Source organism: Acipenser ruthenus, chromosome 17, assembly GCF_902713425.1.
Source record: "Acipenser ruthenus chromosome 17, fAciRut3.2 maternal haplotype, whole genome shotgun sequence".
Taxonomy (NCBI): Eukaryota; Metazoa; Chordata; class Actinopteri; order Acipenseriformes; family Acipenseridae; genus Acipenser; species Acipenser ruthenus.
This window is the reverse complement of record NC_081205.1, coordinates 14,886,035-15,030,213: the sequence shown is the minus strand read 5'-3', so window position 1 is coordinate 15,030,213 and position 144,179 is coordinate 14,886,035. Positions and strand designations below refer to the sequence as shown.

The 144,179-nt window shown below is 44.0% G+C and overlaps 3 protein-coding genes across 14 annotated transcripts in view; 2 read left to right on the top strand and 1 right to left on the bottom strand.

The window, feature by feature from the left end:
• Positions 1-3,946, top strand: part of gigyf2 (GRB10 interacting GYF protein 2) — a 129,256-nt gene extending 125,310 nt beyond the window's left edge. For all 11 annotated transcript variants that reach the window (XM_034038386.3, XM_058990018.1, XM_058990020.1 and 8 more), the window contains 4 exons: positions 1,167-1,324; positions 1,604-1,779; positions 2,975-3,116; positions 3,200-3,946. In XM_034038386.3, coding sequence (XP_033894277.3) covers positions 1,167-1,324; positions 1,604-1,779; positions 2,975-3,116; positions 3,200-3,267 — 544 coding nt within the window. In that variant the 3' untranslated portion in view covers positions 3,268-3,946. The remainder of the gene's footprint in view (positions 1-1,166; positions 1,325-1,603; positions 1,780-2,974; positions 3,117-3,199) is intronic.
• A 42,845-nt stretch (positions 3,947-46,791) lies between these two features.
• snorc (secondary ossification center associated regulator of chondrocyte maturation) lies at positions 46,792-57,394 on the top strand. Its single transcript, XM_034038066.3, has 3 exons — positions 46,792-47,026; positions 55,944-56,114; positions 56,955-57,394. Exons 1-3 carry the CDS (start codon positions 46,945-46,947, stop codon positions 57,062-57,064), a joined length of 363 nt encoding a protein of 120 aa, XP_033893957.1. The 5' UTR covers positions 46,792-46,944; the 3' UTR covers positions 57,065-57,394.
• Positions 57,395-59,524: 2,130 nt separating this feature from the next.
• On the bottom strand, positions 59,525-130,412 carry ngef (neuronal guanine nucleotide exchange factor). Of its 2 annotated transcripts, XM_058990010.1 has the most exons (16): positions 130,120-130,412; positions 121,699-121,930; positions 110,338-110,452; positions 96,541-96,825; positions 88,849-88,958; positions 87,914-88,143; positions 87,592-87,752; positions 86,767-86,919; positions 85,890-86,019; positions 75,856-75,930; positions 75,347-75,436; positions 71,317-71,480; positions 70,388-70,546; positions 66,323-66,402; positions 64,174-64,278; positions 59,525-60,600 (listed from the first exon to the last, which is right to left on the bottom strand). In XM_058990010.1, exons 2-16 carry the CDS (start codon positions 121,871-121,873, stop codon positions 60,401-60,403), a joined length of 2,232 nt encoding a protein of 743 aa, XP_058845993.1. In that variant the 5' UTR covers positions 121,874-121,930; positions 130,120-130,412; the 3' UTR covers positions 59,525-60,400. The 2 variants fall into 2 exon arrangements, with proteins under 2 accessions (XP_058845993.1, XP_058845994.1); XM_058990011.1 differs by lacking the exon at positions 121,699-121,930 and having other exon boundaries at positions 130,120-130,411.
• Between the last annotated feature and the right edge of the window lie 13,767 nt (positions 130,413-144,179).

Here is a 144,179-nt window from a genome sequence, read left to right as displayed (position 1 = left end):
CTGGTTATTTTGCTCCAAAAACAACAATCATTCTTGAGGGATTACAAATGTTTGCTACACAAACCATTGTTTAATATAACAAATACTGCTGTACTTGTTGTTGACCTTCCAAAAACGTAACTCCTGTACATTTTGAGGGTTAGGGTTAGGGCATTAGTGCATTAGTTGGCCATCTGTAATGAAAAAATGCTGGCATTGTCTCCGAATATTAGCCTTTCCTCCACTGTTCCCTTCTCATTGACGAAATAAAACTAATAGGCTAAATGTATTAAATGTAGCTGGCTTTATTTATTTAAGCAGTTATTAGAAAATTTGTTATTTGGGCGTCCTACACCAGGACCTGAAAACGTATCCATTCATCTCAACCTGACAAATACTGTGTAGCCAAAATAAATAATAGTCATGTATAATAATGTTCACGTGTGTGTTTTATATATACAGTTTAACGTGGTTTAAATTACATTAAAACACTGAATGTTCATACCTGCAGATTGATATAAAACATTAATGGATTTGTCAAAGAAAGTGTTCTGTAATATGCCAGCAAGCCAGCACAACAAAATGAAACGGAGAGCAATGCCTATGATCTGTCTAATGACTATTATATATATTTTTATAAAATATATTATATATATTAAAGGAAACTGATAAGAAAATAACGTGTACGAATAAACAGACCTAAAAATATGTTTTCAAACAGGATTTAAACGATGCAATTGAGCTGGCATTCCTGATATGAATTGGGAGCAAGTTCCAAAGACGAGGGGCATTATAATTAAATGCCCTGGCTCCGACAGAGTTCAAACGAATTTTAGGGACTGTCTGAAGATTAGCATTTTCCTATCTTAGGGAACGACCACAGGTCAGCAGATCTTGAAGATTAGGTCCAAGACCATGTAAGGCCTTCTAGGTAATAAGAACATTTTAAAATAATAATAGCATCAGTAATAAAACAAATGAATGAGATGGATGCCGTAATTGTATCAATTTAAATGTGATTAAAGCCAAGATTTAAGATTTTTTTTTTTTTTTTTTTTTTTTTTAATAGCTTGACATCCCTAGTTCTAAACTTAAATATTTTAATTGAAGATAAAAAGCTGTTTAATTTGAAAATACCTTTTCCTTTGTGAGATGTGTTTGTCTGCTGACCCCTCTGCTCTCTGTAGCAACTCGTTGGGAGTGAGTGCCCGAGCCAGTAAGAAGGTGGAGGAGGAGGAGGAAAAGCTGGTGAAGCTGTTCCAGGGGCTGAATAAGACGCAGGATGGCTTCACGCAGTGGTGTGAGCAGAGTCTGCATACTCTCAACACAGCCAATAACCTGGACGGTGAGGGCTACCTTTATACTGAACTTTATCAAACACAAAGGCATCTTGCTCATAGATTACCTACCTTTACTTAGTAATAGCAGCTAAACAATTCATTGTTAATAAATATTGTATACAATTAAATGACCTAAGACTATCAGGATGTGAAAAAAAACTTTTAGTTGAAGACAGTGGCCGAAGGAATGGGGGGATTGCTGGAGAATGTGTGGTTTCTGTATTTTGGAGCTCTCCGCATCTTTAATCCCAATAGTAATAACTTCTACCTTCTCCCCTCTGTAGTTCCTACATTTGTTTCTTTCCTGAAAGAGGTGGAATCTTCCTACGAGGTCCATGATTACATGAGAGCCTACCTGGGAGACACGCCTGAGGCCAAGGAGTTTGCCAAGCACTTCCTGGAGCGCCGTGCCAAACAGAAAGCCAACCAGCAGCAGAAACAGCAACTGCAGCGGCAGCAGGCGAGTCCTAGAGGGGCCCTGACCGTTCACTTCAGAGAATGGAGAAGCATGTCAGAAAAGCTGTTATGAAGGACAGAGCTAGATACTTTCATGACCTCCTTTTTATACAGTGAATGGTTACAATCTGTGCTAAATATGTAGTCAAACATGCTTATGACAACTACATTGAAATTAATATAATTGGAGTCGATGGGGCACAGGCTTCTGATAGTATCAATTTGGTTATCATTTGGACATATCCGTCATATGACCTGATTTCCACACCACATATATCATTTGGGGAAATAGGAGAGTAGGATTTTTACAGGTTTGCTGTATTGTATTATTTTCCAAACCTCTAGTAAATCTAAGCAAACTTTCCTTGGCTAGACCATCCACACACATAGTAAAAAAGGGCAATTTCTTCAAAGTCTAAATACGCTTAGAAAAACAAGGCAGTGACATGGGCTCCCCCGGCCAGTTACTCATCTAAAGCAAGTCTGGCAAGCTGCTTCCATTCTACAAATAGGTGATGTCCATTAACTACATGTTTCCCTCACTGATCACCAGAAAGTCTAAAAAATAAGACAATTTACATTTTATGAGGGAGAGACACTTGCAAGCATGCAGTAATGTAATCCAGTGTGGATTCAGTAACATTGAGTTGTTGTTTTTATCATAAAAATACTGATGTTTGAGGAGGAAGGAAAGAAATGCCTGAAGTGTAAAAAATGATTTGCAACAAAAACATTTACCATATAGAAAGTTTAATTGAACACTGAAATGATTGAACTGCCAATATTTATCAGCATAGTTAATAATGTGCATATTTTAACGGGCACAACTGTTGGCTACACTACTTGCATTATGTCTCCTAAAAGGCTGAAGAAATTGGAGAAATAATGAACATGTTTATAAAACTAATTACATTGAGCAAAATTAGTCTGAAATATCCAAAAAAGAATCATGTAGCCTAATTGTTTTTGAGAGAAAATAATTGTGTGGGGAAATTGGGTGGCCCCAACCAGCTACCTCAGACTTGGTAGCTTAGGCTGGTAGACATACAAACTAGACTTAAACAGCAGTAGACTTGGACAGTGTGGTAAAACCAAAAAGGTTTTAAACCAAGGCACTGCCGAACCCTCAGACAGTTATCAGTTGACCTAAATAGTTGTACTGTTTTGCCGTAACCGATAATTAGTGTCTTCTGTTTTAGGATTCGGTTTGGGGAGTGAACCGAAGTGAGGTTCAGACGATCTTTCAATCGAATCAAAGCTCCATACAGCAGTTTGAGACGGTGCACTCGGGGAAGAAAAAGAAAAAACAGAAGATGGTACGAGCAGACCCCAGCCTGCTAGGTAAGGGATCACCTTGAGCAGGACTGATGTCATCTTCGGTCTTGCTCAGTCTTTGACCATTTCCCCCTCCTTTCTCCATCCAGGATTTTCTGTAAATGCATCGTCGGATAGATTGAATATGGGCGAGATTGAGACCGTGGAGGATTGTTGAGGAACCACAGGCTGCTGCCGACTCGCCGCCTATTTCTGTTCTGAACAGCTGCCATTTCAAAAGCATCCTTGTAAAGCAGCAACACTTTGTTTTTTTTTGTTTTTTTCCCTTGTTTATTTAGTTCTTCAAAAACCTTGTTTCCCAATCTCCACAGTCATCCACCACAACTAAGTGGCCACAATACAAAACCCTGCTGTGAGCACAATGGGGCCCGTGGTGGTGGTTAGAGCTGAGGACTGGGAGCCAGAAGTTGCTGGTTTTGATTTCCAGCTCACTCACTGTGCATCCCCTGTGAGACTGCTACTGCAGTCCCAGCAGTTTCATGAAACCACTCGGGAAAAGAAAACATTTCCTGAAACTACGTCTGGAATTACCCTTGCATTCTATTTATTGAAATCTTTCTGTCTGGCCTGTTTATTATTATTATTATTATTATTATTATTATTATTATTATTATTATTATTATTATTATTTTGTTTTTTATTCCGTGTGTTGCCTCCCTGTTCCACCAGTTGTTCATAGGATACAAGGATCTTGACTGTTAACATGACAGTAGATGTCCTGTTTTAAGGGCGTGTTCAACAGTTCCAAGTAGTTGTTCATTTCTTGTAAAATACTAGTCGGTTTAAAGAATAAACTTTGAATTCTGCAACTGTAATATAAAATTACAACAAACTGATTTGAGTCATGTATTTTTTTCTTAGACTGTTCTGACTTGTGTGTTGTTATTTTTCTGTCCTCCTAGCAGTCTGTTTAACAGCAGCTCTCTGCCTTTGTGTACATGATACACCCCCAGTAGAGGAATGGTGTGTGCAATTGGAAAAGGTATTGTTCATTTTCTATCTGCAAATTAGATTGATTTTCCAAAATGGAATAAAAAAAGATTTCATTTGGAAGGACACTTGGGAAATGTCAGTTGACCTGGTAAGCGTCTCTTGAGTCTTGGTAAATGTGTTTTCTTCACAAAGATTGAGGCTGGTGTAATGCAGTCGAGGTTCGCAATGTCACACAAATATAAAGGAATGGAAATAGCAGAGTTTACAAAATATTGATAAGACAAAATAAAGATCTTGGTTGTGTGGTAGAAAGCAGCAGTGACTTTTTAGCTTGTTTGAAATGCAAATCCATTACCACACAATAATAATAATAATAATAATAATAATAATAATAAATATAGCTGCAAGCAGCAATGACCAGGGGTCAAGTGCCAGACCATGTGACCTATGACTATTTCCCCTGTGGCATAGCACCCCATTGGCGGGCAGCAGTGTGGAGTAGTGGTTAGGGCTCTGGACTCTTGACCGGAGGGTCATGGGTTCAATCCCCGGTGGGGACACTGCTGCTGTACCCTTGAGCAAGGTACTTTACCTAGATTGCTCCAGTAAAAACCCAACTGTATAAATGGGTAATTGTATGTAAAAATAATGTGATATCTTGTAAGTCGCCCTGGATAAGGGCGTCTGCTAAGAAAGAAATTATTATTATTATTACTAGTCATTCAGGGCCTTGTAAGTTAACCGCAAAATCTTAAAATCAATTCCATAGTGCACAAGGATTCTGGGTGAAATACCTTTCAATCCTTGTTTTATTATGAACAAAAAAAGTAGCATGTTACTCCCCAGAAATTGTTCTGCTTTGCAGTGGCAATTCAAGCAGGCTCTCCTGGGCCACATGTGCAGTGGAAACAAGGTTGTACAGCAGGCATACCTGCAGTTACTGTAGTTAGACTACTTGCAAACACTTTGTTCTGTTCCCTGACCCTCGCTCATTGTTCTCCAGAGTCTGTGTTAATGATTGTCTGACATCTCACGTTGAAAACCAAAGGGAGTGCTGGAAATAGCCTCATTTCAGCAAACCTTTTTGAGCAAATACACCTTTTGTAGCGTCCACGTGAACTTGTGCTGTTTTTGGAGAAATGCAACAGCGGAGATATGCAGCCATGGCAGCAGTCTCTTGTAATTCTGTGTCATGCGTGTTTTATAGGGTGCTGTGCAATAGGAGACAGTGTGGTCCATTGGTTAAAGAAAAGGGCCTGTAACTAGGAGGTCCCTGGCTCACATCCCAGCTGACTCATTGTGTGACCTTGAGCAAGTCATTTAACCACCTTGTGCTCCGTCTTTCAGGTGAGACATTGTAAGTGACTGTGCAGCTGATGTATAGTTCGCACACCCTAGTCTCTAAATTGCCTTGGATAAAGGTGTGTGCTAAATAAACAAATAATATGAGAAACATAACTATCAATTATTTGTATTCTATTTTCAGGTTCTAAAATAACCTTAGAGACAAATATAGATAAAGCTAATGTATCATGATACTCAAAATAAACAATCTAAAAATATTTAAGAATTTGAAAATAGAATACAAAATAAATAGTTCAATGTTTTTATCTAGAATGTTTCAAATTGCAGTTTGAACTACTAACAATTTTAAATGAGGGGGCTGCTGCTTAAAAAGGTAAAAAAATTGAATTTATTCAGTCTTGAACAAAAGATTACGCGGCGAACTGATTCAAGCATTCAAAATTCTAAAAGGTATTGACAATGTCAACCCAGAACTTTTTTGACCTAAGAAAAGAAACAAGGATCAGGGGGTCACAAATGGAGATTAGATAAAGTGGCGTTCAGAACAGAAACTAGGAGGCACCTTTTTTTTTTCTTTACACAGAATTGTGAGGGTCTGGAACCAACTTCCCAGTATAATGTTGTTGAAACTGACACCCTGGGACCTTCAAGAAGCTGCTTGATGATATTCTGTGATCAATAAGCTGCTAACAACCAAACGAGCAAGATGGGACGAATGGCCTCCTCTCGTTTGTAAGCTTTCTTATGTATCCTCACGTAGAAACACTTTTGGTACAATACACTTGTGAAAGGGGAAGATTCTTAAGAAAAAATGAATTAAAAAGGGATTTGATTGATTTAAATAAAATAACTACAGTTGACTAGAAAAAACTTAAACCGAGGTGTAGACTTGCATATACGTCCAAAAATATGTATGAAAAGATTTGAGAGCCTCTCCAGTTACCTTTCAAGTGTGAAATGGAACCATTACCAAATGGGATATACAGTGCCTTGCGAAAGTATTCGGCCCCCTTGAACTTTGCGACCTTTTGCCACATTTCAGGCTTCAAACATAAAGATATGAAACTGTAATTTTTTGTGAAGAATCAACAACAAGTGGGACACAATCATGAAGTGGAACGAAATTTATTGGATATTTCAAACTTTTTTAACAAATAAAAAACTGAAAAATTGGGCGTGCAAAATTATTCAGCCCCCTTAAGTTAATACTTTGTAGCGCCACCTTTTGCTGTGATTACAGCTGTAAGTCGCTTGGGGTATGTCTCTATCAGTTTTGCACATCGAGAGACTGAAATTTTTGCCCATTCCGCCTTGCAAAACAGCTCGAGCTCAGTGAGGTTGGATGGAGAGCATTTGTGAACAGCAGTTTTCAGTTCTTTCCACAGATTCTCGATTGGATTCAGGTCTGGACTTTGACTTGGCCATTCTAACACCTGGATATGTTTATTTGTGAACCATTCCATTGTAGATTTTGCTTTATGTTTTGGATCATTGTCTTGTTGGAAGACAAATCTCCGTCCCAGTCTCAGGTCTTTTGCAGACTCCATCAGGTTTTCTTCCAGAATGGTCCTGTATTTGGCTCCATCCATCTTCCCATCAATTTTAACCATCTTCCCTGTCCCTGCTGAAGAAAAGCAGGCCCAAACCATGATGCTGCCACCACCATGTTTGACAGTGGGGATGGTGTGTTCAGGGTGATGAGCTGTGTTGATTTTATGCAAAACATAACGTTTTGCATTGTTGCCAAAAAGTTCGATTTTGGTTTCATCTGACCAGAGCACCTTCTTCCACATGTTTGGTGTGTCTCCCAGGTGGCTTGTGGCAAACTGTAAACGACACTTTTTATGGATATCTTTAAGAAATGGCTTTCTTCTTGCCACTCTTCCATAAAGGCCAGATTTGTGCAGTATACGACTGATTGTTGTCCTATGGACAGAGTCTCCCACCTCAGCTGTAGATCTCTGCAGTTCATCCAGAGTGATCATGGGCCTCTTGGCTGCATCTCTGATCAGTCTTCTCCTTGTATGAGCTGAAAGTTTAGAGGGACGGCCAGGTCTTGGTAGATTTGCAGTGGTCTGATACTCCTTCCATTTCAATGTTATCGCTTGCACAGTGATCCTTGGGATGTTTAAAGCTTGGGAAATCTTTTTGTATCCAAATCCGGCTTTAAACTTCTCCACAACAGTATCTCGGACCTGCCTGGTGTGTTCCTTGTTCTTCATGATGCTCTCTGCGCTTTAAACGGACCTCTGAGACTATCACAGTGCAGGTGCATTTATACGGAGACTTGATTACACACAGGTGGATTCTATTTATCATCATTAGTCATTTAGGTCAACATTGGATCATTCAGAGATCCTCACTGAACTTCTGGAGAGAGTTTGCTGCACTGAAAGTAAAGGGGCTGAATAATTTTGCAAGCCCAATTTTTCAGTTTTTTATTTGTTAAAAAAGTTTGAAATATCCAATAAATTTCGTTCCACTTCATGATTGTGTCCCACTTGTTGTTGATTCTTCACAAAAAATTACAGTTTCATATCTTTATGTTTGAAGCCTGAAATGTGGCAAAAGGTCGCAAAGTTCAAGGGGGCCGAATACTTTCGCAAGGCACTGTATCTTACAGCCTAAATTACCTGAGCACTTATCAAAGCTGCTTCTTTAAGAGCCCCATCTGCGTCCGGCGTTGACTCCGCCCCAAGGAGATATCAACAGTTGTCACATCGGGACCATTTTAATTTCAGCCTGCCTGAAAAGGACTGCTCTGACTATTCAGTCAAAACTACAGAGATGAGTTGATATGCGCTCTCTCTCTCTCTCATGAATTCTGAAATAATTTCGTTTTGTTTAAGTGTATAATTATTTTTTAGCCCAGGTTCTGATTAAGTCCCACTGTGGCCTTGTGTGCTGTGCAAAGCAGGCAGCTCTCCTGCCCCTCTCCAGGTTAATAAACTGCTGTTGATTTGGCAGAAGCCTGTTCAACCGGAATTTATCTTCTGCCGTTGCTGTGTCTGCTTAGCGTCGCTGCCAACAAAGGCTACTAGATTATTCTAGTTAGCAGGTGCTCTGCAGCTCCTGTCTGTTTAACAGTGCACGCTTTCAATTGCCGACGGCTCTCTCAGGTCATCACCTGCACGTCACTCGGTGTACCAGAGCCGGTACCTGACCTGTTCGGTACCAGTGATCTGGTCGTTACCAGAGTAGGTACCAATCACCTTGTTCGGTACAAAGGTTGGTATCAATTATCAGGTTGGTACCAGAATCAGTACCAGTGACCCGGTTTGGTACCAGAACTGCTCGGTTTGACAGCTCGGTTTGGCACCAAGACAGTTACCAGCGTTCATTAATTCTCAGCACTCCAGTCAGCGTTGCTGTATGTTTTTTGTGCGTATATTTATCACACTGGCTGAACTGTTCATTTCAACCTTAACCATGCCTGAGTTTCACCCTTGTGTTGCTTGCAAGTGGAGCATTCACCCCATTCATCCCTTGCAGTGTGGTTGAGAGAGTCCCCCCTCCCTGTTACACTGAGAGCTAGGAAGCGACCCTATAGGGGTAGGAGTAGGACTAGGAACCTGGGCTCCTCTGGATTATCCTCTCTTCTGGCCAGGTAGAGGGACAGAAGCTGCCGTAGCAGGCATTCTGATGGTACTGACTGGGTTGTGGAGCAAATGGAGAAGCTTTATTATTATTATTATTATTTGTTTATTTTAGCAGATGCCTTTATCCAAGGCGACTTACAGAGACTAGAAATTATGCATCAGCTGCAGAGTCACTTACAACTACGTCTCACCCGAAAGACAGAGCATAAGGAGGTTAAGTGACTTGCTCAGGGTCACACAATGAGTCAGTGGCTGAGGTGGGATTTGAACCGGGGACCTCCTGGTTACAAGCCCTTTTCTTTAACCATTAGATCACACAGCCTCCTTTTATGAAGCTATGGCCCAGCAGCAGTCCCTTTTGACAGAGTTACTGCTTATTTACCTTTATTTAATTGGTATTTGATTGCAAAACAAATATGGTAGCATACATTGATTGTGATAATGGGAGCGTTGAAGAGTTTGAGCCGTGTTCGGAGGATTACGAAAGCAGCGACAGTGATGTCGAGTTATCATTTAGCAATGATGAAGAAGATGAGGAACCAAGAGCAGCAGGGTTTAAACCAATTACCGCATTTGGCTGCATACTGGTCACAAAACATTTTGATGCAAGGACCCCCTGTCTTCTGTAAAGAAGTAATAAGCAGGAACTGCTTTCTCAGTATTATGAAGTTTTTGAGATTCTCTGGCTCAGATAAAGTTCAAAAGGACCGTCTGCTTTCTTTCTGTGATAAGAGAGACGTCAATGGAGTTGCTCCACCTGGGGAAGCCCATCACCACTGATGAGGCACTTGTACTGTGAAAGGACAACTTAATTTAGGCAACACATAAAAACTAAAAGATCTCGATTTGGAATCAAACTGTTCAACATGTGTTCCATTGATCAAAAGCTGAAGGGTTACACCTGGAATTTCCAAATATACATCGGGAAGGATAAATTTGACATCTGGCATTATCCAGAAGCATGTGAGCTCAGCATATCTGGTATACAATGACATTCGAAATGCGTGTAGAAAAGGAGAAGCAATCCAAAAGGGGGATTTCAACTTCCCCCATATAAAATGGGAAAACCCGATGGGGGGCACGACGGACAAAATTGAAATGGTGGAAATGACAAATGACTGCTTCCTAACGCAATTTGTCAAGGCACCGACTAGAGGCTAGGCATGCCTTGATTTAGTCTTTTCAAATAATGAAGACAGAATAACTAAAACAGAGGTCAGAGAGCCATTGGCAAACTCAGACCACAACATGGTCTCATTTGAAGTATTTTTTAAAACCCCAAAAGTAATGACTAAAGCTAAGGTTTACAATTTTAGAAAAGCAAACTATGAAGGTATCAACAGAAGTAGATTGGAGTAAAATAGAGAAAACACCCACAGTAAAAGGATGGCTGTTTTTTAAAAATGTACTAGAGGCGCAAAACAATTACATCCCAAAAGTAGACAAATCTAAATCTAAAACAAAATGGCCAAAATGGTTTAATAGATCAATTAAAAAAAATATTCAGCAAAAAAAGGCACTTTACAGAGCCATTAAAACAGACCAAAAACAAAGTACACAGAAAGAGTACTTGGAACTGCAAACACAAGTCAAAAAGGAAGTTAGAAAGGCCAAGAGAGAGATAGAAATCAATATTGCTAAGGGGGCTAAAACCAATTCTAAAATGTTTTTTCCAATATTATAACAGCAAGAGAACATTCAAAGAGGAAGTTAAATGTCTAAGAGACACAAATGGTAAAATCATAGATGAAGAAAAAAAAATAGCAAATATATTAAATGATTACTTTTCACAGGTTTTTACAAAGGAGGACACGGACAACATGCCCCACATGTTGACCTGTTCCTATCCAGTTTTAAATAACTTTAGCATAACAGAGGCAGAAGTGTTAAAGGGACTAGGAGCTCTTAAAATAAATAAATCCCCTGGGCCGGTTGAGATCCTCCCAATAGTACTCAAAGAAATGAAAGAAGTTATTTACAAACCGCTAACCAAGATCATGCAACAGTCTCTTGACACAGGGGTTGTACCGACAGACTGGAAAATAGCAAACATAATACCGATCCACAAAAAGGGAGACAAAACCGAACCAGGTAACTACAGACCAATAAGCCTGACTTCTATTATATGTAAACTTATGGAAATTATAATAAGATCCAAAATGGAAAATTGCCTATATGGTAACAATATCCTGGGCGACAGTCAGCATGGTTTTAGGAAAGGGAGATCGTGTCTAACTAACCTGCTTGACTTTTTTGAGGATGCAACATTGAAAATGGATAATTGCAAAGCATATGACATGGTTTATTTAGATTTCCAGAAAGCTTTTGACAAAGTCCTGCATAAAAGATTAATTCTCAAACTGAACGCAGTAGGGATTCAAAGAAATGCATGCACATGGATTAGGGAGTGGTTAACAGGTAGAAAACAGAAAGTACTGATTAGAGGAGAAACCTCAAAATGGAGCGAGGTAACCAGTGGTGTACCACAGGGATCAGTATTAGGTCCTCTGCTATTCCTAATCTACATTAATGATTTAGATTCTGGTATAGTATGCAAACTCGTTAAATTTGCAGATGACACAAAAATAGGTGGAGTGGCAAACACTGTTGCAGCAGCAAAGGTCATTCTAAATGATCTAGACAGCATTCAGAACTGGGCAGACACATGGCAAATTAAATTTAATAGAGAGAAGTGTAGAGTATTGCATGCAGGAAATAAAAATGTGCATTATAAATATCATATGGGAGATACTGAAATTGAAGAAGGGAACTTTGAAAAACACCTAGGAGTTTATGTTGACTCAGAAATGTCTTCATCTAGACAATGTGGGGAAGCTATAAAAAAAGGCTAACAAGATGCTTGGATATATTGTGAGAAGTGAACTTTACAATGCATCAGTAAGACCTCACCTAGAATATTGTGTTCAGTTCTGGTCACCTCGTTACAAAAAGGATATTGCTGCTCTAGAAAGAGTGAAAAGAAGAGCAACCAGAATTATCCTGGGTTTAAAAGGCATGTCGTATGCAGACAGGCTAAAAGAATTGAATCTATTCAGTCTTGAACAAAGAAGACTACGCCGCGATCTGATTCAAACATTCAAAATCCTAAAAGGTATAGACAATGTCGACCCAGGGGACATTTTTGACCTGAAAAAAGAAACAAGGACAAGGGATCACAAATGGAGATTAGATAAAGGGGCATTCAGAACAGAAAATAGGAGGCACTTTTTTTACACAGAGAATTGTGATGGTATGGAACCAACTCCCCAGTAATATTGTTGAAGCTGACACCCTGGGATTCTTCAAGAAGCTGCTTGATGAGATTCTGGGAACAATAAGCTACTAATAACGAGTAAGATGGACCGAATGGCCTCCTCTCGTCTGTAAACTTTATGTTCTTAATGCATTTTAATTCCAGGCTATAAGACAGCAAAAGGTGAACATTTTGAAAGGGAGTATAGACTTTATATAGGCACAAGAGGCTACTCATACTCGCCATTAGGGCATGCTTTTTCCCCAGGTATGGATCAGAAGGACACGCTGCATTCACAGGTAAGTTGCTTTTTATTTACAATTATTTACAAAAGCACGTTTACAGTCAGGACACACCGTGTACGGGCTACTAACTAGCTCACTTCTTCAACCCTAGCTAACTGTAGTGATGAAGAGGAGACAGTAACACTGGTGCCGGACACTGGCTCCCCCTCGTGGGACACTCCGGCCTCTCAGGTAAGGGAAGGTTGGAGGCTGCCCTGGATGACGCGTCCAGGAACACAGCTCAGGGAAGTTGGTGAAATGTTTCCCCCCCTCCAGGAACAGCAGAGCACTGGCAAGTTGGGGAAATGGCTCCCCCTCCAGGAGCAGTGAAGCACAGGTAAGGTGGGGAAATGGCCCCCCTCCAGGAACAGTGAAGCACAGTTAAGGTGGGGAAATGGCTCCCCCTCCAGGAACAGTGAAGTACAGGTAAGCTGGGGGAAATTGACTCCCCCTCCAGGAACAGTGAGGCACTGGGTAATGAGTGTGGTCCAAACAATACACAAAGTGCTGAACCAATACAAAGTCCCCCTCTACAGTCGTGGTGTCCTTGTTTTTTCCCCGTTTTTCACACAACACAAACAAAAGGTTTTCACAGGTTCGCTCTGGTCCAGCGGACCTTGGCTTTTCCGCCTCGACGCGGTAAATAACGCAGGCAAACAAAACAAACACACAACGGTTGAACCTGGCTGTATTTTTACAGAAAACTAATAAATAAACAAAAGCGAATGCACAAAATGGTTCTTCAAACTAAACTATACTTTTCAAAAGTAACTACGGTGTCAGCAGTACTTACAAAACAAAAGTAACAGCAGGAACTTCAGCAAACTCCGGTATGCAGCAAAGCAATCGGGCAGTGCTTCCCCAAACAACACTCCGATTGCTCTGGCACTAGGCAGTCTGGGCCGTGTAGTTTTTTGTTGTGGCCGCCATTCCTTAAAGGAATAGATTTAGATTTGTCTACTTTTGGGATGTAATTGTTTTGCACCTCTAGTACTACATTTTTAAAAAACAGCCATCCTTTTTCTGTGGATGTTTTCTCTATTTTACTCCAATCTACTTCTGTTAGTCTCCGTTTCATACCTTCATAGTTTGCTTTTCTATAATTGTAAACCTTAGGTTTAGTCATTACTTTTGGGGTTTTAAAAAATACTTCAAATGAGACCATGTTGTGGTCTGAGTTTGCCAATGGCTCTTATTCTGTCTTCATTATTTGAAAAGACTAAATCAAGGCATGCCTCCCCTCTAGTCGATGCCTTGACAAATTGCGTTAGGAAACAGTCATTTGTCATTTCTACCATTTCAATTTCGTCCGTCGTGCTCCCTACCGGGTTCTCCCATTTTATACGGTGGAAGTTGAAATCCCCCATTGGTATGGCTTCTCCTTTTCTACACGCATTTCTAATGTCATTGTATAACAGATTATTTTGCTCAGTGTCTGAATTTGGCGATCTATAGCATGCTCCTATTATTATGCCCTTTGAATTTGTGTCCATTATTCTGACCCATATTGATTCTGCATTGTTTTCTTTGTCCTGATTTAACACCTGGGCTTCAGGACTATTTCTTATGTATAGCGCTACGCCTCCGCCTCTTTTGTCCTGCCTGTCTTTCCTATATATACAGTGTGTACCCACTAATATTATATTCGTCTCCATCACTCTCAGACAACCAAGTTTCTGTAACACCTATCACATCGTAGTTACTTGTTAGTGCAGTAGCTTCAAGTTCTAGCATTTTGTTTCTGAGACTTCTAGCATTTAGATAAATACATTTAATAGTTGTCTTACCTGAGTTGTTGCCCTTGTTTTGACGTGGTCTCCCTTCTGTTTTTTTTTCTCCCCCCTTCTTTTCTAGTTCTTCTCCACACACACTAATATTTGTGGGTGTGGAGAAGATCAATGTACCAGCTAGAGGGGGGAATGAGGTTAACATTCTGTTACGAAGAGAAGCACATTGGATTCTTACTTTGAATACATTGGAACCTTTGGGTCTCAGTGACGATATCAATTTATGTCCGTTAATCTAACAACTTGTGTTTAGTAGTTAATCAGATTGATTTATAGTTTTTATAAGATGTGAAGTGCCTCTAATCATGATGTAGTTATAATCACTTGTTGAAAATAATGATCTATTAAGTGGTCATTGACTAAATGACTCGATTGGGTACTAATTGTTAAACTATTGATACAAGGTGTGGTCTCGGCTTTCAAGTCTTTAAAATGTTGGAAATAAAGGTCTTTTACAATGTTCTGATGAAGACAAACTGTCGAAACTCGTTAACATGGTAGCTTGCTGACTTGACATATGAAAATAAAAATACATTTATCAACAAATCGAGTGCAGATCTGGATCAATCCAAGGGAGTTGCTGTTTCCCTCTTTCTGTGGTTTTCTACAGTTAGATTTTCTTCTATATTTAATTCCCGGGACAAGGCACTCCAGTTTGGAAAGGAGCGGACAAATATATTTTTTAGCGCTGGTATAAACTCTTGTTTATATATATATATATATATATATATATATATATATATATATATAGTAGAAAATATAGATGCCGACACTACCAAGATGTTTCAGTCCATTTAATCAGACACGAGGTGCTTCGTCCCAGGAAACGCTAAATAGGAAACACTTCTTTCATGTTGCCACCGCTAAAGAGAAAAAAGTGTCCAAAAAGTGTGTAGGGAAAAGTTGATGAAAATTGAAAAACAATATTAGTGAAGCCAAAAATATGTTTATTGGTGTAATACAAGAATAGAACTATTTGAAGAAAGCAGAGACAAATGCCCTGGGTCACAGCGGATGGAATCTGTGTCCCAGACAATGGCTGCAATCACTTTTTAATAACATAGAACACTCCCCTCTAATGACATAATTTGAGACCCCACCTAAACCTGTGTACGTGGCCAGTCCCCAAGCCTCAAAAACATTCCTCTAGTGTCTGTTATCTTTGAGATTCTCCCATCCCCCCATGCAACCAAAACAGAGCAGAACAGAGGACCCTTTCCACAAGTGCCCATAAATGGTTATATTTGCTGTCTCTCTAGCCGAACTAAACTCTGTGCTCAATATCTCTCCATTGAAAGTACCATACATCCCAAATATTAATATGGACTATCAAATTTCCTTACAAGTGTATCAATTATTCATACTTTATTCGTAAAAACAGGTACGCTGACATATTTCGACATGTTGTCTTCATCAGAGCGTATTGAAAGCAGGACTCATTAGATCTATTAAATGCACCCGGTACTCATTGTCATTTAACACCTTATCCGATTACTAGAAATAGTAACACTATGTAACACAATTTTTGTTCCTGGGTAGTAAGTGTTATTTCCTAATTGCTTATGCCTCAAAAGTATAGAAAATGGCTATTATTCCCCACAAACTTTGCTTTTGTGACCAGGACAGTGATATTTTGAAATGTACCTATTTCCAGTGAGAAAACGGGCGAATTTGTGTCTTTTCGTTCACATAAAGTCAGAAAAAACAACATATGAATCCAAATTAACATGTATTTATACTAAAGTAATACAAAAATGACTACAAAAGATTTAGAAATGAGTAGTTTTTCGAGATTTACGATTATATTCTGTGTTTTTTTTTTTTGTTCCTGGGTAGTAAGTGTTATTTCCTAATTGCGTATGCCTCAAAAGTATAGAAAATGGCTATTATTCCCCACAAACTTTGCTTTTGTGACCAGGACAGTGATATTTTGAAATTTACCTATTTTCCAGAACATTCCAGATAGATTCAGTGCTGAGTAAACTTGGAGTAACTTCTAGAACTTTCTAGAACTTTCCAGTAATATAAATAGTAGTATAAATACAGGGGCCTTAAGCCCACCAGTTCAGTTTAGTTCCAGCTGCCTAAGTGGATACATATCTGCATTTTTCTGAGATGGCATCAAGAGGCTGCAAGCATCCAATTTATCTGCAGCCAATTTATCAAGACAAGAGTGAAAAAGTACTCCGTGGAAGCATCTGCTAAGATGTGTGAGGCCTACAAGGCATATTTCGGCATGCCTGTCGGGGATCAAGACAAACCCTGGGCACCTCATTTCACCTGCGAGCACTGCAAAAAAACTCTGGAAGGTAAGATGGACAATTGTTGCTAGGAATTTTATGTTATAAAATTTGTTAAAATTTTTTAAATTGTAAAAGTTTTTCATTTTAAAATGTTTTACAATTTTCAATGTTATTGAAAAAATATATCTGTGGCAATGTGCCCCGCCCCTGTGTGCATATTATGTGTTATATGTTGCGTGCGTGTGTAAATGTTGGTGTATAGATTGGTACACGGGATATAAACGGGTCTGTGTTTCACGTGTATTTAAAAAGTGTAGATTTATATTTAGGCACGAGGAGGGCACAAATCATTTCACGTGCTGGTTAAATGTAATATGTGAGCACGGGGTTGCACAGAATTAATTCACATGCTGGGATTCAAGTGAATAATTAATTAGTAATTGAATCCCAGCACAACAGTATATATAGATGCACGTTTCTTTCACTCAGGGTTGGGTGTTCGAGTGGAGAACGGGTGAGGAGAAGGAGGAAAGTAAATATAAAGTGAAATAATCAGAAGTGTTTGTACTCACCGTGTTCATTTGTCTCTCCATGCACCGTTTGTTAAGTGTTTAGTACGTTTTGTTTGTCTATTTATTTTGGCGCAAGTGCCGTGTCCTGTTTTGTGTTCAAACCTTTTATTTTCTGTTTAATTATTAAATGCTGAGCGCGATCACGCGCCCAGCTTCACCAAACCACATCTCTCTGTTTATTTATTTCCTGGCTCTGGTCTGACACCACCCACTCCGGCCATCTTTGTGACACTATCATATATGAAAAATGTTGCGAGAATCTCTTACACATTAGTCATGGGTGAAATAAATGTATTTTTGTAGGATGGTACAGAGGGGAAAAGAGAGCCATGAAGTTCTCTATCCCAAGAATTTGGCGGGAACCCACTGACCACTCAAGCAACTGCTACTTCTGCATGGTGGACCCTTCCAAACGTCGAACTGGCAAGAATGCACCTGCTATCACGTATCCGGACTTTCCTTCATCCATCGCCCCGGTGCCACACTGCCATGAGCTCCCCGTACCCACTCCTCCGGAGAGAGAGCAGCCGTCTTTAGAAGAGAGCAGCAAGTCAGAGAGCGAGGAAGACGTTGTAGATCCAGATGACAATTTCAGAGGTGGAGCTGAGGAGAGAAACCCATACTACCCCAACCAAAAAGACTTCTCACTTCTAAATCTTTTGTAGTCATTTTTGTATTACTTTAGTATAAATACATGTTAATTTGGATTCATATGTTGTTTTTTTCTGATTTTATGTGAATGAAAAGACACAAATTCGCCCGTTTTCTCATTGGAAATAGGTACATTTCAAAATATCACTGTCCTGGTCACAAAAGCAAAGTTTGTGGGGAATAATAGCCATTTTCTATACTTTTGAGGCATAAGCAATTAGGAAATAACACTTACTACCCAGGAACAAAAATTGTGTTACATAGTGTTATTAATTAATTATTCACTTGAATCCCAGCACATGAACTAATTCTGTGCAACCCCGTGCTCACATTACATACTTTAAATGCACGTGAAGTGCAATCCCCGTGCCTAAATACAATTATACATTTTAAACACTCGTGCTCATTACCCACATTATATCCTGTGTACCAACCACAATACACCAACATCAACACACGCAACATAGAACATATAACACACAAATGCACACAGGGGCGGGGCACATTGCCACAGGCAGCCTGTGTGGCTGCCAGGGCGGAGGACAGCAACAGATGGATCCTGGCAGCATGTTTGAGGGCGACGCAATGTAACAACCAGTTCAGGGGCTGGGCCGCATCACAGGGCTCCAGGGCAGCCACCAATCTCAGACCCCTATGCCAGTTCTAGATGGGTCTGGGCTTCCTGGGACCGCTGACACCCCCCCAACAAGAGGAGCAGAGGCTAGCTAGCACAGCCCCGACAGCAACCTCGGAACCTAGCTGCTGTTTGACAAGGGCTAGGTGCTGCAGCCACGGTGTGGGGCACTCTCTCTAGGGCGGCGATCCTGGGCTCTCTCTCTGGGGCTCTGGTGGTGTGGGGCTTGCTCTTTGGGGCTCTGTCGATGCTGGGCTTCCTCTCTGGGCCTCTGGCGGCAGGGGACTCTCTCTCTGGGACTCTGATGATGCTGGGCTCCCTTTCTGGGTCTCTGGCTGTGCAGGACAGTCTCTTCCAGGCGGCGGGAGGTTCTCTTTCGCTGGTGTCACTTTGCAGCCTCACTGGCGGCAGTGTGGCGGGCGGGGCACTTTCTCTTGGGCAGCACGGGACACTCTCTCTCAGATGGCAGTTGTGGAGCGGAGCTCTCTGGCAGCAGCAGAGGTGTGGGGTTCTCTTTCTTAGGTGGTAACGCTGGGCACTCTGGTGATGCTGGTTTCTCTCTCTGGGGCTCTGGCACTGACAGCATAGGACGCTCCCTCCTTGGCGGAACGGGGTACTCTCCCTCCGGTGGCGTGGGACTCTCTGGCAGCGGCTGCGGTCTCTCCGGCAGCGACTCGATGACCACCTGGATGACCTCTCCTGGTGCCACACCCCCAGCTGTGCTCTCTCCCACTAGTCTGGAGCGGGACTCTCTGATTCCGCGGGTGGTAGGAAGACAAATAGGAAAGAAAGAGCTGCCAAATTTAAAGGCGTATCTCCCTGCCTGCGCTTTTGGTCTCCATTTTGTCATGTATGTGTTTCTAAACTAGTATTTTAAAAGACATTGGGGTTTTAGAGTGCAGGAGACGGGCTGTACTGGTTTTATTGCTGTTTTTTTTGTGAGCTCCGTCTCCGTGCAGATATTGAGCCGCACTGGCCTTTTGTTTTAAATTGAAATTCTGTGTTTAGTTATTGTTTTAATTAATGGGCAGTGCAAACCGCTTGCCGTGACTGTGTATTCTAGATCTGCCCTGTTTGTTAATTATAGTTTACCACCTGTATCTAATAAAATGATGTTCATTGCCTGACATAGTATTGTGGTCTAGTTTATATTTTCCTTCTGGTATTCTGCCTGGCTGATCCCACCCTGATCAGAAAGAACGAGTGCCCCTCCCGGGTGCTACATATGTGCAGCAGCAATCTGCCACATAAATTAAAGTGAATTTTTAAAATAAATATTGATTCAGCATAATGCAATTGACATCCAGATTCAATCATGATTACATATATTTCATTAACAGTATACCACAAACACATACAATAGAAACTATCAACAATATATACTGTGTATATATATATATATATATATATATATATATATATATATATATATATATATATATAATGTTAAAGTTATGTGTGCAAAAGTATGTATGTTCAATGAAAGTGTCATTCATATCAACTACATTTTTTCACATTAAAAATGTGTTTGTTACACATAAATAAAATGCATTTAATTTTTTTTTTAAGTTTGCAATATAAACCCTGTGTGGGCATCAAACCCAAGACATGCTGCTGATGCAGCTTGCAATGCAGACGCCCTAGCTTTCACACCACAGTTTATACTTTCATTTCACAACATTTGCAAGTAGTATAGCAGTAGAGTTACAGTTTTTATAACAAAGATGAACAAGATTGTGTAAATCATGTATTATCCAGATTGCAATGAAAGTTTTCATCAAATTTTGCAAACTATCGTAATAAGCTTGATCTGTTCATTTAGTATATTGTAACGTGTTCATGTTTAGGAAGTAGTACTCAGGGTAGAGTTGCCACTTTTTCCACAGGCCAAACCCGGACATATTTCTCAGTCAGCCTTGCAGTATAATTGTTATGGTGCAATAACTGATTCTCACAACTTCTGTAAGAACTAGTGGCCATCTAGTTTGTCTAGGTGGTAACTGCCTAGACTCCCTATTGGGCGTTAAATTCGCCACCCCCAAATGGGATTAATAGGAGCAGCGAAAAGCTAGGCTACAATTTTGGCCGAAAATCATAACTACGCATGCTCATAAACGATCATCCTCTGGGTGCGACCCCCCGGAACCAGGAGAAGAGGCATACGATAAGCATAACCAGCAATTTGGCATAAATACTTTTTTCCATAAAATGCACATTTGCTGTGGATAATAACAACTAAGAACGTGAGTAATGCTTTTTATTTATTTTCTTGTGTTCTGCTATGGTGGGGCGGACGTTAGTGGACGATCCGCCCCTGTACACAGCACATGTCTTAAAGCCAGCAGAGTTGGAAATCACAGTGTGAATTGTGGCCGGTGTTGGGTGTGGGGGCTCGGCTGGGTCTGCTGCTGGGGCAGAGCGACACCACCTAGCTAAGTGGTTCAGTTTCGGCAGGATTGACCCTGTGCTGGGCAGTCTGGGGCTCTGGGCTCATGTCTGGTGGAACCACATTCCCCCCACAGCACTGTCTAAAGCGAGCAGGGTGTTGCTAAGCTTGCTGAACAGGGAGGCAATGGTCAGTGTCCAGTTGAGGTGAGGTAAGCTGAATTTTCTGATCTGCAGGTTCTGTAACAGTAGCGAGTGAGCTCCAGTAAGTTCAGCAGCACATTTAGCAGAAGACTCCACTTGGCACGCTATTTGAATGGCTTCAGCCAGAGTGAAATCGTCAGATTCGAGCAACAGTCTCTCACACACTTGCACACTAGAGGTTTTTTCAATAATTAAGTCCCAGATCATTTTGTCATGAAGCCCTCCAAATTTACACGGCATCACCAATTCCCGCAATGCAGCTGCATACTGCAGAACAGACTCACCCACCAGCTGGCCCCGCTGTTGGAAAGTGAACCATCTGAGAAGAACGCGAAGTGTGCCTGGAGTGCAGTGACAGCCTTAGCGTATGTGGTAGCCGGGCTCAGTGTGTGGAAGACATGCTGTCCCTCAGTTCACAGGCAATGCAGCAGCATTGCACATTTGCGGGCATCACTCACATCATCCAGGCCAAGGGCAAGCAGGTATTTTTGAAAAGACGAAAGCCAGTGAACCCAGGGAACGGGGAGCTCACCAGGCAGAGCCAGAAAGGGAGACAGGGATGAAAACGAAAGATCTGTCATCCTCGGCGCCAATGTTATGGTGCAATAATTGATTCTCACAACTTCTGTAAGGTGAACTAAACAGGACGTTTATTGTGTAGTTTTTTACTGTTCAAGGAACATGGCGTCTCACTGACATAACGTACAACTCACACTGCCTTACAGCATCGTAGTTTAGCAACATGAGCACTACACACACTCACAACTCAAAACACAAACAGGGTGCTGCTGAGCGCTTAACTGAACATAACAATAATGTAATATAGTTTAACACAATTAAGCAGGTTGGTAATTCTCAGTCCTTACATAAAATATGCCTTTACTGTTAACAGAATGCATTATGCTACAATTATTATTTTACTGAACTAACATGAAATCACAGAAACATCATCATTTATAACATGTTTAAAAGCACCATAATTGCAAACAGCATCCATGTACCTGTAATTTTAGGCAACTTGAAAAGTGAACAGAAATCATTATGCATATTACATATTGTTAATGCTGTGCTGCTTTTTGCACAGCATAGTCCTTTTAGTAGTTTCCTTAGCTTAACCGTTTAGTTGTCACTCGCTGAAGCTTCTAGTTGTAGTTACTGACGCTTCGTAGAACAAGTTTTTTTTTTATTTTTTATCCCGTACAAAGTTATGATACTCTTATACCAAATATGTCACATACATTGTTTTAGTTGTGAGTCTATTTAACGAAAGATGTTAAACGTTTATATATGAACAACATAGAAATACTGTATATAATTCATATTAGTATTTGTACCAAACTATTGAAAATGTATGTGTTCTTAATAACATGCACCGGTAAGTACGTTTTCTTAAAAGGAAAAAAAAGAAACTTGGTCAAATCAAGTCAAAGTGGGCTCGCTCACAGGTGGTGTACAGTAGGGGTCACAAATTTCAAGTATCTGCACATCATAAATTATATCTTTCTAATTCCAGTGACTGGAGATAAGATGTAAACTCTGTGGTTGCAAATACCGACAGTATGTAGGCTGCTGGGGTCACGTGACTGCAACCTCTTCACTTGGATTGCTTACATCACGTGGATATGTTCGTTGTCTTCAGCATTATTCAAATGCTGGGGACAAAACAGAATGAACAGATCAGTACTAAACAGTACATTTTTCTAATAAGATAGTGGAAATCGTTTAAGCAACGAATGTATGTCAAAGAAAATATTATAGGAAGGTTGGTGTTTCTTATGCATTTCACTTAAAAACCAGACATCCGTCCCTTTCCCCGTACAATAAAGGCGAGACAAACTGAACAGACAGCAAGTCCTGCAACAAAGCAATTGTCCGGTTCATTACAATATATTTTTTAATTTGAAAGCATGACGACCTTTATGTACAAAAATCTTTCCTAATATACAATTGAATAAGGAGAGGAAACTGGGGGAAGACATTTATTTTGACTTTGTGTATCATTTATATTAAATGATTTATTGATATTTTAAAAGGGACTAGTCGCACGCATCTGAAAGTTTTTGGTTTCCTGTCAGTGTAACGCTCATTGTGATCCCTATTGGCACAAAGTTGACAAAATAAGTTAATTGTCAAAGTAATTACAGACCTATAAATAACTCACCTGGAATTAGAGTCCTGGGTCGGGTACGGGTCAAAAGATTTCATTTTAAGGTCAGGTTTGGGCCCTGTCCTTTCAGCGTACTCATCTGTAGCCCTTTCCCAAATAACGTATTCGAAGGTAAATGTACAGGTATTTCCTGAACTAAAGCAGGAAGCAATTAGGGAGGAGTCAGCTGACAAAGCAGTGTTCTCTTTGTATGTCACTTGTTTGATACATCGCAAAATCCTTTTACATCTGATTGGTAATATAAAAAATGTCTGTGGACGAGGTGAAACAAAAGATAGTGCAGGGTTTAGATAATGTAGTGGATAATTGTGCGAGAGGTAAATCAGAAGTGTGGAATTCTTCTGGAATCATAGCGAATGAAAATAATGAACATGTGACTGGATTTGTTGCTTGTAAAACCTGTCATCATGTTTTTTGTACGACAGCCACAAAACTGGTACATCACTCTGTGAAAGTGGCATGAAAGGAATAGGCTGGTATTTTATAGTAAAGTAAGTAGAGATAGTTAATATGTTACAATGTTAAAACTAGAGAAAGCTACCATGCTGTATAGCCTATTATAAAGTCAGTCTGAAGAATGGTAGAGATATCTGTGTGTGAATGTGAGAGCGTGAGAGAGTGAGTCGACGCAGGCAGCAGGTAAAAGACCAACACTTGTGGGTCGGGTCGGGTTGCGGGTAAGAAGTTTGTGCTGCAGTGGGTTGCGGGGTCGGGTCGGGTCCAGGTTGGAAGTGGGACCTGCGCAGGACTTTGCTGGAAATGTCCATCTCCGAAGCGATGAATCTCCAGACATCTTCTCTGTTTTCTGTATCCTTGTAGCTGGCACATGATGGCTTGTATAATACAGGTCATCTTGTGTACTTTCGAAATGAATTTTGCCTCCATTCTTCAAAGTTTTTTGGGCAGTTTTTAATTTCTGGTGACGTCACTCAGTAGTTCACTGCTATTGGTCGAGTGCAGACACGTTGGACGGGCAGTGCGAAAAAAATTGCTATGGTAGAAATCTGGATGCGCCTCTCCTAGACACGAGATGACGCGACGCTCGAGTGTGTGAGGGTACATAGAAATCCATTATATCAGAAAGTGACGCTCGGTGACATGACACGACACGCTGGTGTGTGAGGGTACATAGAAATACGTTATATCAGAAAGTGACGCTCGGTGACGCGCTGGTGTGTGAGGGTACATAGAAATCCATTATATCAGAAAGTGACGCTCGGTGACATGACGCGACACGCTGGTGTGTGAGGGTACATAGAAATACGTTATATCAGAAAGTGACGTTCGGTGACGCGCTGGTGTGTGAGGGTACATAGAAATCCATTATATCAGAAAGTGACGCTCGGTGACGCTCGGTGACGCGCTGGTGTGTGAGGGTACATAGAAATCCATTATATCAGAAAGTGATGCTCGGTGACGCTCGGTGACGCGCTGGTGTGTGAGGGTACATAGAAATCCATTATATCAGAAAGTGACGCTCGGTGACATGACGCGACACGCTGGTGTGTGAGGGTACATAGAAATACGTTATATCAGAAAGTGACGCTCGGTGACGCTCGGTGACGCGCTGGTGTGTGAGGGTACATAGAAATACGTTATATCAGAAAGTGACGCTCGGTGACGCTCGGTGACGCGCTGGTGTGTGAGGGTACATAGAAATACGTTATATCAGAAAGTGACGCTCGGTGACGCTCGGTGACGCGCTGGTGTGTGAGGGTACATAGAAATACGTTATATCAGAAAGTGATGCTCGGTGACGCTCGGTGACGCGCTGGTGTGTGAGGGTACATAGAAATCCATTATATCAGAAAGTGACGCTCGGTGACGTGACGCGACGCGCTGGTGTGTGAGGGTACATAGAAATACGTTATATCAGAAAGTGACGCTCGGTGACGCTCGGTGACGCGCTGGTGTGTGAGGGTACATAGAAATCCATTATATCAGAAAGTGACGCTCGGTGACGCTCGGTGACGCGCTGGTGTGTGAGGGTACATAGAAATCCATTATATCAGAAAGTGACGCTCGGTGAAGCTCAGTGACGCGCTGGTGTGTGAGGGTACATAGAAATCCATTATATCAGAAATTGACGCTCGGTGACGCGCTGGTGTGTGAGGGCACATAGAAATCCATTATATCAGAAAATGACGCTCGGTGACTCGACGTGCTGGTGTGTGAGGGTACATAGAAATCCATTATATCAGAAAGTGACGCTCGGTGACGCTCGGTGACGCGCTGGTGTGTGAGGGTACATAGAAATCCATTATATCAGAAAGTGACGCTCGGTGACGTGACGTGAAGCGACGCGCTGGTGCAAAACAGCATTGTAATCAAATATTGTGTATTTCCTAGAAAATAATACCGGGATACTGAATAATAGACAAAAAATCTGATATCAGTAAAAATCGACAGCCAGTAATTTTTCGGTAAAATTCTGTATTAAACCATAAATGCGGAACACTAATTATATGTAGTTTACAGTAGTAAAAGCGACTAATCTTTCTTAAAGTTATAATGAATAACATAATATATGCTGGACACACTTTATTATGATCACTATTGGTAATTGTACTAACATTATTATTTATTATTATTTGTTTATTTAGCAGACGCCTTTATCCAAGGCGACTTACAGAGACTAGGGTGTGTGAACTATGCATCAGCTGCAGAGTCACTTACAATTACGTCTCACCCGAAAGACGGAGCACAAGGAGGTTAAGTGACTTGCTCAGGGTCACACAGTGAGGCAGTGCCTGAGGTGGGATTTGAACTGGGGACCTCCTTAGGGTTACAAGCCCTTTTCTTTAACCACTGGACCACACAGCCTCCTGATAAAGAGTTCTCACTTATTAAAATGTTACACTCTCGTTTTCTTATTTTTCATTCTGCTTTTAAATGAGAAATGAAGGACTTAAATTTAAAAGCCCATTTAGTTGTTTCACAGCAAAACCCAGTACATTCAACTGATTTTATTATTATTACTATTGTTATTATAATACCTTTTATATCCCAGTCTGGCCTCACTAGTAACACTTTATAAAAGTGCTTGTAATCTGCGATCATATCAGTCTGTTACATGTATTTATAGAGCAGATGGCCCCATGTTCACCGGGACAGTTAGAGCCATTTCAGATTTCACAGACTCCCATCACCCCAATGCGTTTAAAAATACAGGTTTGTTACTTCAATGTATTTTGATGATGGGAGTGTGTAAAACCTGAACTGTCTCAGCCTGTCCGAGTGAATATGGAGCCACCTGGTCACCCTGTTATTGAAACGCAGTTATATTTGTTTAGAGGCACTTTTACATTACTGTAGTAAATAACATGTTGCTAGCTAGTGTTGCTTATAAAATGTAGATAAACTGTCCAAAGGCAAATTAACACACTGCAAGTTCAGTGTGTTTAGACCAAGACAGCAAACAGACCATAGGGACAGGATTCTCTATTATTAATCACTAAAAAACACAACAATCCCATTGGTGGATACTTGACAGGGCTGGGGGAAGTGACTGTGTCTGTGGTCTTACTCAAATTCTCATCTGATGTGTTATTGTGTCAATCATGACAGAGATCCTATATTATTTGGCAAAATACTGTTTCTTTATGTTAAAAAAAATGATAATTTTTTTCTTAAAACCTCCCAAAAATCCCACAATTGTTTCTTTTTCATTGTTTTGAATTCTCTGGCTGCCAGACTTGCCTAGCAGGCTCATTGAATACAGTGCATGACTGCTGCATGGCCACAGTATTTTATTCCACTCAAATTCAACACTGTAGGGTATAGGGTCACCATGGGCAGCCAGGACAGCACTGGTCTGGTGTAGAGAGGGAGCGCGTCTGAAAAATGTTTCAATTGTTCTGGAGGGATACATGACCATTCCTCAATGATGACCAGCCTCTGATTCCTTCATCTGCAGTGAAGTCAGTTCTCCAGATTGTCCATGTCTCTGTTCTATTAGGGAGATGCTTGTAATATCACAGAACACTTTTCTATTCTGTCAGGGAGATGCAGCTTCTATATATCTGTGGTGGAGTGTCCCGCCCCTATATATATTTGTATTATTATTTGTATTTTTGTTTGCGGCGCAGATCAAAGCGCCGCGTATTCGTTATTGTTTTTATAATTTAAAAACCTTGTGAGGATGCATGACTGATCAGCTATTGATTTATTTAGCTAGCTGACAGTCACGCATCCTTATTAAACTCGTGCAGACGGTGACCATCTCCCGAGTGAATTCATTGATTAATTGTTGCTAATCGGGAGATGGTCACTGTATATAAACCTGCAGCTCTCTACCCTCGGGGAGAGTGAGTTACGAGTGAGAGCGGAGAGAGAGAGAGGAGAGAGAAAACACAACTTATAAATAACTGCTAAGCGTGCTGTTTGGCCCTTGTGCCTTTTTGTTTGTTTACATCTTTTGTTTATTTTATTATTTAATAAAACGCTGAGCGCCGTTGCGTTCAGCTTCACCCATCCATTCATTGTTTGGTTTCAGTTTACTTCCTGGTCCGTGACGTCACCAGTCACACGTCACTCAACAGCTGCTTGACCACATATGGTGTCCTGCGTGGGACAAACAACGCCTCCAGGAGCCGGACCAGGAAAGAAAAGGATGGTTTTTTTTTTGTTTGTTTTTTTCGAATAGTGTTTTTGTGATTGGGAAGAAAGGAAAAAAAAAGAAAATAGGATGGAAGGAAAACCGAGAGGTGAAGGACAGGGAGGAGGAGGAGGGGAGCCTGTGCATCCAGCGCCCAGAGGGGGGGAGTCCGTGCATCCAGCGCCCAGAGGGGGGGAGCCCGTGCATCCACCTCCCAGAACCTAGGCCTCCAGCAGCCTCCGCCACCTCCACCGCTTCCACCAGCAGGAGCAGAGCAGTGGGAGCTGCCTCTGCCGCCTCCGCCACCTCCACTGCTTCCACCACCAGGAGCAGAGCAGCGGGAGCCTCCGCCACCTCCAGCTCTTCCACCAGCAGAGGGTGAATACCTGCTGGTTCCGTCTCAACCGCCGTGTGAGGACAGCTTACCGCTCCCACCTCCACCCGCTGAGGGTGAATGCCTGCTGGTTCCGCCTCAACCGCCGTGGGAGAACAGCTTGCTGCTCCCAGCTCCACCAGCAAAGGGTAAATGCCTGCTGGTTCAGTCGCAACCGCCGTGGGATGACAGCTTACCACTCCCACCTCAACCAGCAGTGGGTGAATACCTGCTGGTTCCATCTCCACCTCCACCAGCAGAGGGTGAATACCTGCTGGTTCCGTCGCAACCGCCGTGGGAGACCAGCTTACCACTCCCACCTCCACCAGCAGAGGGTGAATACCTGCTGGTTCCATCTCCACCTTCACCAGCAGAGGGTGAATACCTGTTGGTTCCATCTCCACCTCCACCAGCAGAGGGTGAATACCTGCTGGTTCCGTCGCAACCGCCGTGGGAGGACAGTTTACCGCTCCCACCTCCACCAGCAGAGGGTGAATACCTGCTGGTTCCGTCTCCACCACCACCAGCAGAGGGTGAATACCTGCTGGTTCCACCTCCACCGCCCAAGGATGCCTGCCTTGCACCGCCCAAGGATGACTGCCTTGCATCGCCCAAGGATGTCTGCCTCGCACCGCCCAAGGATGCCTGCCTCGCACCGCCCAAGGATGCCTGCCTCACACCGCCCAAGGCTGCCTGTTGCTCTGCATCGCCCGGGGCTGCCTGTTGCTCCACATTGCCTGTGGAGCCACCAGTTACAGAGTACGAGGGAGAAGTTGAGCTCCCACTGCCGCCACCATGGCCAGGAGCTCCCCTCCCGAGTTCGCCTCCCGAGGGTCCGCTGTTGCTGTCGTCACCTCCCGAGGGTCCTGCTTCACCTGGGGTCGCTACCAGTCCTGCCATGCGGCAGGAAATACTATGGCTGGAGCCCCATGAAGGGGAGCTGCCGGCCACGAAGAAGGGGGGGGGAGTTCAGGAGACCAGCTTCCCTAGCCGCACTTTCACGGCAGGAGAAACTGTGGTCGGAGCCCCACGGAGGGGAGCTGCCAGCTATGAAGAAGGGGGGGAGGTTAGGAGACCAGCTCCCCCCGCAGCAATTTCACTGCAGGAGAACGGGTTGCCGGAGCCCCACGGAGGGGAGCTGCCGGCCATGAAGAAGGAGGGGGAGGACTATAGACCAGCTCCCCCTGCAGCAATTTCGCTGCAGGAGAGCGGGTGGCCGGAGCCCCACGGAGGGGAGCTGCTGGCCACGAAGAAGGTGGGGGAGGTCTGGAGACCAGCCCCAAAATTTCCTTGGCCGGAGGAGCCAGCCTGTGCGCAGTCCAACGGGACGCTACAGCTGTTTGGATGGGAAGAAGACATCCCGCCGTGGCTGCCCCCGGAGACACCTTGCTTCTCCTGTTCCTGAACCAGGACTGCTAACCGGGACTTTGGGAACTAAGAGGGGAGGTGGCCGAAAAGGCCATGTGTGCTGCACACAAGGGGGGGCATGTGTGGCGGAGTGTCCCGCCCCTATATATATTTGTATTATTATTTGTATTTTTGTTTGCGGCACAGGTCAAAGTGCAGCATATTTGTTATTGTTTTTATAATTTAAAAACCTTGTGAGGATGCGTGGCTGATCAGCTAGTGATTTATTTAGCTAGCTGACAGTCACGCATTCCTTAGACGATGACGATGACCATCTCCCGAGTGAATTCATTGATTAATTGTTGCTAATCGGGAGATGGTCACTGTATATAAACCTGCAGCTCTCTACCCTCGGGGAGAGTGAGTTACGAGTGAGAGCGGAGAGAGAGAGAGGAGAGAGAAAATGAAACTTATAAATAACTGCTAAGCATGCTGTTTTACACCAGCACGATCATTATTTGTTTATTTGTTTGGCCCTTGTGTCTTTTTGTTTGTTTAAATCTTTTGTTTATTTTATTATTTACTAAAACACTGAGCGTCGTTGCATTCAGCTTCACCCACCCATTCATTGTTTGGTTTCCATTTACTTCCTGGTCCGTGACGTCACCAGTCACACGCCACTCAACAGCTGCTCGGCCACAATATCACAGAACACATTCCTGTTCTATCGGAGATTCAGCTTGTAATATCACAGAACACATTCCTGTTCTATCAGGGAGATTCAGCTTGTAATATCACAGAACACATTCCTGTTCTATCAGGGAGTTTCAGCTTGTATTATCACAGAACACATTCCTGTTCTATCGGAGATTCAGCTTGTAATATCACAGAACACATTCCTGTTCTGTCAGGGAGACGCAGCTTGTATAATTCACAGAACACATTCCTGTTCTATCAGGGAGATGCAGCTTGTAATATCACAGAACACATTCCTGTTCTATCAGTGAGATAAGAACATAAGAAAGTTTACAAACGACAGGAGGCCATTTAGCCCATATTGCTCGTTTGGCTGTTATTATTATTAATTTATTTAGCAGACTCCTTTATCCAAGGCAACTTACAGAGACTAGGGTGTGTGAACTATGCATCAGCTGCAGAGTCACTTACAACTACGTCTCACCCGAAAGACGCTCACTCCACTGGCTCCCGATCACCGCTTACATCCAGTTCAAGACTCGCCTACAGATGCCTTGACCAGACTGCACACAGCTACCTCCAGACCCTCATCTCTCCCTACACCCCCACTCGACCTGTCCGCTCCTCCTGCACTAGAAGTCTTCTTTGTTCAAGACTGAATAGATTCAATTCCTTTAGCCTGTCTGCATATGACATGCCTTTTAGACCTGGGATAATTCTGGTTGCTCTTCTTTGCACTCTTTCTAGAGCAACAATATCCTTTTTGTAACGAGGTGACCAGAACTGAACACAATATTCTAGGTGAGGTCTTACTAATGCATTGTAAAGTTTTAACATTACTTCCCTTGATTTAAATTCAACACTTCTCACAATATATCCGAGCATCTTGTTGGCCTTTTTTATAGCTTCCCCACATTGTCTAGATGAAGACATTTCTGAGTCAACATAAACTCCTAGGTCTTTTTCATAGATTCCTTCTTCAATTTAAGTATCTCCCATATTATATTTATAATGCACATTTTTATTTCCTGCATGCAATACTTTACACTTTTCTCTATTAAATGTAATTTGCCATGTGTCTGCCCAGTTCTGAATGCTGTCTAGATCTTTTTGAATGACCTTTGCTGCTGCAACAGTGTTTGCCACTCCTCCTATTTTTGTGTCGTCTGCAAATTTAACAAGTTTGCTTACTATACCAGTATCTAAATCATTAATGTAGATTAGGAATAGCAGAGGACCTAATACTGATCCCTGTGGTACACCACTCGTTACCTCGCTCCATTCTGAGGTTTCTCCTCTAATCAGTACTTTCTGTTTTCTACATGTTAACCACTCCCTAATCCATGTGCATATATTTCCTTGAATCCCTACTACGTTCAGTTTGAGAATTAATCTTGTATGCGGGACTTTGTCAAAAGCTTTCTGGAAATCTAAATAAACCATGTCGTATGCTTTGCAATTATCCATTGTCAATGTTGCATCCTCAAAAAAGTCAAGCAGGTTAGTTAGACACGATCTCCCTTTCCTAAAACCATGCTGACTGTCTCTCAGGATATTGTTACCATATAGGTAATTTTCCATTTTGGATCTTATTATAATTTCCATAAGTTTACATATAATAGAAGTCAGGCTTATTGGTCTGTAGTTACCTGGTTCTGTCTTGTCTCCCTTTTGTGGATCGGTATTACGTTTGCTATTTTCCAGTCTGTCGGTACAACCCCTGTGTCAAGAGACTGTTGCATGATCTTGGTTAGCGGTTTGTAAATAACTTCTTTCATTTCTTTGAGTACTATTGAGAGGATCTCATCCGGCCCAGGGGATTTGTTTATTTTAACAGCTCCTAGTCCCTTTAACACTTCTGCCTCTGTTATGCTAAAGTTATTTAAAACTGGATAGGAACAGGTCGACATGTGGGGCATGTTGTCCGTGTCCTCCTTTGTAAAAACCTGTGAAAAGTAATCATTTAATATATTTGCTATATTTTTTTCTTCATATTTGATTTTGCCATTTGTGTCTCTTAGACATTTAACCTTCTGTTTGAATGTTCTCTTGCTGTTATAATATTGGAAAAACATTTTGGAATTGGTTTTAGCCCCCTTAGCAGTAGTGATTTCTATCTCTCTCTTGGCCTTTCTAACTTCCTTTTTGACTTGTGTTTGCAGTTCCAAGTACTCTTTCTGTGTACTTTGTTTTTGGTCCGTTTTAATGGCTCTGTAAAGTGCCTTTTTTTGCTGAATATTTTTTTTTAATTGATCTATTAAACCATTTTGGCCATTTTGTTTTAGATTTAGATTTGTCTACATTTGGGATGTAATTGTTTTACGCCTCTAGTACTACATTTTTAAAAAACAGCCATCCTTTTTCTGTGGATGTTTTCTCTATTTTACTCCAATCTACTTCTATTAGTCTCTGTTTCATACCTTCATAGTTTGCTTTTCTAAAGTTGTATACCTTAGCTTTAGATGCAGCTTGTATATATCACAGAAGACGTGTCTGCCATTTACACAGAACTGTGTTACAGAAGTGTTTATATGTTTTATATTCAGTCTAACCTGTGTGCTATATCTTGTGCTCTGATGTACAGGTTTATTTGAACTCTCCAGAGAGTTTGTGTTGGGGGTTGTGTCCCTGTGTGACCTGTGGAATATTCCAGTGTGCTGACAAAAGTCTGCTCATCATCCGCCAGGAGCAAAGGCAAACTTTCTCAGGGCAGTGACAAAATACTTAGTGAGCGCCAAGCTGGTGAGAGCGCTGGAGATCCTGCACAGCACTGCTCCACTTCACTAAGGATTATACTTGGTATTTTGGAACTGAGTTCTTCAGTTATGTAGCCTAATAACTAACTTACCTAATAACTTTTTATTAAGCAGGTTGATAAACGACTTAGAACTTTATAAATCAAGCCAAGTAGATTTTAGTTAATGCCTTCATCCAAGACTAAGGGCCTCATTCACTAAAGGCTCTTATGCTTTAACGTGTCTTATCCTAGGATAAGGTGCACTATTGAAATCCTTATTCATCAACCTAGACAAGGTGCACCATAAAGCATAAGAGCGCGTTAACACAGGCTTTGAAAATAAGGTGTTGGGTTAATTAGCATCTGATGAATATACCTATGCCTTGTAATGTATTCAAATGATGGGAACGATAGCACTAATGAGGGATGGTATGCACATGGTGTTCACTAAACCATGCTGACCATAAGGTGCACCTTAAATCACGTTCTAGTAGCACTGATGGAGAGCAGGTGTTATGAGCTGAGACCTGTCTCATGATGGAGAGCAGGTGTTGTGAGCTGAGACCCGTCTCATGATGGAGAGCAGGTGTTATGAGCTGAGACCCGTCTCATGATGGAGAGCAGGTGATATGAGCTGAGACCCGTCTCATGATGGAGAGCAGGTGATATGAACTGAGAACCGTCTCATGATGGAGAGCAGGTGTTATGAGCTGAGACCTGTCTCATGATGGAGAGCAGGTGTTGTGAGCTGAGACCTGTCTCATGATGGAGAGCAGGTGTTATGAGCTGAGACCCATCTCATGATGGAGAGCAGGTGTTATGAGCTGAGACCCGTCTCATGATGGAGAGCAGGTGTTATGAACTGAGACCCCTCATGATGGAGAGCAGGTGATATGAGCTGACACCTGTCTCATGATGGAGAGCAGGTGTTATGAACTGAGACCCGTCTCATGATGGAGAGCAGGTGTTATGAGCTGAGACCTGTCTCATGATGGAGAGCAGGTGTTATGAACTGAGACCCCTCATGATGGAGAGCAGGTGATATGAGCTGAGACCTGTCTCATGATGGAGAGCAGGTGTTATGAACTGAGACCCGTCTCATGATGGAGAGCAGGTGATATGAGCTGAGACCTGTCTCATGATGGAGAGCAGGTGTTATGAACTGAGACCCGTCTCATGATGGAGAGCAGGTGTTATGAGCTGAGACCCGTCTCATGATGGAGAGCAGGTGTTATGAACTGAGACCCCTCATGATGGAGAGCAGGTGTTATGAGCTGAGACCCGTCTCATGATGGAGAGCAGGTGTTATGTGCTGAGACCTGTCTCATGATGGAGAGCAGGTGATATGAGCTGAGACCTCTCTCATGATGGAGAGCAGGTGTTGTGAGCTGAGACCTGTCTCATGATGGAGAGCAGGTGTTGTGAGCTGAGACCCGTCTCATGATGGAGAGCAGGTGTTGTGAGCTGAGACCCGTCTCATGATGGAGAGCAGGTGTTATGAGCTGAGACCCGTCTCATGATGGAGAGCAGGTGATATGAGCTGAGACCTGTCTCATGATGGAGATCAGGTGTTGTGAGCTGAGACCTGTCTCATGATGGAGAGCAGGGGTTTTGAGCTGAGACCCGTCTCATGATGGAGAGCAGGTGTTGTGAGCTGAGACCTGTCTCATGATGGAGAGCAGGTGGTGTGAGCTGAGACCTGTCTCATGATGGAGAGCAGGTGTTGTGAACTGAGACCCGTCTCATGATGGAGAGCAGGGGTTTTGAGCTGAGACCCGTCTCATGATGGAGAGCAGGTGTTGTGAGCTGAGACCTGTCTCATGATGGAGAGCAGGTGTTGTGAGCTGAGACCTGTCTCATGATGGAGAGCAGGTGTTGTGAACTGAGACCCGTCTCATGATGGAGAGCAGGTGTTATGAGCTGAGACCTGTCTCATGATGGAGAGCAGGTGTTGTGAACTGAGACCCGTCTCATGATGGAGAGCAGGTGTTATGAACTGAGACCCGTCTCATGATGGAGAGCAGGTGTTGTGAACTGAGACCCGTCTCATGATGGAGAGCAGGTGTTATGAGCTGAGACCTGTCTCATGATGGAGAGCAGGTGTTATGAACTGAGACCCCTCATGATGGAGAGCAGGTGATATGAGCTGAGACCCGTCTCATGATGGAGAGCAGGTGTTATGAACTGAGACCCCTCATGATGGAGAGCAGGTGATATGAGCTGAGACCCGTCTCATGATGGAGAGCAGGTGTTATGAGCTGAGACCCGTCTCATGATGGAGAGCAGGTGTTATGAGCTGAGACCCGTCTCATGATGGAGAGCAGGTGTTATGAACTGAGACCCCTCATGATGGAGAGCAGGTGATATGAGCTGAGACCCGTCTCATGATGGAGAGCAGGTGTTATGAGCTGAGACCCGTCTCATGATGGAGAGCAGGTGTTATGAGCTGAGACCCGTCTCATGATGGAGAGCAGGTGTTATGAACTGAGACCCGTCTCATGATGGAGAGCAGGTGTTATGAACTGAGACCTGTCTCATGATGGAGAGCAGGTGTTGTGAGCTGAGACCTGTCTCATGATGGAGAGCAGGTGTTATGAGCTGAGACCCGTCTCATGATGGAGAGCAGGTGTTATGAGCTGAGACCCGTCTCATGATGGAGAGCAGGTGTTGTGAGCTGAGACCCGTCTCATGATGGAGAGCAGGTGTTGTGAGCTGAGACCTGTCTCATGATGGAGAGCAGGTGTTGTGAGCTGAGACCTGTCTCATGATGGAGAGCAGGTGTTGTGAGCTGAGACCTGTCTCATGATGGAGAGCAGGTGTTGTGAGCTGAGACCCGTCTCATGATGGAGAGCAGGTGTTATGAGCTGAGACCCGTCTCATGATGGAGAGCAGGTGTTATGAACTGAGACCCCTCATGATGGAGAGCAGGTGATATGAGCTGAGACCTGTCTCATGATGGAGAGCAGGTGTTATGAACTGAGACTCGTCTCATGATGGAGAGCAGGTGTTATGAGCTGAGACCTGTCTCATGATGGAGAGCAGGTGTTATGAACTGAGACCCCTCATGATGGAGAGCAGGTGATATGAGCTGAGACCTGTCTCATGATGGAGAGCAGGTGTTATGAACTGAGACCCGTCTCATGATGGAGAGCAGGTGTTATGAGCTGAGACCTGTCTCATGATGGAGAGCAGGTGTTATGAGCTGAGACCTGTCTCATGATGGAGAGCAGGTGTTATGAACTGAGACCCCTCATGATGGAGAGCAGGTGATATGAGCTGAGACCCGTCTCATGATGGAGAGCAGGTGTTATGAACTGAGACCCCTCATGATGGAGAGCAGGTGTTATGAACTGAGACCCGTCTCATGATGGAGAGCAGGTGTTGTGAACTGAGACCCGTCTCATGATGGAGAGCAGGTGTTATGAACTGAGACCCGTCTCATGATGGAGAGCAGGTGTTATGAGCTGAGACCCGTCTCATGATGGAGAGCAGGTGTTATGAGCTGAGACCCGTCTCATGATGGAGAGCAGGTGTTGTGAGCTGAGACCTGTCTCATGATGGAGAGCAGGTGTTGTGAGCTGAGACCTGTCTCATGATGGAGAGCAGGTGTTGTGAACTGAGACCCGTCTCATGATGGAGAGCAGGTGTTATGAACTGAGACCCGTCTCATGATGGAGAGCAGGTGTTGTGAACTGAGACCCGTCTCATGATGGAGAGCAGGTGTTATGAGCTGAGACCTGTCTCATGATGGAGAGCAGGTGTTATGAACTGAGACCCCTCATGATGGAGAGCAGGTGATATGAGCTGAGACCCGTCTCATGATGGAGAGCAGGTGTTATGAACTGAGACCCCTCATGATGGAGAGCAGGTGATATGAGCTGAGACCCGTCTCATGATGGAGAGCAGGTGTTGTGAACTGAGACCCGTCTCATGATGGAGAGCAGGTGTTATGAACTGAGACCCGTCTCATGATGGAGAGCAGGTGTTATGAGCTGAGACCCGTCTCATGATGGAGAGCAGGTGTTATGAGCTGAGACCCGTCTCATGATGGAGAGCAGGTGTTATGAGCTGAGACCCGTCTCATGATTGAGAGCAGGTGTTATGAGCTGAGACCTGTCTCATGATGGAGAGCAGGTGTTATGAGCTGAGACCCGTCTCATGATGGAGAGCAGGTGTTGTGAGCTGAGACCTGTCTCATGATGGAGATCAGGTGTTGTGAGCTGAGACCTGTCTCATGATGGAGAGCAGGGGTTGTGAGCTGAGACCCGTCTCATGATGGAGAGCAGGTGTTGTGAGCTGAGACCTGTCTCATGATGGAGAGCACGTGTTGTGAGCTGAGACCTGTCTCATGATGGAGAGCAGGTGTTGTGAGCTGAGACCTGTCTCATGATGGAGAGCAGGTGTTGTGAGCTGAGACCTGTCTCATGATGGAGAGCAGGTGTTGTGAGCTGAGACCCGTCTCATGATGGAGAGCAGGTGTTATGAGCTGAGACCCATCTCATGATGGAGAGCAGGTGATATGAGCTGAGACCTGTCTCATGATGGAGATCAGGTGTTGTGAGCTGAGACCTGTCTCATGATGGAGAGCAGGGGTTGTGAGCTGAGACCCGTCTCATGATGGAGAGCAGGTGTTGTGAGCTGAGACCTGTCTCATGATGGAGAGCACGTGTTGTGAGCTGAGACCTGTCTCATGATGGAGAGCAGGTGTTGTGAACTGAGACCCGTCTCATGATGGAGAGCAGGTGTTATGAGCTGAGACCTGTCTCATGATGGAGAGCAGGTGTTGTGAACTGAGACCCTTCTCATGATGGAGAGCAGGTGTTATGAACTGAGACCCGTCTCATGATGGAGAGCAGGTGTTGTGAACTGAGACCCGTCTCATGATGGAGAGCAGGTGTTATGAGCTGAGACCTGTCTCATGATGGAGAGCAGGTGTTATGAACTGAGACCCCTCATGATGGAGAGCAGGTGATATGAGCTGAGACCCATCTCATGATGGAGAGCAGGTGTTATGAACTGAGACCCGTCTCATGATGGAGAGCAGGTGTTATGAGCTGAGACCTGTCTCATGATGGAGAGCAGGTGTTATGAGCTGAGACCTGTCTCATGATGGAGAGCAGGTGTTATGAACTGAGACCCCTCATGATGGAGAGCAGGTGATATGAGCTGAGACCCGTCTCATGATGGAGAGCAGGTGTTATGAACTGAGACCCGTCTCATGATGGAGAGCAGGTGTTATGAGCTGAGACCTGTCTCATGATGGAGAGCAGGTGTTATGAACTGAGACCCGTCTCATGATGGAGAGCAGGTGTTATGAGCTGAGACCCGTCTCATGATGGAGAGCAGGTGTTATGAGCTGAGACCCGTCTCATGATGGAGAGCAGGTGTTATGAGCTGAGACCCGTCTCATGATTGAGAGCAGGTGTTATGAGCTGAGACCTGTCTCATGATGGAGAGCAGGTGTTATGAGCTGAGACCCGTCTCATGATGGAGAGCAGGTGTTGTGAGCTGAGACCTGTCTCATGATGGAGAGCAGGTGTTGTGAGCTGAGACCTGTCTCATGATGGAGAGCAGGTGTTGTGAGCTGAGACCCGTCTCATGATGGAGAGCAGGTGTTGTGAGCTGAGACCCGTCTCATGATGGAGAGCAGGTGATATGAGCTGAGACCTGTCTCATGATGGAGATCAGGTGTTGTGAGCTGAGACCTGTCTCATGATGGAGAGCAGGGGTTGTGAGCTGAGACCCGTCTCATGATGGAGAGCAGGTGTTGTGAGCTGAGACCTGTCTCATGATGGAGAGCAGGTGTTGTGAGCTGAGACCTGTCTCATGATGGAGAGCAGGTGTTGTGAGCTGAGACCTGTCTCATGATGGAGAGCAGGTGTTATGAGCTGAGACCCGTCTCATGATGGAGAGCAGGTGTTGTGAACTGAGACTCGTCTCATGATGGAGAGCAGGTGTTATGAGCTGAGACCTGTCTCATGATGGAGAGCAGGTGTTATGAGCTGAGACCTGTCTCATGATGGAGATCAGGTGTTGTGAGCTGAGACCTGTCTCATGATGGAGAGCAGGGGTTGTGAGCTGAGATCCGTCTCATGATGGAGAGCAGGTGTTGTGAGCTGAGACCTGTCTCATGATGGAGAGCAGGTGTTGTGAGCTGAGACCTGTCTCATGATGGAGAGCAGGTGTTGTGAGCTGAGACCTGTCTCATGATGGAGAGCAGGTGTTATGAGCTGAGACCCGTCTCCTGATGGAGAGCAGGTGTTGTGAACTGAGACCCGTCTCATGATGGAGAGCAGGTGTTGTGAGCTGAGACCTGTCTCATGATGGAGAGCAGGGGTTGTGAGCTGAGACCCGTCTCATGATGGAGAATGCTGACTCACGACACCTCTAAAAGTATTAAATACAATGTCATGCTGAATTTTGCATTATTTTGAGATATGTTTTGATGTTTTAAAAGTACATCATATTAATAATACCGAAAGTTCACATTTTTAAAATACATTAATAATAGTGTAAGTAATGAACTGCTGAAGCATGCGCATATCTCAAAATAATGCAACAGGGATGGCCAATGGTGCTTATGAAGCATACAGCATGCAAATAACAGAGCTGCCTCTGTGGATGAAGGGGAGTTATTAGGTTTAAATCGATTTTAAATTGTACTTATCTTTTTAAAAAACGTGTAATTAGTTTCAGCATTGCTCTATAAACTGTTTCAGTTAGCATATACTATTTGTGTGTCATTATTATTACATTAGCGCATAGTCAGTTTATAAACGTACTCTACAAACATGTAGCAAAAAAAATAACTGGATTAGTTTGTAGTGTCAAATAAAGACAATATGACAGCAAAATCAGCATAAGGGCCAGTGTTCTGCCCTTTTTTGCCACTGCCACTTTTTGCTTCCTTCAGGAACTGCTCATGCGCATACTCTTTTGTTACCTTTGCACACTGTGTATGCTCAACACATCTACTATGAAAAATAGCTACCCAACTGTGACAGGTTGACTTTGTGTGTGATGTAAATGACCGTCAGACCAGTCCAGGTTTGTTGGTATCAGCGCCCGGCTTTATTTATAAGGAGCCTATCTGGCTTTTACTCAGCACGCTGTGTTCTGTCAGAAAGTTCAGTATTCGGGTGTTAATAATACTGCAGAATACTTTCCCTAAGCTACTGTTTACACAGATACCCCTATAATTATTCGGGTCTAATCTGTCTCCATGTTTATAAATTGGTGTGATGAGCCCTTTGTTCCAGATCTCTGGGAAGCATCCTGTTCTCAGAATGATGTTAAACAGTTTCACCAGGGCCTCTTTCAGATGGTTGTTGCTGTATTTTAACATCTCATTGCTGATGCTGTCGAGGCCACAGGCTTTCCTGGCTGAGAGGGACTTCAGTTTGTGTGTCACCTCCTGCAGGGTGATTAGGGCATCTAGAGGTGATTGATTATCTTTAATAATTCTTTCCAGGTTTGCTAATTTATCAAGTAATCCATTTTGATTTGGAGTTAGATTATTTTTTGGGATTGGTTTGTAAAGTTTTTAAAAATATTCTTTCCAAATATTTCCATTAAGGATTGCCAATTCCTTGTTACTATTACTGGAGTTCAGATTCTTCCAGTTTGACCAGAAAGAATTATTATCGATTGATTGTTCAAGCTGTAATAATTGTTTGCTCACGTAGGCTTGTTTTTTCTTTTTAAGTGTGTGTTTGTAGTGTTTTTAAAGTTTGACAGTAATTGAGTCGTAATTCTTTATTTTGTTGATCTCTATGTTTCAGATTAGATAGTTCTCTTAATTTGTTCCTCATTGCTTTACATTCCCTGTCAAACCATTTTTATTTAGGTTTTGTTTTCTGGATCTTAATAATTGTGTTTGTTTTCCTTATTTCTGATTTGTCTGCTGCTATTAGTAATATTTTGCTGAAGTCTCTCACAGCCAGATTGACTCCATTTGCATCAGTCTGATAGCTTTTATGTAAGAAATGGTTTAACATGTGTTTGATTTCGTCACTGTTGATGATTTCCTGGTATTGTAAATGGCTGGTTTGTTTCCATTTATAGGTGGGTGGGAGTTTGTATAGATGTGTGTGTGTGTTTACACCAATGTTGGGCTGTGCTGACCTTTTTAAATACAGCACTGTCTGGCTGTGGTCTGACAGGGTGGACTGTGGTCTGACTATGAAGCTGTTAATGAGCTGGGGGTCCATGTCAGTGATGAAATAGTCCACCACACTGCAGCCCCGAGAAGAGCTGAAGGTGAACCTTCCTAGAGAGTCTCCTCTAGTCCGGCCGTTTACAATGTACATTCCTACACTTCTGCACATCTGCAGCAGCTGTTTCCCATTCTTATTGACCACACTATCATAGCTGTTTCTGTTTAGTGTGATTGAGTCTTGGTACAAAGGAGAATTTTCAAAGATGTACTTATTTCCCTCTATTGTTATAAAATAATTTTCTCTGCCCGTTCTGGAGTTCAAGTCTCCACAGAGCAGCACATTACCCAGTGTCTGGAGATGCAGCACCTCTGACTCCAGATTGTGGAAAACCTCCTCATTATAATAAGGGGAGTCGGAGGGCGGGATGTATGCCGCACACAGCTAGAGATCTCTGTGCATTTGGAAAATGCTTCCTTTCACCTTTAACCATAAATGTGAAACTCCTCTTTTTACCGGGCTGATGGAATGAGAAATTTCCCCTTTATACCATACAATTATGCCGCCTGACTCTCTGCCATGTTTGATTTTCGTACTCTTTAGGGAGGGCACTTTGAGCTCCCCATACCCCATGGGACATTGACTAGACACATCTGCACTGAGCCATGTTTCACAAAGGATAATTACATCCATGTCTTTTAAACTATTTACAAAATCAGGGACTGAACTCTTCATTCCAAACACTGAAGAGCACAAGCCCTGAACATTCCAGCTGCTGATTTTGAACGAGATCGTTGCTACTGATAGAACTGTATATGGTGAGATAAGTTGTGAACACAATTGTTTATGAACTGTTCTAAAGAGTTCTATTATTGTTGTTTGTTTTTATTATTATTACTACTGTTTTTTTTCTGAGAAGTGTAAATATATACTCTCCAGAGGTTTTCTGATCTTGATATTCAAAGGTTAATGTCAGAAGATGACTGGGAGTTGATGTATTCACACTTGTACATGCTCATACACACACCTTATAGACACATTAGCTAGTCCATTGCTCACCCTCTCTCTCTCTCTCTCTCTCTCTCTCTCTCTCTCTCTCTCTCTCTCTCTCTCTCTCTCTCTCTCTCTCTCTCTCTCTCTCCCATACACTGTACCTTGCCAGAAGGACAGAACCCTGGGCCACGCACCCTTTTGTACACTCCATCCCGTCCCCATTGGTCAGCGAGGGCAACCGCCGTCAGCCAATACATGATTGCCACCGCGCTTCCCGTCTGGGTTGATGACGTTGCGTACCGTGGTTCCGCCCCCTTTCCAGGTGGCCGACTTCCACCTTTCCTGGGGTTGTCTGCTCCTCCTCCCTAGCGCCCTCACCGGTTGGGAGGGAGATCTAAAACAAGAGTTCATTCTTTTTTTGTCACACCAAACCAACCAAGAGACGAAAAAGATTTAGGAGGGCGACCATTTGATACTTTAATTTCTGTGACTGTGATGGATAATATGCCTGGAATGAAAACCACTCCAGTTTGATTGAAACCTGTAAAAAGAAATATGTATGCATGAGTTTTGAAGTTTCATGGTGGCTGTTTGTGTGGATTGCCGAGAATAGGTGCACATGTATTTGGCAATGACACAACCTGTTACAAGGTAGTTTCATTCATTGTAGGCTCAGAATAATACTTACTTAAATGAAAAGGTTAAAATCGCTAGATTATATTTATAAATACAGTTTTAGTTTTGAAGATTATATCTGCGCCATACTTCTATTATATGTAAATTTATGGAAACTATAATAAGATCCAAAATGGAAAATGACCTATATGGTAACAATATCCTGGGAGACAGTCAGCATGGTTTTACTTACACAATAAGATCTAAAATGAAAAATTGCCTATATGGTAACAATATCCTGGGAGACAGTCAGCATGGTTTTACGAAAAGGGAGATCATGTCTAACTAACCTGCTTGACTTTTTTGAGGATGCAACATTGACAATGGATTATTGCAAAGCATACGACATGGTTTATTTAGATTTCCAGAAAGCTTTTGACAAAGTCCCGCATAAAAGATTACTTCTCAAACTGAACGTAGTAGGTATTCAAGGAAATACATGCACATGGATTAGGGAGTGGTAAACATGTAGAAAACAGAAAGTACTGATTAGAGGAGAAACCTCAAAATGGAGCGAGGTAACCAGTGGTGTACCACAGGGATCAGTATTAGGTCCTCTGCTATTCCTAATCTACATTAATGATTTAGATACTGGTATAGTAAGCAAACTTGTTAAATTTGCAGACGACACAAAAATAGGAGGAGTGGCAAACACTGTTGCAGCAGCAAAGGTCATTCAAAATGATCTAGACAGCATTCAGAACTGGGCAGACACATGGCAAATGACATTTAATAGACAAAAGTGTAAAGTATAGCATGCAGGAGTCGATGTTGAGTCAGAAATGTCTTCATCTAGACAATGTGGGGAAGCTATAAAAAGGCCAACAAGATGCTCGGATATATTGTGAGAAGTGTTGAATTTAAATCAAGGGAAGTAATGTTAAAACTTTACAATGCATTAGTAAGACCTCACCTAGAATATTGTGTTCAGTTCTGGTCACCTTGTTACAAAAAGGATATTGCTGCTCTAGAAAGAGTGCAATGAAGAGCAACCAGAATTATCCCGGGTTTAAAAGGCTTGTCGTATGCAGACAGGCTAAAAGAATTGAATCTATTCAGTCTTGAACAAAGAAGACTATGCAGTGATCTGATTCAAACATTCAAAATCCTAAAAAGTATAGACAATGTCGACCCAGGGGACATTTTTGACCTGAAAAAAGAAACAAGGACAAGGGGTCACAAATGGAGATTAGATAAAGGGGCATTCAGAACAGAAAATAGGAGGCACTTTTTTTACACAGAGAATTGTGAGGGTCTGGAACCAACTCCCCAGTAATGTTGTTGAAACCGACACCCTGAGATCCTTCAAGAAGCTGCTTGATGAGATTCAGGGATCAATAAGCTACTAACGACCAAACGAACATGATGGGCTGAATGGCATCCTCTCGTTTGTAAACTTTCTTATGTTCTTATGTTCTTATGTAAAGGGAGATCGTGTCTAACTAACCTACTTGATTTTTTTGAGGATGCAACATTGACAATGGATAATTGCAAGACATATGACATGGTTTATTTAGATTTCCAGAAAGCTTTTGACAAAGTCCTGCATAAATGATTACTTCTCAAACTGAATGCAGTAGGGATTCAAGGAAATGCATGCACATGGATTAGGGAGTGGTTAACATGTGGAAAACAGAAAGTACTAATTAGAGGAGAAACCTCAAAATGGAGCGAGGTAACCAGTGGTGTACCACAGGGATCAATATTAGGTCATCTACTCTTCCTAATCTACATTAATGACTTAGATTCTGGTATAGTAAGCAAACTTGTTAAATTTGGAGATGACACAAAAATAGGAGGAGTGGCAAACGCTGTTGCAGCAGAAAGGTCATTCAAAATGATCTAGACAGCATTCAGAACTGGGCAGACACATGGCAAATGACATTTAATAGACAAAAGTGTAAAGTATTGCATGCAGGAAATAAAAATGTGCATTATAAATATCATATGGGAGATACTGAAATTGAAGAAGGGAACTTTAAAAAAGACCTAGGAGTTTATGTTGACTCAGAAATATCTTCATCTAGACAATGTAGGAAAGCTATAAAAAAGGCCAACAAAATGCTCGGATATATTGTGAGAAGTGTTGAATTTAAATCAAGGGAAGTAATGTTAAAACTTTACAATGCATTAGTAAGACCTCACCTAGAATATTGTGTTCAGTTCTGGTCACCTCGCTACAAAATGGATATTGATGCTCTAGAAAGAGTACAAAGAAGAGTGACCAGAATTATCCCGGGTTTAAAAGGCATGTCGTATGCAGACAAGCTAAAAGAATTGAATCTATTCAGTCTTGAACAAAGAAGACTACGCAGTGATCTGATTCAAGCATTCAAAATTCTAAAAGGTATTGACAATGTCGACCCAGGGGACTTTTTCGACCTGAAAAAAAGAAACAAGGACCAGGGGTCACAAATGGAGATTAGATAAAGGGGCATTCAGAACAGAAAATAGGAGGCACTTCTTTACACAGAGAATTGTGAGGGCCTGGAACCAACTCCCCAGTAATGTTGTTGAAGCGGACACCCTGGGATCCTTCAAGAAGCTGCTTGATGAGATTCTGGGATCAATAAGCTACTAACAACCAAACGAGCAAGATGGGCCGAATGGCCTCCTCTCGTTTGTAAACTTTCTTATGTTCTTATGTTTTTGTAATTTTTCTTTTCATTGTTAACGTCCTGACAACTTTTTACACTAATAACTTTAAAGTTTGTTTCAAAGCTCTTTTCAAAATGTCCGCTCTAGTGCACTGATAGTGTCAGGATTAGTGCCCACATTGTCAAACAGGTAACACAGCAATAATGGTCCATAATGTGGTACGGAACAGAAAAGCCAGAGCACTTATGTTAAAAAAAAATAATGTATTGCTCTTCCTGCAGTGGTCGAGAGGACAGATCTCAAACCCAAGTACAGCTTACTACAATTATTGCTTCCGGTAGATTTTTGCGATATCATTTTGTAGTTTCTTTAATTACACGATGTAAAATAAAATATCTAAATTATATTATTATTATTATTATTATTATTATTATTATTATTATTATTTATTTATTTATTTATTTATTTATTTATTTCTTAGCAGACGCCCTTATCCAGGGCGACTTACAATCGCAAGCAAATACAAATACATTCAAGTGTTACAATATAAGTCATACAATAAGAACAAGAAATACAATAATTCTCAAGTGTGACAAACCACAATTCAATAATACAGCAGATAATAGTGAAAGTTACATCAGGATATGATTAAATAGTGATAGTTACATCAGGATATGATTAAGTACAAAATACTACAGATTAAACACTTGGCAGATTACAATATTCTGAGGTACAGGATTAAATGCAGTAAAATAGGGGGCAGATAAGAGCAAAATAAAGCATATTTAAATGAAGGGTGATAGTGTCCCAGGATACAACAGAGGAGTTCTACAGGTGCTGTTTGAAGAGGTGAGTCTTAAGGAGGCGCCGGAATGTGGTCAGGGACTGGGCAGTCCTGACTTTTATGTCTCAGTCTCAAAATTGTAGGTGATGCTAAACTTTTGGCCATAGCTGTAGAGTATTTGATTGATATACAATATGTGTCAGCATGTTTTAATGAATTGCCCTGTGCGGGCAGGGCCGGCGAGACTTCATGGGCCCTGGGGAAGGTATGTGGCTATGCATATTCAGAGGGTAGAAAGTATTCATATGATGCACTGTGCATCTACTGACCATTAGACCAGGAGCCAGTCTGTTATACCGTGGCCCCCTGCTCTGGCTGATAAAAAGGCTGCAGTTTATTTCTTAGCTCCTGCTTATACTGCACAGGAATTACAAACACCAACACAATTATACACACCAGCTCCAGAAGGGCTGCCTGCTAATCTCAGTGTTTGCACATAACATAAACAAGACTATTTTCAAGCCCTAGGCTGCTGGAACTTTGTGTGACTAAAATCACTGCTCCTCTGGGGTTTGGAGCAATTTCCTTGGCTTGCCTGTGGAGCGCCTTTTGTCCCGGGACAGTGAATAGTTAATCCTGGGATGTGGGGTAGGGGAGGGGCCTGCCTGCCTGCTCTGGAGAAGGGCTCCTGTGTGTGTGTCCTGAAGGGTTGGGGTTGGTGGGTGAGCTGGTGAGCAGTCCTGAGGTGCTGACAAAGTGGCTATTGTACAGCAGGTCTTCCTCTCGCTCTCTCTCCTGCTCTCCATCTTTAACCCTTGTGGACGAGGCTCTGATATTGCCCGCTGACTCTCCTCTGGAAGGATGGCTCCTCATGGCTCTCCAAGGATCTTCCTCCTCCTCCTCCTTACTTTCCTGGGGTCTCTGCTGGCTGCTGCACGATCAGGTAAGCGAGTTCAGGATCTGCTACCTTCTGTTTTCCATGGATCCCACATTGCCTGACTCCTCTCTATGGCTGCCTGACCCAAGGCAAGAACCACAGTGGGTCTCCTGGCTAGGGCCAGCATCTCAAAGTTGAATTTTGTATTTGTAATTCTTCCCTCAAATGAAAAAAAAAAAACACATTTGAGTGTAATTTGATTTGAATTTTAAGTCTTTAATTACAAGTTGTAATGATAAGTTCTGGACTGTGCTACCGAAGAGAAAAACCCTTTGATTGAGCCGTATTCTGATTCATTGTTGTGTCTGGAGTGTGACTGAGTCGTGTTCTGATTCATTGTTGTGTCTGGAGTGTGACTGAGTCGTGTTCTGATTCATTGTTGTGTCTGGAGTGTGACTGAGTCGTGTTCTGATTCATTTTTGTGTCTGGAGTGTGACTGAGTCGTGTTCTGATTCATTGTTGTGTCTGGAGTGTGATTGAGTCGTGTTCTGATCCATTGTTGTGTCTGGAATGTGATTGAGTCGTGTTCTGATTCATTGTTGTGTCTGGAATGTGATTGAGTCGTGTTCTGATTCATTGTTGTGTCTGGAGTGAAACCAGATTTATTAAATTTCTTACTGAAACCAGAGATCTGATTGAAAATACCCTGATATTAGATTCCAAAAATATTGCTATATAATAAATAAAAATAAACACCACCTGAATTGACTCTGCAACAGCAGTTGTTGATGTTGCATAGTTCAACCCCTAATCTCTGTAAATCGCTTTGGATAAAAGTGTCAGCTAAATGACTAAATAATTTTATTTATTTTTTAGATATTTTCCAAATATTGAGTTTTGTCCAGGACATCCTGCTACTAATATGCCATTTTGACTTATATAGCGGTTGAAGTTGAGGTGTAAATGTGTATGTATATGTGTAAGTGTCTGTGTATGTGTTGGTATGGTATCTCCCTGCACAAATTTATTACAATGCTACAGTTCTTTTTACATGTTCTAAAAGCACATACTCCTTAAATATTCAGTGATATGAAAAATACGTGGACATATACATTGGAATACTAGATGTGGCTTTTAAAAAAAGACTTCCAATTACCAAACCTGTAAAGAATTTCAGCGCTAGATGTTCCTAAAGGAATTGCTGTTTGTTTGGTATTCAGTACAAGCCGCTATTAGAGCAGCACCTTCATTCCAGTTGCACTCCAGGATTGCTGTGGAGTCCCTGCTTGCCTCATTGTAATGATGGACATGGCTCTGGACTGCATGGTTAGTCCCTCTCAGCAGGGCTCGTTCTTTATAACTGGTGACATGGTGACTTCTCTGCATCACTTTCAGTTGGAGGAATTCATTTCATAGCTTGATCTCAGACAGTTTATTAGCTTGATTGCAGTTTTATACGTACATTCCAAACCAAGGCACAGAGCAACAACTCTTCATGTATAGCAGTGATATCTGCACATTCCAAACCAGGACACAGAGCAGCAACAGTTTCTCCTCATCATGCTACAGCAGTGTGCTCAAAAGTGGATACCTGCAGGGCTGGCCATTGTTCTCCAGAGGCTAGTAGCTCGCTGACATCTGCTCTCGAGTTCCTGGGTGTAAGAGGAAGCTGGCTAGGTCGTGGGATCAGAGGACGTCCATTGAACCTTTCATTCTCCTGAGCTGTGTGGGGAATTGTTGCAGAGAGGGGAAAAATGATTGGACATTCCAAACTGGGAAGAAATTCAAGGGTAACGTAATTGGGCACACTACATTTTTAAATAAAATAAATAAAATAAAAAATTAAGTAGGAAGCAGCTGAAATGGGACTGTTGGGAAGTATGAAAAGTGATCTCCCCCTGCATGGTGGAAACAGCTTGTACATGCTCCAACCCAAACTGATAAAGTCAAAGCAGCGCAAACCACATTTTAAGGCAGCGCTTTATAGGAGAACGGATTATGTTCATGGATTAGGTATTGCCCATGAGGGAAGCAAAGAGCACAAGCACAGTGAGGTATACAAACAGCTCAATAATAACAACTGAACAGGCTAAAATCACAAATTTTTATTCAAACTGAGTTTAAAAATAAAACCAGACACTGCATTCCTCGGAGAGAGGACTGGATATCTTTGTGTCATGAAAACCAAAAGCTCCACAAAGGTATCAGCACAACTACAAATGGAAACGACTGCAATTTCAACTTGGATTTATTCAGAATACATTTCTGAAAGGAACTTTTATTAATTTCCATTTGATTTCTACAAACATTCTCTGTTTGGCTGCTGTAGTTCTCTTCACACTGACTTATACTCTCAGTTGGCAGAGCCTTGCTGTACTGTAGCTCAGGGCTGCCCAACTTCTTTGGCTGAAAGATCTGCACAGATAACCAGGGAGCGCTTAAGAGACAGAGAATAAAATATATACAGTACTAACAATACTTGAGCAGAAAAGAAGTCAAAATAGCTGACTGGAAAAAGCAAAGATATTTTAAAGAGATATGAAAATGAAATAAGGATTAACTGCAAAAGCCCATGCTTCAGTTCAGTATGTTTGTGCTCCTCATGCTTCCCTTGTAGTTTTCAAACCCATAAAGAGTGCTGAATTGGAGACTCCCATTGGAAATCAAAAGAGACACATTATACATTTCCATGAGCCGTATATTGTTCAACAGCCATGCTTTGCACAGGCCTGTTGTCGTAATGCTCTTGTGACAACACTCTCTAATCTGATAGAACTACAAGAAACTGAATATGGTAACTGAATGGCCTCCACAGCGCCCCCCTCTGGTTAAATCTGAGCAGAGACCAGCCTGGTGAAGGAGGTAGAATCACTCTGTAAACATATTTGTTTCTGTATCCTCCAGCATTGCAACAGCCAAGATAACCAGAGGGGTAATGTGAGGACACGGGTGTCAGTCTGCTCGGGTGAGGTCCAGGTCTCACCCTGCTTCATACCTGCTGAAACACTTTCCTAAACACTCATCTGGTTTTTGTATCAGAGGTGCTCATGCATTCAGCCCAACACGAATCCACACACAGGAATCTAATTTAGTCTTATTGGATCTGCCGTGTATTTGTGACTGGAAACCCTGACAGTGTTGTTTCATAATTTCAAACTCAGCAACTGTAAGCAGCTCCTAATTCCTTTTTCTTCTTGCTTTACTGTTCCTTCCCTTGTCAGGATGTCTGCAATCATTTTGATTGGTTCTTTTTTGCCATGTCTCCAATACTGTGGAAGAACAGAACCATTTGGGGATCTGCCACTTTGGAACACATTTCCTTTAGTTTTGCTGGCACTGCAGTGCGCTAGATGTGGGGCTGCTTTTTACAAATATAAAGACACTTGATCTTTCCTGATCTAGAAGTGAACAGCAGCTCCTGAGCTCCTAGTTAAAGCAATGCAGACTTTTCAAAAGATAAACCTCACAGTATGATAAGAATCACACAGAATGACTGCAAACTCCATGAAAAGTTCAGACAGACTGTATTATTGTGAGCAAAAGTATCGTCATAATTAGTAGCATAGGTACATATTTATTGTAAGGGTTTTCATTGTTAATCATTTAAAATGTGAAAGTTGTACTTGGACAGATACATTCAAATATGCATTTAAAATGTACATTTTCAATTCTTTCATTTTGTTATACAGTGAAAAATGTCCCAGAAGTAAAATAAACCCAATACCCCATCAAATTACAGGTGTTTGTTAGTAGAATGTGTTTTTTCTTTATTTCTGACATCATTGGTTTCCTAGCATGATATCTTTTTGAGACGTTCATTTATAAATTCTGTTATATGAACACATAAGAGGTTTTCTGCCACCGAATTCGTTTCAAGCCAAGCTTGTTTGACTATTCAGATATTTGTCTCAGCACGGGTTAAAAGCTAAATATGTAATCAGTGTGATCTGTTTTATTCTCTAAATGTTTCGAGTCTTACTTGTTTAAAAACTAAATGCATTTTTACTGTGTAGTGTAGCGTCACCATTGCTGCTAGCCCTGTTTCAGTACGAGGTTCAAGTCCCAGTGTCATTTCAATTATGATCTTAAGAAGTCCTAAACACATCATTGTAATCCATTTCTTTCTCCTTGTGTTAGATCTTGCTTGTTTTTTATGGGTATTGTATGGAGGTTTTTTGAATGCAATGATATTGTTTAAAACTGATGCTTCCTGCTGTAATCACTGCATCATGTGACCTTCAGACAGGGTAGTGATTAGATACTGTAGCAGGAAGATGCAGTTTATTTTTGTATCTAAAAATCAGGTTTGCTCGAACTAAATAACAATTATGGGTTATGAGAGTATGGATTTTAAAGCACACATTAGCATTGCTTTTAATCTTGAAATCTTTCTTTTATGGATTAATCAAAGCATGTGAAATGGGGCTGTAGTGACAGCCTGCGTATGATTAGCACTCATCTTGGATTTCAACAGTTAGGCTTTTGCTTTGTTTATTTTGTGTTTTGTGTGCAAAAATAAATATATAGTCACTGCCCTGTTTTGCAACATATCTATGAGAAGTGCTTCTTTTACTCTGAAAGACAGTGTCGAAGGTCCCAAAAGGGACAATGAAAACAGCCATCAATCTGGATAAAGCTGTCTGCTAAATAAACAGATAATAAACAAATAAACAAATCTAACATTCAAATGATCTCTCGGCCATGTAGACAAACAATGCCTTCACCACCCATAGCTTCAAACACTGATAAAGGTTTAGCTAATAAGACAACTGAGTACTAATTCTCTGATTAAAAAGATAAATAAATAAGCCTACCCAGTTAAAAAAATATATCCTGAAAGTTTTTACTAGATGAGCAAAGGGTGAAATATCAAGAAAAAAATATTTTAATAATTTTGGTGAAATTAATATAAACACAATTCAGATTGAAGAAAAACACAGTTCTCCTTATAAAACAGCATTCATGCAAGTCATCATCAACAGAGACAGCAAAATACTCTGGTGTAACTGTGGGCTTGTGAAGGACAGCGTGGCCAGTGGGTATGAAGAGACAAGCTTGTGTTCCTGGGGCAATGGACACAAACTGAAATGTTTAAAACAGCTGCTAAGTATAACATTGAAATGATTGTGTGGCGCCAAGCTGGACCGAGTGGGAGAAGTAGTGTAGGCTACCTGGACTCATTGAGAAGTAGTGTAGGCTGCCTGGACTCATTGAGAAGTAGTGTAGGCTGCCTGGACTCATTGAGAAGTAGTGTAGGCTACCTGGACTCATTGAGAAGTAGTGTAGGCTGCCTGGACTCATTGAGAAGCAGGGAAAGCTGTCTGGACTCATTGAAAAGTAGGGTAAGCTGCCTGGACTCATTGAACATAAGATCATAAGAAAGTTTACAAATGAGAGGAGGCCATTCAGCCCATCTTGCTCGTTTGGTTGTTAGTAGCTTATTGATCCCAGAATCTCATCAAGCAGCTTCTTGAATGATCCCAGGGTGTCGGCTTCAACAACATTACTGGGGAGTTGGTTCCAGACCCTCACAATTCTCTGTATAAAAAGTGCCTTCTATTTTCTGTTCTGAATACCCCTTTATCTAATCTCCATTTGTGACCCCTGGTCCTTGTTTCTTTTTTCAGGTCAAAAAAGTCCCCTGGGTCGACATTGTCTATACCTTTAAATTCTTTTAGCCTGTCTGCATACGACATGCCTTTTAAACCCGGGATAATTCTGGTTGCTCTTCTTTGCACTCTTTCTAGAGCAGCAATATCCTTTTTGTAACGAGGTGACCAGAACTGAACACAATATTCTAGGTGAGGTCTTACTAATGCATTGTAAAGTTTTAACATTACTTCCCTTGATTTAAATTCAACACTTCTCACAATATATCCGAGCATCCTGTTTGCCTTTTTATAGCTTCCCCACATTGTCTAGATGAAGACATTTCTGTGTCAACATAAAATCCTAGGTCTTTTTCATAGATCCCTTCTTCAATTTCAGTATCTCCCATATGATATTTATAATGCACATTTTTATTGCCTGCGTGGAATACTTTACACTTTTGTCTATTAAATTTCATTTGCCATGTGTCTGCACAGTTCTGAATGCTGTCTAGATAATTTTGAATGACCTTTGCTGCTGCAACAGTGTTTGCCACTCCTCCTATTTTTGTGTCGTCTGCAAATTTAACGAGTTTGCTTACTATACCAGAATCTAAATCATTAATGTAGATTAGGAATAGCAGAGGACCTAATACTGATCCCTGTGGTACACCACTGGTTACCTCGCTCCATTTTGAGGTTTCTCCTCTAATCAGTACTTTCTGTTTTCTACCTGTTAACCACTCCCTAATCCATGTGCATGCATTTCCTTGAATCCCTACTGCATTCAGTTTGAGAATTAATCTTTTATGCGGGACTTTGTCAAAAGCTTTCTGGAAATCTAAATAAACCATGTCGTATGCTTTGCAATTATCCATTGTCGATGTTGCATCCTCAAAAAAATCAAGCACGTTAGTTAGACACGATCTCCCTTTCCTAAAACCATGCTGACTGTCTCCCAGGATACTGTTACCATATATGTAATTTTGGATCTTATTATAGTTTCCCTAAGTTTACATATAATAGAAGTCAGGCTTATTGGTCTGTAGTTACCTGGTTCGGTTTTGTCTCCCTTTTTGTGGATCGGTATTACATTTGCAGTTTTCCAGTCTGTCGGTACAACCCCTGTGTCAAGAGACTGTTCCATGATCTTGGTTAGCGGTTTGTAAATAACTTCTTTCATTTCTTTGAGTACTATTGGGAGGATCTCAACCGGCCCAGTGGATTTGTATATTTTAAGAGCTCCTACCCCCATTGAGAAGTAGTGTAGGCTGCCTGGACTCATTGAGAAGTAGTGTAGGCTGCCTGGACTCATTGAGAAGTAGGGTAAGCTGCCTGGACTCATTGAGAAGTAGTGTAGGCTGCCTGGACTCATTGAGAAGTAGTGTAGGCTGCCTGGACTCATTGGCAGCTGACCCACAGTAAGAAAAAAGGGAGCGCACGTTGAAATGAATCTTTGGAGTCACTAAATGTTTTTAACTTTAAAAGTGCAAACATTTGACGGCCACCATAATATCTTCACCTCATCTTTCATGTGTATTTATTCTCCACGTTTTTTCCTGCTGATGGTAATGGCACTGTTCAGGAGGAAATCTGCACTGGAAACACAACATGATGACATTTTGCACTTCTGAAGTTACAAACCCACAGTGACACACTGCACAGCTTCTAAAATAGTGAGGTCTTTGAAAGATTAAATTAAAGAAACATTATTATTCCAGGTAGTTTTTTCCAGAAGCTGCACTTTTCCAGCGTGTTCATAAACAAGTCTGTTTAAGATGCCCCCCTCACTGTATCAGCCCCCAGCACAAGTGCTCCTTTGTGTCCGGAGAGAGACTCATTCATTGACTGAGCCGCTGGCCAGGGCCCAGGGAGCTGTACCTGCGGGTTCCTCACAGCACAAAGTCAATAGGTGTTATTTCCCAACGTGTTAAAAATACTTCTCTGGTCACAGGCTCCGGCTGAAATGTGCACTTCATCAGGAACGAGGGGGCAGGAGTGGTGGTGGGAGGGGGGGGGGGATTCAACTCCCCTCCTGGGTGGCAAAGTGAATGAGGAGGGGGGGCTGCAACTCCCCTCCTGGCAAAGAGGATTGGATGAGCAACACAAGAAGATTTACGGACGAGATTGATCTCCATCAAACAATCCCTTCAAAAAGTCAGCTGTTGAACTCTTTTCAGAAGCAAACCCTACATTGGAAAAGGAACAACTTTGCAGGGACAGCATGGTCAGTAATGATCTGAGAAAAAGCAATAGAGCGGGATAGACACATAATGGTGTAATATTAGGAACATGTAGATGGTATAAACCCACATTATTCTGGGCGTGCTGGTTGCCAGGGAGAGTTCCGGGGCAGGGTCCGCATTCAGCTGGTATCACAGTTCTGTGAATTGCATTTAGACTCTCCGCGGAATGTGACTGCGAGCTGCGAGAGGGAGGGAGGGAGTGTTCTGTACGATCAGCACCAAACAGCTTCTCCTACAAAGAGCCCCATTCACAGACACATGGAAAAATATTCTACCATCAACACCAAAGAGCAACCCCTGTGCCAGATTGCTGTTTATTTGCTTAGTCAAATGGAGGGGGCGGACAAAAACAACTATGCTCTAGACTCATTTTTTACCACTCGTGTTTCTTGATAACTTATTATAAAAACCCATTGACCAACCACTTTATTCAGGAAAAACTCTGTGTGAAATAAATCCAGTGAACACGCAGATTGTGCAGTGTGTTTCTAGGTGGGTGACTGTGGCAATGCGCCCCGCCCCTGTGTGCATTTGTGTGTTATGTGTTGTATGGTGCATGTGTTAATGTTGGTGTATAGTCATTGATATACGGGATATAAACGGGTCTGTGTTTCACGTGTGATTTAAAATGTAGATTTATATTTAGGCACGAGGAGGGCACAAATCACTTCACGTGCTGGTTAAATGTAATATGTGAGCACGGGGTTGCACAGAATTAATTCACGTCCTGGGATTCAAGTGAATAATTAATTAGTAATTGAATCCCAGCACAATAGTATATATAGATGCACATTTCTTTCATTCGGGGTTGGGTGTTCGGTGAGTGGAGAACGGGAGAGAGAGAAGGAGAAAATAAAACAAAGTAAAGTAATTAGAAGTGTTTTCACTCACCGTGTTTGTTCGTCTGTCTGTTTAAGTGTAGTACGTTTTGTTTGTCTTTTTTATTTTGGCGTATAGTGCCGTGTCCCATGTTTTGTGTTCAAACCTTTTATTTTCTGTGCTGTTTTATTAAATGCTGAGCGAAACCATTCGCTCAGCTCCATCAAACTCCAAGTCTCTGTCTGTTTATTTCCTGCTTCTGGTCTGACGCCACCCACTCCGGCCGTCTTTGTGACAGTGACCCTGAGTGTTTCCTCTCTCTCTCCACAGAGAGCCCAGCAGGCCACGCCCCCACACCTCAGAGTGACAGCCTGGACACCTCCTCGGGAGGAGGGGCCTATGAAATCACCATGAGGGGCACGTTCCATGAGCTGACGCACGCTCCCTTCACTGCAGAGTATGAGGACACCACCCACTCACAGCCAGTGGACAGGGAGGCGGGTGAGCGCAGCTTTCCATCGGAAACACACATCAAAGCAGTTTGAACAGACTCTGCCAGAACTTGCCTGGCTAATTGTGACGTTAAAGTGATCATCATTGCAAAGTCATAGCGTGCATTTCCACTCATGCAGATCCATTCACCAGCAAGCTCTCAAATGTGGAGTTTTGAAATAAATGTATATATTTTCATTTTAACATGATCTCTGGGACTACACTTGGTTAAGATGCACTTTCCTGGTCATTTCACCTGGACAGTGACATTGTTCCCACCCCTTTAGGGCCTTCTTTCCTGTCAGCTGCTTCTGCTAATGACTGGCATGCTCTGCAGCCAGTAACATGCGTGACCCAGAAGACACTGCTGAGGTGAAATGGACCAGGAAGTGCAAGTGTGACAGATTTCCTGAAAAGCAGGGCAAACAAACTGAGAATGGCCTTTTATAGTACCAGATGTCATGTTTTGAAATAAAAATGAATGTTTTGCTCTATTATGTTATTTTCGAAACTGCACATCTGAGACCTACAGTCAATTAAATTGTAGGAAAAAAATAAGTTTTAAAGTATTTTGTTAGCTACACCATGCACCAATGTAAAGGTCCGAGAGGTGGCTTGTGCTACACTTCATATTTAGGGCATTATAGATGAAGATGGGACCACTGATAGGCAGGCAGCCCACCCTGTCTGAAATATGCACTACAGAGTAAAACACAGTTCACTTCACAACCTGTTCAGAATGTGATTTTCTTGTGCTTTAAGATAATCACATGTTGTTGTTTTTTTTTTCTGCAGTCTTCCAGTGTAAATAATGGCACCTGCTGTCCTGCTCTCTGTCTCCCCCTGCAGGCTCCCTGGGTCCCGGCGCCATTGCTGCCATCGTCATTGCTGTAATCCTGGGGGCCTCAGTCCTCATGGCGTTGATTGTCATCACTGTGAAGAAATTCACAAGCTCGTAGGTAGAGCCAGCACCTGCTCCCCCTGTCTCCCTCAGTGGCTCTCTCTCTCTTTAGAACCTCTTTAGTAGGACTGGACAAAGAATTAGAAGCACGTGCCATAACACTGTCAATGGGGTCAAATTGTGAACTGCCAGGAAATCTGGTCATGTGACCCCACAAAAAAAAAAAAAAATATTCCTAGCACCTTCGTAAATGCTGTTAGTATAGTTTTTCGGCTTGCTCTATATTACTGTATGTGGCATCTATTCAGCATCTATATACACTTGATCCAGTCTTTGTTGTGTTTTTACAATCCAATCTGCAACTGGACAATATATGATTCCCATTTAACATTTGAGTATGTGTCTGGTATACGGTGCTGGTATGAGGTCCATCCGCACATGCTGTGGCTTATCGAGCTGAGGTAGAGTGCTGAAACTTAGCACTGGCACACGACAAACCCTTGGGAGTGACGCAATAAAAAAGTGGCCAAAGAGGGCGCTGCTGAACCCCGTTACGTGGTTACACAGTGTAACTCTGACACACAGCTTTTTAGTTGCACAAAGGTAATTAACTAACATGTAGGCATTGTAACTTGCAGTTCAATTAGAAAGATCGATCCATTAAGTTAATTCATTGCTGTATTAGTATGTTCCAACCAAATATTAGCTTTTTCAATTGTTTCAAAGTTTTAAAGTGATTTTCTCAAAACAGCACCTGTGGTGTTACCTTTATCTAGCCCGACTCCTTCATAGGTATCCTGTCTAGCCCAACTCCTTCATAGATATCCTTTCCACCCAATCTTGCTTTTCAGGCGCTTACTGAAAGCAGGTTATTGTGAACTGTTTCAGCACTGCAGACCAGTAGAGGTTCTACTAGAATATACGCTACCAAACTTCTACATGTCTCCCAAGGGGCAGTGTCCCCTTGTTATATGAAGTGATAAGGGGCTCCAGGGAAGGTCTCTTCACTCTTCATATCCTGCTCTTTTACGCTTATTTCATGTGTTGTCTCTCTCTAGAGGAGTCTGTGTTTATATTATCGTGGGTGAGGCAGTGCTGAACAGGCCACCTGTTTAACTGTCTGCCTCCACATTGAGCAATCTGTTTAACTGTCTGCCTCCACCTTGAGCAATCGTTTAACTGTCTGCCTCCACATTGAGTACTCTGAATGCTAGTGGAATTAATAAAACAAAAGAAACTGTAGCTCTAGCTGGTTCTTTGTGTGTGAGAGAGAGAGAGAGAGAGAGAGAGAGAGAGAGAGAGAGAGAGAATGAATGAATGAATGAATGAATGAATGAATGAATGAATGAATATCGGGCAAGTCCAGTGATTGTCACAAGTAACACTGTTACCCACAGGTGGAGCTGCATTGCTCCTGCTGGTATAAATCACATTCTTTCTCTCATGCATGTCCAGTGGCTACTGTTTTAAGTGTTGTGGTCTGCGTGTGTTGATGATTTCTGCAAACTAAACAACAAGTAATGTGTACAATAGAACCTATGACTCCCACAAATATTTGGAGTCAAGTGTTTTCTGTTCAATATTTCTCTTACAGGAAACTGTACACTTATACAACTCATACATTTGCTGTGACTCCAACACAAATATGACCTGAAAAAAGAAAAGGGGCATTCAGAACAGAAAATAGGAGGCACTTTTTTACACAGAGAATTGTGAGGGTCTGGAACCAACGCCCCAGTAATGTTGTTGAAGCTGACACCCTGGGATCCTTCAAGAAGCTGCTTGATGAGATTCTGGGATCAGTAAGCTACTAACAACCAAACGAGCAAGATGGGCCGAATTTTCAATGTTGCATCCTCAAAAAAGTCAAGTAGGTTAGTTAGACACGATCTCCCTTTCCTAAAACCATGCTGGCTGTCTCCCAGGATATTGTTACCATATAGGTAATTTTCCATTTTGGATCTTATTATAGTTTCCATAAGTTTACATATAATAGAAGTCAGGCTTATTCTTCTCCTTGGTACATACACTTAACTGTTTTGTACAAACCTAAAATAAAATCAAGGTTATAACAAAAACTATTGTGTGCTTTTTTTTTTTCAAAGAGGCATATAGCTATCTAAAATACTAGTTATTTTTTAGAGTCAGTAGCTTCAAATGAAATATTATTCAATTTTACTTACTGTTCCTTTACCTTTTTTAAAGACGTATTTGTATGTATCTGTGTTAAGGTGTTTAGCTTCTGCGACAGTATGAACTACAAAGAACAATATAGCTGGCGGTGACCAGGTTACTCCAGGTTAGCACATTTCTTTCTTAAGGGGCTCTTTCTTCCTTCTTAAACAACCACAACCCTTGTTATTTCCCAATCACATCAATACTGAGGTTCTAGTTAAACGGCACACACTGCTAACCCTTTGTATAACTATTTCAATTTAACAAAATGTTTATAACGTTACTTAAAATGTGTGTCCAGATACAAATATGAAGAAAACAAAGAACATGCAACGCAAAAAGGTGACAATTTGTAAGGATTATTAAAATAATGTAAATATCATTTTGCACATAAAATATACATCTTTTTCTTACAAAATTGAAAGTGGTCATTTTGTTCACTTGATTGAACACATAAAATGGTTTGTGTCTCATGCAGTCTGGGAAGACAAACATTTAGAAACAAGCTCTTACATCAATTTAGACCCCGCAAAGGTTGCGAACCCACAGGAGACCGCTTGGAAAGCAAAGCCCATGCAGTTCCCAGCTTAATCTCGCTGCTCTGTGTGTTTCTCCAAGTCCAGGGAAGGCTGGCTACTGTCACCAATTCATGTTGTAAAGCGGATTGATAAAAATAAACCAAGTGCTGCACAACAGTATTTACATATTGACTGGAGTTGAGGTTTATAGTACACAATTACAGTCAGTATCTGTTATTTAACTCGTATTTATTAGAAATTATTAATCAGAGAAATCTGTGGTGCTGTGGCTGTCCACTATTTTGTTTATTGTGCAGTCAAAGGGCACTTTTGACTGCTCGACTATTGAACATGTGACCCTGATTAGCCAATTGGGATGCAAGTTTCAATCTAATGGTTCTGTAGTTTATCAATAATTAAATGACAGAAGACACTTTACATTTCACCAATACATTCTGGTCTGGCTTCCTTGGAATTCAAAATGCTCTCTGTTCTCAGAGGAGCTCTGAGGGCAGGAAAGAGGTGCTGCAGTTCAGTTGCTGGAGTCTTGTAGTTTTCTGCTGTTTGCATGCTGTTGTTTACATGTGCTTCTGTTTGTTCACAGCTTCTTACTGCGGTCACTCTGTGAACAGGATAGTTTCACCTGAATTTCTATCGCTGTTAAATACTGTCTGTGTCTCTGTCTCTCCCGGTGTGAGAGTTCAGCTGGGTGCTACCCTGCTGTGGCGTGCTCTGGACCCCAGTCTGTGGTTGCTGCGTGGCCGGCTCTCCTGGGCCCGGTAGATGCGGTGGCACTCCCGCAGGTTCTGAGCCCTCAGCTCCTGGTTATGGATCTCCTCCACCACCTTGCAGGGGAACCAGCCCTTCTCCCGATCATGCAGCCTCTCCCCGAGCATCCAGCCTGCAGAGGGGCAGAGCAGAGAGGATCAGAGCAGAGCAAAGAGGGGCAGAGCAGAGCAGAACAGAGAGGAGCAGAGCAGAGAGGGGCAGAGCAGAGCAAAGAGGGGCAGAGCAGAGCAGAACAGAGAGTAGCAGAGCAAGCAGAGAGGGGCAGAGCAGAACGGGGCAGAGCAGAGCAGAGCAGAACGAGGCAGAGCAGAGCAAGCAGAGAGGGGCACAGCAGAGCAGAGAGTGGCAGAGCAGAGCAGAGCAAGCAGAGAGGGGCACAGCAGAGCAGAGAGTGGCCGAGCAGAGCAGAGCAAGCAGAGAGGGGCAGAGCAGAGCAGAGAGTGGCAGAGCAGAGCAGAGCAAGCAGAGAGGGGCACAGCAGAGCAGAGAGTGGCCGAGCAGAGCAGAACACAGCAGAGAGGGGCACAGCAGAGCAGAGAGTGGCAGAGCAGAGCACAGCAGAGAGGGGCACAGCAGAGCAGAGATGGGCAGAGCAGAGCAGAGAGTGGCAGAGCAGAGCACAGCAGAGAGGGGCAGAGCAGAGCAAGCAGAGAGGGGCACAGCAGAGCAGAGATGGGCAGAGCAGAGCACAGCAGAGCAGAGAGGGGCAGGGCAGAGCAGAGCAGAACGGGGCAGAGCAGAGCAAGCCGAGAGGGGCAGAGCAGAGCAGAACGGGGCAGAGCAGAGCAGAACGGGGCAGAGCAGAGCAGAACGGGGCAGAGCAGAGCAGAACGGGGCAGAGCAGAGCAAGCCGAGAGGGGCAGAGCAGAGCAGAACAGAGAGGAGCAGAGCAGAGAGGGGCAGAGCAGAGCAAAGAGGGGCAGAGCAGAGCAGAACAGAGAGTAGCAGAGCAAGCAGAGAGGGGCACAGCAGAGCAGAGAGTGGCAGAGCAGAGCAGAGCAAGCAGAGAGGGGCACAGCAGAGCAGAGAGTGGCCGAGCAGAGCAGAGCAAGCAGAGAGGGGCAGAGCAGAGCAGAGAGTGGCAGAGCAGAGCAGAGCAAGCAGAGAGGGGCACAGCAGAGCAGAGAGTGGCCGAGCAGAGCAGAACACAGCAGAGAGGGGCACAGCAGAGCAGAGAGTGGCAGAGCAGAGCACAGCAGAGAGGGGCACAGCAGAGCAGAGATGGGCAGAGCAGAGCAGAGAGTGGCAGAGCAGAGCACAGCAGAGAGGGGCAGAGCAGAGCAAGCAGAGAGGGGCACAGCAGAGCAGAGATGGGCAGAGCAGAGCACAGCAGAGCAGAGAGGGGCAGGGCAGAGCAGAGCAGAACGGGGCAGAGCAGAGCAAGCCGAGAGGGGCAGAGCAGAGCAGAACGGGGCAGAGCAGAGCAGAACGGGGCAGAGCAGAGCAGAACGGGGCAGAGCAGAGCAGAACGGGGCAGAGCAGAGCAAGCCGAGAGGGGCAGAGCAGAGCAGAACAGAGAGGAGCAGAGCAGAGAGGGGCAGAGCAGAGCAAAGAGGGGCAGAGCAGAGCAGAACAGAGAGTAGCAGAGCAAGCAGAGAGGGGCACAGCAGAGCAGAGAGTGGCAGAGCAGAGCAGAGCAAGCAGAGAGGGGCACAGCAGAGCAGAGAGTGGCCGAGCAGAGCAGAGCAAGCAGAGAGGGGCAGAGCAGAGCAGAGAGTGGCAGAGCAGAGCAGAGCAAGCAGAGAGGGGCACAGCAGAGCAGAGAGTGGCCGAGCAGAGCAGAACACAGCAGAGAGGGGCACAGCAGAGCAGAGAGTGGCAGAGCAGAGCACAGCAGAGAGGGGCACAGCAGAGCAGAGAGTGGCCGAGCAGAGCAGAACACAGCAGAGAGGGGCACAGCAGAGCAGAGATGGGCAGAGCAGAGCAGAGAGTGGCAGAGCAGAGCACAGCAGAGAGGGGCAGAGCAGAGCAAGCAGAGAGGGGCACAGCAGAGCAGAGATGGGCAGAGCAGAGCACAGCAGAGCAGAGAGGGGCAGGGCAGAGCAGAGCAGAACGGGGCAGAGCAGAGCAAGCCGAGAGGGGCAGAGCAGAGCAGAACGGGGCAGAGCAGAGCAGAACGGGGCAGAGCAGAGCAGAACGGGGCAGAGCAGAGCAGAACGGGGCAGAGCAGAGCAAGCCGAGAGGGGCAGAGCAGAGCAGAACGGGGCAGAGCAGAGCAGAGAGGGGCAGAGCAGAGCAGAACGGGGCAGAGCAGAGCACAGCAGAGAAGGGCACAGCAGAGCAGAGAGGGGCAGAGCCGAGCAGAGAGGGGTGGGGCATAGCAGAGCAGAGAGGGGCAGAGCAGACCACAGCAGAGCAGAGTGGGGCAGAGCACAGAGTGGCGGTGCAGAGCACAGAGGGGCAGAGAGGTGCAGAGCACAGAGGGGCGGGGCAGAGCAGAGCAAGCAGAGCAGAGAGGAGCAGAGCACAGAGCAGCAGAGCATAGAGGGGCAGAGCAGAGAGGGGCAGAGCAGAGCAGAGAGGGGCAGAGCACAGAGGGGTGGGGCAGAGCAGAGCTCTCCGTATCACAGAACCCAAACACACTCAACCTGCTCCACTGCACAAACAGGGCATGGCAGGGCAGGGCACTACTGGATATTTCTTTAACTACACTTTATAGCTATCACGACAAAATTCAAGCAAAATTTTGGGAATCCTGTGGTTATTTGTGTAGGCTTATGGTTTATTTCATGTACGGTAAGTAATTGTATTTGAAATAATAATAATAATAATAATAATAATAATAATAATAATAATAATAACTGTTGGCATATAAACCAGTTGATTCATACATGACTGATGGATATTTGCTTTTACATTTCTTAAGCTCAGCAGTACAAACCCTGTGTATCTCCGCTGCACAGCCCCTTTACAGCAGTGGGGTATATTGTCATTTTTCCTCTCTGCTGTAATGCACAATACATTCAGTGCCCAGGCCCGGGGTAAAATTCTTCGTTTTCCCCCCTACTGCGGGCAGCACTGGTGTGGTGCATTGTAATAGTACTATGTGGTCCATTGTAATAGTACTGTGCATTGTAATAGTACTGTGCTGTGCATTGTAATATTACTGTGTGACGCATTGTAATAGTACTGTGCTGTGCATTGTAACAGTGCTGTGTGGTGCATTGTAATAGTACTGTGCATTGTAATAGTACTGTGCTGTGCATTGTAATATTACTGTGTGGTGCATTGTAATAGTACTGTGCATTGTAATATTACTATGTGGTCCATTGTAATAGTACTGTGCATTGTAATAGTACTGTGCTGTGCATTGTAATAGTACTGTGCATTGTAATAGTACTGTGCTGTGCATTGTAATAGTACTGTGCATTGTAATAGTACTGTGCATTGTAATAGTACTGTGCTGTGCATTGTAATAGTACTGTGCATTGTAATAGTACTGTGCTGTGCATTGTAATAGTACTGTGCATTGTAATAGTACTGTGCTGTGCATTGTAATAGTACTGTGCATTGTAATAGTACTGTGCTGTGCATTGTAATAGTACTGTGCTGTGCATTGTAATAGTACTGTGCTGTGCATTGTAATAGTACTGTGCATTGTAATAGTACTGTGCTGTGCATTGTAATAGTACTGTGCATTGTAATAGTACTGTGTAATGTATTATAATAGCACTGTGGGACCTACCATCCTCGGTCTGCTCCACAACATTGAGCACATCAGCCAGGTCCAGAGACAGCTCATCAGGCTCTTGAGACACATAGAGGTGAACACATTGCACCTGTGGAGAGTCTGACACACCCAATACATTCAATACACGGAGAACTACTTTAATGAAGAGAGACTGACACACCCAATACACTGAGAACTACTGTACTGTGGAGAGTCTGACACACACAATACACTGAATATACTGAGAACTACTGTACTGAGGAGAGACTGACACACACAATACACTGAATACACTGAGAACTACTGTACTGAGGAGAGACTGACGCACACAATACACTAAATACACTGAGAACTACTCTACTGAGGAGAGACTGACGCACACAATACACTGAATACACTGAGAACTACTGTACTGAGGAGAGACTGACGCACACAATACACTAAATACACTGAGAACTACTCTACTGAGGAGAGACTGACGCACACAATACACTGAATACACTGAGAACTACTCTACTGAGGAGAGACTGACGCACACAATACACTGAATACACTGAGAACTACTCTACTGAGGAGAGACTGACGCACACAATACACTGAATACACTGAGAACTACTCTACTGAGGAGAGACTGACACCACAATACACTGAATACACTGAGAACTACTGTACTGAGGAGAGACTGACGCACACAATACACTAAATACACTGAGAACTACTCTACTGAGGAGAGACTGACGCACATAATACACTGAATACACTGAGAACTACTGTACTGAGGAGAGACTGACACACACAATACACTGAGAACTACTGTGACTGACTGTGACAGAAATACAATGAGTTCTGGTGATAAATCTTCCTCCCGACCTGTGAGGGCGCTAAAGAACGGGAGGAGAAGTATCTGGAAGGGCTGGCCTGACAGTTCGTTTCCGGGACCGGGAAGTGGGTCAGCCTGGAAGGAAGCGAGACTCTGTTGTAAGACCGTATTGATTTGACAGGTAAACGAGGGGCAGCTGCAAGTAATAAGGCAGCTGCAACCGTTTACCTAGATATCATGCGGGATTACATATAGGGGCCAGGGTAACGCTGTTCTTTTCCTTCGTTTGGGTTAAACGTGAGGAGAGAAGGACTGAGAGAGGAGCTCTCAGAAATATAAAAGAGAACTAAGTGTTACGTGTTGTGTGTTATTTCTGTCTGTCTGTAATTGTCTGTCTTTTTTCGCACTACTAGACAGTTAAAGCACACCTCCGGAGCTGTCGCCACAAAAGCACTATCCGGAGCACCACTGCACAGAGCACCTGCACGGTTGAATTCACCCAGGACTGGTGACCGTGCCTTTGCTTTTCTGTTCAGGACTGTGTGGGATTATTCACGCTCCCCGTGCTTTACACATTGTTGTGTACTGCCGGGGATTGATTATTTGACGGTCGCCAGACCTGGAAACAGCACAATAAACACTTATTCACAAAATTACCGTTGTCTGCCTGTCACTCCTGCATTGCATCACCGCTACACCTGTTCCCCTTACCACCCACTTTGCCACACTGACACACACAATACACTGAATACACTGAGAACTACTCTACTGAGGAGAGACTGACAAACAATACACTGAATACACTGAGAACTACTGTACTGAGGAGAGACTGACACCACAATACACTGAATACACTGAGAACTACGCTACTGAGGAGAGACTGACGCACACAATACACTGAATACACTGAGAACTACTGTACTGAGGAGAGACTGACACCACAATACACTGAATACACTGAGAACTACTCTACTGAGGAGAGACTGACGCACACAATACACTGAATACACTGAGAACTACTGTACTGAGGAGAGACTGACACACACAATACACTGAGAACTACTGTGTTAAGGAGAGACTGACACACACAATACACTGAATACACTGAGAACTACTGTACTGAGGAGAGACTGACGCACACAATACACTGAGAACTACTGTACAGAGGAGAGACTGACACACACAATACACTGAGAACTACTGTACTGAGGAGAGACTGACACACACAATACATTCAATACACAGATAAGTTGAACTTTGAAAACAAATGTGCTGTGCCCCCTGGTGTACAGCACAGTAACTGCATTAGGGACAGTGCTCCCTGATGTACAGCACAGCACTTACCAGACTGATGTGTTTTTGCAGAGAGGAATTTGGTTCTTGGGTTGGGGGTGAGAGCACTAATCCAACGCTTCTTGTCACTCCTACAGACGGGGAAAAAACATCCTCATGATTGTGTTAAATGTGCTGCTGCACTGCAAAATCAAAGAAGGCATCTGAATGTGTTTTAGAGGCTAAAGAGGATACTCCACTAGCCATCATGGGGATGTGGATGGAGATCCCCTTGCTAGAGCTTTTAGGATGCTGCTAGAGTCACTTGGGTTTACTCAACATGTTACACTGGCCCTAACCATAGCAATACTTTAGACTTGGTTCAGAATCTATTAATCACTGATCTCATGTTGATAATTAGAACCCACTCTAATATCCTGGATCCTGTAGCACCATTTAAAAGATCCTCCCCTTAGTTTAATGAAACATGCTTAAAGGAGTGTGTTGTAAACTAGAACGTAGATGGAAAGATACCAAATTACCGGGTGCATTATCTCACCTGGAAAGATCATCTTTTAAAATACAGGCTGCACTGTCTTCAGCGAGAGTATCCTACTATTCAAATCTTAAAAACAAATAAGGATAATCCTGGGTTTCATTTGAGACTACAGCTAAATGAACAAATCCGCAGAGGGAGCCTGCTTTAAATACTTTATCATCAGCAAGCTGTGATGATTGTATGAATCATTTTAACAAGAAAATCACTGATAGAAGAAATAGATATCAAGCAGTACATTCAGTTTAGATATGCCATCTAATAACATTGACAAAACTCCCACCTTGGGTCTTGCTACAGCAAAACAAACCTTTGGATCTTTTTCCTTTATTAATCAGCTAGCTCGAACTAATCCAGTTATGAAGATGCCTACATGTGCTTTAGACCCTATTCCTACTAAACTGTTAACAGAAGTATTCTCTTGGATTCATACCACAGTTTTAAGTAGTATCAATAGTACCCTTTCGTCTGGTATTGTTCGTGACTCCTTTAAGGTTGCTGTAGTAAAACCATGGATTGGACCATTACTGTGGATCCAAAAGTTCTTAACAATTCTAGGCCTATTTCTTATCTCCCCTTTTTATGCAAAGTTTTAGAGAGAGTAGTCACTAATCAACTTAATACATTTCTGGGCTCCCGAGTGGCGCATCCAGTAAAGGCGCTCCGCGCGGAGTGCAGGATGTGCCCTATAGCCTGGAGATCGCAGGTTTAATCCAGACTATGTCACAGCTGACCGTGACCGGGAGTTCCTAGGGGGCGGCGCACAATTGGCTGAGCGCTGCCCGGGTAGGGAGGGCTTAGGTCGGCAGGGGAATCCACGGCTCACTGCGCATCAGCGACCCCTGTGGCCGATAGGGCGCCTGCGGCTCTGCAGCAAGGCCGCCAGATCTGTGTTGTCCTCCGGCACTATAGGTCTGGTGGCATTGCTGTGGATCTGCAGTGCGAAAAATGACGGCTTGGCAGGAGCACGTTTCGGAGGACTCGTATTCCAGCCTCCGTTTCCCGAGTCGGCAGGGGGGGTTGCGAGCGGTGAGCCGGGGATACAGATAATAATTGGGCATGCTAAATTGGGGTGAAAAAATAATTGGCGACGACTAAATTAAAAAAAAAAAAAAAAAAAAAAAAAAAAAACTTAATACATTTCTGGCCGTACATAATATATATGATTAATCTGAGTCAGGCTCCTGCCCTGGTCATAGTAGTGAAACTGCACTTCTCAGAGTGGTAAATTATGTTTTGTTCTCTTCTGATATGGGCTCACCCTCAGTTCTTATACTTTGAGATCACAGTGCAGCATTCGACTCTATTGATCATCCTATTGTGATTGATCATCTTGGGGATCTAGTGGGATTGTCAGGTTGTGTCCTGTATTAGTTTGAATCCTATCTGTCAAATGGTTTCAATTTGCTACAATTGAGTAAGAACCCTCTTTTTTATCTGAAGTTACATGTGGTGTCCTGCAGGGTTCCGTTCTTGGTCCACTTTACAGAGAAAGAGAAAGAAGGCAGGTGGCAGAGCGCTCAGCTTTAGAGCATCAAAGTTGTGGAATGATCTGATTTAAGGGAGGCACCCATCTGTCGCTGCTTTTAAATTAAGATTAAAGACACATTTGTAGAATTTAGGATATGTATTTTAAAAGGGACATTTTATCAGCCTTTTTTACTTATTATAATCTTTTTATTCTTATACAGTGCCTTGCATAAGTATTCACCCCCCCTTGGACTTTTTCACATTTTGTAGTGTTACAACCTGGAATTAAAATGGATTTAATTAGGATTTTTTTAACTGATCTACACAAAATAGTCCATAATGTCGAAGTGAGGAAAAAAATCTACATATTTTTCAAAATTATTGCCAAATAAAACTGAAAAGTCTTGATTGCATAAGTATTCATCCCCTTTGCTGTGACACCCCTAAATAAGCTCTGGTGAAACCAATTGCCTTCAGAAGTCACATAATTAGTTGAATGGAGTCCACCTGTGTGCAATTAAAGTGTCACATGATCTCAGATTAAATACACCTGTTTCTGGAAGGCCCCAGAGTTTGTTAGAGAGCATATCTAAACAAACAGCATCATGAAGACCAAGGAGCTATCAAAAGAAGTCCGGGATAAAATTCTGGAGAACACCAATCAGGGTTGGGTTAGAAAAAAATATCCCAAACTTTGAACATCCCCTGGGGCACCGTTAAATCCATTATTAAAAAATGGAAAGAATATGGCACAACCGTGACTCTGCCTAGAGAAGGCCGTCCACCAAAACTCAGTGACCAGGTAAGGAGGGCATTAGTCAGAGAAGCAACCAAGAGGCCAATGGTAACTCTGAAGGAGCTGAAAAGAGCCACAGCTGAGATGGGAGAAACCGTCCATGGGACAACTATAACCCGGACGCTCCACAAAGCTGGGCTTTATGGAAGAGTGGCGAGAAGAAAGCCATTGCTGAAAAAAAACTGTATCAAATCCCGTTTGGATTTTGCCAAAAGGCATGTGGGAGACACAGCAAACAGTGGAAAATGGTTCTCTGGTCTGATGAAACCAAAATTGAACTTTTTGGCCTTAGCGCAAAACGCTATGTGTGGCGCAAAGCCAACACTGCTCATCACCCTGAGAACACCATCCCCACGGTGAAGCATGGTGGTGGCAGCATTGTGTTATGGGGATGCTTTTCATCGGCAGGGACTGGGAAACTGGTCAGGATTGAGGGCAAGATGGATGGAGCCAAATACAGGGAAATTCTAGAGGAAAACCTGTTTCAGTCTGCAAGAGACCTGGGACGGGGGCGGAGGTTCACCTTCCAGCAGGACAATGGCCCTAAACACACAGCCAAAGCTACACTGGAGTGGTTTAAAAACAAGAACCTGAATGTTTTAGAATGGCCCAGTCAAAGCCCAGACCTCAATCCGATTGAGAATCTGTGGCAAGACTTGAAGATTGCTGTTCACCAACGGTCCCCATCCAACTTGACAGAGCTTGAGCAATTTTGCCAAGAAGAATGGGCACAAATTGCAGGATCCAGATGTGCAAAGCTGGTAGAGACTTACCCAAAAAGACTCACAGCTGTAATTGCTGCCAAAGGTGCTTCTACCAAGTATTGACTCAGGGGGGTGAATACTTATGCAACCAACAAATGTCTTTTTTTTTGTTTAATTAATTTTTGTGTCACAATAAAAAATATTTTGCACCTTCAAAGTGTTAAGTATGTTGTGTAAATCAAATGGTAAAAATCCCAATTAAATCCATTTTAATTCCAGGTTGTAACACTGCAAAATGTGGAAAAGTCCAAGGGGGGTGAATACTTATGCAAGGTACTGTAAATTTAATAAACTGTTACTCCTCGTTAATAATCATCAAAACCTATGATAATGCATCTCTAGAGGTTTTTGAAATGCACCTGTGTTGTATATGAATGTGTTTCGAAAGGTTTTTGAAATGCACCTGTGTTGTATATGAATGTGTTTCGAAAGGTTTTTGAAATGCGCCTGTGTTGTATATGAATGCGTTTCTAGAGGTTTTTGAAAAGCATGCGCCTGTGTTGCATGCTTGTGAATCTCTAGTGCAAGTGATTGCTGTACTCATCACTCACGGGCTGCAGGCCTTCAGCATGTAGTTGACGGTGCGCTCCTCCTGGTTCTCCAGCAGGCACAGGGAGAAGATGTTGGAGAGAGCCTTGCCCTGGTCCTGCTGCTCTTCAGTCCTCAGCATGGAGCGCAGAGCCGAGTCCAGCACGTAGAACTTCTCTAAACTGCATGCCACGCAGACAGAAATGCCCACACAGCAGTGAGAAGCAACAAACTACTGTCCCTTACCTTTGCAATGACCCAGAGTGCTACTAATTGCTGTTATTCAATGATGAGGATGATTATTATTGTTATTGTTATTATTATTTTATGTTAATCATTCTGAGTTTTGTTTTATTATTTTAAGAAGTCTGTGTTCAGGAGTTTCTCTTCTGTTCTAGTTGCCTCTCATAGATATATGTTCTCTAGATAGTGCTGGATAATACTTCAACAAAGACATTTTGACAGAACCAGGTTACATGTGTCAATGGCTGGCAAATAGAACAGAAGAGCAGCTTCTGAACTCAGTTCAAAGCACAATAAATAATAGAATGCAAACCCAGTGTTTGAGTAACTGCAATAAGAAGCACAGGGTGGTTGAGAACATCCTAGAAAGGTGTGGGGACACACAAACACATACCTATCTCTGTCTAGTTTATAAGAAGTGGCAGTAATCTACAGTGTAATTAATTGCTTGTGTTTAAATGGTGTCATTTCTCCTATGTTGCTGGGCGTTGGACTAGTTCGCAGTGTTCAGTTCTGAGGCACAAGCAGCATATTGTAACCACTTTTTGAGTAACATATCTGTTCTAAACTGGGTTCTTCATTGATACGCCATGAATCTTAATGTTAATTGTGTAGCAGGCTCCACATAGATGAAGATGCAGAATAAAGGGCCCTACACCTGTACATGACATATCTGCATGAGCTGACAGCTGCTGGCCCCCTGCGCTACCTGGAGCTCCTGCGCGTGACCAGCAGCAGGTTGTTGAACAGGAAAAGGTAGAGGGGCTGGAAGAGCTTTCTGCTGCGGAGGGTCCGGGTGCTCTTGGGTCCAGACATCAGCTGCAGCTCCCCTCTCTTCAGCAGCCAACGTGAGTGTGAGATCACCGGCACAGACTATCAAACAAACAACAGAGAGGCAGACTGTCAAACACCCTGAAGCACAGCACAGCACTCAGGCCAGCTCTGTACCTGTAGAAACGAGGTATAAGAGCACTCAGGGGAATCTGTTCCTGTAGAGATGAGGTATTAGAGCACTCAGGGGGGTCTGTCCCTGTAGAGATGAGGTATTAGAGCACTCAGGGGGGTCTGTCCCTGTAGAGATGAGGTATTAGAGCACTCAGGGGAGTCTGTCCCTGTAGAGATGAGGTATTAGAGCACTCAGGGGGGTCTGTCCCTGTAGAGATGAGGTATTAGAGCACTCAGGGGGGTCTGTCCCTGTAGAGATGAGGTATTAGAGCACTCAGGGGGGTCTGTCCCTGTAGAGATGAGGTATTAGAGCACTCAGGGGGCCTGTCCCTGTAGAGATGAGGTATTAGAGCACTCAGGGGGGGGTCTGTCCCTGTAGAGATGAGGTATTAGAGCACTCAGGGGGGTCTGTCCCTGTAGAGATGAGGTATTAGAGCACTCAGGGGGGTCTGTCCCTGTAGAGATGAGGTATTAGAGCACTCAGGGGGGTCTGTCCCTGTAGAGATGAGGTATTAGAGCACTCAGGGGGGTCTGTCCCTGTAGAGATGAGGTATTAGAGCATTCAGGGGGGTCTGTCCCTGTAGCGATGAGGTATTAGAGCACTCAGGGGGGGTCTGTCCCTGTAGAGATGAGGTATTAGAGCACTCAGTGGGGTCTGTCCCTGTAGAGATGAGGTATTAGAGCATTCAGGGGGGTCTGTCCCTGTAGCGATGAGGTATTAGAGCACTCAGGGGGGGTCTGTCCCTGTAGAGATGAGGTATTAGAGCACTCAGTGGGGTCTGTCCCTGTAGAGATGAGGTATTAGAGCACTCAGGGGGGTCTGTTCCTGTAGAGATGAGGTATTAGCAGGCCCAACGAGAGGGCGGGGAGGACGGGGAAATTTCCCCGGGGCCCAATGCCTCGAAGGGGGCCCAATGCCCTGATGAAGGGGGAACTTTTTTTTTTTTTTAATATATATAAAACTATGCTTCTGTTGTGTAATGATTGTGTATCCAGGCGCTGTCAAACACTTCCTTTCACACAATGATTTGAACTTTCGCATTTCATATTTTACTACACCAAGAAGCTGAAAAAAAGACATAGCAATTTTGTGTATTTTTTTAAAGAGAAGAGATGAGGTATTAGAGCACTCAGGGGGTCTGCAATACACATGCTGATTAAGGCTGAGGAGGGGATGCATCGATTTATCGATGCATTCTATCATTTGACAACTATCGATAGTCAAACCTGTGCACGTTTTTGTGTAAAGGGTTTAAGCAAGGAAAGTTTTTATTAAAATTTGGAATCTACAATTATTTTTTTGCAATAAGCGCAGAGCTTCTCTGCTCCCCTCAGGTCTGATTCTCTGAATCTGCATGCGATTGAGCTCACCTTCTCCCACCTGTGAGTGTTTACTGATGGGATTGCATCTGTGCAGGAGTCTTCAAAGTAGCAGAGCAAGTTAAGAGCGTTGTGCTAGAATTACAAATACTGTATCGACCGAGCTACAAATACAATGCCTTCCGATGTTTGTCAATTATTTTCTAAAGTAAGACAGCAAGAAAGTAAAATAAAGAAAGCAATGTTTGGGATACTCCGGTAACACAACTAATCTGTGTGACCATTTAATAAGATGACATTTAAAACTTCAAACAAAATCCACATTTATTCATCTGAACTACCCCGGAGTAAAAATGAAGAAAAACCACCAAGATCGTTCCAAAAGTATCTCTGGTAAGTATTAAGCATCCCGGCAACGCCAGTCCCTAGTGAGCAGGTATTCAGTAATGCTGTACAGTGTGGAGTAGTGGTTAGGACGCTGGACTCTTGACCGGAGGGTCGTGGGTTCAATCCCAGATGGGGGACACTGCTGCTGTACCCTTGAGCAAGGTACTTTACCTAGATTGCTCCAGTAAAAACCCAACTGTATAAATGGGTAAGTGTATGTAAAAATAATGTGATATCTTGTAACAATTGTAAGTCGCCCTGGATAAGGGCGTCTGCTAAGAAATAAATAATAATAATAATAAATAATAATAATACTAATAATAATAAGCAAGTGCCAGTCATCGCTTAAATTAAAACATGTGGACACTATCATGTTCATTAACACAATTCAAATATAAACCATGGACAACACTCCTGTTACTAAAGTGCTGTGAACATTGATATCTTTCTTTAAATTCGTTTTTTCTCTCTTGATTTGTTGTTACTCTGACTTGCTACGCATTTAAACAAGTGTTTTTGGAGGGGGGATTTTGCTTTGACTCCCAACTGGTACAAACGAATAAGGTAAAAAAAAATAATAATAATAATATATTTGTGACAGAGTGAAAACAAAAGAGAAACGCACTCCATCACTATGATCGTACATTGTTGTATAACAGAAGGACATTGTTTGGGATTAACATTGTAAATGTAAAATAACAAATTGCTACGAAAAGATACAGTAAGAGTTAGTTCTGAGACCACCTGCAACTGTTTTTGTGTTTGGTAATGAAAAGGGCAGATATAATTCACAAGGACACAATGTGTTACTAGCGAGTTGCTTAAGTTTATTTTAAAGCTCAGACTTCCTTCTATTAAAGAGAAGTGAACACACTTGTTAATATTTTTAAAATGCATTTCATGTTCTGAATAAATGCAAACACACCAGCAAGCTGGTGTAGCTCTGGTCGCAGGAACCTTGGTGAGCATGCGCGTTGATGTCAGGTTTTATTATATCCGTGAGCACGCTTAATAATACTATAGTATGCTTAACTGGTGAGAGTGGGTATATAATATTTAAACAAAGGGAAATGATGCTAACACTTTAATAAGTGTGATGAGTTAAATGCAGATACTGTAACATTTGTAAAACCATACTTTAATGAAGGTGTAGTGGCTTAGTCCTGGGGAGGGCTACTGATAAGGGAGGGTATGAGTACCTGTGTAGAGCTCATTTTAGGGGACTAGATTTGAGACTTCAGTGAGGCTGGAGTGACTGGGTAGCTGTTTAATCTGTGTATAAAATCTGTGTTAAATACAGGCTTGTGGATTTGTTTTTGTTAATAATTAGTGTTTTGTACTGCCAATTTTCACCTGAGGCTTAAATAAAAGCTTACTTTTGGCATTTTAATCTTGACTTCTGACTGTTTCCTGCCACCTGCAATAACCACTTGACCACTATACTTTTTTAATTACTGTATGCATAAACAGATGTAATCAATTTAAAATGCATAATAGTTTTTAAAGTGTAACTAACAATGTTACACAGTAATCCACAGCTCCACATGTATTACAGCATTTTTTTTTTTACCCTTTCATAACGTCGATAAATCGAGCGTCTGCTTTTTTGGAGAACAAAAGAAAGTTTACAAATGAGAGGAGGCCATTCGGCTTATTGATCCCAGAATCTCAAGGATCAATAAGGAAGGAACCCAGGGTGTCAGCTTCAACAACATTACTGGGGAGTTGGTTCCAGACCCTCACAATTCTCTGTAAAAAAGTGCCTCCTATTTTCTGTTCTGAATGCCCCTTTATCTAATCTCCATTTGTGACCCCTTGTCCTTGTTTCTTTTTTCAGGCCGAAAAAAGTTCCCTGGGCCGACAATACCTTTTAGGATTTTGAATGCTTGAAACAGATCACCGCGTAGTCTTCTTGTTCAAGACTGAATAGATTCAAATCTATTAGCCTGTCTGCATACGACATGCCTTTTAAACCAGGAATAATTCTGGTCGCTCTTCTTTGCACTCTAGAACAATATATTGATAGTGAGAAATTAGGCATTGCCCCAGCCTTAGTGCTGATGCTCCTTGCTGGGTTCCTCGCTCACCTTGCATTTGAACTCCAGAGTCTTCTCGATGCTGATCAGCTCCTCGGTGCGGCTCATCTTCCTCACCCCCTCATTGCAGTCCCTGACCACCTGACAGGAGCAACACACATCAAAGCACAGAGCAATGCCGGGCAGGAAACGCAGTCACACCCTGGTCAGATCACCTCTCATGGCTTGAGCACCGCCAGCACTGCAATCTGACGGGACTCGACTAGGAAAGCTGGTTTGAAGCTTACCGCTCAAGCAAGTGAATGTATTTGACAACAAAACAGGATTAGAATCACAAAAACACAAAATACATCTCAGAGTAACACACGCCCATACAGACTCACATACAAATATACACCAACATACACTCACTAACACTCCTACTACACTCACACATGTACAGTCTCACTCACTCTCAAACTGACAATCACACTCTCACACAGAGGCACTCACGCTGAACTCTCACACTGATACACCCACTCACACTAACACTCTCACACATGGACACTCAAACACGGTACCTTTTCCAGGTGTTTGTGTGCCATCACAGCGCTGGCCTCTTCCTCTGACCCCTCCTCCACTTTCTTCAGGATGTTCTGCAGTGTAACAGAAGAGACACGTTTCATGAGAACCCAGCTACCTGCTCACACAGCTCCCTGTTCATCACAGCCTGTACCTGGCGAGGGAAGAACACTGCTGCAAACACACAGTGCAATTTGGACAGGGTCTGTTCATGGAGGTTACACACACAAAGGTGGGTTTATTAATCACATTGTCTAAGGCAGTGTTTCCCAAACTTTTTGATTGGCGACCCAAATGAACACAGGAAGAATGAACACAGGAATAATGAACCCACAACCCAAAATTATTCACTATTCGGTATTTTAACTGAAATACTTAAAGGGTGCATCAGCACTACATGAAAGATGAAACATAAACTATCCCGCCTTGCTGTTCCAAATGTATTTGGTCATAATGCCACACGGCTTATGTCCAAAATCACTGTTCTCAAGCATCTCTTCTGGGCCAAAAAACATGACTTCCGCATGTACCCTCTATGAACATTCTCTCACACGACAGCCAGACCAAATTTTGAGTTAAGGGTCCCCTTCGTGCAGACAACAGGACTGCAGCCGATCGCAAATATGACTTTGTAGGACAGCCCCCATGGGGATTAATGGACTATGTGGGTGGTGGGGCGGCAATGCATGCCTGTGATTGGGGGAGTGCGCATGATGACTGAAACCTGTTGTTTTTTTTAATTACCGACACGCAGAGACTGTTATCTTTGTGTGCGTTACCTGCCTGTTTATTAAACCCTTCTATGTATCCTATGTTTGTTATTGTTTATTGCATTTATTTTATTGAACTGCTCGTTCCTGTAAAATAAACTGTGCATTGAGACCAGAATACTTGCCTGGATTTCTTCCTTTACCTCCACATTACAATATAAATTCAAAATTGTGTTGCAACATAATGAATACCAGTTTCAATTTTTTCATCTAGCATTGCAAACATACTGACAACAGTCAGTTGTGCAAGTACAGTGGGAATCATTCATCTCCTTCTATCTCCTTCTCTGAGAACATCTTGCTGTTTAGCTAATTGATCAGCTTTTTTCTGTAAAAACTTGTGTCTTTTCCCAATACAATCTGGATGCCCTGTCTCAAGATGGCGATGGCTTAAGGCATTCGTGAGCCAGTACAGTACTTCACAACAAATGACACATGAGGACGCGGATCATCCTCGTTACCAATGTAAGAAAAACCTGAAGTTAATATAAGATGGTAATAGCGATTTTCTTGTGTATCTTTGAGCTACAAGTAGAATTAGACATGTTTATATTTTGCATCCATTTTAACAACTGTTTTCAAAATCACAAGTAACTGCACATAAAATGTCACCTTATGCTTTATTTTTTTGGTTCATATTTAATAAAACAATACATTGTTTATGTAATTACTGCTAATGATTTGTATGCAAATTCTATTTATTTTGAATATAAGCATAAGAAGTTGTATAGTGAAACAAAATCTATATATACTTAATAGGGCGTTGGGCCACTATGGTATCCTACTCTGTGGAGTTCTCGGCGGACCGTTTACCGTTTTTAATAAAACTGGCTGCTCGCGCCCCAGGTTGAAATTTGCAGTCAATTGATCTGCAGTTGCTCGCCTGTTTTGCCTTGCACTTCGAATTAATGCACGGATATCACAATTCTGGAGTATGCACTTCCACACACTGTTGCCCTTTTGCTGATGATGTCTTTCCCTCGGAGTTCCATGCCGACATCACCTTAGACACTGTTGCTCGTGAAACATCAGCAAGTTGAGTTGTCTTGGTCACTGAAGCTCCTGCCAAACGTGCCCCAACAATCACCCCTCTTTCAAAGTCACTGAGGTCTCCTCTTGCAGCCATGCTAGCTATAATTATAGGTAACCAGGCCTGTCCATCATTTGTATACATGACCATAAGCATGCTGGGATGTTATTTGCTTAGGATTCCTAATAGTTGGAAAATAAATGCAGTAGTGATTCCTATTGGAAAGCCAGATATGGATGTAAGTAAGCCAAATTCCTATAGGCCAAATTCCGACATCTAATTTTGGAAAGATAATGGAAAGAATGATAAATTATAGATGGTTGTGTTTCTTGTTGGCAAGAGGGGTTTAGAAGTAATAGATGTACAATGGACCAGATTTTATAGTGTCAGAGGTTCAAAAGGGGTTTGTTAATAAACAGTATATGGCAGCAGTGTTTTTGGATATTGAAAAGGCATATGATATGGTGTGGAGAGAAGAGTATTGGTTAAAATGTTTACTATATGGATAGTAAGAAGAATGTTTAGATGATTTAGAATCTTTTTGGAAATTAGGAAAATGCAGGTAAAAGTTGGGAACAGTTAATCAGAAATAGTAGAGATTGAAAATGGAGTTCTCAAGGGAGTGGTGTGAGTCCACTCATCTTTAATATTATGATAAATGATTTGCTGAAAGTGTTAAAGATAGAGGGATATTGATGTATGATGATGATTGTGTTGTTTGGAATAGACATAGAAATTTGGATAGTGGGGCCAAGAAATTGAATGGAAGATTGAAGGAAATAAATTTATGGACAAAATGGGGGGTGAGTTATTTTTTCTTGTAAGAAAAGGGGAGATATTAGTATTGAGTTTGATGGACAACAGTTAAAGATAGTACAGTACCAGTGTTTAAATTTCTGGGGGCTTTGTTGGATGAGAAATTGAAATGGACACAGCAGATAGACAAAATAGTTGTTAGATGTAAAGGAAGGATGAATTTGTTGGGGAATGTATGGGGAGCAAGTATGAAAATGTTGTTAATGATTTATAGAGCGTTGATTAGGTCTATACTGGATTATGGATGTATGACGTATGAGGAGGCAGTCAGTAAGGATTTGGGAAAACTGGATGTGGTACAAGCTAGGGCTCTTAGAGTATGTAGTGGAGCACTGTGTTCATCTCCGGTTGCAGCATTGCAAGTAGGTAGTGGGGAAATGCCAGTGTATTTAAGAAGGAAAATGCTGAGAATTCGGTTCTGGGTCAAGGCAATGAATGGAGGAGATGGAAATCCTGTGCAAAGTGTTTCTGAGCCTTGTTAAGAATACGAGGTAATGAAGAGAAAAAGGAATGTGTGTGATAAAACTATTGGGGTGAGAATTCAAAAAGATATTGAGGATCAGGATCACATTGAGATATTGTTAGGACGGGTGAGATTAAAAAGAGTACCATCTAATATGAGTCCGTGGTGTTTTAAAACTCCTCGGATTGATTTATCTTTGTTGAAAGAAAAACAGAAGGCAAAGGACAGAGGTGGATTTTGTAAACAGTCATTGAGATGGGTAAATAATGATTGGGAGAATTATAGTAAGACCAAAACTGTGGTATTTTCTGGGATACTGCCGGCACCTTGCAAAGGACCATATGGACAGCTGGAAATACAAAATCAAAATGTATGGCTGAAATCGTGGTGCACACAGGAAGGCTTCACCTTTCTTGGACATTGGAGCACATTCTACAACAAGGGATTTCAGAAGCATTTAAACTAGAAAGGAAGGGGGGAGAAAACATAAAAAAAACAGAAAGGAGACCACATCAAAACAAAGTCAACATCTCAGGTAAGACACCTATTAAATGTATTTATCTAAATGCTAGAAGTCTCAGAAACAAAATGTTAGAACTTGAAGCTACTGCACTAACAAGTAACTATGATGTGATAGGTGTTACAGAAACTTGGTTGTCTGAGAGTGATGGAGACGAATATAATATTAGTGGGTACACACTATATAGGAAAGACAGGCAGGACGGAAGAGGTGGAGGGGTAGCGCTATACATAAGAAATAGTCTTGAAGCCCAGGTGTTAAATCAGGACAAAGAAAACAACGCCGAATCAATATGGGTCAGAATAATGGACAAAAATTCAAAGGGCATAATAATAGGAGCATGCTATAGACCGCCAAATTCAGACGCTGAGCAAAATAATCTGTTATACAATGACATTCGAAATGCGTGTAGAAAAGGAGAAGCCATACTAATGGGGGATTTCAACTTCCCCCGCATAAAATGGGAAAACCCAATGGGGGGCACGACGGACGAAATTGAAATGGTGGAAATGACAAATGACTGCTTCCTAACGCAATTTGTCAAGGCACCGACTAGAGGGGAGGCATGCCTTGACTTAGTCTTTTCAAATAATGAAGACAGAATAACTAAAACAGAGGTCAGAGAGCCATTGGCAAACTCAGACCACAACATGGTCTCATTTGAAATATTTTTTAAAACCCCAAAAGTAATGACTAAAGCTAAGGTTTACAATTTTAGAAAAGCAAACTATGAAGGTATGAAACAGAGACTAACAGAAGTAGATTGGAGTAAAATAGAGAAAACATCCACAGAAAAAGGATGGCTGTTTTTTAAAAATGTAGTCTAGAGGCGCAAAACAATTACATACCAAAAGTAGACAAATCTAAATCTAAAACAAAATGGCCAAAATGGTTTAATAGTTAAAAAAAATATATTAAATGAAAAAAGGCACTTTAAGGAGCGTTTAAAAGGGACCAAAAACAAAGTGCACAGAAAGAGTACTTGGAACTGCAAACGCAAGTCAAAAAGGAAGTTAGAAAGGCCAAGAGAGAGGTAAAAATCAATACTGCTAAGGGGGCTAAAACCAATTCCAAAATGTTTTTCCAATATTATAACAGCAAGAGAACATTCAAAGAGGTGGTTAAATGTCTAAATCATAGATGAAGAAAAAAAAATAGCAAATATATTAAATGCTTACTTTTCACAGGTTTTTACAAAGGAGGATACAGACAACATGCCCCACATGTCGACCTGTTCCTGTCCAGTTTTAAATAACTTTAGCATAACAGAGGCAGAAGTGTTAAAGGGACTAGGAGCTCTTAAAATAAACAAATCCCCAGGGCTGGATGAGATCCTCCCAATAGTACTCAAAGAAATGAAAGAAGTTATTTACAAACCGCTAACCAAGATCATGCAACAGTCTCTTGACACAGGGGTTGTACCGACAGACTGGAAAATTGCAAACGTAATACCGGTCCACAAAAAGGGAGACTTCTATTATATGTAAACTTATGGAAACTATAATAAGATCCAAAATGGAAAACTGGGAGACAGTCAGCATGGTTTTAGGAAAGGGAGATCGTGTCTAACTAACCTACTTGATTTTTTGAGGCTGCAACATCGACAATGGATAATTGCAAAGCATATGACATGGTTATTTAGATTTCCGGAAAGCTTTTGACAAAGTCCCGCATAAAAGATCAATTTTCAAACTGAACGCAGTAGGGATTCAAAGAAATGCATGCAAATGGATTAGGGAGTGGTTAACATTTAGAAAACAGAAAGTACTGATTAGAGGAGAAATCTCAAAATGGACGAGGTAACCAGTGGTGTACCACAGAGATCAGTATTAGGTCCTCTGCTATTCCTAATCTACATTAATGATTTAGATTCTGGTATAGTAAGTAAACTTGTTAAATTTGCAGACAACACAAAAATGAATGGAGTGGCAAACACTGCTGCAGCAGCAAAGGTCATTCAAAATGATCTAGACAGCATGCAGACACATGGAAAATTACATTTAATAGAGAAAAGTCTAAGGTACTGCAGGCAATAAAAATGTGCATTATAAATATCAGATACTGAAATTAAAGAAGGAATCTATGAAAAGGAGTTTATGTTGAATGTCTTCATCTAGACAATGTGGGGAAGCTATAAAAAGGCCAACAAGATGCTCGGATATATTGTGAAAAGTGTTGAATTTAAATCAAGGGAAGTAATGTTGAAACTTTACAATGCATTAGTAAGACCTCATCTAGAATATTGTTTTCAGTTCTGGTCACCTTGCTACAAAAAGGATATTGCTGCGCTGGAAAGAGTGCAAAGAAGAGCAACCAGAATTATTGTTGTGCTCTACATTATAACGTTACAATTGTAACATATTGTTTTTATTTTGTTATTTAAGTTCTATTAAAATACTGTATTTCCGTTTATCATAATAACAATAAAAAAGTGTGTATTTAAAAAAATATAGCAACAATTGTTTTGAAAACTGTCCAAATTGCTTATTTGAGGGCTAAGAATGAAAAATCTGCAAATAAAAGAGCATTTTTAACACGGAAACTGCCAAAATAAATGGGAGCTGGGTGGGTAAATGAATATTATAAAATAATTGAGAAACAGTAATGCATGGCAGAATATATGGGATAAAGAAAAAAAAAAGGTTAGGAAGTTTTATAAGGCCCAAAATAAGCTTAAAATTAGGGAAGGGTGGTATGGGTGGAATAGACAGGAGGAGGTAGCATTAATAAGGCTTCTTATAGGGCAGTCAACACTTAAAGAACACTTATATAGGACTGGAGCACATGGGAATGGGTTGTGTATGGAATGTAGTGTAAAGGAAACAGTGCAGCATATGAAGTCTGAATGTGATATAGGGAGGTGAGAGAAGACATGTGGAAAGAATTTAGGGCTTTCAGTATATCCAATAATTTTTTTAAAGATGGTATAGGTGATGGAGGTAAAATAGATAAAGATATTATTGTGAGTATTGGAAAATATATTAGAAAAACTGGAAGATTTAAAAATATATAACATATAGATGTTTTAAAATGAGCGTTCACAGCAAACCTGAACAGTAGGTGGTGACAATAAGTTTCGACAGAGGCAGAACGAGGTTCGGGAGGTAAGCAAATTAAAGCTTAAACTATAAACAATTGCTACACATACTGGTTATACACCAGCACGATACTTGTTTGTTTTGTTCCGTGTCTGTTTGTTTTGGCCATCGCGCCTTTTGTGTCAGTGTTTATGTTTTTGTTCAACCTTTGTATTTGTTTATTCATAATAAAAAAGCACCGCAGCGAATTCATTCACATTTCACTCGCAGTGCTGTGTGTGTTTCTTCTGGGTCTGACGTCACCGCTCAGGAGAGCTTGCCACATGTGGTGTTGGAACATGGGATAACAGCATTCCCACAGACGCAGGCCAGGAATAGTACTGCGGGTGAATCTTTTTGGAAAAAACTTTTTTTTGTGTGAGAAGAGTGGAGGAAAAAAAATGGATAACTGGATTTGGGGGAACCGCGACACAGCCCAAATTAAGTGGGATTACAGGCTGGAGGACCTCTTCCGTGGCCTTGAGGAGCGAGGATGGTGTCTTGCGTGTGGTGAGTTTGGGCACACAATGGTATGTGCCCCCTCCAAGAGGAAGAGGAGGAGCTGCCTGCACAGAAAAGGGGGAAACCGGAGCATACACAGCCCAAGAGGGGTAAGCCAGTGTCTCCAGCGTACAATAAGGGGAAGCCTGCATGTCTAGAGCCCAAGAAAGGGAAACACCAGTCTCCAGCGCGAGAGGGAGAAGCCCAGCTGTCTCCAGCACGAGAGGGAGGAGCCACGATGCAGGCTCGGCAGCCCCAGGTTGATGCAGGATGCAGGCTCAGCAGCCCTAGGTGATGCAGGTTTGGCAGCCCCAGGCATTGCAGGAGGTAGATTCAGCTCCTCTGGTGGTAGTGGCGGAAGTAACAGGTAATCTCCGTCTTGCAGTGGAGATGGCAGCAGCAGGCACTCTCCCTCTGGCGGCGAAGGTGGGAGCAGCAGGTCACGAGGGACTGGTGCGGCTCTCCCTCGGTCACAGGGGACTGGTGCGGCTCTCCCTCGGTCACAGGGGACAGGTGCGGCTCCCTTCTAGGCTCTGTCAGATAGTCTCACATCGCCTTCGAGGACCTTGGACCCTCGTGATCCTGGTGCTCAGGCTCCTCCCTCGTGGGTCCTGAACATTCTGGTTCCTCCCTCGTGGGCTCTGGATGCTCGGGCCCCTCTCTCGTGGGCGCTGGTGCTCAGGCTCCTCCCTCGTGGGTCCTGAACATTCTGGTTCCTCCCTCGTGGGCTCTGGATGCTCGGGCCCCTCCCTCGTGGGCGCTGGACGCTCGGGCTCCTCCCTCGTGGGCGCTGGACGCTCGGGCTCCTCCCTCGTGGGCGCTGGACGCTCGGGCTCCTCCCTCGTGGGCGCTGGATGCTCTTGCTCCTCCCTCGTGGGCGCTGGATGCTCGGGCTCCTCCCTCGTGGGCGCTGGATACTCGGGCTCCTCCCTCGTGGGCCCTGAACATTCGGGTACCTCCTTCGTAGGCGCTAGATGCTCGGGCTCCTCCCTCGTGGGCGCTGGATGCTCGGGCTCCTCCCTCATGGGCGCTGGATGCTCGGGCTCCTCCCTCGTGGGCGCTGGATACTCGGGCTCCTCCCTCGTGGGCGCTGGATGCTCGGGCTCCTCCCTCGTGGGCCCTGAACATTCGGGCTCCTCCCTCATGGGCGCTGGATGATCGGGCTCCTCCCTCGTGGGCGCTGGACGCTCGGGCTCCTCCCTCGTGGGCGCTGGACGCTCGGGCTCCTCCCTCGTGGGCGCTGGACGCTCGGGCTCCTCCCTCGTGGGCGCTGGACGCTCGGGCTCCTCCCTCGTGGGTGCTGGACGCTCGGGCTCCTCCCTCGTGGGCGCTGGACGCTCGGGCTCCTCCCTCGTGGGTCCTGAACATTCTGGTTCCTCCCTCGTGGGCTCTGGACGCTCGGGCTCCTCCCTCGTGGGCGCTGGACGCTCGGGCTCCTCCCTCGTGGGCGCTGGACGCTCGGGCTCCTCCCTCGTGGGCGCTGGATGCTCGGGCTCCTCCCTCGTGGGCGCTGGATGCGTGAGCTCCTCCCTCGTGGGCCCTGAACATTCGGGTACCTCCCTCGTGGGCGCTGGATGCTCGGGCTCCTCCCTCGTGAGCGCTGGATGCTCGGGCTCCTCCCTCGTGGGCGCTGGATGCTCGGGCTCCTCCCTCGTGGGCGCTGGATGTGTGAGCTCCTCCCTCGTGGGCCCTGAACATTTGGGCTCCTCCCTCGTGGGGAGGGGAGGGGGTTGTTATATGACAGCTCATTCCACCTGATCCTGTGTCCTTGTCTCTGTGTCTCTGGCAGTGCCCTGCTCACCTGTCCCTGTGTCTCTGGCAGTGCCCTGCTCACCTGTCCCTGTGTCTCTGGCAGTGCTCTGCTCACCTGTCCCTGTGTCTCTGGCAGTGCCCTGCTCACCTGTCACTGTGTCTCTGGCAGTGCCCTGCTCACCTGTCTCTGTGTCTTTGGCAGTGCCCTGCTCACCTGTCCCTATGTCTCTGTGTCTCTGGCAGTGCCCTGCTCACCTGTCTCTGTGTCTCTGTGTCTCTGGCAGTGCCCTGCTCACCTGTCCCTGTGTCTCTGGCAGTGCCCTGCTCACCTGTCACTGTGTCTCTGGCAGTGCCCTGCTCACCTGTCACTGTGTCTCTGTCTCTGGCAGTGCCCTGCGCACCTGTCCCTGTGTCTCTGTCTCTGGCAGTGCCCTGGTCACCTGTCCCTGTGTCCCTGTGTCTCTGGCAGTGCCCTGATCACCTGTCCCTGTGTCTCTGGCAGTGCCCTGCTCACCTGTCCCTGTGTCTATGGCAGTGCCCTGCTCACCTGTCCATGTGTCTCTGGCAGTGCCCTGCTCACCTGTCTCTGTGTCTTTGGCAGTGCCCTGCTCACCTGTCCCTATGTCTCTGTGTCTCTGGCAGTGCCCTGCTCACCTGTCTCTGTGTCTCTGCGTCTCTGGCAGTGCCCTGTTCACCTGTCCCTGTGTCTCTGGCAGTGCCCTGCTCACCTGTCCCTGTGTCTCTGGCAGTGCCCTGCTCACCTGTCACTGTGTCTCTGGCAGTGCCCTGCTCACCTGTCACTGTGTCTCTGTCTCTGGCAGCGCCCTGCGCACCTGTCACTGTGTCTCTGTCTCTGGCAGTGCCCTGATCACCTGTCCCTGTGTCCCTGTGTCTCTGGCAGTGCCCTGATCACCTGTCCCTGTGTCCCTGTGTCTCTGGCAGTGCCCTGCTCACCTGTCCCTGTCTCTCTGACTCTGGCAGTGCCCTGCTCACCTCTCCCTGTGTCTCTGGCAGTGCCCTGCTCACCTGCCCCTGTGTCCCTGTGTCTCTGAGTGCCCTGCTCACCTGTCCCTGTGTCTCTGTCTCTGGCAGTGCCCTGCTCACCTGAACCAGCAGTTTGAGTCGAGTGATCCTCTGGAAGGGCAGGATGAGGAAGGAGGTGAACGGGAGGCCCTTACACTGCGGGGCCTGTTCCAGACCAGACATCACCTCTCGGAAACTCTCATTTTCCTTTCTGGAAAAAAACAGAGTGATTTGTAGCCGAATACACGCTTAACATTACAGAATACTCTCAACAACAGCTCTCATCAATCTTCACAGCAATTGAATGAGACACAGTTATCTGAAAAGACAGATTCCTACACTATTGATTACCTGAGCCTTTATCAAGTGTCATCACAACTGGATAAGCGGCTTGCTAGATATGTGTAAAACACACTGCACATACAGGAGTCTCCTCACTGACGCTGAGCTGGGGCTACCCACCGCTCACCATGAAAACTGCTAAAACAGATGCTAGCGCTGCTCCCAGAGATAACCTCAGGATTACCCTCTCCAGGTCTCAAGCCCCTGCAGTACCCACAATACATCTCCAGGTCTGGACCCTCTGTCTCGAGCCCCTGCAGTACCCACAATACCCCTCCAGGTCTGAACTCCCTGTCTCGAGCCCCTGCAGTACCCACAATACCCCTCCAAGTCTGGACGCCCTGTCTCAAGCCCCTGCAGTACCCACAATACCCCTCCAGGTCTGGACGCCCTGTCTCAAGCCCCTGCCAGTACCCACAATACCCCTCCAGGTCTGGACCCCTGTCTCAAGCCCCTGCAGTACCCACAATACCTCTCCAGGTCAGACCCCCTGTCTCAAGCCCCTGCAGTACCCACAATACCTCTCCAGGTCTGGACCCTCTGTCTCGAGCCCCTGCAGTACCCACAATACCCCTCCAGGTCTGGACCCTCTGTCTTGAGCCCCTGCAGTACCCACAATATCCTGCGGTAGGCGCGCTGCTGGTATGTCTGGTTTGACACGTAGGTCACAAACTCGTGGAAGTGCTGACTGGCGTGCCAGGAAACGATGTCGCACACGTCCGAGATGATGACATTCTCTTCCACCCTGCGCTCCAGATCCAACAGGAACCTGCCAGGACACAGACACAGGACTCAGGACTCGCACTGCCTGCCTCTTCTCTGGCTCAAGGGTGACAGGGACTGGACAGACCCTATCTACCTGGGAGCGACATGCTTGGGATTGCCAGTGTCTTTGTTGTCCTGAAATAGTAACAATCTTGGCCAGTTGTAACTGAAAGTGTATGCAGGGGAGGATTATTATAAATAAACAGTTAAGAGAACAATATTTGCTGTTTTTATTACATGCCGTCATTTACATATCACACTACTCTATTATGAATAATCAATCATGTATTATAAAGTATCTTATAAACATTAGTTGATAATAATAGCAGGCTGTCTCAATACAGTGTTATAATAACATGCAACTGAGGCCTTTATAAGAAACCTTACACATTGTTTATAATGTGACATGAAGCTAGTAATATGTCCTTCATCAGCACACCTTTAAATGGAAGCAGTGATAATGTCGTTGGTGCCAATAAGAGGCAAGAAGCAAGGATTTCAAAAGCTGTGGTCAGCCCTTCTTTAAGAGGGGTGGCAGTGATAATGTTGCAAGTGCTCATAAGAGGTAAGAACATTGATTTTAAAGCATTGGTCAGCACTCCTTTAAGACTGATAATGTTGTGAGTGCTCATAAAAGGTAAGAACAGTTATTAAAGGATTTTAAGTTTAGTGTTGCCTCTCGCTGACGTCCTTGACGTCGCGGATGTTGGAGAAGATGAAGTGGGCTTCTGATTGGCTCAGGCTCTGTATGAGCTGGCGGTTCTCCTGGAAGTGTGTCACCAGCAGCTCCAGACTCTTGTAGTACGAGGTTTCGGAGGTGACCAGCTCGAACATGGCCTGCCAGAGAGGAAGAGGACAGAGCTCAGGGATGGAAAGAAGACTCCCTTCGCACAGCAATGTGATCAATTCCTGGGTTCATTACGAGTTTAATAAGACACACACTGTGGCTAATCAAACTTGTAGTAAAACCTGGAAAGGGTGGTTGCACCTCCCCTCACCTCCTGATGCTGGCGCTTCTCTGTGCTCAGCACACTCAGCACCCCGCTGCTCCTCACAGCCTCCCGGTTCTGCCACAGCTTCATGGTGCTGGAGGGGGAGTCCCTGCAGAGCTGCAGCGGCAGGGCAGGGTCCCTCACAGCGGGCTCTCCGTCTGACTCAGCGTCACACTGCCTTCGGCGCTGGATCTCCTGCAGACAGAACTGAGTACCGTACTCCTGGTACAGCACCCCTGCACAGACACACACCAGTGAGTAACCTGACCTGCCCTTCACTTCCATTCATTATATAGGTTGTAAAAGTTCTGAAAATGTTTTCATTTTAAAACATAGTGTCTGGTACTACACTAGGTATCTCAGTTTGTAAGTCATGCTTGCCTATGTTTGCCTCTGTGTATGTCTGTGTGTCTCTGTGCGGGTCTGTTTGTCTCTGTGTGTCCCTGTCTGTCTCTGTGTGTCTGTGTGTGTCTGTGTGTCCCTGATCGTCTCTGTGTGTCACTGTGCGTCCCTGTTTGTCACTGTATGTCCCTGTGTGTCTGTTTGTCTTTGTATGTCTCTGTGTGGGTCTGTTTGTCTCTTTGTTTCCCTGTTCATCTATGTGTGTCTCTGTGTGGGTCTGTGTATCCCTGTTTGTCTCTGTGTGTCTCTGTGTCCCTGTTTGTCTCTGTATGTCCCTGTCTGTCTGTCTCTGAGTGAGACTGTGTGTCCATGTTCGTCTTTGCATTTCCCTGTTTGTCTCTGTGTGTCTCTGTGTGGGTCTGTGTGTCCCTGTTTGTCTCTGTGTGGGTCTGTGGGTCCCTGTTTGTCTCAATGTATCTTTGTGTCCCTGTTTGTCTCTGTGTGGATCTCTCTGTTTGTCTTTGTGTCTCTGTGTGTCTGTGTGTCCATGTTTGTCTCTGCGTGTCCCTGTTTGTCTCTGTGTGGGTCTGTGTGTTTACCTGTTCTCTGTGCAATTAGATTCTTCCAGGCTTCAGCAGGAGGTCCGATAGTCGCTGTCACTGCCTGATCTTCAGCTTGCCTCCCCACTAAGCTTTCTCCATCCAGCAACCTGAAACAATCACAGCGCAATGCTTTAACCCTGACAGTGCCTCACTAGAGGACTCTCATTGTACTGACTCTCCAGTCACGAGACTGCCTTTCACTAGAGGACTCTCATTGTACTGACTCTCCAGCCACGAGACAGTGCCTTTCACTAGAGGACTCTCATTGTACTGACTCTCCAGTCACGAGACAGTGCCTTTCACTAGAGGACTCTCATTGTACTGACTCTCCAGCCACGAGACAGTGCCTTTCACTAGAGGACTCTCATTGTACTGACTCTCCAGTCACGAGACAGTGCCTTTCACTAGAGGACTCTCATTGTACTGACTCTCCAGCCACGAGACAGTGCCTTTCACTAGAGGACTCTCATTGTACTGACTCTCCAGCCACGAGACAGTGCCTTTCACTAGAGGACTCTCATTGTACTGACTCTCCAGCCACGAGACAGTGCCTTTCACTAGAGGACTCTCATTGTACTGACTCTCCAGCCACGAGACAGTGCCTTTCACTAGAGGACTCTCATTGTACTGACTCTCCAGCCACGAGACAGTGCCTTTCACTAGAGGACTCTCATTGTACTGACTCTCCAGCCACGAGACAGTGCCTTTCACTAGAGGACTCTCATTGTACTGACTCTCCAGCCACGAGACAGTGCCTTTCACTAGAGGACTCTCATTGTACTGACTCTCCAGCCACGAGACAGTGCCTTTCACTAGAGGACTCTCATTGTACTGACTCTCCAGTCACGAGACAGTGCCTTTCACTAGAGGACTCTCATTGTACTGACTCTCCAGCCACGAGACAGTGCCTTTCACTAGAGGACTCTCATTGTACTGACTCTCCAGCCACGAGACAGTGCCTTTCACTAGAGGACTCTCATTGTACTGACTCTCCAGCCACGAGACAGTGCCTTTCACTAGAGGACTCTCATTGTACTGACTCTCCAGCCACGAGACAGTGCCTTTCACTAGAGGACTCTCATTGTACTGACTCTCCAGTCACGAGACAGTGCCTTTCACTAGAGGACTCTCATTGTACTGACTCTCCAGCCACGAGACAGTGCCTTTCACTAGAGGACTCTCATTGTACTGACTCTCCAGCCACGAGACAGTGCCTTTCACTAGAGGACTCTCATTGTACTGACTCTCCAGTCACGAGACTGCCTTTCACTAGAGGACTCTCATTGTACTGACTCTCCAGCCACGAGACAGTGCCTTTCACTAGAGGACTCTCATTGTACTGACTCTCCAGTCATGAGACAGTGCCTTTCACTAGAGGACTCTCATTGTACTGACTCTCCAGTCACGAGAGGTCGAGACAAAAATATTGTTAAGAATAAAGATCGGAAGTGTGTATCCTAAAAGAATAGAACAGGGTAGCCTCTTTAAAAATGCATGGCCTCTCTTGTGTCAGCTGAGGTCTTGTTTAGTCTGGAGGTTCAGTGAGAAATAAGGAAGGTCCTGTGTAAATCGCGATTTCACGGGCTGCGCTGAAATCATGAAATTAGCCCAATACCGCGATTTTTACAATATTCTTAAGAAATAAAAATAAATTATTTAATAATTATTATTTGTATTTCATACAATATATATATATATATATATATATATATATATATATATATATATATATACAGTACTGTGCAAAAGTTTTAGGCAGGTGTGAAAAAATGCTGTAAAGTAAGAATGCTTTCAAAAATAGACATGTTAATAGATTATATTTATCAATTAACTAAATGCAAAGTGAGTGAACATAAGAAAAATCTAAAACAAATCCATATTTGGTGTGACCACCCTTTGCCTTCAAAACTGAAGTACACAACACTAGGATGGTGTACTAGGATGCTGTGCTATGTGAACGATGTTTACTTTTATGAAACAGAGGAAATAGAGAATGGATATTTTGTTCTTAAGAAAGGGATCTGCTTTCGCTAACAAGTATGTGAGTGATTTACAGCATCAGGGCAATGGGCTGTGGGTTTGGCAGGGTCGAGGTAAAAAATGTTTTCAACTTTCACTCCAATAGGTGAAGCGGACAATAGACAGAGAATGAATTTGTTTGAATGGGAAGCTTGTCCTAATTGGCGGGAATGGGGTGTGGTCAGGGTAACTGTGGCGGAGTGTCCCGCCTCTATGTATTATTATTTGTATTTTTGTTTGCGGCGCGGGTAAAAGCGCCGCGTCTTTTATTATTATATTTAAAAACCCCGTGAGGATGCATGGCTGATCAGCTACTGATTATTTAACTAGCTGACAGTCATGCATCCTTACCAAACGCGTGCAGACTCTGGCCGAGGGATAATAAGATAATTACCAACTAGTTAATCCCTTGGCCAGAGTATATAAACCTGCAGCTCTCTGCACTTGAAGTTGGGTGTACAGAGGAGAGTACGGGGAGCGGAGAGAGCGAGCAACATTCAAAAAAACAATTGCTAAAACGTGCTGGATTGTCCAGCACGACACTTACTTGTTTGTTTATTCGTTTGGCCCTCGTGCCCTTTTGTTTTGTGTTTTGTTGTTTTGTTTAAATCTTTGGTTAGTTTATTAAATACGCTGAACGCAATTGCGTTCAGCTTCACCCGCCCATCCACTGTTTTGGTTTGAGTTACTTCCTGGTCCGTGACGTCATCATCCATCACCACTGCGAGCCAGTCTGTCACAGTAACTGATTACCAATTTAGCGTGGCCTTGTGTATAAAAGTTCCTTTGAAAAGTTTAGTGGAGGAGGAAGTAGGAAGGAGAAAACATCTGTTAGTTTGTTCTCCAGACACTGATACCAATAACTAAGGTTCTGTTTTTTTTTTTTGTTTGTTTAAAATCAAACTTAAATCACAACCATATTCTAACAACTCAACTTGCACCAACATCCTAATTCTCATCTCAACTGGATAAGCATGGTTCTCAAGAACAGTGAGTGACCTCAGTCAAATCCTCTTGTTCTAGCCTGATCCGAACTACAGCACTCTTTCTAGTAAAGAGTATTGTTCTCTAAGAGACAACACGAGGCCAATAAGTGTTCATCAAAAGAATCACAAAATAACCATTAGGATTACAAAATATCGTATTCCTACGAATTTAAGATGCACTTTAACAATTCTTTGCTTATATTCGAGTACAGTATAGCGATGTGTGTATAAAATCATAAACAAAAGACGTGACTACCCAAATACACAAGCAGCAACATGACTGACTGCTGAGAAAAGGCAAACCAAGCTTCTGAGGAATTCCAAGAGTTTGCAATTTCAGCATTTCTAACAAACAGTACCAGCTGGGCAGATCATAAATGTTGATCAGACCCCCGTACTTTGACATGCCAATGTTCAATGCAATATTCAATGTTCAACCTTCGCCATTTGATTCCATATGGCAATGAAGGCGAGCTAACAACCTCGCAAATATAATGGTTGACATTTCTTTTTCAGGGAACCAAGTAACCTAACGTTCCCTTTCAATCTCGAAATGTCAACTATTACGAGTTGGGAAATTTATACCCAAGCTGTCGCAGTGAGCCAAAGCAGCCACAAGCCTTGCCCTGGCGTGAGCCTAACTGGGCAAGCTGCATCAAGGACTCTGGACCCCACAGAAGGCGCCGCTGAAGTAGCCATATTCAGTTGGTAAAACCTTATAAACATGTGCGGTGTGGTCCTTGCCGCAGCGTTACATATGTCAGGTAGGGATGCCCCATGAAACACTGCCCAAGACGTCATAGTCCCTCTAGTGGAGTGAGCTGTAACATCACTTGGAGAGGGTAGGTTAGCCACCTCATAAGCCAGCCGGATTGTATCCTCTATCCAATGCGACAAATGCTGCTTGGAAAGTGCCTGACCTTGAGTGCGCGACCCATAACACACCAATAACTGGGTTGTCTGTCGCCATGATTGAGACCTATCAATGTAACAGGGCAGAGTGTATTAAGTCTCTGATCTGTTTCAGAGGAGAAGGGGGGTGGGTGGAATGCCTCCAATTCCACTGACTGGTTCAAGTGAAACTGTGAAACAACCTTAGGCAGAAAAGCCGGGTTAGTGCGTAATCACCGCTGCTGGAAAAGCGCAAACAGGAACCCTCTAGGGCCTCTAACTCACTGACACGTTTGGCTGACGTGACAGCCAGGAGAAACGCTGTCTTAAAGGACAAGTACTTAGGGTCCACTGAATGCAGAGGCTTGAAGGGAGCCTTCGTAAGAGCCTCTAGAACCAAGTCCACAAGCCAAGAAGGAACCATCATTTTAAGGGGAGGGCAGAGCTGCCTAGCCCCTTTTAAAAACTGCACTGCCAAATAATGAGTTCCGGGAGACACAGAGTCAATTTGGACATGGCATACAGATATAGCAGCCAGGTACACCTTCAACATAGAGGGGGATTTACCCTCCTCTAGGAGGTCCTGTAGAAACTGCAAAACAACCGACATGGGGCAGGAGGTGGGGTCATGGTCTCTCGCCAAGCACCACTCCTGGAAAATCCTCCATTTATAAGAATACTGAACCTCATTGAAGAGGCTCTAGCATTCTGTAGTGTGGCTATAATGGAGTCTGAGAGTTCAAGGGCACTCAGACGCTCCTGTCCAGGGGCCAGACCCACAGTTGGACTGACCCAGGGTCCGGGTGCCACAGATGGCCCTGAGCCACGGCTGTCCCTGAATGAGCTGGCTTAGAGCGGCAAACCATATCCTCCTGGGCCAGTGTGGTGCAACAAGGAGGACCCTCACGCCCTCGTTCCATACCTTCTCCAAGAAGGACGGGATCAACGCTGGGGGAAGGCATACAGCAAACCCTGAGGCCAGCTGTGGGCTAGGGCATTGATTCCCAGAGGGCCCCCACCTCTCTGAATCGAGAACCACAGAGGGCAATGTGTGGACTCCTCTGAGGCAAACAGGTCGACTGTCGTGCTGCCGAACTTGTGCCAAATCATGGCTACCACCTGGGGATGCAGGCGCCACTCGGCATGCTGAGGAACCCCCTCGACAGCAGGTCTGCTGCCTGGTTTGAAACCCCTGGCAGGTGGACTGCCCTGAGGGACAGAAAAAAACGGTTGTGCCCAGGTGAGCAACAGGAACGCTGCTTGGTGCAAGCCTGGGGACCGTAGCCCCCCCCTTGCGATTGACATATGCCATGACAGTGGTATTGTCTGTGCGCACTAGTACATGCTTGCCCTGCAGCACTGATTGAAAATGGTGCAGGGCCAGGTGCACTGTCCTCAGTTCCAGCACATTGATGTGGGCGGACTGCCACCTGCCAATCCGGACCCCACGGGTCCCCCGGTTCCCAGGGGAAGACCTCTGTCCACTGCTGCATCCTCCAGTGCCCCGGCCTACGCTCCGGTCGCCCCTGTCAGCCTGTTGGGGTCCCTCGTCGCTGGTGCGCGGTCCTTACCTGGCTGGGCCGGGACGTGGACCGATCCACCCTCAAGTCCGCCCGTGGAAGAGGGCGAAAATTGACATTTGTGGACTCGAGGGTGGGTGGTTGTGTTTTAGGGGAGGGGGTGGCCTTGGAATGGCCGATCAGTGTTGCACACTTGAGGGGGAGGATGTGTAACACAGCAGGGAGGGGGTTAATATCCTCCCTGCAGAAAACATGTGCGTATGCACATTTTGGTTAATTTGCTCATTGTTTAATTGTTCTGTTAATTGTTGTATTGTTAATTATCACCTGCACCTGGCTTTGATTGTAAATTAGAGCCAGGTGCAGGGTTTATAAGGAGAGCAGTCAGTCTGCTCTAGGCTGCTGAGTAGAAGGAGGCAGAAGAGGTGCTCTGTCTCCGAGTAGCCAGAGTTAAAAGTAAGTGCAGTGTTAAACCTGTGTTTTGTGTAAGTACGGGGAAACAGCTTAGCTGTCCCGTGGTAGTCAGGGTGTACCTGTGTGTTAGTTAGTGCTCGTAAAGGAGCTAAGTGTTTGTTTTGTTTATTTTGATTTTTGTGACTATTAAAAAAAAAATAGCGCAACTGCGCTTTTAAAAATCAAGTTTTGTGTGTGGCTGGGTCATTTAAAGTGCGGGAAAAGAACCCGAAGGACTAAAACCCTTCACAATAAATATATTGACACATGTTAACAGTTAAATATCCTTTACTCTTGACTGGTTAAATGTGGTTCTGGAAGTTACAAAGATAGCCCTTCTGTCCTCAACAGGTTGTATTTATTAGTTCAGGCCAGTTGGGGTGGCACATGTGTGATGAGAGGACTGGATCATTTGAGTACAAACTGTTTTGTAAATGAACGGTAAATACAGAAAAGGGCAAATATCTGTGGAGAGTTTGTTTTGCAGCAACTGAAATTAGCCCTGTCGTCTTGTTAGTTAGCTTTGGTAAAAGGACAATATCCCAGTATATAAGGCAGGTAAGTTTTGTTTTGATTATTTTCCTAAAGGGCCAGTGGCCTAACACTGTGATTTCTAATAAAAGTGCTCCACTGGCGTTTCAGCCCTATAATTAGTGTTTCTGTTTTTCAGGTTTTATTAATTGTATTTTTCGGTGCTTATTTTTAGCTATTTTCGAGTTTTATGTAAATCGTTTTTTTCGGGGCTTTTGTTTTTGATATACTGTATGAAATTTGTGTTTTCGGTTACTTTCCAAAATGCTTGAGTTTTTTTTTTTTTGTGTGTGTCAAAATATGTATAGTAACTCAACAGTACTTGCACACTTAAGTTGTACCTTCTTTCCTTTTGTCTTCCACAACAAAATCCCTATGGTCACAGGCATATTCTTCTGGGGTTTTTGTGTGTAGGCATTTTTGTACTTTTCGCCACAATTCTGTTTTAAATCCTCTGTGTTTTAAATCCTCTGTGTCTTAACTATAATACAGCTTTAAATCCCACTAACAAGCCTCCATCCTGATTGTAATCTCGTTTAAAATCTCGCAAGCGGAGTCGCCAATAGAAATGTAGGAATGTGTTGTCACTCAGTAGTTGGGGCGGGTTTAAAGTATTCAGAACTAATCAATGATAGATACAAGTCAGGAAGGCGGGACATTGCCCAGCAGCACAGGGAAATGTATTTATTATTATTTTTGTAGTAGGTTTTAATTTTTTAAATCTGAAAAGGGTAAAGTCAATGTAAATTGATGAACAATTTCTACAGTTTTTCCAGTGTTTATTGGCTGTCCACCGATTTCATTTTTTTTTGTATTGGGTGTTTATCAGGGTTTATCGGTTAAAACCGAAAATCAGAAGCCCTACCTATAATACAGACTTCTGACTCCATTATTTACCAGCACTGTAGTTGATCCTGAAACTGTGACATACTGAGCCTCTGCAGCAGGGGGCGCTAACATCACATTGACCAAGCCAGTTTTCCAACAGTCTCCCAATATCCGGGGTGAGAATGTTGAAAAACCTGTTATTTCATTTTGATACATTTGTGTACATTTACAGTTTAGGAACTAGCTAGGCTCCTAATGCGTTTGAAGTAAATCTGTAAAACACAAACTGCAGAAAGGATGTTAAAAATTGGGCCATGATCTCAAAGTAGCAGTAGAACAGAAGATCTGTTTGGGATCTAGTTTGGTACAACACTGATCTTTCACTTGATACAGTGAGAGGCTATGATGTCTGTGTAATGGAATGGAATGGAATTTTTATCGTGTTGCAGACACCTTCTTACCTGACCGAGATGTTGTCGATGTCGTTCAAGTCCTCCCCTTGTTTTCCCTGTGGAGGGCGGCCCTTCTGAATGTTACAACAGGATATGTGCTGAGACAGGGCCTCCATCGGGACAGTGCTGTCAGAGAGGGCTCTGCTGGGTTCACTGTGGCGTGGAGACAAGCGGTTCTCTTGTAACATTCCAGATAGTTCCTGAATCAGTGCAGCGTGTGCTCCCCCAGGGATGAGGCCTGTGGGCTCTCCATTCAAATTTAATTTAATCCCAGGCTTGAATGCAGAAGTAGGCCTGAGCACAAAAACATACGTATAATAAAATTAAATTTCAAAAATCATTTCAGTCACCAGTACAAAGACACAAACTTTTAGTAATAGTAATGCTTTTGTGAGTTTAAAGTAAATAATGGTAGTGAACTAGCAATGTCAATAATTGTATTCAGTTGTCTGAATTGATAAAGTAATTGTGAAACATCAGTTTAATTGTATTCCGTTGTTTGAATTGATAAAGTAATTGTGAAACGTCGGTTTAATTGTATTCAATATAAATCAGTACGTTCACAAAAAGAGCACCTGACATTATCAAATACAGGATTTATAGTTGGTAAAATTGTGCTGGCGTCCTCCTTAATAGAAGATCTCATTTCTGATGTTTTTAAAGAAATTTAAGATGTCATTGCAGCTGTGAGAGGAGCCAATGTCAATGGTAGGACTATTAGGGGAAGGATTAATTAATTTATCTAGGGTAGCAAAAAGAAATCTAGGATTATTTGTATTTGTTTCAATTAAATTAGAATAATATGATGATCTAGCCAACGCCAGAGCCTTCCTATATTTAACCAGGTGGCTCTTCCATGCGATGTAATGAACGTGCAGTTTAGATTCCCGTCATCTCCGTCCTCATATTTCATCTGACGAGTTGTATCATTGAACCACAGTGAGCTTTCTTTAAAAGACACTTTCTGAGCTTTGATTGCCGCTACAGTATCTAAGATACCAGTCAAGGTGGTGTTGTAGGTATTAACCAGCTCATCTGCTAATGAGGACTCAGAGAGTGGTAATGAGCTCAATACATCAGAAAGCTTAACAGCAGTTGAATAATTAATTACCCTGGATTTAAATGTACGGTCCACAGTCTTTGTAGATACTGGCAGATTCACCTCAAAAAGAATGGCAAGATGATCAGAAATAGTTATGACGTTCTTAACAGCTAAACCACGAGAAATTACCAGATCTAATGTATGGCCACGATTATGCGTAGGACCTCTGACATGCAGGATATAATCTAAGGAATCCAGTATCCTCAAACATTAAAAGGAGTTAGAATCAGAATCAGTGTCAACATGAAGGTTAAAATCACCCAATAAAATAATTCTATCATATTTGACTGTCAATATAGATAGCAAATCGCCAAATTTGGTCAGAAATATCAGGTTTGACAGGAAGTCGTTCTACCCCTACTGTAAATCACAGGTATAGTAAATGCTCGATTTGTGAATAAACAGGCCACATTACTTGTGACTATATATCTCAGACTTGAAAACCAGCATGATTTATAATCAATACCAGGTCACATTTGTTAATTTACTATCATTCATTAAAAAAAACTCTGCTGGCTCACAAGGGGTTTTAAACTGACAGGATGGTTTACACAAGTATATTCCAATAAAACAAAAAACAACAAGCGTCAAATACATCTTAAATATCATTATATACACATTTCATTAAATATCATTATATACACATTTCATTAAATATCATTGTGACAGGGGACTGCCCCGTCTTTATGAACATGGTTGGGACTGGCAGGGAGGGGGTTAAATTCCTCCCTGCTAGGAAAACATGTGAGAATATGGCTGGAGCCCTAATTGAATAATCAGCAATTATTGATTAATTGGGCTCCGGCCACAGGGGATAAAAGCCAGGGGAGAGGCCCTGGCTAGAGGGAGAGTTCTGGAAGGAGAAGGAGCCAGTGGGTTTCTGTGTGTGCTGTATTTCGGTGTGAATCCAGTGAAGGCGTTGCCCAGCCTGGAAGCGTTATTTGTAAGTTTTGTTTTGTGTCTATTTTGTGTTTTGAAACCTTTTTGTTTGGCCCTTGTGCCTGTTTATTTGGTGTATTTTGTTTAAATAAAAACTTTATTTTTGAACTTTCAAAACTGTCTCTGAGCCTCACCCTCTGCCAATCCTGCCACAATCCTTGTATACACATTTCATTAAATATCATTATATACACATTTCATTAAAAATCATTATATACACATTTCATTAAATATCATTATATACACATTTCATTTCCTCCTACTGGTACAAGGGTTGAGCAAGTAAAAGTGAAAGATAATAACACTGACAATGGCGGTGTTTACATGCACAAGTCATGAGTTTTCCTCACGTGTTTGCTTTTCAGGAAATGCGTTTCTATGCAGTTCTGATTTAGGAAAAAAAATCGTGTGTACCAATGCCGATTACTCAATTCATAGTCATTTAGGTGAGGGGATATTAAAATGTCTGTGTCTGCTTACTAAGTAGGAAAAGAACAACTCTGAATATCGTGAGGAGAGCTTCATGCGTTGCCATGAAGATAAAAACATTTAAGAGAAATTAATTCACGTGTTCTCGCGCACATTCTGAATTACGCCGCGCATTAGCTACTTGTTTGTCTTGTTACCTTTGAAATACACACACAATGTACATTTGTGGACCACTTTAACACTAGAACCGTCGCGGTTATACTCATACTTACAACCGCCGCTGGCAGTCATTATCACGGTACATTAAACATCATCAATATTAAAATGAAAGACAAACTATCGGATAAAACGCAAAAGTTTTATTCAAGCACATCATATCAAACATCTGCACAGCCGAAACGCTGTATTTAAATTAACAATTACACATAAGAGTTTATTTTCTAACTTACCACATATAAAGCACTACTTAAAAAAAATGAAAAACTATAATAAAATAAACATTTCAAAAGAAACTAGTGTGTAAACAGGTTCCCTTTCAATTCAAAGACGACCACCAATGACATTACGTATGTATGGCACATAGAAAGTAAGTTGTGTAGAAACAAAACATAATTGCCAGGAAAATAGGTACCCCTTAACAAAAAAAACTAAAAACAGTAACATAATTGCGATGGTGGCATCCCGTCAGTAGGTGGCGCTCTAGGCTCACTGCCAGCCGTATCATAGACTGTTGAGGTTAGAAAACTCAGTGTTGATTATATGAAGACAGGCTGCTGTATTGTGTAAAGTTCAACCACACTTTTATTACACCATGTAACAATTTTTTTTTTTTTTTTGGTTCCTGGGTAGTAAGTGTTATTTCCTAATTGCTTATGCCTCAAAAGTATAGAAAATGGCTATTATTCCCCACAAACTTTGCTTTTGTGACCAGGACAGTGATATTTTGAAATTTACCTATTTTCCAGAACTGAATTGTTGCTCTGAATTTTATGTTATAACATTTGTTAAAATTTTTAAAATTGTAAAAGTTTTTAATTTTAAAATGTTTTACAATTTTCAATGTTATTGAAAAAATATATCATATATGGAAAATGTTGCGAGAATCTCTTACACATTAGTCATGGGTGAAATAAATATATTTTTGTAGGATGGTACAGAGGGGAAAAGAGCCATGAAGTTCGCTATCCCAGGAATTTGGCGGGAACCCACTGACCACTCAAGCAACTGCTACTTCTGCATGGTGGACCCTTCCAAACGTCGGACTGGCAAGAATGCACCTGCTATCACGTATCCGGACCTTCCTTCATCCGTCGCCCCGGTGCCACACTGCCATGAGCTCCCCGTACCCACTCCTCCGGAGAGAGAGCAGCCGTCTTTAGAAGAGAGCAGCAAGTCAGAGAGCAAGGATGACGTCGTAGATCCAGATGACAATTTCAGAGGTGGAGCTGAGGAGAGAAACCCATACTACCCCAACCAAAAAGACCTCAATGACTTGATTAGAGATCTTGGTCTCACCAAGTCCAATGCCGAGCTTTTGACGTCTAGGCTCAAGCAGTGGAAAGTGAGATGAAAGTGTTCAAGTCGCAGATCAGAGGAAACGTCACCAACCTTTTTCCAGCTTCTTCACCCGTCAAGATGGGCTCTGCTTCTGCCACAATGTGACCAGTCTGTTCGAGGCAATCGCCTGTAACCAGAATGAGTGGCGCCTCTTCATTGACAGCTCATCCAGGAGCCTCAAAGCCGTGCTGCTCCATAATGGTAACAAGTACCCGTCTCTTCCCCTGGCTCACTCGGTGCACCTCAAAGAGGATTACAACAGCATCAAGACCTTGCTGGACGCCTTGAAGTATGATGAGTACGGCTGGGACGTCATAGGAGACTTCAAAATGGTGGCATTCCTGATGGGTCTCCAAGGTGGTTTTACCAAGTTTCCCTGCTATCTTTGTCTTTGGGACAGCAGGGACACCAAGGTGCACTACCACAGGCGGGACTGGCCACAGCGGACCGAGTTCTCTGTGGGGAGGAACAACGTCAAGTGGGAGCCACTGGTGGACCCCCGGAAGGTGCTGATGCCACCACTGCACATCAAATTGGGCCTTATGAAACAATTTGTCAGAGCTCTAGATAAGGAGTCGGCAGCCTTCAAGTACCTTCAAGACTTCTTCCCTAAGCTGTCTGAGGCAAAGGTCAAAGCTGGTGTCTTTGTCGGACCACAGATAAAGAAGATCCTGGAGTGCAATGAATTCCCCAAGAAGCTCACTAGTAAGGAGAAAGCGGCTTGGAACAGCTTTGTCGCAGTGGTTCGGTGCTTCCTGGGCAATCACAAGGCCGAAAACTATGTGGAGCTGGTTGACTCTGGTGAAGAACTACGGCACAATGGGCTGTAAGATGTCCCTCAAAGTCCATATCCTTGATGCTCATCTTGATAAATTCAAGGAGAACATGGGAGCGTACTCGGAGGAGCAAGGCAAGCGCTTCCACCAGGATATACTGGACTTTGAACGCCGCTACCAAGGACAGTATAACGAGAACATGATGGGAGACTACATTTGGGGGCTGATTCGTGAAAGTGATTTACAGTATAATCGTAAACCTTGAAAAACTACTCACTTCTAAATCTTTTGTAGTCATTTTTGTATTACTTTAGTATAAATACATGTTAATTTGGATTCACATGTTGTTTTTTTCTGACTTTATGTGAACGAAAAGACACAAATTCGCCCGTTTTCTCATTGGAAATAGGTACATTTCAAAATATCACTGTCCTGGTCACAAAAGCAAAGTTTGTGGGGAATAATAGCCATTTTCTATACTTTTGAGGCATAAGCAATTAGGAAATAACACTTACTACCCAGGAACAAAAATTGTGTTACATAGTGTTATTATTTTGCAGAGACCAACAAGTGGAAGCAAAATAAATATGTTGCACCTGAATTGAAGTTGATTCTCATTCTGCACGTGTAATATATTTTGGCGAGCCAGCCTGCAGAATTGATTTACTTGAAGAAAAGTAAATTAAACAAATCAAGAATCTTTATCTGAGACGTGACCAAAAAAAAAAAAAAAAAAATCTGCTTTTCAACACTGAACAGTCTCTAACTATAGACATGGATCTAGAGCAGTGGCAGGATAAAGCAAGTGCAGTTTTAGTTAAACTACAAAAAGAGCAACTTCTCCAAACGTGTAGATATACTAAATGCATTGGCCCAGATGAGGAAGAAGCAGAAAGAAAGAGCAGATGGGTTTTAATCCAAATGATTGAAAAAGTGATTGATGAGGTTGCAGAAGGTGAAGAGGAAGCACAAGCATGTGAGTTTGTGAAAGACCTTCTAACATTTATGGAGGGGATCACAAAGGAAGATGTTTCGGGAAAGACAGACCTAGAGCAGAAGCAGTTTGAAAAACTGAAGCAACAGTATGTTGCAATGCAAAAAGAACAAGAGAAAGCTAGAGAAATTGTGGAGAAACAGATGCAAACTTTGAGCGAGAAACTGGAGCAAAATAAAGATCTACAATCAGAAGAGTGAGCACCAACACTCACGGCTGTGAAAACACCTGAAGTAATGATCAAGAGGGAGGGCAGATTGGAGAAGGAGGGCAAAAGGAAAAGCTGTCCTATACTAATCTGCTACACCAAATAAATGGAGGATTGCAAAAGGGCCATTCTGAGTTGGAGATTGTGGAAGCTGTTTTAAGAGCAATAAGTCCAGGATTGCTTTGAGAAGCATGCTTGAAGGAAAAAGGTCGCTGACTGTTTCTAAATTGAAAATAATCTTTAAAGGACATTACACAGAAGAAAGCACGTCAGACTTGTACCACCAACTGGTGAACATTACACAGGAACCAAGGGAATCAGCCCAAAGTTTCCTCTTCAGAGCTATAGAATTGAAAGACCGCCTGTTGTTGGCCTCAGCAGATGGGGAAATTGAAGAACAATACGACGCTGACCTGATACAATGGAAATTCCTGCGATCAGTTAGCACTGAAGTTTTACATGAAGACCTTCTTGGAAATGCAGACGATTACTGATGAGACGCTAATTGAAAAGTTAAATGCAGCTACGTGTCTGGAAGATGAAAGACAACAAAAGTTGAAGAAAAATTCAAATTCTAAAATGGTACGAACAAACAAACTTCAAACAGAAGTAAAAGTAAATGCTAATGTAGTTCTCCAAGATGAAGCTGATAAGCAAAACACTAACAAGCAGGCCAATGTTGCTGCTTCTTGAGGCATGAAGATGAGAAACAAGAGTGCAAAAGAGAAAAGAGAAGAGGCAGAGACCAAAGATATTGTACAGAAATTAAAGACCGAGATGGAAGAGATGCGAAAAATGTTGGTGGCCTCCACGGAAAATCGTTATCAACAACCGCCATGGCAGCAACCTGGGAGAAGACAACAAAGAGGTTGTAGAGCATGCTTGGAGAGTGGAGCTGGTGACTTGTGCAGACATTGCTACAAATGTGGTCAGTCAGGACACTATGCATGGGGATGACGTGCTCCAACGCAGATGCAGGGAAACGAGGACGGGTTGCTGTAGGGGGACAACATAGCTTGTCCTGCTATGACTGTCTCTCACATCCCCTGTTCTGTCCTCCCGTCCTCGTCCTCTGCCCTCCCTCCGCTGCTGCTCCTCCAACCCCTCTAACCTAATTTCTCTGCCTCTCCCCCCCTCCCGCACACTCTCTGGTGCACTCTGAAACTGTCACTCTTCTGCTAACAAAGCTGATTTCATATCTGCCTTTGCCTCCCACCTCTCGCTCGATTCCCTTGCTCTCACTGAAACCTGGCTGTCCCCTGATAACACTGTTACTCCTGCTGCCCTGTCCCCTCTCTACGTCCTGTCCCATACCCCGCGTCTCACTGGACGGGGAGGTGGGACGGGTCTTCTCCTCTCTCCCTCCTTACTCTTTTCTGTCCCCTCCGATCTCTCCTCACTCTCTGTCAATACCTTTTGAATTTCATGCAGTCCAACTAACCTCTCCCTGTCAACTCCTGCTCATTGTTCTGTACCGCCCCCCTGGGCCTCTCACTCACTTTCTGGATGAACTCGACTATCTACTCTCCTCCCTCCCCTCTCTGTCTACCCTGACTGTCCTGTTGGGTGACTTCAACATCCATCTCTCCAACCCCAGCCACTCTGCCGGATTCCTCCCTCTCCTTCACTCCTTCGACTTCTGTCTCTCTCCGTCCCCTCCTACCCACAAAGCTGGCCGTCAACTGGACCTCACCTTCTCCAGTGCCTGCTGCCCCTCCACCCTCTCTGTCACCCCCCTGGACCTCTCTGATCACTATTTCATCTCTTTTTCTCTGTCTCTCCCCCCTCTCCCTGCTCCTCCTACCCCCACTGTCACCTCTCTCCCCCTCTGTCCTTGCCTCCACTGCTCTCTCTCACCTCCCTCCTATCGACTCCTTTTCACAACTCTCCGTAGACTCTGCTACCTCCACCCTCTTCTCCTCACTCACCTCCTCCCTCGACTCCCTCTGTCCCCTCACCTCCCGACCTGCTCGCCCCTCCCCTCCCCATCCCTGGCTCTCCTCTGCGCTCCGCTCGGCAAGAATCACACTGCGATCTGCTGAAAAGAAATGGAAGAGAACCAAACTCCCTGCTGCCCTAGACCTTTACCGCACTCTCCTCTCCTCCTTCTCCTCTACTCTCTCCTCTGCTAAATGTGCTTATTTCCAATCTGTAATCCAAGCCTCCACTAACAACCCACATAAACTATTCTCTACCTTCTCCTCCCTCCTAAACCCCCCCTCCTCCTCCCTCCTCTATCTCCCCTGATGACTTTGCCTCCTTCTTCTCTTCTAAAATCTCAGATATCCGCAAACTCTTTAACACCTCTCCCTCCCCCGCACCCCCTCCTGCTCCAACCCCTACACCCACTACATCCCCTACTTACTCACCCTCCTTCTCCACCTTCTTGCCCCTCTCAGACTCTGACCTCTCCTCCCTGCTCCAGGGTCACAAACCCACCACATGTGCCTTGGACCCCCTCCCCACTCACCTCTTTCAAGCTGCTGCTCCTGCTCTACTCCCCTTCATCTCCTCCCTCCTCAACACCTCTCTACTTTCTGGCATCTTCCCCTCTGCCTTCAAAAAAGCCTCTCTCACTCCCCTCCTCAAAAAACCTACCCTCGACCCCACCTCCCTCCAGAGCTACCGTCCTGTCTCCCTCCTACCCTTCCTCTCCAAAACCCTCGAGCGGACTGTACACCGCCAGCTCTCTGCTTTCCTGTCCAACCACTCTCTGCTTGACCCTCTCCAATCTGGCTTCCGCTCTGCTCACTCCACTGAAACCGCCCTCCTGTCTGTCACCAACTCACTTAAGTGTGCCCGAGCTGCCTCTCTCTCCCTGTCCTAATTCTCCTCGACCTCTCTGCCGCCTTTGACACTGTTGATCACTCTATTCTACTATCATCTCTTGCTGACCTGAGGATCTCTGGCACTGCTCTGGCCTGGTTCTCCTACCTCTCCAACCGCACTTACCAGGTAACCTGGCGTGGAGCAACCTCCACACCTCACCCTCTCTTAACTGGAGTCCCCCAAGGGTCAGTCTTGGGTCCTCTCCTGTTCTCTCTCTACACCCGCTCCCTGGGCCCCCTCATCGCATCCTATGGTTTCTCATACCATTTCTATGCTGATGATGCTCAGATTTTCCTCTCCTTCCCCACCTCTGACTCCACATCTCCTCTCGTATCTCTACCTGTCTGTCTGCTATTTCCTCCTGGATGCACTCGCATCACCTAAAACTCAACCTCTCTAAATCTGACCTCCTTTTCTTTCCCTCCTCCTCCCCCTCCTCTGATCTCTCCATCTCTGTTCCTCTGGAATCTACCACACTCTCTCCCTCTTCCTCAGCTAAGAACCTTTGAGTCACCCTGGACCCCTGCCTCTCTTATTCCCAGCACATCTCCACTCTGGCACGCACTTGCCGATTCTTCCTGAGCAACATCCGAAGAATCCGACCCTTCCTCACCAACTATGCTACCCAGCTCCTGGTCCAGGCCCTGGTACTCTCCCGCCTAGACTACTGCAACTCCCTCCTGGCTGGCCTCCCTGCATCCGCCACCCGTCCGCTCCAGCTCATCCAGAACTCTGCTGCCCGCCTGGTGTTCTTTCTGCCTCACTTCGCCCACGCTACTCCACTACTCCGCTCGCTCCACTGGCTCCCGATCACCGCTCGCATCCAGTTCAAGACTCTTGTACTAGCCTAGATGCCTTGACCAGTCTGCACCCAGCTACCTCCAGACCCTCATCTCTCCCTACACCCCCACTCGACCTCTCCGCTCCGTCTGCACTAGAAGACTAGCTCTACCACCGCTACGCTCCCCTGCCTCCAGAGCCCGCTCCTTCTCCACCCTTGCTCCGCAGTGGTGGAATGACCTTCCTACAGATGTCAGGACTGCCCAGTCCCTGACCACATTCCGGCGCCTCCTTAAGACCCACCTCTTCAAAGAGCACCTGTAGAACTCCTCTGTTTGTATCCTGGGACACTATCACCCTTCATGTAAATGTGCTTTATTTTGCTCTTATCTGCCTCCTATTTTACTGCATTTAATCCTGTACTTCAGAATACTGTAATCTGCCAAATGTTTAACCTGTAGTACTTTGTATTTAATCACATCCTGATGTAACTATCACTATTTAATCATATCCTGATGTAACTATCACTATTATCTGCTGTATTATTGAATTGTGGTTTGTCACACTTGTACTTTGCTTGAACAAAAGTTATTGTATTTCTTGCTCTTATTGTATTACTTGTATTGTAACACTTGAAATGTATTTGCTTACGATTGTAAGTCGCCCCGGTTAAGGGCGTCTGCTAAGAAATAAATAATAATAATAATAATAATTTTAGGCTCAGCTCACCGCTACCACCCCTGCGCTGACGCGGGAGGGGTGAAGATGAACACACACTGTCCTCCGAAGCATGTGCCGTCAGCCGCCCGCTTCTTTACACTCTGCAGACTCACCGTGCAGCCGCCTCAGAGCTACAGCGTCGGAGGACAACGCAGCTCTGGGCATCTTACAGGCAAGCCCGCAGGCGCCTGGCCAGACTACAGGGGTCGCTGGTGCGTGGTGAGCCGAGGACACCCTGGCCGACCTAACCCTCCCTCCCCCTGGACGACGCTCGGCCAATTGAGCGCCGCCCCCAGTCCACGGGCGGCTGTGGAATAGCCTGGACTTGAACCGGCGATGTCCAGGCTATAGAGCGCATCCTGCACTCTAACGTTGCGCCACTCGGGAGCCCCTGTGTCTGCCTAGTTCTGAATGCTGTCTAGATCATTTTGAATGACCTTTGCTGCTGCAACAGTGTTTGCCACACCTCCTATTTTTGTGTTGTCTGCAAATTTAACACGTTTGCTTACTATACCAGAATCTAAATCATTAATGTATATTAGGTGTAGGAAGGGATCTAATACTGATCCAAGTTGTACTCCATTGGTTACCTCGCTCCATTTTGAGGTTTCTCCTCTAATCAGTACTTTGTGTTTTCTGGACATCCCTGCACATAAATATGCTGAACTTTTTCCTACTGCTGAGCGGTACGCACGTGTTGATCCAAACGGACAACACGACAATGGTGGCGTATGTCAACCACCAGGGTGGCCTACGGTCCCCGGGATTGCATCGCTTGGCCTTCAGGCTATTAACATGGGCTCAGAGGAACCTGCTGTCCCTACGGGCGACGCACATTTCCGGAGTGGTGAACTGGGCAGTGGACCTGATCTCCAGGAGTGGTCCGCATCTGTCAGAGTGGTGACTTCACCCTCAGATAGTGGAGCGCATTTGGGAATGGTTCGGGAAGGCGCAAGTCGATCTCTTCGCCTCGGCAGAGACGACGCATTGCCCCCTATGGTACTCCCTCCACCGCTTAGGCGGTCCACTCGGCATAGATGCCCTAGTGCCTATACTGCTGCTCCCGGCTTTTCTCGAAAAAGTCAGGTTAGAGAAAGCGTTAGTTCTCCTAGTGGCCCCCAAGTGGCCCAGGAGAGTCTGGTTTTCGACCCTGTGCCAGCTGTTGCATGGCCAGCCCTGGGAGATTCTGCTTCACATGGATCTCAGTCAGGCGAAAGGCTCTCTTTGGCACCCGGAACCAGGCAGGTTCCGGCTATGGGTCTGGGGCTATCAGATGTGGTTGTAGGTACGTTGAAGAGCGCTAGGGCAGACTCCACTTTGTACACCTATAAGTGGAGGTATTTCCAGGCTTGGTGTCTGGTTAGAAGCCATGACCCCATATATTGCCCCATGCCAGTCATCTTACAGTTTCTGCAAGAACTGCTTGATGCTGGTAGGCCACCTTCCACCTAGAATGTTCATTTAGCGACTATCTCTGCCTGCCATGCCACTGTAGATTCTATGTCTCCGGGCACGCATTTTTTGGCTACCCGTTTTCTTAAAGGCGCTTGGCGATTACGCCCTCCCAGGAGGACTGTTCTCCCCAAATGGAGCCTTAACATTGTACTGGAGGCTCTCACAAAGGCCCTGTTTGAGCCCATACACTCCATAGAGTTGAACTACCTGTTTATGAAGACAGCCTTCCTCTTGGCTATCACCTCCGCTAAGCGGGTCTGTGCACAGTGCTTGCATGCATATTTGGGAGGATGGCAGCAGGGTGTCTCTGTGCACCAACCCTGCTTTCAGTCAGTCTGTGGAATTGAAGTCCTTCCATCAACGACGGATGAGAGATTAAATTTCATCTGCCCAGTGCAGGCATTGAGATGCTACATGCATAGGACAAGAGCTCTGCGTCAATCAGACCAGCTCTTCGTCTGTCACGGGAACACGGACCCTAGGACAGCCCCTCTCTAAGCAGCGTCTGTCACATTGGATTGTGGATACAGTCTCAACTGCATATAATAGTGCTGGCTTGCCCCCACCTGGTAGGGTAGCCGCACACTCCACCAGAGGGTTGGCTACATATTGGGCCCTCTTCAGAGGTGCCTCAATGTCTGATATTTGTACTGCAGCTAGCTGGGCTACGCCGCATATCTTCTCCAGGTTCTACAGTCTTAATGTGGTAGACCCTGCCTTGCCTTTTGTAGACACAAGGGTCCTTGAGGGTGTAAGTTCACACCGCTAACCTCTGGGTTAGACAGTGCTTATGCGTCCCTCGCGACGGCTCTGGTATACATTATCCCATACGTAATGTCATTGGTGGTCGTCTTCTCTTTCAGGGAACCAGGGTTATGGTAAGTAACCTAATGTTTATGTACATACAAAACTGTAAAAACAAAAGTAGTCTAAAATGAAAGTAACATATGATTTCTCTTGTGTGTGTGTCACTCGCAGCACAGAATCCAGGCTGAGCTGCTGCAGCCTGCAGTTTTCTGATCGAAATGTTTCTGCTGCAGGGCTATAGCTAGCTTCAAGATGAAATCTCTCCTACTGATATTTTCCCCGGTGCATTTCTTGTACAAAACAAATTGCTAGTATGTCCAGTAGAGATAACAACAGGTTTGTATATATAAAAAATAGAATATTCATAATAAAAACATGTATTGTAAAAGGCGGTTCTAGTGTTAATGAAATGTAACTTTTAGATGTTCCACAAACACACACACACAAATATAAATTCTAAGTAGTAAAACTTGTACTTAGTAGAAATTATATTTTATATACTTTTGTGTGTACGTGTGTGTTTTGTACAGCCTTTCTGAGATTAAGTCAGAAGAACTTCCACTAGGGACTTGCTGAAATCTTGTGAGCCACAAGCACAATTCCTGCTCAGGTTTACATGGGTTTTATAGCTATTTTTATCATGAGAAAGCGATTGACCCTGCCATTAAAGTCGCGCTGCCAAAAGGACGTCCTTTTGCTGTTTCACAACGTATCTGCGTGACAACGTCACACAGTCATGACTGTAGAATCGATTTTCAGGTGCATGTAAACCCAGCAATTGATCAATTAGCATACCTGCTTGGGATTGCTTTAAAAATCCCTATTAGTACTAATTTAGATTTTGCACATCTCTTATTATTTGTTTAAAAATAGAATAACTCATATCCAGATCTCACTTGCAGAAATATATCACAGTATATGGTGCTTTAAAATTTAAACCCATATTATATGATCAGCTTTATAAATAGTTTATTATATACTAACCATTAACAAACACAGCTGGTAACAGGATAGTGAGCTTGAAATAAAGCATGACCTCAATACATAAATATACCTATATTCCCATATCCTGTGTAACATTGGAAAAGCACAGCAGAGTGTAGTTATGTAAAGGCAAATAACAGATGTATGATAAAGTGAACTGTAAAATTACAACCATGAAACCCTTGAAGAAATGATATTCCAGCTCTGTGGGCAATGAGACTCTTACCCCAGGAGGAGTGGGGACAGGGCGGGTTTCTGAGGCACTGGGGATCTCCAGCAGGGAGAGCTGTCCGAGTTTCTCTCTGAAGTTGAATTCATCACGTCCTCTTTGCAGTCTCGGTCTGTTAACACACAGGAGAGGACAGAGAGGTGAGGGGCTGTGCAGAAGGAGGGGGGGGAGGGGCTGTGCAGGAGGTGAGGGTCTGCTCTCAGACTGTCAGACAGGCAGGTTGAGCATTGTGTGTGTTTGTCTGGTGTTTGATTTGTAGCTCTGATAAGACTGCATCACGCCTCCAGTGTACACCAGAGAGCTTTCTCAAGGTGAGTTCAGGAGCCGCATTGTTTGGCCACTTTATTAGAACATGGATTTGGCAATGTACTAAATTAGAGAAACAAATGATGTTGATAATGTTTTGCAACATCCCTTAGGAACTAAAAACTTAAATTCAGTAACAAACATTTTGACTAGAAGTTTTTAAATGTATTCAAACTAAGTTGCCTGAGTTTACTTAAGCATTGTTGAGGATCAAGTCCACCCAACATGCTGCAATTCTGCTCTAATAGCGACAACTACTTTTAATACGATAATGCACCCCTCCACCAAGACGGGATCATGAGGAGCAGGACTGAAGCTTCAGGCATCTTCCATGGCCCCCTGTGGGAGGTTAGAGGGCGGAGCTTAGGGAAGGACCAGAAATGACAGCACACAGAGCAGGAAGTGACTTTTAGTCCTGGAGCCCTGTACCAACAATGGTATCTGGGCAGGATTTAATTTCAACCCTTTGCGGTCCTATGTCGGACCAGGTCTGACATTACAATTTTCCCTTTCCGGTCCAATGTTGGACCCTGTCTGACATCATCAAAAAGATGTAAAGCACAGGTCTCTAGTCATTTTTTCTCCGGAAAAAGCAGAGAAAACCATTCAATGGCCAAGTGAGACCGATAGGAGCTGAGAAAAGCCGAAAAAAAGTTTTTTAAACAGTGCATGTGAAAATAGATTGGACCTGACGCGCCTGAGACATGTTGAATAAATGGACTGTTAAGGGTTAACACACAATGAAAATAAACAGTCCAGTATTGCAGAAAGCAAACAAGAAAACTACCTGGAATATCAGCAATGGTAAACTCAGGTTTCAAATAACATGAGTAAACAAAAACATCTTGGTTACAAAAACAACAATAAAGGAAGCACAGGGTCTCTCCGTGCTACTGCAGTGGGTTTCCTCTCACTGCCTCTTGGCTCCCTTCCGAGGAATAAAGACTACTCCTGGGTTTTTCCACTGCAGTAATCCACCAGGGTTTTCCAAAGCTTCAGGATTCTGTGAATTACAACAGGTTTGTAAAAGCAAAACAACAAAGCACAGCGCTTCTCTTCCCTGTTTTCAGTTCAGGACAGGGAGACCGAATGGCAAAACCACGCTGCCTAAATACTGCCAAGTCCCACCCATGCAATCAGCACGCTGCCCCACGTCAGCCAATCGATGAGCACAGCACAGCTGATTGCAATGATGGGACTCGACGGCCGCATGGTTCCACCTTGGGGCAAGATGGCCGCCTGACCCAGAACTTCCAGTCTGGTCAGAGTTCAGCCTGACCCAATCACGGTCAGTCCTACACAGTGCTGCTAGTGGTCGGGAGGGCAAAATACAACAGGGACTCCTTTCAATCCTGTCACACATCCCCCCCCACACTCTGTCAACCTTAACTCCCCAATTGACCCCCCTCGAAAAAAAATCAGCATTTTGGTGCTCCTTCCCCGAACGATGTTTAACAGTGAAGTTATAGGGTTACAGCGCCAGACTCCACTGAGTAATCCGGACGTTCATGTCCCTCATCGTGTTTAGCCACTTAAGAGGAGCGTGATCTGTGACGAGTGAAGGACCACCCCAGGAGACAATATCGAAGAGAGTTTGTGGCCCATTTAATGTCCAGGCACTCCTCAATAACGGAGTAGTTGCGCTTCCTTTGAGCCATTTTCATGCAGTGTATAGGACGGAGTGTTCTACTGGGACAAGACAGCCCCCAGACTGACATCCGAGACGTCTGTCTGGAGGATGAGTTCCCTGTCGAAATCCGGTGACAAAAGCGCAGGGGCTTGGCAAAGTATCCGCTTTATTGTGTCAAACACCCTGACACTCATCTGACTATTTTACAGAGTTTGGGGTGCTTTTCTTAGTGAGGTCAATCAAGGGGCTACCAATGGTAGAAAACTCAGGGATAAAACGGCAATAATAGCCTGTCAGCCCCAAAAGCCACTGGTTTCACCTGACCATTACCCATGATATTGGGTCTGTTGTTTGTTGACTGTTAGCCCCGCCTCCCTCAGAGACTGCAGGAGAGCCACCAATCTATCAAGGTGCTCCTTCCAGGTAGAGCTAAAAATAACCACGTAATCAATAAACGCTGCCACATACTGATGATGGGGACATAACACCCTGTCCATCGGTCTCTGGAAGGTAGCTGGGGCCCCATGCAACCCAAATTCGTGCTTTACTGTACTGCTACTGCTAATGCTGAGCATTGCGCAGGTTCTCTTGAGCCAAACGACCAACTAATTCTAGGCAATCCGTAGTAGTAGTATGTATTTGACTACATTTTTTGAAGTAGAAGTTTGGTTCTCCCACGAGATCGAGAATGTCTCGGGGTTGTCTCCCATACAGCAGCTCAAATGTGGAGAACCCCGTTGAACTCTGTGGCACCTCTCTCACTGCGAACATCAGGAAGGGGAGGAATTTTGCCCAATGTTTTTGCTCCTGGTTCACAAATCAGCTCAGCATCTGCTTCAGGGTCTGATTGAACCTTTCCACCAGGCCATCTGTCTGCGAATGGTACACAGAGGTCCTGATGGGATGGATTTTCAAAATTTTGTACACTTCTTTGAGGGTGTCGGACATGAAGTTGGTTCCCTGATCCATCAGAATCTCTTTGGGCACCCCTACTCTAGCAATAATCTTAACTAGTTCTTTAGCAATGCGACGGCACTAGTGGAGCGCAGTGGCACCGCCTCTGGATATCGAGTAGTATAATCCACCATTATGTCTATTGCTATGCGGTCGAAGGGAGTACAAATCGGGGGCAGTGGGGGCAGTGGGACCAGCGGGCGAACCCCCCCCCCCCCCCCCCCCCCGGCGCTACTCTCTGTCAATTGGGACACACTGCTTCATACTGAAAAGGTGGCCAGAAAAGGGAATATCATGTGCCATGTGCCAACTGCATGACCTCCCAGCAGAAACACCCCAGAACTAATAATTGGGTTACAGGCTGTCCTGCGCCCGGGGTTTGGGATACCCTGTACAGCAAATGCCCCATCACGATGAAGTGAGGAAATGTGAGCGGCCCGCAGCCTTCAACTTCCTTCCCCTCGACAGACCGAACCCGCCCCCGGATGTGCACCAGAGTGGGGTCGTTACTTTGCTCCCACTCTAGGTCCACACCACGGTCCCAGAATTGCGCTATGCAGATTCTCCCACCAATCCCCAGCCTTGTCTCATTTTCTCGGCCCTCCACACACTTTTAGTTTTTACAGGGCCGGAACCTGGAAGTAAATATGTCGGCTTGCAACGGGAAGATCCGGCCAATTGGATCCCCCATTGCGACTACCCCTTCTACAAAGGGTAGCCAAGCCACATTGACCCTAACTTCTGTATAGTAAGGTCAATCTCGACCCAAATGTACTGGGTACGGCACCTTTTTGGCGATGGCCATGACTAGGGGCACATCTGACTTTCCACAGTCATTCTAACTTTAGTAGTAAGATACACGAGATAGTCACAGACCCCTGTGGCCGCCAGGACGTACCCTCCAAGAGAACAGACCGAATTATAGTGTGACTGCGCCCTGAGTCCACTAATGCGTGGGTATTCATATTACCAACAACTACATTAATAATGCAAGGCCCCTCCTGACCCCTTCCTTGTACTCACCACTTTCTGTGGCCAGACATTGCAAGGCCACATCATACTCCATTACGGCGGGACAGAATCTTGCGATGTGTCCCACTTCGCGGCACCGGAAGCAGGTAGGGGAAAGCGGTGGCGCTGTGGGAGAAGGCTGCTTGTCCCTTGGTCCACCACTAGGGGGGGTCCAGGGATTCTCTCTGGCCCAGCTGGGAGCTAACATTGGGCTCCACTTTGGAGGCGAGGCGATCAAAGGGACGTGGAAAACTGAAGGCCTCACTGCGGTCTTTGGGAGCGCTGGCGAAGGGCGATGCTTCACTGGACCACTGGGGCTGGACTGGGGTCCACCCAAAGCAGTGCGTCCTCAAAGGCCTCCGCAAGCTCAACGGCCTTGTCCATCGTCTTGGGGCTGTGGCGAGCGACCCAGGCTCGAGTCTCCGGTTCTAACACCACCAGGAACTGGTTCACCCCCACAGACTCCATGATTTGTTGAGTGGTCCGTTCAGTGGGATGCAGCCAGCGGGTCAAATGGTCCCAAAGTTGCGGGGCCGGGTTCCCTCCAGCCGCTTGTAGGTCCGGAAACACCAGCAGTGATATTGAGGCGCCAGAGGATAGCTATTTTCATCTGGGGGTAATCCTCCACTGCCACGTTGCTCAGGGCCCAGTATGCCACCTGCGCCTCACCAGTCATACAGGCGGCAAGATGTGCCACCCAACATCTGGCAGGCCACCATGACACTGTAGCCACCTGCTCAAACATGGTCAGGAAGGCCCTAGGAAGGTCATCTTTTGCAGCCAGATTTTGGACGTCGGCGGAGCTTGTCCAGCTGCTACGACCGGGATCTGGGCTTAGGCCTGGGCCACTACCAGGTTCTGAATGGCCAGAAACGTGGCCGCTATCGGCCATCACAGTTATGTGGGCTGAATGCTCAGCATCCCTCTGAGTGTCCCGTTCTTCCCGACGCTGCTCTATATCATCACGGTGTCTCTCCTGATCCTCCAGGACGGCTTGCAGGGTGTACCGGTCCATGCTCATCCCACTCTGACACCACCTTGTGGGAGGGTAGTGGGCAGAGCTTAGGGAAGGACCAGAAATGACAGTGCACAGAAGCCGGAAGTGACCAACAATGGTATCTGGGCAGGATTTTATTTTAACACACAACGAAAATAAACAGTCCAGTATTGCAGAAAACAAGAAAACTACTGGAATACCAGCAATGGTAAACTCAGGTTTCAAATAACACGAGTAAACAAAAACATTGTGGTTACAAAAACAACAACGAAGCACAGGATTTTTCCGTGCTGCTGCAGTGGGTTTCCACTCACCGCCTCTTGGCTCCCTTCCAAGGAATAAAGACCAGTCCTGGGTTTTTTCACCACAGTAATCCACCAGGGTTTTCCAAAGCTTCAGGATTCTGTGAATTACAGCAGGTTTGTAAAAGCTAAACAACAAAGCACAGCGCGTCTCTGCTGTGTTTTCATTTCAGGACAGGGAGACTGAATGGCAAAACCACGCTGCCTAAATACTGCCAAGTCCCGCCCCTGCAATCAGCACACTGCCCCAAGTCAGCCAATCGAGGAGCACAGCACAGCTGATTGCAATGATGGGACTCGGCGGCTGCATGGTTCCATCCTGATGGCCGCCCGACCCAGAACTTCTGGTCTGGTCAGAGTTCAGCCTTCTGACACAATCACTGTCAGCCTTACACAGCGCTGCCGGTGGTTGGGAGGGACAAATTACAACAGGGACTCGTTTCAATCCTGTCACAACCCCCCAGCAATCCGCAGATCTCCATTGAGCATGTTTGGAATGAACTAGAATGACGCATTCCCAATCCTCTGCCTACCGCTCTGAAATGTTAATGACTGGTTTAACAACCTAGAAGACACCTTCCAGCACCTTGTGGAATCTATCACAGTGTGTAAGCAGGTCAAATGGAGCCCCATATGATATCGGCTACAATGTGCACATAACGATCATACAGCAATACCCAGAAGTATAGAAATAAAAACATTTTAACAGTATGTTTTTTCTCAACTCAGTATCATAGGCATTGTGGAAGGGTGGTGGGCAATTCACTGACACAAGGAGACAGAACTTTATTTGTAACACTGCTCAGGCGCACTGTAGGGGGCCAGTAGAGGGCACTGTTTTCCGTGGTCTGGATACTGACAACAGTAACCAGAACTATGGTGTTACCAGTACAGGTACAGAGGCAACTGCACGTACAAGTGCTTGTAAATAATAATGAAAACCAAAGGCGAAAGAAAACGATAAAATAAACACACTATAAAACTACAAACAAAAGTGCTGCTCACGCAGTGCCCCCACTGCCGCTAAGCTGGTCAGAACGGTCCTCCGTCCTACGTTCAGTTACCCTATACACTGGGATGGCCGGGGTTCCCTGCATAACTAAACACGTCCCCTCAGGTACGTGATTAATTATTTGTATTTGTTTCTTTTTAAATTATTTTAAGGCAGGCTGTTTTCCCCAGTCAGGCTTGCCTCGCTCTTGTTTGAACACTGACGTCTTCCGTCAGTGTCACTGAGTTCCCAAACACGGCCACCCGAGTGCACAACCAAGCGCAGCTCTTATGGGCCGAGCAATCTCCCAAGGCCCGCCTCTCAGCCACTCAGAGAGAGGGAAAGCACATTTCCCCTCTTCCCCACCTCTCCGTGTCATCACCATTAACGACAGGCGGACCCTACGAGACTGCTGCCCTCTACCTGCAGTCTCACGCATGTGTCAGATAGTCAGTCCAGATCCCCCCTGTTACAGACATAAATAGGCATTTTTGTGTGCTAAATAAACAGACGTTATTATGATTGATAATTTAACAGTAAAGGGCAAGTTTTAAAATAGAGTACTTGATTTCCATTACACGAGAGTAGATGTTAAAACTTCATGCTGATTTGAACTCGGCTCTCGCCAAGATGAGCACCAACTAAGATGTAGCTTTACAGTAAACTAATGTGATCCATATGTGTCTCCATCCATTTACGTTTCCTTCCATATGATGATGTAGATATCCTTCTGTCTGGTGTTAATGGCTGAAGTGTAATGCTGGCTCCTGGGATCAGCTTATTTTGCCTCCCTGGCACATCAGCACACACAACGGCTGCGATGCTGGCTCCGGGGATCAACCACAGTGCGGCCTCCCCAGCGCATCAGCATGACAACCATCTGGATTGAGCTAAGTAGGGTACATCTCTGGGGTTTTCAAGTGGGCACCTTCCATCCTCAGTGTTTCGTCGACTAGCCCACGACACCTCAAGAGGGCTCAACGGTGATTCTGGCATCCCAGCATCACCCCCCTCTGTCCCCCACTCAACTCAGCCCAGCTTACTTACCTGTACATCAGCGTTTCTTTCTTTCTATTGTGCTTGAGATCCCCAGCCAGAATCTTTCCGTCTCAATAGATAAAGTCTGCACTTCTCTCTTTCTGGGTTGTGAAATGGTCAATGACCTGGTCGTACCAGCAAGGGTTCTTTTCCAGAGTCTTCACAATTCCCTTTTCAATGGATAGAATTGCCATTTTTCTAAGGCATTTTTTGTGCCATCGTGTTTCTTGTATAGCTCTTTAACCTTTTGAGACAGAAGAAGCTTCTTTCCACACCGGCAGACGTTGCTCCGATTGTTGCAATTAAACACATCAGCTTGTACAGCTGGTGCATAGCTTTGTCAAGACCACTGCCCTTGAAGTACCGCAGCAAATCTGAAATTTTGCCTCTGTCACCTTGCAACTCAGTGTCCGAATAGAAAATTTGCAGCTCTGTTTTCAAACGTTCAGTGTCAAAAAATCGGTCCTATCGATTCTGTTTTTGCAGAACACAACATCCATAGTCTTTTGCTGAAGAATATCAAATACTGTATCCATATCAGAAAAAAACCTGGCTGAATGTGAAAAGCAGGAACGTGAATTCGAAATCTTCGAGAGTTCGAATGAACCCACTTGCACCTCTGATGGAATCATCATCCATGCCCTCCGAGTTGACAATGCGTGAGAAAGTCTCAACAAGTTTGTCGTGATTATTGGCGATCGTGCTGACAATCCTTGAACTGTAGTTCCAGCGAGTTGGAGCATTTTTTGGCAGCGGAGGACAACCAGTTTCTTCCAACAAAGCTACCCTTGGTGGATTTGGAAAAAAAAAACTATGTGAATCTTCCTAGTGTTGCAAAGAATACCCTGGCCTGTGTAATGCATTTTGCTCCTTGGCTAACATGAGGTTTAGACGATGCACACAGTGTATAAAGACAGCACTTGAAGCCACTTCTCATACTTTGGCTTGTAGCCTGTTTAATTCAGAAGCCATCGCTGTAGCTCCGTCATATGTTTGAGCAACCAGTTTCTCTTCAAAATCATACTCTGCCATTGTTGTGCTAACGAGCTTGAAAACTGACTGTGCATCTCGCCAACTGGTTACCCAGAAAAAGCTCTTGTATATTTCCTGATTCCACATACCGCACGATTATAGAAAGCTGAGAATGACAGGCAATGCCAGTTGATTCATCTATCTGCCTTGCAAAAAAGGGGGCAGTATTCACTTCCTTTTCATCTCAAGCACAGATAATGAGATAGAAGAACTCAAGTCATTCTGATTTGTTTTTGACATTCCTGCAAATACACTAGACTTCTCAATATGACTGCTGTATAACATGCTGAAAGCGAATTTGTCCTAGTAGCTTCAAGTTCAGTTTCACTTCGGCATTGATGTGGTCTTTTGCTTTGGAATGTCGTTTTACTACTCGATCAAAATTTATGTAATTATATCCGTGTTTTGTCCAAGTACTAGCAGAAATACAGAAAAGTAAACAAGGCTAACAATACAGGCAGTTTGTAGTCACATTACCTGTCTGCCAGTCTGCCAATCCACTCTATCATGCCAGTGACAATGAAATGATCTAGTAGTACTTTTCTTCCCAGTATTTTCTTCTTCTATGTTTATTTTTATTTGAGGCTGAGGTCTACCCTGGGATTTTATACAAACTCTCAGTATATTCTAAAGTACCAAAGGGAGACTTTAGCAACCGATCTGCCACATTCCCGGCCTCAGCCATTTACACTGCGTCATTGGCGCCGCAGAATTCCCTATCATTTGAATATACGAAAATTAAATAGTGTTTCCTACCTTCTTCCAAAATTAAATTGAGTAATATTCACCTCGCATACAGACTTTTATTACATTAAATCGCTTTAATACGGGCAAAGATGTCTACTATCAACTTTGAATATACTCTCTTCACTAACTCCAACAGAGCATGCATAATAGAACATTAGTTTGTATTGAAGTCTATTGCAGATTGGGAAAACCAATGGAGCCAGTGCCTCCGGCTATCTGAATAGTGTTAAAACACAGTTTATTTTTTTTATGTGTGTCTCTCTCTGTATATTATAAACAGCTATAAAATTTAAGATATTACAAAAAATACACTTGATTGTGTGGCTTAATTATATATTATATATGAACAGAACACAATTATAATACAAATTATATATAATATAATTTATATAAAAGTGAATTTTAATTTCAGATTTATTGGGGAGGCACCGCCTCCCTTGTCTCTCTTGAGGAGCCTCCCCTCATGTGCTCACTGTAGGGTAACGGCAGCCTGCAGCACAGTATGTGCTCACTGGAGGGTAACAGCGGCCCGCAGCACAGTATGTGCACACTGGAGGGTAACAGCGGCCCGCAGCACAGTATGTGCTCACTGGAGGGTAACAGCGGCCCGCAGCACAGTATGTGCACACTGGAGGGTAACAGCGGCCCGCAGCACAGTATGTGCACACTGGGATTGTAACAGCGGCCCGCAGCACAGTATGTGCTCACTGGAGGGTAACAGCGGCCCGCAGCACAGTATGTGCACACTGGGATTGTAACAGCGGCCCGCAGCACAGTATGTGCACACTGGAGGGTAACAGCGGCCCGCAGCACAGTATGTGCACACTGGGATTGTAACAGCGGCCCGCAGCACAGTATGTGCTCACTGGAGGGTAACAGCGGCCCGCAGCACAGTATGTGCACACTGGGATTGTAACAGCGGCCCGCAGCACAGTATGTGCTCACTGGAGGGTAACAGCGGCCCGCAGCACAGTATGTGCACACTGGAGGGTAACAGCGGCCCGCAGCACAGTATGTGCACACTGGGATTGTAACAGTGGCCCGCAGCACAGTATGTGCACACTGCAGCACAACCTTCTGTTTTGTCTACCTGAGAATTTGTGATCAGAGCATGATTGCTATTTTCCCCTTAAATTGGAGACTTACAGAAAAAAACAGCATGGGCATGAAAAAGGGGCTTCATTTGAGTCAAAGCAAAAGTGAAAGCTAAATAATCAACAGCAAAACAAGACAAAATGCGAGAACTTTTTGCCAATAAGAGTTAACTTTTTTTTTTAAATTAACTCGTATTTTTTAAAGGGCCAAAACAGCTTTCAATTTGAGAAAACTAAAAGGAAACTACTAAGTGATAAAATTTAGACACATAAACAGAGAATCATCCATAAACAGAATCACTCATAAACAGAGAATCACTCATAAATACAATCACTAATAAACACAGAATCACTCAAATACAATCACTCAAACACAGAATCACTTATAAATACAATCACTCATAAACACAGAATTACTCAAACACAGAATCACTCATAAATACACAATCGCTCATAAATACAATCACTCAAACACACAATCACTCATAAATACAATCAATCATAAACACAATCACTCAAACACACAATCACTCATAAACACAATCACTCAAACACAGAATCACTTATAAATACAATCACTCATAAACACAGAATCACTTATAAATACAATCACTCAAAAACACAGAATCATAAATACAATCACTCATAAACACACAATCACTCATAAATGCAATCACTCAAACACAGAATCACTCATAAACACAGAATCACTCATAAATACAATCACTCATAAACACGGAATCACACACAAACACAGAATCACTCATAAATACAATCACTCAAACAGAATCACTCATAAATACAATCACTCATAAACACAATCACTCATAAACAGGTAGAAAATGAAATATTAGTAAAATGTATATCAGAGCTGTCCAACCTTTTGGCTGAGACCATGCCGGTTACCAGGGAGATCTGAAAGAGCCATCCCGGTACCGGGGAGATCGGAAAGAGCCGTCCCGGTACCGGGGAGATCTGAAAGAGCCGTCCCGGTAACGGGGAGATCTGAAAGAGCCATCCCGGTACCGGGGAGATCTGAAAGAGCCGTCCCGGTACCGGGGAGATCTGAAAGATCCACAGGAAAACAAAACCACGACCTCACTTGCTTTCTACACAAGACCACAGATTCAAAGTAGAGTGCTTCAAAGAGGAGGTCAGTGAGACATACTGTATGGGGCTTGAAAGCCAGCCGTTGGACAGCCCTGATTGGACACTATCAAGTCAGAACTGGAATGTATGAGTGGCAGCTCTCTCACTGTCAGCAGGCTCTGTTGCTGGTCCAGTCTTGTTGCTCCTCCGTCTCCGGACTGAGTGGTAGAAGCGTGAGTCCCGGCGCATGGGAATGTTCCTCCGGCCGTGCCCCGCCCCAGTCATGTGATCAGAGGGGTCCAGGTCCTCCTCGGAACACTCACTCATTTTCACTGTTTCCATGGCAGCGTGTTGTTTACAATCGAGCTCAGAGGAAACCGCCCTGCTTCAGCTTGGCATCTTAATTAATAAGAACAACACGTTGAGAACAACACAAACCACTAGGCCACTGTCCATCCAGAACTGCACCACCAGGACCTACACAGTGTGTACACTGCGGCCCCTCCATATATAATATAGATAATATGCCCAGATTCTGATACTCTCATGAACTATTTCATTACAGTTGGATTAAGTTATCTAAATTCATGGTGAAATGTACAAACAGCTAGTCTCCATATGCACAGGTTATGATACACTCAATAATGTGTGCTAAAGAAGGTCCTTCATCAAAATAGGACAAGCAGTTCCCTGGATACTGTATATGAATGCTGAGGCCCTTTCAATGATTGCATCTTACAGTCAAAGTTACAGTAGAAATGCATTACAATATATTATAGTTATACATGAACACCTCTTTTTCCTTTGGTTTTAACATCTGTCTGAATAAATCATTCTAATTTATTAAAAAATATATATAGCTTAGAGCAACATATTGCATATATATTTCATAGGTGTATACCTTGCTATTAATGGCTTCAAAAATACATTTTCATTATTTATTTACTGATCCCTTCAAGTTTTATGAAGTTTGCAATTGTTCCGAGAGGCTCTTTTTGCAATTTTTCAAAGATGGTTTTTATTTTAACTCCATGAATTTATGAGCTGCTCTTCATTTCTGGTTCCACAGACATGTTTAACCCTTTATTGTAGTAAGTAGCAGCACTATCTGGTGCTCAACTATGTATTGTCAGCAATTGGAATAAAAACAAAGTAGCTGATCACTAGGTGGCGCTGACTTATCTCTATCACCATAACTGCGCTGACTATTTGAAATAACAGATAGACTTTATAAACTCATTATTTAACTATTTTTCAACCATGTATATGTTTTATATATTTAACAAACTCTTTGACTGATCTAGCCTGGGTTACATATGTCTATCTGAAGAGGATAGTCAAAAGTAATAAGAACATGTTTATTGAAGCTATTTACATGATTTCCATTACACGAGAGTAGATGTTAAAACTTCATGCTGATCTGAACTCGACTCTCGCCAAGATAAGCACCAACTAAGACGTAGCTTTACAGTAAACTAATGTGATCCATAGGTGTCTCCATCCATTTGCGCTTCCTTCCATATGATGATGTAGATATCCTTCTGTCAGGTGTTGATGGCTGAAGTGTAATGCTGGCTCCAGGGATCAGCTTATTTTGCCTCCCTAGTGCATCAGCACACACAGTGGCTACGATGCTGGCTCCGGGGATCAACCACGGTGCGGTCTCCCCAGCGCATCAGCATGACAACCATCTGGATTGAGCTAAGTAGGGTACATCTCTGGGGTCTTCATCCTCGGTGTTTCGTCGACTAGCCCACGACACCTCAAGAGGGCTCGACGGTGATTCTGGCGTCCCAGAATCACCCCCCTCCGTCCCCCACTCAACTCAGCCCAACTTACTTACCTGTACATCAGCGTTTCTTTTTTTCTATTGTGCTTGAGATCCCCAGCCAGAATCTTTCCGTCTCAACCACAGCCAGTTGCTGCTCCTCTCTGCTGCTTCAGATAAGTTCTTCACTGTGCGACGCAACTCTTGGCCACTGAATCCGACGTCTTTGAGAAACCGGGTTGTAGAGAGTGCCACAAATCCTCGACAACCCACCTCCACTGGGTAAACCCGGACTCTCCATCCTCGTTGTTCTGCTTCAGTGGCTAGTTGAGCATACCGCAGTTTCTTCCTCTCATACGCCTCATCTACAGCATCCTCCCATGGCACTGTTAACTCTACCAGGTGAACAAGGCGTGCTGATCCAGACCACAAGACAATATCTGGTTGAAGGTTAGTGGTGGCAATCTCAGGTGGAAAAATAAGCCGTTGACCAACATCTGCCAGCATTTTCCAGTCTCTAGCAGCAATCTGGGCAATCTGGTTTTAACACCTTTTCTTGGTGGTTGCTCTCCTGGACGGAGAAATGTTGTCTTTTGTGTGTAATGTTTGATGGAATAGGTGGTAACTTATTGGTCATGTTACGCTTGTCTTCCAATGCTAAGGCCAAACATCGCAGCACCTGGTCATGGCGCCAGGTAAACCGTCCTTGGCTAGAGCCACCTTACATCCTGTCAAAATGTGCCTTAATGTTGCAGGTGATGAACACAAAAATACTAATTTACTAACTACTAAATAAAAAAATTAATAAACACAAAAATAGTATTTTCCTCCTCAAGCATACTAGCTCTTAACCCTTTGCAGTCCATTTATTAAATGCGCGTAAGGTCCAATTTATTTTCACACGCGCAGATAATTTTAGACGCACTGTTTAAAAGTATTTTTTTTCACAGTAAAACAGGTTTAAAAGGCACTGCATATCAACAGGACACTCAGTACTGCATCTCCAGCCCAGCCCCACCCCTTGTTCGCTATATTTTTCAAATGCCTCTTAATAGTACACACCGATAAATCATCTCTTGATCACTCGTTTTATCACCAAACTCCTCAATAATGTGATCCAAGTCGTTATTTTATTACTATAACATCTAAAAAAAAGCTCTGCAAATGTCTGTGATGTTCTTCGCGCACCGGATGCGGAAGCAGCTATCTTGTTTGTTTATGTCTGTGTTATCTATGTGGTGTCGGGTCTATCAGTATTCATGAGATACGCCCTTTTTTCGGCTTCTCTCGACTCCTATCGGTCTCACTCGGCCATTGAATGGTTTTCTCAGCTTTTTCCGGAGAAAAAATGACTAGAGACCTGTTTTTTGTGTCTTTTTGATGATGTCGGACAGGGTCCAACATTGGACCGGAAAGGGAAAATTGCGATGTCGGACCAGGTCCGACATAGGACCGCAAAGGGTTAACCATTTATACAGTTGGGTTTTTACTGGAGCAATCTAGGCAAAGTACCTTGCTCAAGGGTACAGCAGCAGGAATGAACCCACGACCCTGTGGTCAAGAGTCCAGCGGCCTAACCACTACTCCACACTGCTGCCCTTGTAGCTTCTCTGATAGGATTGATGTGGAATTGAGGGAAGGGAGGGGCTGAAAACAGACCCTCCATGAATCCCGTTGAGATCTCGGAATTGATGAGATTGATGAGCGAATCGACGACTTCTGGTTCTTTTATAGCAGTTTAGAGGTTTTTACAAGTAATAGAGAAAGAAGGGATGGATTTTAAACCAGTAGAAAAACCATTAGTAAGGCCAGAAATTACATCATTAACAAAAAAAACAATCAGGGTGATATTGAAGAGCTTCTGATGGAGCCGGGATGTTGATGGGGGTAGAGGCGATTAGTAATGATGAATGTCATTTAGATGAAAGAAGGCAGCCGAAACGTGAATGAGCATCGCCATAGAATCTGCACCTATGTAAAAAAACTGCATTCTTTGGAAATGCAGAATGAGGAATTGAAATTATTGCATAGCTGTCTGCCACCGGAATAATGAGTCTTCCATTGCTCTTTGAAAAAGCAGGCGGAGCTAAAGAATGGATAGGAGGAACTACTGACACATAATTCCTAAAAAAGGGAGTGTTGTCGAGAGGAGGGGAAGAATAATTTGATGCTGATGAGGCGACTGAAGAGGAGGCTGCTTTTGGACACAGAGAGGTAGAATGGGCAGTGGAAGCACAAACTCTGTAAGCGTTAGCATGGAGACCACTGAAGAATCTATTAAAGTTCATGATCAGGTTGAGCCCAGTCAATCCGTGTATTGTCCAATGCTAACCGAGAAGCTGCTTTGGCTGAAAAAGCTTTATGATACTCATGAAAAATGGTACCGCCATATCTGACTGAGAGAGTAACAATGTTAAGTAAATATGAGTTCAGTTCCTGTCATTGGTGAGCATAAGCTTCACAAAGGACATCGTGAAAAACAGAAAATGCAAGCACAAATTTTCCAAGAATAAGATTTTCACACAGCCGAGGATCCCGCGATTTAAGAGTAACAGACACATCTCTACAGTCTTATGTTGCAATAAATAATATTACGTCTCAACTGAGGAGAGAGAGAGTAACGCTGAACTACTGAAGCAGAAGAGGATCCTTAACTAGACACGATCGTTAGAGTGAAGATTGGCAGCTCAGGAGCAGGTGTGGGCATTGCTGGAGCAGTGGGAGAGACGAGCGTTGCTGCTGGTGCTACTGATGAAGTAATAGCTGTCGGTTCCAAGTGAGTGATCCTGCTATATAGCACATCCAGGCAATCAGATACTGTAGATATGGAGGTTGAAAGAGGATGAATGAGTTGCTTGATATTGTTGAAAATCTGATAACGCAAATCGGAGGAAGTATCAGATGAAATTGAAAACTGAGGGTTTGTATTAGCTGGATCATGAGCGAGTGAAGCTTGCAATGCAGGGGCAGAGAGTGAAATGACAAGCTTGGATTTGGGTTTGAATGACTTTGAGAGGAAAAAACAGGCCCAGCTTATATGGAATTGCAATATGAAACAAAGCAGCCCGGTTGCTCCCTGCTTCAATGGGCAATCCTTTTTTGATTAGAGCATTCAGGAGTTTGTTGATGGGCCAATAAAAAGTTGCGCTGGAGAATCATCCTCAGGTTTGATGCATTTAGAGCGGCGAAGAGGAATGACAGTGGGCACAGCTGGATATGCATAGGTTGAAGCAGCAGCATTGTCAGATGGAGGGGAAGCAGGACGGGCGGATTTGTTTGAAAATTGTTTCGGTGGATTATTTGTTGAAGAAAGACAGCCAGAAGGAGAGAAAAATTCTTCATCTGAGTCAGATGAAAACGAAAGCTGCCTCGGTTGAATAGTCATTTTAAACTGATTGAAAATAAAAAGGTTTGTTTTAAGATTGGGTCTGCAAGTCTGCGTGGTAACCGCAAACTGAAAAGCAAGATGAGAATTAGGAAGCTGGCTACAGTTTAAATAGGGTGACTGAGGTAATTAAAGGTTGACTGACAGATATTTTGGTGGGATGACACAGGGGAGTAGACCTGGCTCCAGGCCCCCGAAATACACCAAGGTTCTACTAACCAGCTCATCTACTGACAAGGACTCAGAGAGTGGTAATGAGCTCAATACATCAGAAAGCTTAACAGCAGTTGAATTAATTACCTGGGATTTAAATGTACGGTCCACAGTCTTTGTAGTTACTGGCGGATTCACCTCATAAAGAATGGCAAGATGATCACAAATAGTAAGATCTAGGATTATGACGTTTTTAACAGCTAAACCACGAGAAATTACCAGACCTAAAGTATGGCCACGATTATGCATAGAACCTTTGACACGCAGGATATAATCTAAGGAATCCAGTAGCCTCAAACATTCCAAAGAGTTACTTAATCAATGTCAACATGAAGGTTAAAATCACCCAATAAAAGAATCTGATCATATTTGACTGTCAGTATAGATAGCAGATCCCCAAATTCAGTCAGAAATAGCACGGTCAATAAGTAATTACAATATGAACAGGTTTAATGTCAAGGTTAAAACTTGAAAAGATGAATAACCTTCAACAGTTTCCTGTTTGATTCTAAGTTCACTACGGAAAACAGTAGCAAGTCCACCTCCCCGCCCAGCAGAGCGAGCTTTCTGGAAAAAAGACAAGAATAAAGCAAGCATTCGTAAACAGAGATACATTTAGCAGGAAATGACCTCAGAGAAGTCAGTGAAACACAAGATTGTACAAGCAATTCATTTAGACCCACTTGACCCTTATTAATTATGTGACCTTGTATTATAACAAATAAATACACCAAACGTATTATATACAGCTGTATAAGAACATAAGAACATAAGAAAGTTTACAATGAGAGGAGGCCATTCAGCCCATCTTGCTCGTTTTGTTGTTAGTAGCTTATTGATCCCAGAATCTCATCAAGCAGCTTCTTGAAGGATCCCAGGGTTTCAGCTTCAACAACATTACTGGGGAGTTGGTTCCAGACCCTCACAATTCTCTGTGTAAAAAAGTGCCTCCTATTTTCTGTTCTGAATGCCCCTTTATCTAATCTCCATTTATGACCCCTGGTCCTTTTTTCTTTTTTCAGGTCAAAGAAGTCCCCTGGGTCGACATTGTCTATACCTTTTAGGATTTTGAATGTTTGAATCAGATCGCCGCGTAGTCTTCTTTGTTCAAGACTGAATAGATTCAATTCTTTTAGCCTGTCTGCATACGACATGCCTTTTAAACCCGGGATAATTCTGGTTGCTCTTCTTTGCACTCTTTCTAGAGCAGCAATATCCTTTTTGTTACGAGGTGACCAGAACTGAACACAATATTCTAGGTGTAAAGTTTTAACATTACTTCCCTTGATTTAAATTCAACACTTCTCACAATATATCCAAGCATCTTGTTGGCCTTTTTAATAGCTTCCCCACGTTGTCTAGATGAAGACATTTCTGAGTCAACATAAACTCCTAGGACTTTTTCATAGTTCCCTTCTTCAATATTCCAGTTGTATATTCTGGTGCCTTGTCTCAGTGGAAACTCACAGCTTTTCCCAGGAGTTTTCAGAAGACTCACACATGCAGATGAAAACACAATGTGACCCATTAATTAAGGAGACAGTTACAGACTTCGACTACTTTATACCGATACTGTGTACACTACAAAATATGCTAACCCCTTGTAAGGTTACCATGGTAAATCTGCACAGTGATTATGCTATCTTAGTAAAATGTACTATGGTTAAACATGGATTTTACTATAATTTACTATGCTTTGCTATGCTTTTATCATGGTACACCCAACTTTTTTTTTATTTTTTTTTTTAGCTTACTAACAAGTATGTTAACAAGTTGTGTTCACGTATTGGTTAATATTTAGTATCCTATGTATGAACTAATAAATAATGGGTCAGATAAAACTATCAAACATCAGATGCTTTCTTAGGGAACTCAATCATATCAGTGAAATGGGGTTAGATTTGAGTATAGGTCACATTTTGCAGATAATAATATCTTTTTAGAAATAGTTGCATTAACAAACCATTAACACAAAGTGATATCTTAACATTCAGATAATCAAACTAAAAGATGACCAAAATTAAAAAATGTAAACCACAGCAACATGTCCCTTCATTGCACTGTGCTCCATCCCTCGGACCCTTATGCTGAACCTTTAGAACGAGCCAGTCTATCATTGCACTGTACCCCATCCCTCGGACCCCAATACTGAATCTTTAGAACGATCCAATCATTGCACTGTGGCCCATCCCTCAAACCCCAATGCTGAATCTTTAGAACGATCCAATCATTGCACTGTGCCCCATCCCTCAAACCCCAATGCTGAATCTTTAGAACAACCCAATCATTGCACTGTGCCCCATCCCTCAAACACCAATGCTGAATCTTTAGAACGAGCCAATCATTGCACTGTGCCCCATCCCTCAAACCCCAATGCTGAATCTTTAGAACGATCCAATCATTGCACTGTGCCCCATCCCTCAAACCCAAATGCTGAATCTTTAGAACGAGCCAATCATTGCACTGTGCCCCATCCCTCAAACCTCAATGCTGAATCTTTATAACGAGCCAGTCTATAGTGCAAACCTAACAGTTTCCCAGTGCACACATGTACTCCAGTCATGCAGCCCAGCAGCAGAGAGCCAGGCAGTCTGTCATAAATAACTCTGCTGTTGTTAGCAACACAATGTTTGTTTGAGACAGACCCACACGGAATCTTCTAATTACAGTTTCTAGTTTCCTGCATATTGAATGCACTCTGCTCTGAAACGTTTGCAGATTACAGAATGTGTTTTAGTCATGCTAAACTGTGTTTTCATGAAATAACAATGATCTATAGATTATATTCTTTACACATATGCATTTTAAATAACTTATTTTTTGAAAAAGTTACAGAACTGAGAGTTCTGAAGAGACCTTCAATTATAATACCAGTTTGATTCTAGTTCTGTAAAATGAACAGGTGTTTTTCTTCTTTAAAATAAATTCATTAAAGACCGACGGAAACGCTTTGAAAATATGGCCCTAAGCCATTCAAACACTCAATTATAAATTTGGAGATCAAACAAAGCATCAGCTTTTTGTATGATGCCTTCATCTGTGTGAATCTATTTGACTCAGCTCCTTAGACCTTATATTTAAAACGCACTGACCCCCGCCCCACCCCCAGGTATTGGATAGCTGGCAATACGACCACAAAGTGGACCAAAAATCAATATATATATAAGAGACACTCATTTCATAGATGTTGTTTCATATTGTATCTTATAAAGCGTCACTTACCTCTATATTTCATTGACACTGTCTGACAGATGTAGATGTAGGAGATGGTAATTCCTGCCCTACACTCACATTCTCTCAACTGAGCAGACAGGCTGTGCTAAGCTTGCCCTTATCTCTTATCAGCTAGCCAAAGGTCACTGTTTGCTGCCGATCGGGTAGAATGAAGCTGTTCCTTCAGAACACAACCTTATGGAATGTGTGCTTTACAGCCTACCCCAGCCAGAGAGGAGCTACGAGTTCCAAGACACATTCACCCTGTAGAATAGGGCTTGTCACAGGACAACAGAGGAACTAAATGGACCCTTAAGTTTCAATATTGATAGTTTTATAGCAAAGTTCTCTCTGCACTGAGAGATGTCCCTGCCCCCTGGTCGCAGTACACTCTATCTTGGCCATTATTTATACTGACACGCCTGAAACTTCCCTGTAAACATCAAGACAGATTCCTCAACTGACTCAAACTAGTTTAACCCTTTGTATGCTGGATGTGGGTGTAGCTGCTTTGAAACTTTCTTTCTAGCGAACAGATTGATCTAAGTTGTAGTTCTGCAGTACTTCAGTATTGGTCACATGTTTTGTAGGTTTTAGGTTTTAGATTTTCAGTTTGTTTTATTTTTATTTACAATAACACCAAAGATATTAAACTTAGGAGACCGCATGAATGTTTTGTACTTTATTTAGGCTAGACATTTATTTTTTCGCTTTGTGACTCATACATAAAAAAAAACATGAAATATTGAAAAAAACAAAGGGCCCTGTGGCAAAGTGGTGAGTGGATACAGATGAGTGCAGTGCAGGTACAAATCACACAGACAATTACTAACAGGTGCAAGGGTGTTTATTGATAAATTACTACAATGTCCACCTGTAAATAATAATTCTGGAAGTGACTACAGCGGTGTGTATCACTTCGGTTTTGTAAAATCCCACGGGTTTGACCCGCAAACAAAAAATCCAGTTTTATCACCCACACAAAACACAAAGACACAGTTCCTACGGTGCGTGATTTAAGTGCTTGTGGTGAAAAGACAGTTCTCAGTGGAAAGTGAAGTGCTGGTGTCTGGGTTTAATGCTGGCCTGCGGCTGCAGCCCCGGATCATGTTAATAATCTTTTAGACAAACAAACAACGTTTACAAGACAGACTAACAGAACACTCACGGTTATTACATACAGGGACTCCTTTTAGGTTATTTCCTAACCATTCACAAAAAGAACAGATCACTTCAGCTATCTATGTATTGGTTCCTAGGCAACTACAGGCGCGTAGCGTCCATTGCGGCAGTGGAGGCTGTAAAAATCGGCTCAATTCGTAATTGTGAAGACGAAAAAAAGAAGATAATTTTTTTTTTTTTTTAAAGTATCCACTTTATTTTTTTAAGAGTGTAAAATTTGTAGGTATATATATATATATATATATATTGTAAACGATTGGACCCACTCGGGTTCGTTGCCCCTTTAAAAATACGACCCAGCACACACAGAAATGGATTTTTCAGCGCGGTTGCGCTATATTTTTAATAAAGACAAAATAAAACAAAACACACAAAATAAACACCTAACTCCGCTTGGAGCACTGACTCAACTGAACAGGTATTTCCCTGACTAACTTGCAGGACGGCTAAGCCGTTTACCTGACACCACAAAGCAAAAACCACACAGGCTTAACACCGCACTTACTTCAGCAATGACTGCTCGGAAGCAGAGCACCTCTTCTGCCTCCTTCCACTCAGCAGCCCTGAGCAGACTGCCTGCTCTCTTTTTAAACTCCGCACCTGGGCCTAATTTCCAATAACGCCCAGGTGCGGATGATAATTAATAATAAAACAATTAAACAATTAACAAAACAATAAAGCAACACAAACAAACAAAGGAACATTCTCTCGCAGGGAGGTTTTAACCCCCTCCCTGCTGTTTCTCAAAAAACCACACAGGCTTAACACCGCACTTACTTCAGCAATGACTGCTCGGAAGCAGAGCACCTCTTCTGCCTCCTTCCACTCAGCAGCCCTGAGCAGACTGCCTGCTCTCTTTTTAAATTCCGCACCTGGGCCTAATTTCCAATAACGCCTAGGTGCGGATGATAATTAATAATAAAACAATTAAACAATTAACAAAACAATAAAGCAACACAAACAAACAAAGGAACATTCTCTCGCAGGGAGGTTTTAACCCCCTCCCTGCTGTTTCTCATAACCCGCTATTTTACAATATATATATATATATATATATATATATATATATATATATATATATATATATATATATATATATTGTAGAAAGGGCGGCGTCGCCTTTAAGAAATGGCGACGCCAGTTGAGAATCTATACAACCCAGGAACCCTAGCATTAATTGGGAAGGCGGGGTTTCTGGGTATAAAGGGAAGTGGAGCGGGACAACGGGGGTGATCGTGGGGAGTATACTGCTGACAGGGCGCAAAGAACTGAAAGTGCAATACGTGTTTACTGGAAGGTAAAGTGAACGTTTGATTTCGGTTGAGCAACAGCTGTATTTTGTTTTACCGTGAGCGTTTATCCTCTTGGTGAGGTAGTCTTTTGTTTTGTTAGGGTTTCTTTTGTTTTTAAGAAGTATTGGACTCGAGACGCTGTTAAACGGTAACAACTTTAAAATAATCCCGCAGTTTCCGTGACGATTGGGAACTGTCACAACTGCCGCGGGTGTATGTGGAAGTATGTTTATTTTGGAACTCAGAGGGAAGCGCGCATGAAGGCGCAGCACGATTAGCGATCTGTAACAGTAAGAACGGAGGCAACAGTCTGGAGTTTTGGATATGGCTTTTATTATACAGACAGGAATAACAGTTTCCACAGGTGGTGTAAACAAACAAGAATATTGTGTTTGAACTCTGAGACACCCCGTATTTCTGTGAAGCACTGGGACATTGGTTGCAGGGGTTCACCCCACAACCTGGATATAATTCTATTTCATTCTTGTGGATCCTTCCCAGTCTTGCAGCGATACTCCAGCAGTGGGTGTCCACGTTGTTCTTATAAATCACCTGTGTTCAGAGATACTCCAACAGGGAAAGGGGAGTCTCTCTGTTCTTGTCTGTGTTACAGCCAGATCCCAGCAGAGGGAGTCTGCGTGATCCTGACCTTGTGTTCTTACCTGTGTTACAACAAGATTCCAGCAGAGGGAGTCTGTCATCCTGACCTGTGTTGCAGAGAGATTCCAGCAGAGGGCGCCGGTTCCCTGCTTACCTGAGTGGTGGGAGTGCTCCAGAGGAAAGGACGTGCAAACAGTTAGTGAGGGGCGAAGAAGTGAGCCAGTTAGTGACCCGTACAGGGCTGTACGCAACATAAAGGAAGTGATAACTTCTGTGTAAATATTGTAAATAAAAAGTCCTTACCTGAACGTTCCTTGTGTCTGTGCCAGTCGGTGGAAGCGAAAGTAGAGTTTTACACGGGGGTACTCTACGGGTTAATTTCTCCACATTACTGTTATCTCGGACTGTACAGACACTGCGGTATGTATAATTCGCGCCACAAAGACGTTTCTCATTAGTCAGTTTCCCAAGTTACTCTGTACTCTGGTTTACAGTGCAGCACTAACATGAAACTGAGAAAAAAACAACCAATTACACATTTCTTTCTAAAGAAGCCAACTCTTGGTAAGAATCAATGTTAAGTGAATTTATCATGTATATTGTTGTTTTTCCCCCTGCGCAATGTAATGTTTAGCTGCAATACGTTTTGATAAATCTTTTTTTTTTTCATGTAGAATGTTTTAATGCCAGCACAGCAAAAATCCAAGTACCTGTTTTTATGATGACATTAAATGTGTAGCTAAACCGGGATAGCTGGCTGTATGTTTTTTTTTTTCTTTTTTTCTCGTCACTTTAACTGGACAGTCAGCTCGGCCAAGTATCAGCCTACCTGCCATAGCATAGCTTTTTATTATAGCATAGTGGCTGTGTATTTGCATCTATAGTGACCCGGCCTGTGCGCTAGGCAGCACCGGGACCTCAGTGACCGGTTTCCCCCGCCTGAAGTACTGTACTACTTCCTATCGTCGATTTATACTGACAAAAGAATATTAGAATTGAGTGAGAAACGGTGAAAACGTTCAAAGGAGATCTAACGTTCAGAGGTGGGAACATCACATTATTATTATTATTGTTGTTGTTATTTTTGGTCAAAGTACTATAGAGTCATACAAATATTTTACACAAACAGCCATTACATAACTTAAAACCAGCCGTCACAAGTCCAGAGCTCTAACTACCACTACCAGAGTCAGGGCCGGATTAACCTGGCTTTTGTGGGCCTGGCACCAAACAGATTTGTGGGCCCCCATTTGTGGAACCATTGTAAAAGACAGGGGATCGACACAGAAGTTGTCTTTGACACATCACGTTTTTGATCGCCTGTGGCAGAATTGACCGATGGTGTGGTGTAAAGAAATGACAACGAGTCAGGTTTTCCTTAACAAGCCCCCGGTTTTATTGTACGTAAAACCAATGTCAGATGGGCACCAAAAGTCAAGGAGAATAAACAAAATAAAGGGGAGTCAGGGTACACAGCAATGTGTAACCTGACAAAATAACAATAACGAGGGGTTGCAGTCCCAAACGAGGAGAAACACAAAAATAAAGTCAATCCGTCCCTTTAATCCAGGAATGAAAACAACGGGGTAAAAATCCAGCACTTCCGGGTTCGCGCTCCTCCGACGTATTCCCGGAGCGTCCCGTTAGTGCTCTATAAAAATACACAAAAAGACACAGGGGTTAGCAGGTAATCACAACCACCTCCTTCCTTGCTCCCCGTCTCCCTCTTTAATTCCCTGTTTGTATCTCTGTATCTCTGTTTCTCTCTCTCCCTCTCACACACACTGTATCTTGCCAGAAGGAACAGAACTCCGGGCCACGCCCCCTTTTGTACGCCCCGTCCCATCCCCATTGGTCAGCGAGGGCAACCGCCGTCAGCCAATGCGTGATTGCCACTGCGCTTCCCGACCGGGTCTGTGACGTTGCACACCGCGGCTCTGCCTGCTCCTCCTCCCCAGTGCCCTCACCGGTCGGAAGGGAGATCTAAAACAAGAATTCACTCTCTCTTTATCACATATCCCACCGCTCAGAGTGGAGCCAAAGGAACACTCGGCCAAACCTACCAACCCCATTACTCCCCCCTCCCGGGAAAAATAATCCGCATTTTGGTGATCTTTCCCTGCACGATGTACCATACGATACATGTAAGGCTGCAATGCCAAATACCACCGAGTTATCCGGGCATTGCTATCCTTCATAGTGCTTAACCATCTGAGTGGGGCGTGGTCTGTGACTAGATCAAATGAATGTCCCAGTAAGTAATATCTGAGGGAGTGAGTCGCCCATTTAATGGCCAAGCACTCCTTCTCTACAACCGAGTAATTGCGCTCCCTAGGAAGCATTTTTTTGCTGATGTAAAGAATGGGGTGCTCCACCCCGTTAACCATCTGGGACAAGACCGCCCCCAAACCAACCTCTGACGCGTCAGTATGGAGGAGGAATCTCTTGCTAAAGTCTGGTAATATTAGCGCAGGAGCCTGGCACAGTTTGCGCTTAATGGTCTCAAACGCTCCCTGACACTCTTCTGACCATTTGACTAAATTTGGCGCACTTTTCTTAGTGAGGTTCACCAGAGGATCGACCACGGTGGCATACTCGGGGATAAAACGGCGGTAATAACCGGCCAATCCTAACAGTGACCTCACCTGGGATTTAGTTTTGGGGACCGCCGCGTCCACCAAAGCCTGGACTTTGGTGGCTACGGGTTTCACCTGTCCGTTTCCCATGATAAATCCTAAGTACTGAGTTTCAGATTTCGCAAACGCACATTTTTTTAGGTTGGCTGTCAGCCGGGCAGCCCTCAGAGACTGAAGGACGGCTGTAAGTCGAATTACATGCTCTCTCCAGGTGGAGCTATATATCACCACATCGTCAATATAAGCTGCTGCATACTCACGATGGGGATGTAACACCTCGTCCATCAGTCTCTGAAAGGCGGCGGGCGCACCATGTAGCCCAAACGGCATGGTTTTAAAATGGAACAGACCATCCGGAGTTGAAAATGCCGTTTTTTCACATGAATCGCGGGTTAAAGGGATCTGCCAATATCCCTTTGTCAGGTCCAAAGTTGAGATAAACCCGACCGTCCCCAGTCGGTCGAGAAGTTCGTCGATCCGAGGCATGGGTTAGGCGTCGAACTTGGCGATAGCATTGACCTTTCGAAAATCGACACAGAAGCGATTAGTGCCGTCCTTCTTGGCCACTATAACAATAGGACTGCACCATTCACTTCTGGAAGGCTCAATGACCCCAAGTTCAAGCATCGGCCTCACCTCGTTCTGGACGCCACTCCGCCGGCTTTCTGGGATCCGGTAGGGCCTCTCCCGAACAGTGACCCCTGGCGGAGTAATAACAGCATATTTGGTAAGGTTAGTTCTGCCGGGCACGTCAGAAAACACATCCCCAAATTTCCCAATCAACTTACACAATTCCACTTGCTGATCTGGAAGTAACTGTTTCCCCATTGAAATCTGGCTGGGGCTAGGGGTCTCTATACAGGGTCCTAAGTCATCCTCCATCTCGCCTGGGGCTATGAATAAGACCTCCCTTGCCTTCCAGGGCTTTAACAAATTGACATGATAGATTTCTGTTTTATTTCGGCGATCGGGCTGTCTAATTTCATAATTCACTAATCCTATGGCCCGTATCACCTCATATGGCCCCTGCCATTTAGCACACAGTTTCGATTCCAATGACGGAAGAAGCAGCATTACTTTATCTCCTGGCCGAAAGGTTCGAATTCGTGCATTGGTATTGTAATGCCGCTGTTGCCGATGTTGAGCCGATCTGAGATTGTCCTGAGCCAGTCGACCAATTAAATCAAGGCGATCACGCAGTAGGAGCACATGCTGCACTACATTTTTAGAGGAGCCCTTGTGTTCTTCCCAACCTTCTTTCAACAGGTCGAGGGTGCCCCGTGGCTGCCGGCCATATAATAGCTCGAAGGGGGAAAATCCCGTTGAGCTCTGAGGCACCTCTCTCACTGCGAAGAGTAGGTAAGGAAGAAGGGTAGCCCAATGTTTCTGCTCCTGACTCACAAACCGTTTCAACATTTGCTTCAATGTTTGGTTAAAACGTTCCACCAGCCCATCCGTTTGGGGATGATAAACGGATGTCCTAATGGGACGTATCTTTAGAATTTTGTACACCTGCTGTAGCGTTTTTGACAAGAAGTTTGTTCCATGATCAGTCAATATTTCTTTTGGAATCCCTACCCTAGCCATAATCTGACTTAACTCTTTCGCAATTGCAGTGGCACTAGTGGACCGCAACGGAACTGCTTCCGGGTACCGCGTTGCATAATCCACCATCACTAATATGTGCGTGTACCCGGAATCAGAAGGCAGCACTGGCCCAACTATGTCCATTGCAACGCGTTCAAAGGGAGTGGAGATAATAGGCAGTGGGACCAGAGGGGCGGGGCGCACTCGACCCGGTGCTACTCTCTGACATTCTGGGCAGCTAGCTACATATTTCGCCACTTCGGTGTAGAGCCCTGCCCAGTAAAATCGAGCCAGTATTCGGTCCCTCGTCTTGTCCACGCCAAGATGTCCTGCAAAGGGGACGTCATGCGCCAGCCTCATGACCTCTGGTCGACAGGACGGGGGAACCATCAACTGTTTGACAGGCTGTCCTGTGCCCGGGGCTGGGTTTACTCTATAAAGCAAGTGCCCCTCTACCACGAAATGGGGATATACCAGCGTCCCAATGCCGTCAACATCCTTACCCTCAATAGACCGGACCTGTTCCCAAGCGTGCACCAGTGTGGGGTCGTTGTTCTGTTCCCACACTAGGTCCGCGCTTGAGGCCCACACGTCTGGGATATTGACAGGGGCTGGAGCAGTCTCTACCCTCGAGGGTCCAGTAACCTCGCCCGCCCGGTCACACTGCGTTCCGACTCCCTTCGATTGACGTTTGGGACCATCAGCACCTTCTCCCGCCAGACCCCAACCGTGTCTTATCGATGCGCCTTCCCACTTTTCCTTCCGTCTCTCCTTACGTGTTTTTCTAGGACGAAAAAGTGGAGAAAACAGCTCTGTATGGAAGGGAAAAACAGTACCAATTACTTCCCTTCCCCGGGGGTCTGCCGTGTCTACATGTGTGGTCGAGGCTGCCGATAATTTCACAAAATCTTTATATTGCGGCCAGTCTCGACCCAGAATAACTGGATGTGGCAACTTTTCGGCCACCCCCACTACTAGGTGGCGCTTTATCGGGCCTACCGATAAATATACTTTTAGAGTGGGGTATGTCGCCGTATCCCCATGGATACAGGAGATTGCCACCTGGCCTTGTGGCTGCCACGACATACCGCCAAGGAGAGCTGTTCGAATTAAAGTTTGCTCACACCCTGTGTCCACTAATGCGTGGGTGTTCACATTCCCCAATACAACATCAACCATACACGGGCCCTCCCGACCATTTCCCCATTTCCTACCTGTCTCAGACGCCAGGTGACACGCAGCCACGTCGCACTCCATGGCCGCCGGGCAGTATCTGGCAATGTGTCCCGACTGCTGGCACCTAAAACAGACGGGTGGGGCAGAGGGTAAAGGCGGTACATATTTGTCCCGCTGCTGGTATGACAGCGGGGCAGGGGGAACCATTCTACCCCAGCTGGGGGCCAACCTCTGCCTCCATTGTAAGGGGGCCGGGTGGCCCGACGGGGCCGGTGATCTGACGGCCCTGGGTCCGGGAAAAGGGTTCGACGGCGGTCCTTTGGCAGCGGAGGGAGGGGGGCAGTCCAGCAGGGTGGTTCGAGCGGACACCAGGGAGTCCTCGTAATTTTCAGCTAACGCCACGGCCTGTTCCAGCGTCGTGGGGTTATGCCGGCGTACCCATGCCTGCGTCTCAGCCCCGACCACATGGCAGAATTGTTCCATCACAATGGCCTCCCCCATCTGAATCCCGGTTTTCTGACTGGGGTTCAGCCATTGCGCCATGTGGTCGCATAATTGCTGGGCTACCACCCTGGGCCGGGTGTTGGGGGGTCGCCGGAACTCCCGGAATCTGACCCGATGAGTCTCCCCCGTGATATTGAGACGGCGGAGGATAGCCTGCTTAACCAGGTCATACTGGGCGGCATCGTCGTCAGTCATGGCCCGGTATGCTGCTTGTGCTTCCCCGATCAAGCAGGGACCAAGTTGGCTCGCCCAGTACTCCCGGGGCCATGCTGCGGTGGTAGCCAACCGTTCAAAGGCTACAAGGTAGGCCTCCGGGTCATCCTCCACCGTCATTTTCTAGGCCCGGGCCTTCGGGGCAACCAGCACGGGGCCCGTCGCCGCTGACGTCATCCCCATCCCGACCCTCTCGATAAGAGCCGTGTATCTCTCCTATCTCCTCCGTTCCTCAGCCTCCCTCCGGCTGTCCAACGCCTCCAGGATCGCCGACAAAGTGGTTGGGTCCATCCCACTCTGTCACCACGTGTGGCAGAATTGACCGATGGTGTGGTGTAAAGAAATGACAACGAGTCAGGTTTTCCTTAACAAGCCCCCGGTTTTATTGTACGTAAAACCAATGTCAGATGGGCACCAAAAGTCAAGGAGAATAAACAAAATAAAGGGGAGTCAGGGTACACAGCAATGTGTAACCTGACAAAATAACAATAACGAGGGGTTGCAGTCCCAAACGAGAAACACAAAAATAAAGTCAATCCGTCCCTTTAATCCAGGAATGAAAACAACGGGGTAAAAATCCAGCACTTCCGGGTTCGCGCTCCTCCGACGTATTCCCAGAGCGTCCCGTTAGTGCTCTATAAAAATACACAAAAAGACACAGGGGTTAGCAGGTAATCACAACCACCTCCTTCCTTGCTCCCCGTCTCCCTCTTTAATTCCCGGTTTGTATCTCTGTATCTCTGTTTCTCTCTCTCCCTCTCACACACACTGTACCTTGCCAGAAGGAACAGAACCCCGGGCCACGCCCCCTTTTGTACGCCCCGTCCCATCCCCATTGGTCAGCGAGGGCAACCGCCGTCAGCCAATGCGTGATTGCCACTGCGCTTCCCGACCGGGTCTGTGACGATCATGCAACAGTCTCTTGACACAGGGGTTGTACCGACAGACTGGAAAATAGCAAACATAATACCGATCCACAAAAAGGGAGACAAAACCGAACCAGGTAACTACAGACCAGTAAGCCTGACTTCTATTATATGTAAACTTATGGAAACTATAATAAGATCCAAAATGGAAAATTACCTATATGGTAACAATATCCTGGGAGACAGCCAGCATGGTTTTAGGAAAGAGAGATCATGTCTAACTAACCTACTTGACTTTTTTGAGGATGCAACATTGAAAATGGATAACTGCAAAGCATACAACATGGTCTATTTAGATTTCCAGAAAGCTTTTGACAAAGTCCCGCATAAAAGATTAATTCTCAAACTGAACGCAGTAGGGATTCAAGGAAATGCATGCACATGGATTAGGGAGTGGTTAACAGGTAGAAAACAGAAAGTACTGATTAGAGGAGAAACCTCAAAATGGAGTGAGGTAACCAGTGGTGTACCACAGGGATCAGTATTAGGTCCTCTGCTATTCCTAATCTAGATTCTGGTATAGTAAGCAAACTCGTTAAATTTGCAGACGACACAAAAATAGGTGGAGTGGCAAACACTGTTGAAGCAGCAAAGGTCATTCAAAATGATCTAGACAGCATTCAGAATTGGGCAGACACATGGCAAATGAAATTTAATAGAGAAAAGTGTAAAGTATTGCATGCAGGCAATAAAAATGTGCATTATAAATATCATATGGGAGATAGTGAAATTGAAGAAGGGAACTATGAAAAAGACCTAGGAGTTTATGTTGACTCAGAAATGTCTTCATCTAGACAATGTGGGGAAGCTATAAAAAGGCTAACAAGATGCTCAGATATATTGTGAGAAGTGTTGAATTTAAATCAAAGGAAGTAATGTTAAAACTCTACAATGTATTAGTAAGACCTCACCTAGAATATTGTGTTCAGTTCTGGTCACCTCGTTACAAAAAGGATATTGCTGCTCTAGAAAGAGTGCAAAGATGAGCAACCAGAATTATCCCAGGTTTAAAAGGCATGTTGTATGCAGACAGGCTAAAAGAATTGAATCTATTCAGTCTTGAACAAAGAAGACTACGCGGTGATCTGATTCAAACATTCAAAATCCTAAAAGGTATAGACAATGTCAACCCAGGGGACTTCTTTGACTTGAAAAAAGAAAAAAGGACCAGGGGTCATAAATGGAGATTAGATAAAGGGGCATTCAGAACAGAAAATAGGAGGCACTTTTTTACACAGAGAATTGTGAGGGTCTGGAACCAACTCCCCAGTAATGTTGTTGAAGCTGACACCCTGGGATCCTTCAAGAAGCTGCTTGATGAGATTCTGGGATCAATAAGCTACTAACAACCAAACGAGCAAGATGGGCTGAATGGCCTCCTCTCGTTTGTAAACTTTCTTATGTTCTTATGTTCTTATGCACAGGCAATACACCGGTGTAGTGTACACTCAAAACACACTAGTCACTTTCAAAACACTCTCAATCTCAAAACACGTTGCTTTTTACAGTTATGGTATTACATTTGTATTTTCCCCAAACGTTTTTCAGCTAAAGCGAACTGAATTAACTAACATAACAATGTACTAATATAAACTGTAACTGCACAAATGCACTGTATATCAAAATACGGAGCTGAAGCTAATTAGGTAATATAATTTTAACTGCGTTGCTAAACTTGAACTTTGCTGCTAATTGTCTTGAATATAACTAAACTTGTATTTTGTTGTTGAACTGCTCTAATGTAGTTAAACCTGGTATATTGCTGCTGATGTTCCCTAATACTGTTAAACCTTGTGTGTATTAACAATCTGGCTTTTGTTGTAGAACCCTTGCTGGAAGAGTTGTTTCCAACCACTGCCACTCTTAATGAAGTGCAGTTGCTGCTATATGTTCTAATACCCCATGCTTTTAAAATGTGGCTATTGGCTGGCTTTATTTAAATTTCCCATCCTTTGTTTTTAGTAAAATTAATGCATTTTATTGTAGGGTTATTTAAACAGATTTATGTAAATCTTGGATCATTGTAATAAAGCTTTGTGAATTTTTTATTCTGCCTCTGTCATTCTGTTGTCATTCCTGGTCACTTTGCCTCTATTCCAAACCTATTTAGTTTAGTAGTGCCCCTCTAGTGGCGGTGTTAGTACTCTCATTGGGTGTCACTGGGTGGCTGCTACACATCCGCTCCTCCAATCCTTGGATGCCACTCCGTTTACCATCTGGGTCATTGAGTTTGGATATCGTAGCTCCGTCCCTTTCCTAAATGACGGACTTCCACCTACCCTAACGAATAAATTGTTGTGCCATTTAATTAAGGGTTTCTCTTACACAGTGCCCTCGCAGGTCGAGAGGGAGATCTAACACCAAGAATCATTCGATCTCTGTCACAGGCCCTTATACTGGAAAACAGTTTACTGTGAACATGGATGAGCAGTGAATTAACCCAATTAGTCAAATATCAAGGGAGCACTGTGTGCCAGGTAGCTAAACACTGTCTGTGTGGTAGGTCACATGGCCTGAATACAGCTTGACTACTGAAGTAAAACTGAGCAACAGCAGTGGAAGTGATGTGATACCAAGAAGCAGCAGCAACTTGTATTCCAACAGTGTTGTCAGTCAGAAACAAACAAAAGGTCAATACAAAGACACTGAATGATACTATGTTTAAGAGCTAAGAAAACAGCTGAGAAACCTGGTTAACACTCCTTTAAGAGAATGGAATGTAATCGCAAATAGCAGCTCAGTAATAATAAGCTATTCATGCAGATTCCACTTGCCTTATCAGAAGCATGCTGTACCATTCACCACCAGGTTAAACATTAACAGGTTATGTCCTTCAATGACCCTCTTTCACAGGTGAGTCATTAGGTTCGGTAGGGGAACTGTACCACCCACCTCTATCACATGGCACTAAGACATTCCTAGAAAAGCAGATTAATAACAAGTATGCCAGTGACATCCCATGGCTTTTAATTGAAAATCAGAGCTGTCAGTAACATAACGAACAGATCACTGACACACGACAAGACTGACACACAGACAGCTGCCTCCATACACCTCATATTGTGATACACTATAAACTTGTGATGAAGAGGGTCCTTAGCAAGTTTCATTACAACTGGACAAGAGGCTCTCTAGATATTTGTTAAAATGTAAGTGAGACAAGCATGAAATGGACAGACAGCCTCCATACACCCAGAGTTATGAGAGACTGGATGAAGAAGATCCTGTGCAATTTGTGTGACATGTGTACATCTCAATACTGTCACTGTTCAGCTGCCTTAAACAATGAGGTAGCATGATCAGTTCAATAAATCTAATCATGGACACAAATAAACACACAGTCCTGCAGTAAGCACAGGCCATGAATGTGCTGAAGCAGCACTTGCAGCCCCCTGTAAGAGCTGTACAAAACAGGGAAGTTAGCAGCAGGTATGCAAGTGTAGAAAAAACAAAAAGCAGGTCACTAAGACCTACATACAAGATTCATCAGAACTCAATGAGCGCTATTCTATTCTAAGTGAAAACATAGTGTGCCTACAAACCCAGATTCAGCATTACTGAACCATAGTGAGCATACGAACCCAGATTCAGCATTACTGAACCATAGTGTGCATACGAACCCAGATTCAGAATTACTGAACCAGTGTGCATACGAACCATGCCTCAATACACCCAGATTCAGCATTACTGAAACATAGTGTGCATACAAACTATGCCTAAATATACCCAGATTCAGCTTCACTGAAACATAGTGTGCATACAAACCATGCCTGAATATACCCACAGATTCAGTTAATCTAAAACACAATGTGCATACGAACCATGCCTGAATATACCCACAGATTCAGCTAATCTAAAACACAATGTGCATACGAACCATGCCTGAATATACCCACAGATTCAGCTAATCTAAAACACAATGTGCATACGAACCATGCCTGAATATACCCACA

Coding starts and splice junctions, on each gene's coding strand:
- snorc (XM_034038066.3), top strand. CDS start 46,945: ATGGCTCCTCATGGCTCTCCAAGGATCTTCCTCCTCCTCCTCCTTACT. Junction 47,027..55,943: donor GCTGGCTGCTGCACGATCAG/GTAAGCGAGTTC, acceptor CTCTCTCCACAG/AGAGCCCAGCAGGCCACGCC. Junction 56,115..56,954: donor GCCAGTGGACAGGGAGGCGG/GTGAGCGCAGCT, acceptor CTCCCCCTGCAG/GCTCCCTGGGTCCCGGCGCC.
- ngef (XM_058990010.1), bottom strand. CDS start 121,873: ATGGAAACAGTGAAAATGAGTGAGTGTTCCGAGGAGGACCTGGACCCC. Junction 75,437..75,855: donor CACACAAACACCTGGAAAAG/GTACCGTGTTTG, acceptor TGCTCCTGTCAG/GTGGTCAGGGACTGCAATGA. Junction 70,547..71,316: donor GTCACGCGCAGGAGCTCCAG/GTAGCGCAGGGG, acceptor CGTGGCATGCAG/TTTAGAGAAGTTCTACGTGC.